The 126,148-nt window shown below is 35.7% G+C and overlaps 2 protein-coding genes across 7 annotated transcripts; one reads left to right on the top strand and one right to left on the bottom strand.

Moving 5' to 3' along the window:
* The first annotated feature begins 13,594 nt into the window (after positions 1-13,594).
* On the top strand, positions 13,595-14,398 carry LOC5568972 (uncharacterized protein DDB_G0283697). Its single transcript, XM_021850903.1, has one exon. The coding sequence runs from the start codon at positions 13,595-13,597 to the stop codon at positions 14,396-14,398; it is 804 nt and encodes a 267-aa protein (XP_021706595.1).
* A 28,838-nt stretch (positions 14,399-43,236) lies between these two features.
* On the bottom strand, positions 43,237-122,272 carry LOC5568971. Of its 6 annotated transcripts, none has more exons than XM_021854016.1 (8): positions 121,798-122,272; positions 114,327-114,684; positions 97,640-98,142; positions 97,103-97,238; positions 77,691-77,833; positions 56,731-57,025; positions 51,278-51,392; positions 43,237-43,674 (listed from the first exon to the last, which is right to left on the bottom strand). In XM_021854016.1, exons 3-8 carry the CDS (start codon positions 97,704-97,706, stop codon positions 43,510-43,512), a joined length of 921 nt encoding a protein of 306 aa, XP_021709708.1. In that variant the 5' UTR covers positions 97,707-98,142; positions 114,327-114,684; positions 121,798-122,272; the 3' UTR covers positions 43,237-43,509. The 6 variants fall into 6 exon arrangements, with proteins under 6 accessions (XP_021709708.1, XP_021709707.1, XP_001652631.2 ...); XM_021854015.1 differs by having other exon boundaries at positions 121,849-122,272; XM_001652581.2 differs by having other exon boundaries at positions 114,327-114,652; positions 121,849-122,272.
* Positions 122,273-126,148: the final 3,876 nt, after the last annotated feature.

Below are 126,148 nucleotides of genomic sequence, written 5' to 3'. Positions count from 1 at the left end.
GATTAGAAGCTAATCAAACTTTTAAGGACTGACTTGATTTGTAAACCAAACCTTTAAAAGTGGCCGGATCTTGGCTCTAACTTTGGCTAAGAGTATACCCTAAGGTTTTTATGTCGGTCGAATTTATCATTTTCATTGAATTGTTCATGAAATCACGCATGCTTTCTTCAATGAAATGTTTGGTGTCGGATCCTCTTCTTAGCTTTTTTGAATCACTTCGGCAGGATGGTTTTTGAAAGCCACAGAGCTTATATTTGACAATAATATGCGTGATATTTAAGTATTTTAATTGCATAGTTTATTACAATTCAACCGACTATAATCCCCAATGTCAAGTGAAGCATGAAAGTGTCAAAGTGTTTTGATTGTAATATTGGAAGCTTAGTGCTAATAATTACTTTAAGATCATATTTCAGAAGAACAGCCTGTTAAGCCTATCTTCTTTATGCTAAATGTCTCTTTGGCCAAGCGTACCTCCCATCAAACTTATTGATGGAAAATTTCACTCAGGCTTAAGTCAACCTTTTGTTCTCCATTAGTCGGCGTTCGAAGGACGCGTCTATCATACATTGGTTTCAGGCAGTATTTCAATCATATTCGAACTTCTACAATCATTTTTTATTTGATTAATGCCCAAGTAGGGAGCTGGATCCTATTATTGGCACTTTTGATTCACTTCGGCAGTGGAGTTTTTTTAAAAACTATTGACTGAGCTCATATTTTGCCATAATGGGCATCGTATTGAAGAGAAAATCCCCCTACCAAAGTTAATCATGGAAGTGCCCAAGGAACTCTGCACCCTATTACATTTTCCGTAATCTTGATCTAGTTACACAAAATATTGGCCTTCTTAGGTAAAAGCGTTAAGGCTAAGTATCCCGTTATTCGTTTTGGCGAACTGTTGCATAGCATGTCGCAATTTCAAAGTAATAAATATCAGTCCTCATAAATCATATTGATCCGGGAAAGTATTTCTTATTCGCTGGAATGCAGAAAGTATGCTGATACTTTTTCAAATGTATCAGTTCAATACCAACTGTTTTTCATTAATTCGAAATTGTGACATGATCTGCAACAATCATCATCGACACGTTCAAATTTCAATGATGACCTACTTCGCCTTGAAGTAGAATCTAATAGAGCTAAATAGAAAGCATTCTTCAGTGAATCTCACATTTGACGTTACTTCATCTATACGCCTATAACGTTTCTAGACTGAATATTAAATTCTTATCGAAATGAAGTCATGGAATAGTTTTGGAATCTACACAGTTTACCAGTTTACAATGAATTAAATTTTAGCAACTTTTAAAATGTCATTTTTTGGGATGGAAATGTGAAACGATAAAAAATTTGTTTTAACTGATTTTCCAAACGCTTATTAAAATTTACAAAATAAAATACTTGAGTGATCTTTTGAAAAGTTTGAAAATCTGCTAAAATAGGATTTTTTACATAAATGGTAATTTTTCTGTTTGAAATAATTGTAGGCAATGTCTTGAAATTTTGGAAGCACAATAAAAACTTCCAACTACACCTACTACCTGCAGTAGATCATGTTCAATACTCTCTATCATATTGGATATTTCTCGAAAAACAGTATACTAGAATTGAAATAAACTGATTACGGTTTGATTTTCAAGTCACTTTTAGTCACTTTTTTTGAGAAACGAAAGTCACTTTTAAGTCACTTATTTCTCAAAACTGGTCACTAAAATAACTTTTTTCGGTACCACTTTTTGCTACCAGCCCTGAGCATACCATAAGGAAGATACCGACCGACTCCAAGAAAGCTAGCTGTCAGGATTTCCACTCTGCCGTCAATCTTTCCGATCGAAAAACCCTCGTACTGAATTTAGAAGCCGAAACCCATACGAAAAGTTTCATCCAACCACCTGGTAAGATCGATGCGACAGAGTTGTCTTCAGCCTTGTTTTAAGCTCCGCTAGTATACTGTCGACTGAAAGTGCAAATAAAGTGAATAGTGAACAGTAGTGTAAATTGTAGTGAAAATAAAGTAGTGACTAGTAGAATCAGTGGTGTTGATTCCCTTCATTCCGTCCAGCCCGACCCGACCGGTGTTGGCCACGGTTAACGCGCAAACAGTTATCTAGCGGGTTTCGTGGACGGGCAATCGTCAACAGACCAAATCTATGTTGCGGCAGATCAAATGTTAAATTCCTAAGTACCACCTATTCGTCGATTTCAAAGCGGCCTAAGATACCATCGACCGCGAAGAGCTATGGAAAATTATGGACGAGAATGGTTTTCCCGGGAAACTGACTAGACTGATCAAGGCAACGATGGATAGTGTACTCAGTACACTTGTACTGTGTTGTGTGAAGATATCGACAAGGCGATGGTGTTTCCTGTATCCTGTTCAACAGTCTTCACGGTTTGACATGAACTCAACTTGCACGGATGTTTTTGTACTCATTTAAACATTGCATCCAATGCTTGCGCTGTACATGGAAACTTGTACACGAACTTGGACACGAGTGCAATGTACAAGTTTGCGCACAGGTTTGTACCCATGTACAAACCCGTGTACAAAACGCGTGTACAAACCCGTGCACAAAGCCTGAGTACAAACGCATGTGTTCACCATTTGATGATTCGGTTTGCTTTTCGTTCTGTTCAATTTGAGATTTTCGGAATCCTTTGGGGACTAACTGAGTACATGTGAGTTAGTTTATCAAAGTTTATTCGCTTTTTATTTCTGCTTTAACTGTCAACATACGTATCATTATTTCAGTATATCAAAAGCATTCTTCTTCTTGGCATTGACGTCCTCACTGGACAGAGCCTGCTTCTCAGCTTAGTGTTCAATGAGCACTTCCACAATCATTAACTGAAATCTTTCTTTGCCAATGTTGCCATTTTTGCATTCGTATATCGTGTGACAAGTATGATGATAAATTTACGCTCAGGGAAATCAAGGAAATTTCCATTACGAAAAGGTCCTGTGCCGACCGAAATCGAACCCAGACACCTTCAGCATGACTTCGCTTTGTAGCCGCGGACTCTAACCACTCGGCAATGGAAGGCCCCAAAAGCATTCCTTTTGTTTAATTTCAAACCATCTTCTTGTAAAAATGCTCTATTGCACAGTTCGACAAAAAAATGGGACTTATTACACAAATATGCGGGATGAAACGTACAAAAAAAGGAAAATATTAGCGTTTTTATAATGTTTGTGTCTGACTAAGGACTGTCCCTTTAATAAAAATAAACCTTGACATTTACCACCTCATGGCTGACATATTACAATTTGATTGAGCTCTATTTTCATCATAAATTATAGAAAAAAGAAAATGTAGATGGAATTTTCAAACTTTTTTCTTATTCAGTCCACACGACTGTACCATGTACGAATTTGTGCGAATTGCAAAATGCTTACGCTAATGCTAACAGATCACAAGAAGGGCAAAGGGATACAAGAAATCCCACCACTATGGAGGATCATGTGAAGAGCGAAACGCAAAGGGGTGTAAGTAACAATTTGATCGGTTTTGAATTAAGAACACCATAGAACACTAAAACACTAAATTGTAATTTTTTTTATAATCTGCTGTTTCAGGCCAGTAAAGTTTTTGGTCCATTGATGGCATTGCTTGTTTCTGCAGGAGCGAGTGAATCAATATCAATCCTGTTTGGGGTCATCCATAAATTACATATCATTTCAGGGGATGATTTGTAACGAATTTCTGACGATGTGAGAAGAGAGGGCAGCAGGGGGTTTAACCAGAGGACGTAGCATATTGAATCATGTGTAAAATTCTGTAAATCACAATAATTTCAAAAAACGTTTTATTTTTAGGACATGTCAAACCAAAAACTTCAACAAATCAGTACTCGGTTTTTAAAGCTTACCAATCAATAGAAAATCAAATATAAAAATGCACTGTGTTGAGATAGACTTGATTGTACGCTAATTAGGTGCTCTACCCCTCTATGACCATAGAGGGTTTCTGGATGCTTATAAATTTATCGATTTTACATAACACCTGTACGTTATTACACGGAGAAAAATCTGACAAGTTTGAAACAACAGAAAAATTTGTTGAATTTCAAACTATCTATTTGGTTGTTTTTAAGCACAATTTTGTTGTTTGAAAGAAATAATATAGTTCGAAACAAACTAATATAATTGTTTGTTTCTAATAAAATCACGACGTTATTTCAATTTAAATCAGTTTTGTTCCAAACTAAAATTCTAGCGGATTCTAATCAACAGAATCATTGTTTATACTAAATATTAGGTTTTTTGCTTTAGTTGCGAACAATGCATTTCAAACTGAAATATTAGGTTGATTGGACAAATGTTCTATTTTGAATCAACATATTGTACGGTTGGGCCTACCAAATAAGTTATATTGAAAAAAAAAATGGTTTGTGGTTAATACTGGCAACAAACAACAAAGTTGGTTCATATTATAATACAATCTCCTATAGATCTCCGGCAAAGCATCGTTCACATTAGCGGTTAATTTATTTTAAATTGTGTCAGTATTTTGCAGAACTTCGTTAGTTCAATTGTAGATTCGATTTTTTTTTCTTGTGACTGATTCACCATAAATAAGTAAGTAAAATGCTGAAGTAGTTTAACTGATACCAATGAGCACAATAAATTAACAGATTGTTCTAAACTGAAAGCAACCATATAGAATGAACTTTACTTACACGTTATGCAAGATGCCAGACCACAACACGGTCTGCTTAAAAGGTAAGAAGAATCACGTCTAACAAATTTTAAAATGTACTTATTCAACGCTTTTCCAACAGATGATAAATTAACGAAATGCCTGAAATACCAGTAATTCAACAATCGGAAAACGGTGGTTTGTTCACAAGAGCTGTGTGGCTACAGGATCTTTACGAAGGTGTCATTATCCAGTTTTATTTCTTAAAATAACTCCTTTAATTGGGTCCTACAATGTTTAATGAAATCTTGTTTTTATTTAATGACACGAAAGAACATGTTACTGCAACTATTTTAGCAGTTTTTCCCGCTCAAATAATGGCTACATCATATTTAAACTTTAATTTAAAAATTGGGTCCATAAATGAACCTTGACACTTTTGATCATGTTTGACGTTCGCTTAATCGACAAAAACACCACAGGGCTTTTAGTTTTAACACTGGGGTTGTTCTTATCTGACATTTCGGAAGGGACACGGAAAGCAAAATACACCCAAAATTTGAGTTTAAGCCAAGGAGTGTGCCAAAATCTAAAAGAATGTTTTTTGGGCTTGAACAAAAAAAATAAAAAAATTGAGTAAACATGTGTTTTTGGCCTAAACTTAAGCGTTTGGTATTACAATTGGGACAGACGACAAGTACTACCGTTTGCAAATAATTTGTGTTTTTGATATTTTTTCTTAACAATGATAGGACTATATTTCCTGCTAGGATGGAAGGTTAATTCAATCCTGGATCTTGGTTAATTCTAGCTAATGTTTGGTGAATTCAACCTAATGAATTCACGTTGAAATAACCCAAGATATAAGTTGTTTCTAGAACTGTCAAATAAAACAAAGAAGAACTGTATTATTTTAAACAAATTTTGGATGAATTTGGATGGCTTTGCCTTAAAAACAATCCAGAATTTTAGTTTGTTTCCATACCTCCCGTAATCAAACACTCAACATAGAAAGCAAATTTTAAGAGGGGCTGTCTTGATATTTTGGAATTGTAGACAGTAAGTTAAGAAAAGAAAATTTTAATAATGTTAGTAGACATAAGAATTGTATGAAATGAAACGTTTTACGACAGGGAGGTAGTATTTAAAAAGGGCTTCCCTTACGCTGCCTAATGAATAAACAAACGAACTAACGTATGAAGTTAAAGCAACCTAAAACATTGTTTGTGCAAAATTTGATCTGTAACTTTGGTTGAATCTATCTAAAGTTTGTTAGGGTTTAGCATATTTTTTTCTCCGTGTAATAGACGCGCCATCGTCTACCGATTTTTGTATAGGGTAAATTGGTATAATGTGCCCCAACCGGGCAATACACCCAACTTCATTTTTACGGGATTGAGGCTTCTTTAACACGTAAATATGATTAAATGTTGCGCATATAAGATCTTTGGGAAGTATGAACAACCAATATAAATACCAAAAATATCGAAAATCAGCTTTTTGGCGTAAAATTCTGGTCCGATAGGCAAGCCTCGTTGTAAATGAAGCCCATCCTTTAATATTGTACTTATTACAAAAACTTTTACCAGAAGACGATTGCTCTGGGCCCTTTTAAGCTTAGCAAGTGGGGGAATTCTCCTTGGAAACATTTCTACAACGCTGCGGAACTTTTTCTATGGGAGGGACATATTGTCCGGTTTTTAGAAGCTATCTGGCAAGAGAAAGTTGCATGCAGAGCATGACCAACTAAGTTAATAACACTTTAAAAGAAACGGACACCGTCTTCAGCCATTTAGCTGCACAGACTGTAACTTAACACTAGACAACGGACAAGCATGCTCCAGTGGCACAGCAGAGAAACATTCCTGACGAAAAGTTTCAATGGCTGCAGCGGGAATCGAACCCACACCCCATGACACGATGCGCTTAAATGTCTGGTGACACTAACCACACCACGACACCGAACACTATAGAAGTAATGCATTTGCCACTGAGATAGAGCTGTTTTTCCTTAGGGGGGGGGCGTATTATACCTGTTTACCCTACAGCTGAAATTGGTCAAACATATGTCGAATTCGTTTTTGAACCTAGGTTGGAACTGGCGCAACCCGTTTTGAATTACAGTTTCAACCCTAACCCGAATCAGGTTCGACCGAACTACAATTTGCTTGACGTTGCGTTGGTTTGTTTATGTGTTGATCACCGACCCAGTTCCTAAAAACGAAAACGACAATAGTGTATTGAGCACGTGCACCATGGCCACAACTCGGTTGCTAAACATAACACGAGCGTGGTGGTGTTGGCGATGGTCATGAAGCGATCGCTTTTGAAACCGCATCCGAACGAACCGCGTCATCGACAATGTTCACTGCAATGTTCGTACACCATGTGTACGAATGTACAAATGAACCGTGTACAAACTCAATGTTCAAACCTGTGTACAAACTTGTGCCACGCTTTTGTGTACGATACAGGTCCATGATGTTTGCGTTCATCTTGTACCTGTGTACAAGCTGGTGTCCAAGTTCGAGATAAACTTGCACACGAAGAAGTTGTACTCAAGTTGGACACGGTGCATGTTCACTCGAAGACTGGTTCAAGGTAGTGGACGAATTTGTCTACTTCAGATCATTGGTTGTAGGTTATGGCCTTCAGTCTATTATGCTCAAAAACGGATTTTAAGTTTTTATCCGACGTTTCGGAAACAATTTTTAAGCGTGGTTGTTTTGATTTTTTCCACTTTTCGTTTTTTGATTGCACGATGATTTTAATTTAGCTGAATATAATGTTTACGCGCTTTTGACTCAACAGATGGCAGTAGTGTTACTTGAATAACGTGTCGTCGACAAAATATATGGCAAAATAAAGAGTCGAACATCTTTTTCCTTTTAACCATCAGGTCATGTCTTGAAGGACGTAGCGCCATCAAAAGTAATTGGAAACAATCTACCGAACGGATTTAAATCACAAAAAATACGTTGTCGAACGCTCTTAATCATTCAACCGACATCACGTAATGTTTTCCCTAAAATACTTCAAGTGTAAATTAAACATTAAGCACGCACCGTTTCGTATGCAGCAGTTTTAGGCCGTGCTCGATATTTTTCTTCCTTCTCGAAACCGTTCCTGACTTGCATATGTTACCTATTTCCTCCCTTAAGGTGATTATAAAACGAAGCCAAACTTTGAATTTTCAATTGCACAAGACGAGAGAATCTGGCAACAGTTTGCGTTGAAAACCAATCAAATTGCTTGCTTGCTGGTGGTGACCAATGGGATAGAATTTCATCGCGGAGCGCTGTTCGGTTCTCAAGTCTTGTGCTCTTGAAAATTTGAGGTGTGGCTTCGTTCTATAATCACCTTAAATTCTCGTACCACGTCGAGCTGCGATGTCACTCGTATGCTCTGTGCGGTGGCGAAACATTCGTGTGCAACAACATTCCGGCAATTGCAGTGTGTAAAAACCAGTTGAGAAAATTAAAAGAAACAAAAGCGAAAGACAAATTTTCCGACTTCCGCTTCCGGACGAGCATCCCTTGCGCACACCTCTCTCTCAGTCAGTGACAAATCCAGCCCAGCAGGAGACGTGTGAGCGCGCCTCGGGAAAAATATTCCCTGTAAAACCGCATATTTTCCTTTCACTTCCACATTTCGGTTGAGCTGTTTTCCGCCAAAGGTAGGCACCGGGATGGGTTTTGGGTACTTGTAAAACAACATCCAGGAGCAAGCAGTAAGGATTGTAACGAGAAGAAATTAGCAATATGTGTATTCATCTGTCCCAGAAAAGTTGTTTTTTCACAACCTTTTTTTATAATTCTCAGAGGGTGAGCAAATCTTAGTCTATTGTTGATACAACTAATCTTTTGAAGAAGATATCCTAAATTATATGTAACATTGATTCAGATGGTTTGCTAAAAAATTGGTGCAAAAGATCAAGCATTGAATTAAATAATGACTATTACTTTTCGATACAGTCCAAGGAAGCAGTACTGAAAACACTGCGATCGGTACCCATAGAGCTAACTAAAGAGATAAACCGGGCAGTCTTTGTGTGTTTCGTTTCGGTTTCGACTGGTAGCTCCTCGAGTTCTGTGACCACGGCGTACGGCGACGAAGCCGGTTTCCGTTGCGAACGTGAGCGAAATTTTGAAAAGTGCAAACTTTTTGAAGTGGCTGTAAATTTGTGGCGGAAAAAGTTCTGGCTTTTGTCCGGGGAGTAGTGATACGTGAACGTGAACCGAACTAGCGCAGAGAGAATTAACACATTGTCATCCGATGGGATAATGGTTGGTTCTCTTCGTACTGATGGGAATAGAAACCCGCGGTGGTTTTCGGAAAGGGTTGAGACTGAGACATGGTTTCTTTTATAGTAATCAAGTTGACACGTACGAGTTGTAAGTAATTGTTCTTTTCCGAATCGTTACCGATAATGTCACGGCTTCAAGGATATGGGTCACTGGTTAAGTGAAGGTTGCAGAATCTCATCCTAATAAGAAGGTTGAAACTTGAATTTTCCATGGAATTCAAAGTCGGTGAAAAGAGTCGAACAAGCTTAAGAAATTGAACGGCGAACTACGAATAACGCCAATCGTGATAATAAGGTCTCCCAAGTAATAATAAATCACTAGCCACATGCATGCTAAATGCATGATTTAATAATTTTCCGAACATCAAACCGAAAAAAAAACCGTACTTAAAATTGAAACAGTTTCTTGCCCTTGGCTCCATGATTCAAGAAAGGAAACAAAGAGCGCCGCTAATTGTAGTCAGTTGTTCCGAATTTGAAGGGTTTAGGCAGAAGATCTTGAACTCCTTTAGACAGGCTATCGACATGGATAGAGACACCATCTTCTATAATGACGGAGGGCTGGATTGGCTTGTCAGATAAATCGGGCCCGGGACATCTTGTTTACTGTCAAATGCTGCAGTTGATACCGCGTGGGACCGAAATTCGTATACTTGATTGAATTTTCATTATTTTAATAATAAAATAAATAATTATACAGTTTTATGATTACACATCTAATTACAATGTGTTATAAGTTGTTGTTCATGCTAATCTGATACAAGTAGACCATGATTTGAAAATTTTAAAAATCAAAATGTGACCGCTCATCATTGTGATGATTGGTTTGTGTACTTTCTTAGTATTTTGCTAAGAAGAGTGAGAATAGTTTCCAACATATTGATAGTCAAATTCGCACTTGTTCTAAACCAACTGTTGATCATGATGATTTTTTATAGGAAGTATTTGTAATTCTGCAGGAGTAAATACTATTTCCGAACAGTACAATACACCCGATTCTGTTTTTGCACGGATATTTTTTACACGGCCGTGTAAAAAAAGTTTCCATACATTTTTTTCACCAAAACCTTATTTTTGCATGAAACGTCGAGAAAAGGTGTTAATTTTTTTGCACGGTTTTTCAAATTTTGAACTGAAAACTGAATCGGGTGTAACTGTTATTATGCTGTACGGATTTTGATTCATAATTCCAAATTGTATCTTCATCCGTACAGTGCTAAACTTCAACATATTTCATCATGTTTCAGCCAATAACTATGATAGTATGAAGCTGAAATATAACGCTGATGATTTAAGAAAAAGTGTTGAAGCAGAGTACTATGGCCAATAATTCCCGAAAGCTGCGAACGCTTTAAGTATTTTGAAAATCACCGTCAGAGATGCGGTAATACAGGGTATAGACAAAATGATGAGATTGGCAAATTTTTTCCTAAACTCAAATGCTTATAACTTTATGAAAAATGGATGAAATTGGATGCATCCAGAATCAGTCGACGACAAATTTGGTCTAGTTTCATACAAATACAGGTAGGCCATACAAATTGGCCTTCGGATACCGGAGATGTTCCGAATATACCGAGATCATGTCCAAATGACATGTATTTTTTTTTTCTGTCGCTTGTATTTTTGTGCGATGTGAAGTTGTATAGATGTTTAAAATGTTACTTGAGACTAGAACTAATTGGAAATTCAATGCCGCATTAAGATTCATTGGAAATGTTCAGATATATGACCATTTCCGTAGAATTGGTTCCAGAAAGTATGGTCAGTCATGTCTGTATTTCCAATCATGTAAAGACTATCCTGATCCAAGTGAGCATCAAACTTCAAAATTATGCTCTCGACAGCACCAATAGATGCACAGATCACTATATAGTAGGTTCCAGGTGCCCTGAGGGAAGTGGCCAATTATGAGCATGTCTGGAACCATATCAATATGAGTGTCAAACTTCAAGATTTTTGAAGGTAAAGCTCCCGGGAGCATTCTCAGAACCAGCGGATGCATAGCAGGTTACATGTGCCCCGGGAGATGTGGTCACTTCTCCAGGGGCCCGTGGAATCTATTATAGAGTGGTTATTACATCTTATGATTCTGAAAATGCTTCATATCCTTCAAGTCACATGGAACTTACTGTCCATGGTAGACGGTGATTCTAAAACTGCTTCCGGAGGCATAAATTTTATAAATATTAAACTTTGTTACCCACATTGATATGATTCCGAACATGTGTGAAATTGGCCGCTTCCATCGGGGTACCTCGAATCTACTATACAGTGGTCATGGCAGCTGGTGGTTCTGGAAGTGCTTTCGGAAGTATCCCCTTCGAAAATCTTAATATTTGATACCCATATTGAAGTAACTCTGGACATGTTTTGAGTTTGCCACATACATACCCCGGAGCACCTGGAACCTACTATAGAGTGGTCATGGCAGTCGGTGGTTCTTGAAATGCTTCCGGAATTATCACTTCGAAATATCTTGAAGTTTTATGCCAATATTGATATAGATCCAAATATGTTCCTAAATGGCCACTTCCCCCAGGGCACCTGGAACCTACTATAGTGCGTCTAATGGTTCTGAATATGCTGCTGGAGGCATCATTTTGAAATTTGATGCTCACTTGTAATAAAAAGACTAAGATAAAATTGACGTTTCGAATGTTGAATGTTGGGTTTCGAGGAATTTAAATTTAGGAATTAATAGTCCAATTGAAAATCAAGTTACATTCTCAATCAACAGAACGTTTCTTGAAATTTCCGGGAGACTAGTTTGGAAGAAGTGACAACTATTATTAAAAAAAAAAAAAAAAAAACGATCATAAATATGAAAGCCCCTGGCGATAATGGAATTTTTCTTATCAAGAAACTTCGAAAGACTACCTTATTATTATTTGTTGATATATTTAACAAATGTTTTCAGTTGGTTTATTTTCCTAACAAATGGAAAAATGCCAAGGTTGTACCAATTTGGAAACCGGACAAAAATCCTGCACAAGCATCCAGCTATCATCCAATTAGCTTGCTTTCTGCCATCAGTAACCTTTTTAAAATGTCATTTTGAACAGAATGATGGTTCACATCAACGAAAGCAGCACTTATCAACTTTTACCTGTAACAAATTTGATTCCAACAAATCTGAAGGCTACTGTCTACTGGTCTTGCTCTTCTAGATATAGAAAAAGCATTCGACAGTGTTTGGCATGAAGGCTCGATCGTAAAATTGAAAAAAAAAACTTTAATTTTACAACATACATTGTTAGAATAATTCAAAGTTATCTGTCAAATCGTGCACTTCAGGTTAATTATCAGAACTCAGGTCTGAAAAACTTCCTGTAAGAGCTGGTGTTCCTCAAGGCAGCATTATGGGACCAATATTATACAATATTTTCACATCTGACTAACCTGAGTTACCTCAGAGATATTATAAATCCTCATTTGCTGATGACACAAGCCTCTACGCCAAAGGACGAAGTCTGCGTGGATATTTTTTCTTCATACTTCATCAGGCTAGTAATACCAGGAAGAAAGCTCTACAGAGGATTCAAAATGAAATTTTGAAAATGATTTTTGAAAATGAGTTACATTAAAACAAATTTCGAAAAAAATTATTAATAATTTCAGACAAAAACCGTTGCAATCTTCTATTGCCATGATAAATGCGTTATATGTCTAGGTTAAGTTAGGTTAAGTTAATAAAAAGCGTTTTTTTTTTCTCTTATAAGCAGGTGAAATCGACTTACCTTTAAAAATTCTGAACTGCTACGGCAAATTAAATGTAATATTTTGTCGACAAAATGTTAATAAATGCTTAATTTAGTTTTACCAAAATAGGATGATATTGTTTTCTAACACAGAACACCTAGATATAAGAAATGAATGTAATTTTTGAAATGATACTAATGAAGAATTAAAAAAAAACTTGTTTCAATTTTCCTGCTACCGTCACATTCATACAGTATCGTTCTGAGGTATGCTTTGCATAAAAGCATTTTGCATTGAAAGATTTCAATTAAGCGTGAATCAACTTCCGCGGTTTCATATTCAATCAGTTCTTCAATGCCAATCGCAGAATCTCTAGTTTCAAACCATATGTCTCTTTAAATTCAAATTCCTTCACCCCGCGCAATGTCATCGAACCTACAATCGAGCAAGCAACGTTCAAGATCAGGGTGATTTGGTTCGCACCCCAGGACATGCCGCTCCAACATCCGCACAACGATTTTCCACGCTAACGCCATTCGATTAACGTCTCGTGGAAGGCCATCGCTTCGCACCGCACTGACTAAGAAGCACATCTTGGGGTTAGATAATACAAGTTCTTGGACCAGCCATGAGGTGACAAATTTTCCCGCCCGACACCAATGCAAATGCTGTTCGGTCGAGCGGAACGCTCAAGAGACCACTGTGCGATCAGGCGGAAAATCGTAAACATAATCGCCATTCAGTATAAAACAATCTGCCAGCCTATCCACTAACGTTAGTTGCTTGAGAAATTTCGTCGCGTAACCAGTCTAGAGGTGCCAGCATAATCATGGATTGGAAGTTGCTGTTGATTTTCGGTTGTGCGATTGTAGCTTGCAGCAGTAGTGAGAAGCCACGTGCAAGTTCATACATTTTCAGAAGCTTTGATACTTCCCCTAGCCATATGGTGTATTTGAGTCCGACGTATGTGCGTTCGAGATTGGAAGCTCCAAAGTTCGATAATCATGAACAAATCAAAGTGAAGACTAACGTTGATTTCGAAGAAGACAGCAGTGAAGAGTTGAGGAAGCTGGACATCAGTGAAGAAGATGAATCAGAATCAAAAGTATTGCCCTTAAAAGACTCCAAACATTCCGAAGAATCTGAAGAAGTGTATGAAGATGAACAAAGTTCTAAAAAGAACGAGAAGGATCGAAAAGGCTACAAGTCGAAACATGGACTTCGCAAGGGCAGTAAAGGCAGTTACGACAAAGAAGATCACTCGCATTCATATGCCAAAGAAGGCGATCGGAAGAAGTCCTATCACGACGAAGATGGATACGAGAAGAAGCATCACGATGAAGGCCACAAGGTAAGCGGAGGAAAACATGGAGAGAAGAAGTTTCACAAGAAAGGATCCAAGACTACCGGTTACCACAATGTGTATCACAAAGACGAGTTCAAGAAAGAGCACATTTTCTACGACACCTCGGATCACAGCGGGAATTTCAAGAAGTACGGGTCATCTCACAAGGAACACTCCAACGACGAAGCCGAGTTTGCCAAAGGGGGCCACAAAGAGGAGGCGCATTCCAAGAAGAAGAGCTCTAAGAAAGGGCACTCGGAGGACGGGAAATACGATAGTAAGCATCACGAGTACAAGAAGCAGCAAGGCGATACCGAGGAGTACCGGGACAGGGAGGAGTACCAGAACAAGAATGGAAAGCTGGGTTCGATGGCTCATGGATATAAGATTTATCATCATTGACTTTTGAAGTGAAGCTCTATTACGTCTGATCATTTTATTTATGGTATTTATCTAAGATAGTGTGATTGTCATAAGCAAAATTGTGAATAAAATAAAAAATCCATGTATTTGACATTCTGTATTCTTTATGTCTTGTGAACTTCGCGACCGTGTCCGTTGTCTAGTGTGGTGCCTTTTGTAAAGAGCATACATGCCCACTGGAATTATTAACGTGATAGATTTTACTTCAGGTTTATTTATACTTAATGATACTTTGAAGGGGCTTTCTTAGTCTAAGTGGTAACGTCCGGGGCTATTGCGCAAAAGATGAGACAGAGTCGGATTGGTCCGTGAAACAAAGTGTTGCCATGAAGGTTTTTGTACGGTTACTGTAAACCAACTGTGCTTGTTTTTTTTTTTGTTATTTTCAATTTTCATCGATACGCACCGGATTTCTGGTAACAACAAGATCATAAAAGATGAGAAGAAATCTAATAAGAAGAGAGATGTTGCATTTGCATTTCCAGTGCAAACAATGTCCACATTTTCATGTTCTCAGATCCTTTGTTCATATCTGCCGCACGCTATGTCTGAACCAGACGATTATAAAAATTTAATGTGCATCGGATTTTTTCTCGCTAGAGATCAGTATTTGGTCTATATTTTCATAATCGGAAGGTTTTAAAATATTCTATTGGTGAAATTTTTTCCATACATTTTGTATGGGCTGAAATGCTGAAATGCGATAAACGGGATTTCCATGGGTTTTAGTAAGAAAAATAGCTAAAAAGTGAAAAAATCAAAATTTCACCGATGGAATATTTTAAAACTTTTCTATTATAAAAATATAACCCAAATACTTAACTATAGTGAGAAAAAACCCTATGTACATTCGATTTTTATAATCGTATGGTTCAGACATAGCGTGTGCCGTATGTTGACCGACATTCAATTACTAATTACCGAGGCGACTGATTTGGAAACAATCTTCGGCAAGGTTATAACTGACGAATGTACTATCTGATAGAATAAGCGTTGCTCTAACCCTTAGGAAAACGTGGGCAAACACTTTAGCCGATTGAATGAATTGTTTGTGTTCACACCGAAATTTAGAAATCCTTTTGCAGCAGACGAGTTTATCGTACAGCTCAAAACTGCAAGTATGTTTTATTAGAATAATTTCAAGTTTCAATTACATACATCAATTCAACTTGGATTGACTCAAATGTGATTTTGTCTAACGAAACGTAATTCTTCTTTTTTCCGCATTTATAATCTTAGCTAAAATACGCTGACAGTGACAGCGTTCGCCAAAGTATCCATGACATTTGTACGTCAGACAGCAGTACTTGTCGATCTGTTGGGTTCATCCACTAGGGTGGTACCAAGCGGTAGTGTTAACAGTTTGTTTTGCCAATAGTAATTTCCATTGGCGTAAATACGTCTTAGCTCCCCCCTCCCCCCTAAGAAAAGTTTCGTAATTTAAACTCTCATGCTAAGTATGTAAGGTATAGTGGGGGAAGTGTATCAGTGGGGTAAGTGGATCATTGGTCCATATTAAGCATACATACTTGAATATGTTGAATGTTTTCGCACCACTGCTTCGTTTTAGGTTATGTTCTTACGTTCACACTGATACTAATGCAAAACTGGTATTACACGTACACTAACACAAGCAAACTTGTTAGCAGCAAAAATAAATTAATTTGAAAATTGTTTTCCGTCAATCAAAAATCCATTGTATCTCTGCCTTAAATCAAATTCTACTAGTTTTTCCAACGCATGATGAACATTTCAGTTCTAATTGAATGAATCACAATGAAAAATATGTGATTTTTATGAATCAATACAGATATATTGGATATGGTACACTTACCACTACTTTTTAATGGGGTGGGGTAAGTGATTCAAGTAGGCAGACTGCTTGCGATAATTTGAATAATTTTGAGTACTCGCAAATGTTGTTTTGTTTATACTTTTTCTCATTACTAGCTTAAATTTGTCTAATTGACTGTAGAAAATGTGAATTATTCCACCTAAAATTTATTTCCATCTTTCAGGTATCAGAAAATATAAAATATTTATTGCAAAATTCAAACAAAACTTTATAAAAACTGAGTTGCAAAAGCGCAAAACATACTAATTTTCCAATTGAAAACATATTATCGTACCTTATTTGACCATATAATTTGTTCTAGACAGATGATACAGATACATTCATAAATAGAATGAGAAGATTTCAGTTTGTTTTCAGTTCACGTAAGCTGTACATAACAATGAAGTTGACTATTGCATTTTTTGTATCCACTTACCCCACGGTGCCTTATCTTGCTCAGGGGATATCTGTGATCGAATGGGTCAAGCCCCCTCTCACGCTATGTCTGAACCAGACGATTATAAAAATTTAATGTACATCGGATTTTTTCTCGCTAGAGATCAGTATTTGGTCTATATTTTCATAATCGGAAGGTTTTGAAATATTCTATCGGTGAAATTTTTTCCATACATTTTGTATGGGCTGAAATGCGTCGATAAACGGGATTTCCATGGGTTTTAGTATGAAAAATAGCTAAAAAGTGAAAAAATCAAAATTTCACCGATGGAATATTTTAAAACTTTTCGATTATAAAAATATAACCCAAATACTTAACTATAGTGAGAAAAAACCCTATGTACATTCGATTTTTATAATCGTATGGTTCAGACATAGCGTGCCTCTAGGTTTGAGTTCATGTTACGCTAATGGTGATTCCCATACAAACTTTGAAGGGATTGCGCAGTTTCAGAAGGTCTTGCCCGGGATTTTCCGGGACAAAATTCCGGAATTTCTCGGGATCTGAAATATTTCGTATCTTGGGATATTTTTCGAAAATCCCTGGAATTCCGAAAATATTAATGTGATTTATACATTCATTGACAGTCGAAAACTTTGATACTTGTCTGTGATTGTTGTGAAATGGAAGATGATTGGTTCATCCTGCTTCACTTTAATCGGCTGGCAGAGACCTTTAGTTGTAAGGAGTTTACTGGGCCTGTTCTACCAGTCGCTGTGCTAGACTTTCCATATCATGTGACGGACCCGTGTATTAATTTGCTTACATCGGTGGAGGACCAGGCTCCGTGTATGCACCGGGCCTGTCATATCCTTAGAAGAACTGTCAAAGTGCTTCGAGATCAGCTGATTCTAAAGACCAATAGTCCATTTTACGGGACGTTTTTGAAGAGCTTATCGCTTATTTTATGAATGAAATTTTGACAGAAGGTGGTGTCGTAACATGTGAAAGTAACAGCAATATCAACAGTGCTGTCGTTTCGTAAAATGGACTATACCTTTTTTTCTCAAATGAATGATCAATGACAGTTCAGTTTGTTGACCTAAGTTGTCGGCACTAACTGGCGAGCCTGCACTTTTATCGCTGGATCCTCCAACAGGTAAGACGCCGTACACGAATCTGAACTGATTTCTCCAACATTATTGATTATTTACATTACTATCTCTCGTGTCCATCACGAAGTTGTTCCCATTGGTCTAAGAAAAGGGGACCAGCCCCCCCAGAACTTGCAGGCTCCCCCTGAAAATTTTCAAGGTATTGTATATGAAATAGAAACAAAAAAAAATAGAGGAAAGTATTCAATATATGCAGATAGGGACATGTTAGCCAACATTAAGAGGAAAATAGCCATCATCGTTTTACAAATTTTCGAAGCCAGTTTTTTTTTTGCTCAAAATTAAAGCATTGTTCATGAAAATCTATCATTGCATTATGCTTAGGCTGTATGGTATGGTCCCGTATTTAAGGTGAAGATTAATTGAAGCAAAACCTCAAATTTCCAAGAGCACAAATCTGGAGAACCAAACATCTGTTCAAGCTGAAAACCTAATCGATTGGTCACTAGCTGGTGGTGACCAATCGATAAGGTTTTCAGCTCAAACTGGTGTTCGGTTCTCGAGATTTGTGCTCTTTGAGGTTTGGCTTCAATTCATTTTCACCTTAACGGGACAGTGCCTTATTCATCATCTTATTGACTTGACCCGTCGTTTAAATGAGAATGCTTAAACTGTCCCGTTTTGTTCGGAAGTTGTGAAAAGATAGTATATATTACACAACAGTTGAACGAAACACAGCTGTATATTAAATAGGGTCCTAAAATGTTTAATGAAATCTTGTTTTTATTTAATAAGACGAAAGAGTATGTTCTTGCAACCACTTTAGCAATTTTTCCTGATCAAATAACGGTTATATCACATTTAAAATTGAATTTTAAAAATAGGTTCAACTTTGAACCTTGACACTTAAGATCATGTTTGACATTCACTGAGTCGGCAAAAACGCCACAAGGGCTCATCTTTTAAACATTGGGGATGTTCCTATTTGACATTTCGGAAGGGACACGAAAAACAAAATACACCCAAAATTTTAGTTTAAACCAAAAATCTGAAAAAAAATGTTTTTTGGCCGTAAACAAACGAAAATCATTTAAAAATATAAACATGTGATTCTGGCCTAAACTTAATCGTTTGGTACTAAAAATTAGGACAGGGTTTTAGGACCCTATTGTTTTAATTTTTTTTTACAAAGCTTAATGTTTTAAATATTACCTATGATTTTATGGCTTTTGTAGTCTAGGGAAATCAATTATCGATTAATTAATCAATCATTATCAGTTTCTCACTCGAAGTTAAACTTAATTTGTATCTGATTTTTTTTGTGTTATGTTCATACCAATATACAAATTTTTGGCTGGTTTCCAAAACATGATTGGATCTCATTTAGATATTTTTTGTTTGTATCCAGAATATAACAAGTTTGAAGACTCCAAAATTAAACTTTCATATGAAATTTTCCAAAATTTAGCCTAAAATTAAGACTGAAATTGGGTAGACTTATTCTGGAGATGAATCCAGCAATCGAACCTGTTTGCAATATTCTTCCAAATTTACTACAGGCGTTGGCCTTCCTTAGCCAAGTTGTTAGAGTCCGTGGCTACAAAGTAAAACTATGCTGAAGGTGTCAGGGTTCGATTTCTGATTGGTCCAGGATCTTTTGGTGATGGAAATTTGCTTGACTGCCCTGGGCATAGTGTCTCATCGTATCTGTCAAACGAGATATGAATCCGCAATAAGTAACTTTTGCTGAGAACGCTATCAATTAATGACTGTGGAAGTGCGCATTGAACACTAAGCTGAGAAGCAGTCTCTGTCCCAGTGAGGGCGTAATGCTATGAAGAAGAAGAAGAAGAAGGCGTTGGACTTAAACGTTACACAAACACTTAAAAAACTTCAAACGTACAAAGAGAGTTACGAAGGGAGAGAGGAAGTTAAGAATTGACTATTTCAGCGTGACTAGTAAGAGGACGCTGCCACTGCACATTGCACATTGCACAGTGGTCCAGGAATCAGTTTTACGCGGAAAGATGCATTTTGAGCTTTAGAATGAAACATTAGACAAAAACGGTCTTCTACAAAGGTGTTTGTATTAGTTAAGCCCTTTGTTTGGTCTTATTGAAAATTAGGATGGACCACATTTTCATAGAAATTGTGCAACTAACTTTCTTATTTGTAGAAATTATATTATACATGCTTTAGCAAAGTTATAGACCATTCAATTTCAAGCAACTTTGCCAAAAAAAGTTTTTTTGTATCTCTTAAATTGACCGATTTAGAGCTTTTTTCCTGCAGTGACATAGGGTGGTCCGAACAAAACTGGTTTTCTGGCTCTAGAGTTTTCAATTCAAATTTCTCATCAAAGTAGTCTATGAAACACTTTTAGAGCTTTAAAAAATGCGTAATTTGGTGAGTGAAGAAACTAGCTATCTCTTTCCGTTTAGGAGTTATTGTTGTTTTTCTCTCAAAAACATGCCTACTTTGATTGTGAATATCTCTGATTGGGGCAAACATAAAAAATATCTTTTGATGGCATTCGAAAGACAAAATCAATGTGTATATTATATCAAAAAATTACAGATGTGTTATTTTCGTAGCTCTAATAAAATGCCTTGAAAAACAAAGGATTTTAAGCAGAAAAACTTTAATAACCTCTGAACTAAAATAGATATCATCAATATTTTTGCATGAAAATTTGCGTTTTGTTAAGTTCTTAAAGTCGTTCATAGACCGCTTTGACGAGAAATCTGAAATAAGAAAGATAGAGCTCTTAAACTATTTTGAAGATTTTCATAGCATGTATTTCTTTATTATTTTGCATTTTGAGCATGAAAATGAAATTTTAGACAAAAATGATCTTCTAAAAAATTGTTTCTAAAAATGTAAGCTTTCATACTGTGTCATTTGAAACTAGGGTGGTCCAAAATATCAAACATATCATATAATCAACTTTTTTATTTGCAAAAATACTGGTATATGCTCTTTGGCAAAACGGTAGAACTTGAAATTTTGATCAACTTTGCCAAAAAAAGTTTTTCTGTAGCTCAAAATTTGACCAATCTAGAGCATTTTTCCTAATCATCGCAGGGTGGTCCAACAAAAATAAGTTTTTCAACTCTAGTTTTTTTAATATTATTTTCTCGTCAAAGTCATCTATGAACGACTTTTAGAACTTAACAAAACGCAAATTTTCGTGTAAAAAGATTGTTGATATCTATTTTAGTTCAAAAGTTATTAAAGTTTTTGTGATGAAAAATATTTGACTTTAAAGACGTTTTATTAGAGTTACAAAAATAACACATCTGTAATTTTTTGATATAATATACCCATTGATTTTGTCTTTTGAACGCCGTCAAAAGATATTTTTCATGTTTGCCCCAATCAGAGATATCCACAATCAAAGTTGGCATGTTTTTGAGAGAAAAACAACAATAACTCCTAAACGGGAAGAGATAGCGAGTTTCTTCACTCACCAAATTACGCATTTTTTAAAGCTCTAAAAGTGTTTCATAGACTACTTCGATGAAAAATTTGAATTGAAAACTCTAGAGATAGAAAACCAGTTTTTTCGGACCACCCTATGTCACCGTAGGAAAAAAGCTCTAAATCGGTCAATTTAAGAGATACACAAAAACTTTTTTTGGCAAAGTTGCTTGAAATTGAATGGTCTACAACTTTGCTGAAGCATGTATAATATAATTTCTACAAATAAGAAAGTTAGTTACACAATTTCTATGAAAATGTGATCCACCCTAATTTTCAATAAAACCAAACAAAGGGCTCAACTAATACAAACAACTTTGTAGAAGACCGTTTTTGTCTAATGTTTCATTCTAAAGCTCAAAATGCATCTTTCCGCGTAAAACTGATTCCTGGACCATAGTGCATTGGTCCCAAAGCCATATCTAGGAAGACAAAAATGATTGTGCCTAAACCGTCAATTTTAGATGTATGGTGTCTTCGGCAAAGTTTCTCCATATTTTTCAGAGATGTGAAATTAGGGTGGCCCACATGGTTTACGAGATCAGCACATAAACTTTTTTGCTGACGCATTTAGGACTACACAATGTTCTACAATATTTTAGAACATCCGGTTTGGAGCAACTTTGCCGAAGAACCTAAATTTCTATCTCCTATGGTTCGCGAGTTATGATTTTTTTTTAACAAAAAAGTTAGGGTGGTACTGAAAAATCGGTTTTTTCTTGATAACTCTTTATACGATAATTTCTCGCAAAAACTTTGTTCCGAGCACTTTTAGAACTTTTGATTGCGCAACTTTTTGCCGAAAAAACTTTTGTTCTATCTCTTATGGTTACAGAGTTATAAGCAATTTTCTTCGAAAAATTGTTGTTTTCAAATGCCGATATCTCCGAAAGGCGCAAACGGATTTTCAATCTTTTGTCGGCATTAGAAAGATTATCTTTTGCTCTGTTTATGGTGAAAAAACTGTGAGGACGTTTTTTGTTTGAATAGATTGACAAAATTTTGAAAGTAATATGTTTTTTAACCGAAAATTGTCCATAACTTGAAAAATATTCGAGATAGCTCTTTGGTGCCTTCAGCAAAAATGTGCGAAATTGAAAGTTCTGAAAGTGCTTCATACAAAATATTCATAAAAAATCAACGCTTTAAGATATATTCACCATAAACCGAATTTTATATGGTGAAGAATGCGAACAAAGAGATATTTGCTAGAACAATCGAAATAACTGTATGTAAAGTCATTTAAAATTGAATCATCATGTATTGATATCGATCATAGTAAGCGGAATCTGAGGAGTTGAAAAGAGGAAAATTATTTGCTGAAGCAGTTTTCGAGTGATCAAGACCCTTGTGGTTCGTTACCTTAGACAAGTATTTGGAATTTTTATCTGGTTCAAATTCAAGATTCATACATCTCTCAACAGGCGAATGCTGCCCTGACTAATTCGTTGTGGCAGATTTATTGGATATGATTGAATTGAATGGGATAAGTTGGATGCCCAGATAGAATAATTGCAGATACTTCGATATTTCAATGGGAGGATATCACGGGAAGTAAGGTTTTGGTAATTTGAAGGAATTCTTCAAAGTATACGTTTTGTTATCCTTTAGGGTTGATAATATAATAAACGGGACTGTAGTAGATAATGGGTTTATGTTGAAAATGGGTTGGAATATAAGGTGAATAGAAATTAGTGTTGATACCAGAAATGATGGTCAATTTTAGCGTGTTTGTCATGCAATGGAAACATGTGATTTGAGGATGTGGTGGTGCTCGGGTCGAGTTGCATACTTCGGCATAATGAGTTGAAAGCGAGAGGCTTGGCGCGGGGTTTCGGTTTCGGAACGACGCCGGTCTATGTATTGTTTCAGAAGTTGAAAGTGGGGTGTATAGTGTGCGGATGTGATGATGGCTTCGGTTCTCCGAAAGAAAATGAACAACGCATTCTACTTTGGGGAGACATTCGTTGAGCGAGCGATTCGCTTGAAACGAAAAAAAAACGAAGTTAGAAAACGATCGCGAATCGGTACCGAGCATCGGGAAAGGTTGAAAGTCACCACGAAGGCATAGGGAAGTCATTCTGTTGGCGAATGTTAGCTCTATCGGACGTATTTAATTGAAGTTGCGTGTTCCAAAAATCGAAGTAGATGGACGTTGGCAGTAGATAAAATCTGGAAAATTGTGTGATTCGGCAGATTAAAGAAAAAAAAAAGGATGTTTCGTTACGACAGGGACCAGTATTGAACGCATGACCTTCTGCTTAGTAAGCCGAAACGGTAGCAATTTATAATCAACCACGGCATAGGTTAGCGGGACAAACATTATGTCGCGAGAAATAACAAGACTTCGTTTATGGATTAATGTTCCTTGGATCACTGTTAAAGTTCAACGCGCCGTCATCGTAATCATCGTCATCATTGAAACTTCAAAAGCAGGTTTTCTGTTCGAAAACAAAAATTATTCGATAAAAATGTGTTCACTGTGTTTCGATTGGAGAATAGAATACAGTGAACACATTTTCCTAAACAAAATTTCTTGATTTTGAACGAAAAAACTGCTTTTGAAAATTCTGAAATCAATGACGGATCCTGCCCCATTAAAACTGCTTCAGCAACTAACTTTTGCTTACTGTGATCGATCTTATTTCATTACATATATTTTCAATTTTAAATGATTTTACATACAGTTATTCCGGTTGTTCCAGCAAATATCTCTTATTTCGCTTTCTTTATCATATACAATTCGGTGTATGGTGAATATATCTTAAAGCGTTGATTTTTTATGAACAGTTTGTATGAAGCACTTTCAGAACTTTGCACATTTTTGCTGAAGGCACCAAAGAGCTATCTCGAATATTTTTCATGTTATGGACAATTTTCGGTTAAAAAACATATTATTTTCAAAATTTTGTCAATCTTTTCAAACAAAAAACGTCCTCACAGTTTTTTCACCATAAACAGAGCAAAAGATAATCTTTCTAATGCCGACAAAAGATTGAAAATCCGTTTGCGCCTTTCGGAGATATCGGCATTTGAAAACAACATTTTTTTCGAAGAAAATTGCTTATAACTCTGTAACAATAAAAGATAGAACAAAAGTTTCTTCGGCAAAAAGTTGCGCAATCAAAAGTTCTAAAAGTGCTCGGAACAAAGTTTTTGCGAGAAATTATTGTATAAAAAGTTATCAAGAAAAAACCGATTTTTCAGTACCACCCTAACTTTTTTGTTAAAAAAATCATAACTCGCGAACCATAGGAGATAGAAATTTGGGTTCTTCGGCAAAGTTGCTCCAAATCGGTAGTTCTAAAACATTGTAGAACATTGTGTAGTCCTAAATGCGTCAGAAAAAAAGTTTATGTGCTGATCTCGTAAACTGTGTGGGCCACCCTAATATCACATCTCTGAAAAAAATGTCTGATAAATATGAAGAAACTTTGCCGAAGACACCATATATCTAAAATTGACGGTTTAGGCGCAATCATTTTTGTCTTCCTAGATATGGCTTTGGGACCAATGTGCACTGGTGGTTTGAAATGATGCAACTTACATCAGGAATCGCTTGATCTTAAGCGCGTCAATTAAAAAGCTCTTATCGAGGCCTAGCCTTTGATCCCATTTCTGTTTCGCGGTTTTTTTTTTATTCCAGCTTTACTGAAAACATCACACAACCGAAAGAAAGCAACAAGCCTGTTTTTTGTCTAGCTAAGTACAGGATGACCCAGCCGTGATTATCCTTTCTCCCTCCGAGAACTACGCCGATGCGATGTCACAGTAAGACTGCACAGTGGTCTTGTGAGTAAAAATTGAAAATAAAAAAGAATTTGAGTTCTCGAAACGTTTATCTATATAATCTTCCATTTATACGAAAAAAACCTTCATCTGCAAAATGTCTTATTCCAGCACTCAAAATTCTATACAAAATTGACAGTAATTACAAAAGTGAAACAGTATATAGTACTATACTGTTTAATTCCACTACAGCTTGAACCCTTTGACAGATACGCGTATTTCGACCCAAATTGTGAGGCCGTCTTCAGTGTCGTGTACTAGACTCGGCTCTAGTACACGACATTGAAGACGGCCTTATAATTGAGGTCGAAATTCGAGTATCTATCAAAGGATACAAACTCTAGTGGAATAAACTGGTATAAGTATTACTAAATTCGTTTTTTCGCATTTATTTATAGATATTACACGGCAAAAGTTCGGTATAACAAGAATTATAAAATAAGCCATTATTGTGGTATAAATATTAGGAAATCAGCAAAAGCAATATTTTTTTTTGATATAGGCCAAAGTTGTCCATAAATTACGTTGCTCGGATATTGTAACGAACCATATATGAGATATGAAACAATAGGATTAGATAGGGAAGAGGTATCAACTGTTGTTGAAAGATTTTAAAATGAGTTGTGATAAACAAATTCGACATTCATTAGTTATTTTAGGAGTGATATTCGAAAAACATATTTTGAAACATTGCATTTTTGCAATTGTTCAGCTTTTTGTGAAGGTTTTGAGAGTCTCTAAATTATTCCTGATAGCAAAATATGTTATTATTTTGTTTTTAAATTGTCATTCACTTCTACCCAAGCAACTGTGCATTGACCGCCTTATGCCTTCCCACCTGCTCCATTTTATGGTAAACAACCAAGGAAGTAAAAGCCAAGGAACATGAGGCCGGACACCGAAGGATAATTGTTTGTTGGAAGCCTGCCGGCTCCAAATGTCGCAAAATGTCGCAAAACCTTGGCAACATCGTGTGAAAATTCCCTACAGTCACACCTCAGTTTTTCCGCGAAGTGTTAACGGTTCTCAGCTGGTTGGACGATAAGAGGCAGGAAACGGGCGGTTGCTCAGGGCGGAGATGGCCCCTTTGTGGGTCCGCTCCCAAATGAGCAGAGATTTGTCTTCCTCTTTTATCGTCTTCTCGCTCATCGTCCGTTCGTTGTGTCAGCTATGTCACTTTGCAAATGTACAGAGCATAATAAAAAGCCATCGGTGGTTGCTCAGGTTGGAGTCGTCGGTCCGGAAGAATGAAAAAAAAACGATGATGCTCCTCAAATCACAGCAGGTCATGCTCTCAGTATCTCGGAAAAATGAAGAACAAAAAAGGGTTGAATTAAATTGTATACATTTCATCCCCATCAGCGAAATTACCAACATAAATTAATTATGCTTTTCCCCTACCCTTGGCCTGTTATGCACGCAAGAATGACTCATTTTTTGTTCGGATGTGGTATACTCGAATGAAACTCTGGACAAATGGGAACCGCGGTGTGCTTGATTTTTTATTATGGGGAAAAGGATTAGAATCGCCAGAATCTGTAAATAATTAACACTTCAGTCGTTTCGCTATTGTATGTTGTACAACACTGGTGAAAAAAAAACCTCGCTTTTCGATCACAACAGCAGCGTGGTGGTTCTGACGGTGGTCAACCACGCGACGACTGGAAGGTTAAAACTACTCTACCCAACACAACACAACTCAAGGCATAACATGTGGTAAAGAAGCAAGCGATTCACTTCCAGTGAATTAATCAAGGTTACTCTTAGGCAGGAGGACTGGATACCTTTTCCAGTTCTGTCGGTGAGATTTCACCACTCGTGACGTTCCGGTGGCCACAGTCTCCAAAGGCGTATTGTCTCGTCCTCTCGTATTGAAGGACGGAGAGATACTTTGATGATGCTCCGGTTACCGGAAGGTGGATGGAAGATAAAATAATGCGATGAAAATTAAAACAAACCGGATACCATTCATTTATTCATGGCGCTGTCAAAAGTGATCACATTTATTCGGGTGCGTGTATGAGAAAAGGATTATGGTTGCGGTTTTCGCAAAAAAACGACTCCGAAGAGAAAAATATTCCATTTATGACAAATTTTTATTAATTGTATTTTATACGATTATCTGTGGTGGGGATACAAGAACTTGAAAATCGAGCATTGATTTTCGGTCGTACAAAACAAGGTCTATTAATAGCCTTGTATTGGTGTGGATCTCTGATCCGAGTTTAAACTCAAATATAGAGTGCTGATAGCAAACGCTTGATTGCATACTTCAATTTCCGGTTAGCTCATATTTTCAATTTGTACTCACCCTGTTTTTGCTTTTGAACATGGATTTCACGCGGTTTAAGTTATGTCAGGCATGCAATTACGTTTACGGTCAGAAAAAAAAAACTGGTAGCATTAAACTAAAAAATGTTTGTCATTTTTAACATTAAAATGCTCTAGCTATCAGATCACATCAAACGTTATACTTTCTACAGTGATGTCAATTTAGGTTCAAAAAACTTTTTACTCCTTTTAACAACCAACAATGTATTTTCCCAAAACATGTTGCTTTTGTCACTTACCTATTCGATTTAAAATTTTCAATGCCATTGTACACGTTGAATAGCGAAACCTCTCGCTAGTGCATGCTTGTTTCCGCATTTAATTATTTAGCAGAATTTAATAATTTCAACAGTAGCTGTACCTTTGTGTAATTGAACACGAACTACTGTTCGTTATTCTGTATCACAGTGGATGCAATAAATATGTTCGTTCGCACCAGTTTTATAATAATTAAATCTAGATGATGACAAATGTTCCACCCGCATGGTCTTCCGAGTGTGGCGTAGGGAGATTGTTTTTTGCATTTTTGCGTTTGTTTGTTTTTTTTACCTGAACCACATGAAACGATACGTGAGCCGCAGTTCCAACTGCATTATTGTCTAAACTAATTAGGGGACCTGAATTTGTATGTATCGCTTATCGTTTTGTGTTAACAAGCTGGGATGACAAATAAAATGTCGCTTTCAGTGAATATACAATTATTACAAATTATCAAATTGAAATCCACACTTTGGTTGAGGTTTTATATCAATTGAATCCTAAAATTACTTTACAAATTCTGTAGGTGGACAATAGTACATTCTATGTGAAGAAAATATCGAATCGATCATAAGAAATTTTTAAATTTATTTGCACATCCTGAACTTTCAGCAATTTAACTAATTTTTCCCACACATTGTCAGTCAGCGGTTGGCTGTCACCATTCAAGTTGTTCACTCATATAATCATGGTAATTAATTATTTACATTTGTGTTAAAGTACAGGCAAACATAAAAATGGAGAAAAAAAAGAATGGTGTTGTTTGTCATGTACTTTTATTTGTTCAGTATAATTATAGCTGAAAGCTTTCGACATTACGCAATTATTTACAGAGCTCATTAAACGAAACATGTTTTTGGTTTGTCACACACGACAACATCTGCGGCCCAGAGAACTTTCCCCCATCCTTTGGGATACCTTCCTCGCCTACACAACAATTTGTCATCGGCTTCACAAGGTATACAAATGAGTGAGATCTATAAGCTCAATTCAGATCTGAAAAAAGGGTTTCCGATTTATGGGTTTACCAACAACTATCTAGCTTTGTTAGTTGGGAATCTATGACAAAAGGTCGAAAGACAAAAGGTCGAAAGGACAAAAGGTCGAAAGACAAAAGGTCGAAAGGACAAAAGGTCGAAGAACAAAAAAGAAGGGACAAAAGGTCGAAAATCTTTTTTCAAAGAAGGAAAAATTTCCCACCAAGTAAATCACTTTCGACCTTTTGTCCTTTCGACCTTTTGTCTTTCGACCTTTTGTCCTTTCGACGTTTTGTCTTTCGACCTTTTGTCCATAACCCGTTTAGACTTTAGACAAGCAGGTTCAAATAAACCTACTCTTTCAAGCAATCATTCAAGAGATTGCTTCCGATTATTTAAATACTTTTCTGAGTACAAGTCTTCAAATCTACAAGCATAACGACTCGAACAGAAGAAATTTGCTGCAGAATACTAAATCAAGGTATTTCATACCAGATTATTTTCAATACCTGAATAAAATTCCTCAAATAATAACTCATGCATATTTTACAAACACCAAACTGATAATTTGATCAGGTATGTAAAAGAGACATTTTTCAATAGTGGCTCAATAAAAATGTCTCAGTTCCGAGCTCAACAATTTTTACTGTTGTTGATGATGACATGAGCTGCAATCGTACGATAGATCCAAGGTATCCACCGGTAGCAATGATCTGTTCTAACAAAATAATTTTTTCAAGCCGGTATTAGGTCCGTCACACTCGGGCTCAGATTGGGTACCACTTCTAGTACTGCATTTGGTCCCTCGGTAGTACAAAAGGTACCCAAGTTTGACAGATTGCAGTACCCGTTTCACGGCATTAGAGATTACCAGTCTTATATGAATTATGTTATGTTTTCCTGTAAGACGGAAAAAATACCTAACAATATCATTGGAAAGCTTGAAACAGTAGCTTACACCCCTTTGCGTTTGGGTTCCTCCATTAGTCCAGGCACTGTTACTGTAACTTCCCAGGTAACCAATAAGCCGTATATTGGGCCAAAATGTTGTTTTACGGCTGATATAATGCTAATAAGCCATTAAATAGCACTATGGGGAATTGGGCCCGATTTACGGCTTATGGTTACCTGGGTTGTAATACAGTAGTGCTATTTGTAGTCATTTTGTAGGTTGCTCCTTCACCCAGTTCTGAGCCCAATCATATAAATCATTAGGGGGAGATCCTCTAGTACCGAATCCCTAGACGATTAATTCAAAATTCTAAAACTATTGGTTTTATACAATCTTGTTAGCCATTTATGACAAACAATATCATTTTTGTAAAGTGCCAAATTCAAATTTTGACATTTAATTTTGATTATGTATTTCAGTACCAAATTGATCAATCTCTGAGCTGCCCATAACTGGTTAACAGTCACATTCTAGGGGGAGGACAGCTTTGCTCTGAGCAGGCTATGCGCATCGAGCAACTCTTTGAGTTACTCACTTTTGCTCAGAAAGCAGCAAATTTAGTCAGATGCCAGTTTTGCTGTGATCGGTTTTAACAAATGTAGGATAGAACAGTTTTTTCTGCGATGTAAGAAGTTCAGAATGTTACGAAAGAACGCCATCATACCAATTGTGAAAAAGTTCGAAAGATGAAAAATATATGATTTGGAAGATATTTTTGCCTAATTCAAGGTAAACATGAATCAAACCTCGAAATTTCCAAAACACAAAAGTATGATTCCCTACTTTCGATAGTCGTTCAAGCAGAAATGTTGAGCGTTGGTCACTTGCTGGTCAATCAATCGATAAAATTTTCAGCTTGAGAGGACTGCCTTTCTGGTTTTCCAGATTTGTGCTCTGGAAGAATTATAGTATGGCTGTAATTCTCTCACCTTAACCTCTTACTAGTTTTAGCCTTGTCTGAGAACCGTGGCCTTCGTAAAATTAACTAACTATGTACACTATACCACATTTTAAGAGTGAATGGAGCAATGTTGTATAATACTCTCTTAAATTAAATAATTGATTGAACACTCCCCAAAATCGATAGCAATTTTCGCTGCATTTCTGATTCAGTTCAGAACAAATAAGCTGCATATATGTTTCTTACTGTAGTTTTGCTTGGATGGATGATCCTTGCAGTACATGACTGGCGAATTCGCCCCACAATGCAACATAAACATCACGAGGTTCGTTTCGGGTTGAGGAAGATGTAATGCAAATAAAAAGCTCAATGGGCAATTAGAAGCTTCACCACTTTTGCCCCAGTACCTATTTGATGTTGCTAAACTACGCACGCAAAACTTAAAGAAAGTGTTTGATTCCAGTTTTTAATTCAAAACTAGACCTCTGATAACGAATGCCTTCCGCATACCTACACGGGAAAAAATTCTGTGGTTAAAATAACTATTTTAGCTGACTACGCCCATTCTTAAAACTACCATGGAAATTCAGACCAATTTACTATGTTTACGCTACACCACACCGCATTACTGGTACATTTGACAGAAATAATTTACAACAATCTGTTTCCAACTACAGACATGGTAAAATCAAGCTTATTTCTGGTCTGCTGAAAATTGCCGGTGCGAGCGCTTAAATTAACCCCCTAAAATGGTAGTTTTTAGCGCACAATTTTTTTGCGTGTATGACACGATATGATTTTTTTTCTTTGTGAAACAAGGGGATTTTTTTTTATTATCGTACAAATTGGGCTGAAGGGTCTCAGATTTTCATGAAACTTTTTCCACAGGCAGGGCTCATGGATACATATATGAATAAAAAAAAATTGAGAAAAATTCAGGGTCGCCTATTTTTCCGGAAAACTCAGGTGGAAATTTTTTGTTTTCCCTTGACACTACTTACTTTGAAAAATCATAACTCAAGAACAAAGCATCGTAGAAACAAAGTTTTTATATGAAAATTTAAGCAAATTTTCTCAAAAATCCAAAAAAAATATGAACTGGAAAAAGTTTACCACAAAATTTTCCACCGTTGGGAAAATTCGTAAAGAAAAGCCGGAAAAACTATGCCCGAACTCGTGGAAAATTTTCAAAAAAATATTTTCGAGAAGGTAATTTTATAAGCTTTAATCACTGAAATTTTTGGAATGCACTTTTTTTCGTTTTTGAGTTATGGCCAATTTTGTGAAAAATGTCCAGATGTGCCATATAAGACTTTTCTTTGAAAAATCATAACTCAAGAACGAAACATTGTAGAAACAAAGTTTTTATATGAAAATTTAAGCAAATTTTCTCAGAAATCCAAAAAAAATATGAACTGGAAAAAGTTTTCCACAAAATTTTCCACCGTTAGGGAATTTCATAAAGAAAAGCTGGAAAATCTATGCCCGAACTCGCGGAAATTTTTTATTAAAATATTTTTGAGAAGGAAACTTTATAAACTTCAATTTTAGTAACTTTTAGGATGTACTTTTTTTTTGTTCCTGAGTTATGGTCAATTTTGTGAAAAATGACCATATTAGCCTTTTCTTTGAAAACAAATCTTTGCATTTTTTACAAAATTGACCATAGATCAGGAACTAAGAAAAAGTACATCCTAAAAGTTACCAGAATTGAAGTTTATAAAGTTTCTTTCTTAAAAATATTTTTTTAAAAAATTTCCGCGAGTTCGGGCATAGATTTTCCAGCTTTTCTTTATAAATTTCCCCAACGGTGGAAAATTTTGTGGAAAACTTTTTCCAGTTCATATTTTTTTTGGATTTCTGAGAAAATTTGCTTAAAGTTTCATACAAAAACTTTGTTTCTACAATGTTTCGTTCTTGAGTTATGATTTTTCAAAGAAAAGTCTTATATGACACATCTGGACATTTTTCACAAAATTGGTCATAACTCAAAAACGAAAAAAAGTGCATTCCAAAAATTTCAGTGATTAAGGCTTATAAAATTACCTTCTCGAAAATATTTTTTTGAAAATTTTCCACGAGTTCGGGCATAGTTTTTCCGGCTTTTCTTTACGAATTTTCCCAACGGTATAAAATTTTGTGGAAAACTTTTTCCAGTTCATATTTTTTTTGGATTTTTGAGAAAATTTGCTTAAATTTTCATATAAAAACTTTGTTTCTACGATGCTTCGTTCTTGAGTTATGATTTTTTAAAGTAAGTAGTGTCAAGGGAAAACAAAAAATTTCCACCTGAGTTTTCCGGAAAAATAGGCGCCCTGAATTTTTCTCAATTTTTCTTTATTCATATATCCATGAGCCCTGCCTGTGGAAAAAGTTTCATGACAATCTGAGACCCTTCGGCCCAAACCCGTACGGTAATAAAAAAAATCCCCACAAACAACCAAACACTTATGGTTGCTATGTCCGCATGAAACCGAGCAAATCGAGTTATTCTGAGTTGCTCAAAAATAACTCGTGATCTACCTCAAGATCAGGTTGTCCCGCCCCTTGGTCACATTCGACATTTTTGACAAATGAGAGTATATACCATGGGAAGTCATCAAATGATAAATACTTTCGATCAACTTACTTACTGATATTGTTGTGGAAAATTCGAAAAAATACCAAGTTGTTTTGTCACATTGGTTATTATAATCAACAGTCACATTGAGATTATAAATGGGCCTCGTACTGTAATAGCAATGAAATTTCTACTATTCACATCGTATGCGATATGAGTTGTATAGAATAAAAGCTTCAAATAAGCACTTTTGAATTCCTGGTAATTTTTGGAATTTTTAGTTTTCTCCCATACTGCCACAAAATGCACATTTGGTATTCCATTTAATCAATACCTACTTTTGTCGAATGTTACAAATATGCAGTATTGGGCAGTGAAGGTGTCCTCCAATACCCGACACAATCTAGAAACATCTCGAATTCATTGAATGTGTATACGATTGAAAGGTTTTACTCCATAAATAGTAATTCAAAGCATTTGTAGCACTCATATGAATAGTTTATCTTCTACTTAGCCCGCAAGAAATCCAAAATTATACAATTTTGTTATTGGGGTTCCAAAATATTTTTTTTTTTTCAAAAATGCATCGATATTTCAAGGATGTGTTATTCTACACTTATATCGTTCTTTATGATATGACGGGGTTGGTGGTCTTATGACTACCGCTTCTGTACTTTGTAGTTGTATCGTTCACTTGCTTCTATCTTCCACTCTTAATTTATCACAGTTGAATCATCACAGTTCATAGTATTTGCTCTAACAAGAGACGGACAAAAACAACCGATTCTCTACGCTTCCATTTTTCCGTCATTATAGCACACCTTTCCTTACGCCCGATGTAGGCAGTCTGCTAACCAAAAATCTCTCTGATAATAAATCTTCGAGCTGTTTAGTAGAATGCCTATAAGTAGATGAAAAAACCAAATTTAGTACTATACCATTTAATTCCACTAGAGTTTGTATCCTTTGACAGATACGCGTATTTCGACCTCAGCTGTAACTCGAGTCTAGTACACGACACTGAAGACGGCCTTACAGTTGAGGTTGAAATATGCGTATCTGTCAAAGGATACAAACTCTAGTGGAATTAAATGGTATAGTACTAAATTCGGTTTTTTCATCTACAAACATCTCTCTGCCATAAAATTATACCAGCCCTACACCTTCTCGCATGAACTCGCTTAGATGCAGGGGTATATCCGGTCTACTGTGGTCCAGTTTTAAATGCATCATCAATTCCTCTCCCTTCTCCTCATTGGTCAGCATTCTGACGTGGCAGGCGCCATTGTTGTCTAAAAATGTTAACTTACAGCACTTATACGCTGAAGATGTTTGTTAGTCCCAAGCAGTCATCTGGCTGGTTCATAGTTTAAGTGCAGCTGATCTGGTGATACTAGAGTAGCAACTACGGGCGGCCAATCATGCTCACGCTCAACCTAACCTAACTTAAATTGCTCACTTTAATAGATTCCTAGCTCCTTTTTTGTTTTTCCAATTCACTGTCTTGATTATTCGATGCTGTCCGGTACTGGAGGATCTCACTCTACACAGTATGAACTAAACCTGTAAAATTATAGCGAGTCGAATGTAACAAAAGGACTCCATCATATATGACAGATATTTATGTGCGATCTTAAAATTACACTAATGCTGGTTTGAAAATGAGCTATAATTAGCTACCAAACTAGAAGAATTTATACAAAAAAGCGGGTTTGAATTCGCGACCTCTGGAGCGATAGTAGCACACCTGAGCTCTCTCGGCCATCTTACCACGTCGGCAAGAGGCTGACAAAAATTGAACAGGTTCTGCGTAAAATGAGTGTATCGCAGAATCGCTTCCACGGTTGGCGGTTTCATCGAGAAGTGATTGAAAGAGCAGTCAACAATGCGGAGCATTCTCTCGGTCGCGTGATTGTTGAGCGTGGCTGGGTTTGTTTTGTGGCAGATTTATGTAAATTTATAGCGGATTTAACTGAAATATAGTTGGAAGGGCCCTGATTGGTTGTCAGATGGTCATTTTTGTTTCAGCTGTTGGCTAACGCTTGTAATTTTTAAATGCCTGCCACAATTTTCCGTCGATGTCCAAATTGCGTGCTGCTTAATATTCACAAATTTTTGCTGTGTAACATTTTTGCAATAATGTTTACGTTCTCTAGCAATACTGGCTCTAGCAGCCATAAGTTTCAGTATTTCTCCTGAAGCACTTCTTGAAGCGACTTCCATACATTGCAAATTGGGCGTATTTTAGGGAAAAAAGTTTTTCTTACATCGATTTTTGTAAGTCCCAAAGTTTTTTTTTACTTATTTTTATAAACCCGTACAGTGACCCCACGCAGTTGAATCACCCACAATTAATGAATCAGCTGATTTCAAAAGACAAAATTATTATCAAACTTGTCACAAAACATCACAGAATTATTTTTACACATAGTTTCTTATCAGTAAAAATGATTCTGTGATGTTTTGTGACAAGTTTGATAATAATCCTGTCTTTTGAAGTCAGCTGATTCATTAATTGTGGGTGATTCAACTGCGTGGGGTGACTGTATACAAGACTGGTAGCGAGTCACTTTTTAGTGACTTGGTCACTTTTTTTAAGCCAGTCACTTTAAAATTTTTTTTTTTGAAGCCATTTCAACTAAAGTCACTTTTTTCGTCAAAAAGTCACTTTTTTTCAACTATTTTGAGCTAAATTTTCGGGACAAAATTATGATTCGGCCTTTTTTAATTTAGGCTAAGTTTTAAGTTAGGTCATCACCAGAACAACTTCATGTCAGTATCAAAATATTGGTTCTTGGTTTTCTTGTAAAAAAAGGTTGGAAAAAATTAATATTTCATAGAGTTCCACGTAATCTGTAATGATATCTAAGTTATTATTAGTATGGTGCAGGTTCATTGATAGAAAATCAGAAGTTTAAATGTTTAGTACTTTTTTTGAATATCTTTTATGCATTCTCTTTTGATAGAATTTCGTATACCTTGTGGTGGATAATAAGATGTTTATCTTCTACTGTCGAACACTACGTTTGTATCCTAATTATTCTCTTTGTCTTCCAAATTCATTTTATTAATCAATCCATCCTGGTATAAAGCACAATATTTTTTTAAAATTTTATAGAATCTGTAATATAGATATTTAACACTTAAAACACAAAACAATGAATATTTTTTAAATATTCTATTTGAGAGTAAAACTTATCATACTTCTTAAAACAGATTCTTTTATAATATCCGGAATGGTCTATAATGTGGCCACTTTTGAGAAACGTTTGATTTGGATAACCATGTGCCCTGCATTTGTTTAAAAAATCAAATGACTATTTTCGGGTCCCCGGACGCCTCAAATTTACAATAAAGTAGCCTATTTGTATCTAAAAATCTGTGCTTACAGGAACGCATTTTAGTGATATATTATGTTTGATCTCTACTTTGAGAGAATTGAAACGGTTTAGCTTTTTTAAAGCGATTAGCCACATCCGATACATTTTAAACGGTGAAAAACTCTTAATTTATAATGTTGAGTATCAGATCTTAATGATTTATGAAAATTGAAATGATTGCCATTGCATTGGTTCTAAGCAGTATTTCAATCATAATCGATCTTCTATTATCATTTTTAATTTGAAATATTGATGAATGCCCAAGTATTACATTTTCCGTAATCTTGATCCAACCACACAAAATATTGGCTTTGATAGGTAGAAGCTTTAAAGTAGAATCTTTGTGGAGAATCTAATAAAGCTAAATAGAAAATATTCTTCTGTGAATATTACGTTTGACGGAACTTCATCTATACGCTTATAATTTTTCTAGACTGAATCCTAAATTCTTATCTATTTAAAGTCATGGATAAGTTTTGGGATCTACACAATTTAACGTTTTGTCTCAAAATTCGAACAATACTCATATCCCGAACAGTGACACGTATAAATATTGAAATTAATATTTTCAATACTTTTTAATATGGAAGACTTGAATTGAAAAAGAGTTGGCATCCTGTCCCGATATTTTGAAGCTTCATTTGAAAATAATTGACTAAAGTCGAGTGTTCGGAATATACGCCATGTTTGGAATTTGAGACAAAACGGTACAATGAATTCAATTTTAGCGGTTTTAAACATGTCATTTTCTTGGGAGTTTGGATAGAAATGTGAAATGAGATTTATTTTTATTTCTTAAATGTGAAATTTTTATTGAAATTTACAAAATAGAATGCATAAAATTTTGAAAAGATTGATAACCTGGTAAAAAGGATTATTTAAGTAAATGTAAATTTTTCTGTTTGAAAAAAAAATAGGCAACTTCTTGAAATTTTGGAAGTACAATAAAAATTTCCAAACATTGTACTCGACTAGACCTACTACCTGCAGTAGATCATATTGAATCAATTTATCGTAAAACAGTATAATAGAATTGAAGTAAAACTAATTACGGTTTGATTTCAAGTCACTTTTAGTCACTTTTTCGAGAAACGAAAGTCACTTTTTAGTCACATATTTTTGATATCTGGTCACTAAAACAACTTTTTTCGGTGCCACTTTTTGCTACCAGCCCTGCGTATAACTTAACTCAAAAAGTGTAAGACCTACAAAAAAGTGTTGTATGGGGACTGTCGTTTTAGAAAACAATATTGAAAAAATAAAAACACATTTTCTACACTGAAAAAAAAAATATTCAAAACTTTAAAGTCGATTTAAAAAAAAACGGCCATTTCAAATTTTGATCATCTTTTAGCAAAAAGTTTCGTAAATAAATTTACTAAAAGTCATCCATACATTGCAAATTGGGCATATTTTAGGGAAAAAAGTTTTTCTAACTTCAAATTTTTTAAGTCCCAAACTGAAATTTATTTTTTCAAAGATTTTGTTTTAAACCGTCAAATATGATTGTGTTTTCAAGTGATAAATGAGTTTGAACCAGAAAATAGATTGTATTTTTTATTGAGAATAGTTAAAAAACTGAATTATACAGTGATTCTGTTTTTTAAATGCAGGCAATCAATGGACTTCGCCTCTGCCTATTAGAAAGTCAACTCCGTCTAACAATCCGACGGATTTTTATGGTTTGAAAGGTATCACAACAGTATTGCAAACATTGAAAAATAAGGGGCTGTCCATTAATTACATAAGGGGTTATGGGGGGGAGGGGGGTATTGAGATTTCTTACGCGTCATACAATTTATTTTGGATTTCCATACAAATATTCTTATCATGGGGGGAGGGGGGGTTATAATATCCCGAAAATTGTCTTACGTAATTAATGGACCGCCCCTAACAACCTTATCCATACCCCATTAAATTCTCTTCTAGAAAAAGTTTTGTGAAAAAAAACTTACTAAACGTACATGCGATAAACGCCAGATGAATAAGAAGTAAAGAATATGTTTGTATTGTTATCTACCTAAAAAAGTTGATAAGCTCATAACTCATGATTTTATTTGCAAATAACAGTCTGCTTTTCTACGAAACAAAAAAGACTCCTTAAAACAAGGTTAAATACTGGTAATTAGCGGCTTTTCTGAAAATTATAACGCTGCTCAAGGATATCACTGGAATAATTCCCAAGCAACGATACACCAATTCTAGATTTACCATAAAAAAGATAATAAATTGGAAAATGTTAGTTTTATTATAATATCAGACCCATGACACAGTAGCAGTTCAGCTATTTATTTCAAAATTGATAAATATTGTTAAACAAATCAAAAGTTATTTTTAAGTCAGATGGAGCTGCAGCTCATTATAAAAATAAAAAAAAATCAAGAAAATACATGGATTAGAAGCAGAGTGGCACTTTTTTGCCACATCCCACGGCAAAGGCCCCTGTGACGCTATTGGTGGCACTCTCAAGCGAATGGCAAAAAGAGCAAGTCTTGCAAAATACTATGGAAACACAATCGCAACTCTGCGAGAACTATTCGACTGGGCAGTGAAACAAACTGATACATGTATCTCCAAATTTAATTTCTATTATATATCTAATGAACAATATGTTAAAATGTCAGAGGAATTGGTGTAATTTTTTTATAAGGTTAAAACTGTCCCTGGTACCCAAAAATATGATTGTTTTATGCCTATTAGTGATACACAAATTGCATCCAAACTGTATACCAATTCAAAGGATGAACCAAAAATATTCAATTTATTCAGTAAAGCCCAAAAATAATGTAAATAAATATTTATATGAATATTAATATTCATGTGCAGATACTACGTTTTAGGATATATAAGGTACCGCGGGGCAAGTGGGAACGAAAAAAACGATAGTTCAAACAAATTGTTCAATAAAATTTTCAAATGTCAATATTTTTCAAATCCAACAACACAATCACGTTTTGGCAACATATTTGCTGGTGTGTTCTTCTTCTTTCTGGCGTTACGTCCCCACTGGGACAGAGCCTGCTTCTCAGCTTAGTGTTCTTATGAGCACTTCCACAGTTATTAACTGAGAGCTTACTATGCCAATGACCATTTTTGCATGTGTATATCGTGTGGCAGGTACGAAGATACTCTATGCCCTGGGAAGTCGAGAAAATTTCCAACCCGAAAAGATCCTCGACCGGTGGGATTCGAACCCACGACCCTCAGCTTGGTCTTGCTGAATAGCTACGCGTTTACCGCTACGGCTATCTGGGCCCCTGCTGCTGGTGTGTGCATGAAACTAATCGAATAATTTCGAAATTGTGAAAACCTTGGAAGAAAGTTTTAGAATGAACCAATGGACGCAGTTGCCTCGCTAAGCGGGGCAAGTGGGACACATCCAGTTTCATGCGTCAATCCACATCAGTAAGTCAACCATTACAATAATAGGATTGATAAGCCATAGATTTTTAATTTAAAGTACATATTTGATGTACATAAGGGATCAACCATAAAATACGTTACGTTTTAGGAAGAAACCCTTTATTTAACAGTATGTCACTTCACATTTAATATTAACTGAAAATTCCTCAATAAAAACGTAAAGAGGAATTAAACATGTTCAAAATATATCATTTATAAATGTAGCACACAAACAATCAATAATTGACGAAATTATAAATATGTTTTGTTATTATTTATATGCATTGCAGAAAACCACCTTATGGGATGGAATTTTTTTCCATCACTACTTAATTTGGTAGAAATAACAAATAAAGTTCAAATAACATGGAAAAGTAATCGTTCTCATGATGCATTTCAAATTTCAGCTGTGTGTTTGTTCAATTTTGAAGTCGTATTTCAAAAATAAAAAATTGATTAAAAAATAAAGAATAATAACACTTTTCTTCTCCCTCTTATGCAATAACGTAATTTGAGGTTGATCTTTTTCGATAAAAATCATTTGATTGAATGTTTTAGTGCTACTCTCTAGTAAAATGTATGAAACGTGTACGAAAAGTTTTGATTCTGGTTTTTGTTTTGATAGGTCCCACTTACCCCAGGTACAAATATATTTTGGGGTAAGATAGACCATCGAAAATTTCATATGAAATGAAAACAAAATACTGGTTTATTGTTAGCAGCTTGTAATAATACTCTAAAAGTATAGCTTACTGATGGAAATTCAATTTAAAACACATTTATTTTTTGCGAGTCAATGCAAGACGTGAAACGTGTCACAATTTATCATGCAAGTTGAAAATAGCGCTGAACTGACAACTGTTACATGAACCACATGGTAATAAAAATAACAATATGTTCAGTACTAAATACATTCCTTGTCATTGTATCTTCAACTTTCAAGAAGAATACCCCCATGAAAAACTTTTCCTAGTTGAGCTATAACGAAACGCCCCACTTACCCCGGATTCTCACTTGCCCCGGGGTACCTTAGCACTAATAACAATAAAAACAAACCACGACTTTTTTAATAAGCATAATATTGACCCTTTCCAGACATCTGTTAAGATTGGCTTTGACCAAATAAGAAATTAAATATTATTGTGATATCTTTCCAACCATAAAAAAACCCATCGGATTGTTAGACGGAGTTGATTTTCTCATAAGCGGTTTGGTGCGAGATCAATTGAATTTAATAAAAAAAAACTCTGTATAATTCCGTTTTATTTCTTTTAACTACTCCCAATAAAACAAATATGATCTATTTTGTGATTGAAACTAATTTATCACTTGAAAATATGATCATACTAGACTATTTAAAGCGAAATAAAAATAAAATAAAAACTTAATTTTGGACTTAAAAAGAACGATGTTAGAAAAACTTTTTTCTCTAAAATATGCCCAATTTGCAATGTATAGACGACTTTTAGTAAATTTAATTACGAAACTTTTTGCTTAAGGATGATCAAAATCTGAAGCGGCCGTTTTTTTTTTAAATCGACTTTAAAGTTTTGAATATTTTTTTTCAGTGTAGAAAAGGTTTTTATTTTTTCAATTTTTTTTTTCTAAAACGTCAGGAAATTTCACGACAGTCCTCCATACAACACTTTTTTGTAGGTCTTACCGTTTTTGAGCTATACGGGTTAATAAAAAAAAGTAAAAAAAAAACTTTGATTTTGAAGAAAACAATATATGTAAAGTATCTTAGTTTCACATACTTTTGACGTCCAGAAAGTTTCATGGAATTCTGAAGGGGTGCTGCCAATCGCGTGTCGAGTTGGCGTGAAATCCGTCTATAGCCATCCTTCGATAATCTTAGCAGCTTGTGGCTTGTGGTGGAATTGCTCAGAATGATCATAAATAATTGGGTTTGGTGATGTAAAAAATCCAGAAGAAACATTAGAAAAATTTCAGAGAGAATCTTCTTGGAGGAGCTCTCAGAGGCATCCATTAATATTTGTATGGATTAGTCTTAAGTTGCATTTCATTTAGGATTTTAAAATGTCAGGAAAATAAGGATAAATACATAAATGAGTTTATTAAAATATTAGTTATTAATTTATCTCAAGAGAGTTTTATGATTGGCGAACTCGAACATAAATAATGAAGCTTGCTTATCGGACGCAAAAATTTACGCCAAAAGCCTAATATTCGATTTTTTTTTGGATTTTTACTGATTGTTTATACTTTTTAAAGAGCGTATATGCGCAACATCATTTTGCGGATATTTAAGATATTTAATCATATTTCCGTGTAAAACAATCCTCAATGCCTTGAAAATGGAGTGGGCCCGTTGGGACTTAGTATCCTGAGTACCCTAATCCTAAGACAAATTTCGGGAACTAAACTCTTACTTACCTTACCAGTCAGGCTAAGGCCTGACTAAACTCTGATTACTATATAAATTCTTTGAAAAATCCAAAGAAAATCATCTAGTGGAATCCCATGTAGAATTCCTCGGGAATATGGGAAACTCCCTATATAATAAAAAGACACCTACACGTTAATAATGCTTCTAGTGGACGATTCGCCCTTTGAAGGAAGCAATACTCTACACAACAGACTAGCGTGGAACGCCCAGTCGAAATACATTCCTGAAGAAAAGTTTTCCGGACTGAAGCGGGAATCCAACCCACACTCCTTGACTCGATGCTTCTAAATGCTTGATAACACTAACCGCACGACCATGAAGCCCACAAATGGTTTAACGTGTTCAATCCTGCGTAAATCTTTCGGATTCCATAAAAGATTTTTACTCTCAAGATATTTTGTGAGCTCTGGATGAATGCTGAAGACAAATACTGCGGAATTCAAACAAAAGTTTCCGTAATTTCCATGAAGATTTTATTTTTCGGCATGTGGGGCGAGTCGAAGCCAAATTTTCTGGAAATATTTTGTGCAGAAGTATGATTCCTAGTTGAAGTTTAAGAATTAAACAATAAGTCTATCATGACGCAATTTTATATAAACATGATTACAGAGAACACCCCACTTTGGATACATGTATCTGTACGAAGAATGAGTGATGTGGTGTGATAATTCTTTTTTAAAACACCATTTCGGTTAAGAAGATCGAGCATATAATTACCGACGCATAAAACGCACAGAATAAATATAAATATTTCCGAAATATCGTTTCAAAAGAATAAATCGACTCTCCGGCCTTCAGTCTTCCCAACAACTGTATGAAAATTGCAATAAAACCGACCTACTACTGAGCGGCAGACTGTAGTCGTAATATAATACTTTTGATGATGACGACGACCAATAAAAATGCCGCAATCAGTTTTTCAACAACATTGTACCCTCTCATACAAAGCAACAAAAACCCGGGGCACCCTTCGAGGAAGGAAGTTCGTGGGCAGTTTCGACCAAAACACGCACTACACAGGACCTGGGGGATTCTGTTTTAAGTTTTTAATTTATTCATGTCCCATTCCACTATTTCACACGGTTTCACACTCGTAGGTTTCCCATTCACGCTTAGATTCGCGCTCGCGTCATCGTCGATCACAAAATAGGTTCCGGCAGAACACTAGATTTCCCTATAATAGCAATATATGTTCCAATATATAGAGCTTTTTTGTTCGTTTCTGCTGCTGATAGCTGCTCGCAGCTTTAGTGCACCATGAATCCCCCTGGAGAGAATTCGACAGTCCACGTGCGGGCCGCCGATTAAATTAGTGCGCTCGAGTTGACCAGCCGGCTAGTTAGGGCGAGCAGCAGTCCAGTTAGGGTGACCATCCAAGTGAGTATCCCACGGTGCTGGACACGTGTTGAGTGGGAGCTGAAATAATCCCGGCATTTTCCGCTTCCCGGTGTATAATCAACGCAGTGCATCTGTTTGATGGGAAAACGAGAACAGAGAGAGAGAGAAAAAGAGTTAGATCGCAGCGACGAAGGATAGCTGTTTCCACGGGCAAAAGCAGTTTGGGACCCGTTGTGTGGAATATTGCATTTTAAATGGTTCACATTGAATCACCACGACTGGATGGTTCTATTACAAATAGCCGAAAACCATTTACCCGAACGTCATTTATCAGAATAAAGAAAATCGATAGACTTGATTCTTTTTTATTTTTCTAGAATCTAAAACAATTTGATTTTTAAGCAATTTTAGCTAATATTTCGTCTATACGTAACACAATGTCAGTGCTGGGAATCCATTAGATGTTACGAAGAATAATGTTTTAGGGCACGGCTGCCCAATGTACGAATGTAAAATAATTGATTTAATTTCATGTATAGATTATGTACAAGGATACATTGATAAAATTGGTCCAAGTTTTGTTTTAAAATCTTGTTTTGAAAAGTGGGGAGTTATTTCAACAAACTTATGAGTTTCTACCACGAAATTCTGTCAGAAATTTACTTAGGATTATGAGAAATATTTCATGAGAATTATGTTCCAAATTTCATTATATTCCTGGCTAGGCTTCTCAGGAATCCTGCCAAAGAACATGTTTGAGAAGAAATAGAAATTTTCTGAAAACACTTCAAATTTGTTTAACTTAAGACACTTAATTTAATAGCTTGTTTCCCTGTAAATCTAAATTCAAAGCGATGGCACGTAGCTTTCTCGGAATAAATTTACTAATAGAAGTTAGGTGAATATGGTTTGAGTAGAAATTGAAATTCATTATTGCACTTATTAATAAGGTTGCACACGTAAAACCTTGTTTATTAAGGCTAAGTAGCCCGTCATTCGTTTTGGCAAAAATGATGACTTTTCAGCTTGCATTTCAAAGTGATAAAACTCAGCCTTGATAGTTTATATTGATTTAAAAAAGTATCAGTGTACGCGCTAACAAGCATAAAGTAAGCTGATACTGTTTCATCTTCGTCAATGCAAAACCAACTGATTTTCTTTGAGTCGAAATCGTGAGATGAATTAGCAACAATCATCAACGATCCGTACAAATTTCAATGACGGCCTACTTCGCCTTAAGGTGAAACTGAATCGAAGCCAAACTTCAAATTTTCAAGAGCACGGATCTGGACAACCAAACACCCGTTTGAGCTGAAAACCTAATCGATTGGTCACCGCCAGCTAGTGACCAATCGATTAAGTTTTTAGCTTAAACGGATGTTTGGTTCTCCAGATCCGTGGTCTTGAAAATTTGAAGTTTGGCTTCGATTCATCTTCACCTTAAACATACAGTATTGGACAAAACATGACTTTTTCGATTTTCCATACAAAATGACAAACTTTGGTAAGCTAGATCTCAGTTATTTATGGACCGATTCGAATGAAATTTTCACAAAACATCAGATATAACTTGAATTTTAACATATATTTTTGAATAATTTTTCCAATCACAAGTTTATAAGTAATAACGGTTTAACTAAAGTGTAATTTTCGACGAAAAATTCAAAACTATTTATCTCAAAATCTGATAGCCCTACACAAAAACTGTCTTCTGCAAACTTGTTCATCTCGTTAAAATCTACAACTTTGCTGAAGATACCGTGAAACTATTCCTTCAATATGATTAGATATGTCATTTATAAGAAATCGTCAAAAAATTCACTTTAGTTGAAGCGTTAGTGCTTTTGAACTTGTGATAGGAAAAATCACTCAAAAATATATGGTAAAATTCAAGTTATGTCTCATGTTCTGCCAAAATTTCATTCAAATCGGTCCATAAATGACTGAGATATAGCTTACCAAAGTTGGTCATTTTGTATGGAAAATCGGAAAAGTTGCAAATGTTTTGTCCAATACTGTATATGCTTGTTAATAAAAATTCATATCTATAGTATGCAGCTTTTCCATATACAATTGATTGTAGAGGTCATGTAAATATCTTTGAGAAGTAATAAAAAAAATTTGATTACACTCATAATTTATTTTACCCAAAAACTACCTAATCCAAACCTAATCCAATAGATAATAGGCTTGTAAAGAAATATTCCAAGCATTGAGATTTTGTTTTTTTCACATAACATTCATTTTAGAAGGCAAGTAAACATGTTTGAGAATTTATGGAAATTATTATTAAATTATTATATTATTAAATTTTTATTTCATAAAAGTAACTAAGAAAACCCCTCTTTCATGAGCCTGTTTGCCTGTAAATCGTAATCCAAGGAGATTTTTCAACATATTTTTTTATAGCAGTCAAGTGAACATGAACAAGGAATAATAGAAATTTTATTAGAATTATTATATTATTAGAATATCACTGTTTTAAGTTAAATAAATTTTTACTTCAATATTTGTTTTTTTTTTAACTCAAACATGCGCATTTGGCTTCTACAATCAATTCAATGTCATATTGCATAGATTTTGATTTGGGGTTGAGGTACAAAAACTGGGATTTTCGTAGTATTAAAGTATAACAATTTTTGGGTGTAATTGAAAAATTCTTTATTTCTTCAAATATGTTGACTTAAGATGAAGCTGAATCGAAGCCAAAACTAAAATTTTCAACGGCACAAATCTGGAGAACAAATCAACTGCTTAAGCTGAAAACTATATCGGTTAGTCACTTGCTGGCTCAAATAGGTGTATAATACTCCAGATTTGTACTCTTGATGTTTTGAGTATTTCCTTCGATTCATCTACATCTAAGGCTAAGTAGTCCGTCATTCATTTTGGCAACAATGATGATTTTGCAGCTTGATTTTCAAAGTGATCTCAGTCTTGATAGTTTATATCGACTTGAAAGTATAACTGTACGTGCTAGCATGCATAAAGTATGCTGATACTTTTTCAGCTGTGTCAGTGCAAAACCAACTGATTTTCTTCGATTCGAAATCGTGAGATGAATCAGCAACAATCATCAACGACGCGTACTAATTTCAACGATGGCCTACTTCGCCTTAATAAAGAATTTATGTCGAAAAAACTTAACGTCATCACTTTGAATTTTACCGAATTGTTTACCGATTCGATAAGGAAAAGCACGCACGGAGAAAAAGGAAAATACTAGTTAGTGTACGATATATTATTTTCTGAAAATAATACTCTTTTAATCTTGAGTGCTCATGATTGTTGTCCTGGCGTCACGTGTAGTCTCGTGACTGGCAAACTCCGGATCTTTCATCGTCTGCCAAATTCAATTTCAGAAACTGTTGCCATTAGCAAGAACTCGGTATTGCGAATCCTTTAATCATTAGAACATATTACCCTAGCTCGACAAACAACATGAGACTAGTGTTCAGATTGGTTGATCTTATCTCGTAACGCACCACGGAAAGGTTATCCACCCGCGTTACAGGAAATTATTAGTAATATTTATTGGAGTTTGGTTTTCTGGTCCTCGACATAAAGCTCGAGTTAAAAAGTGTTAAAGTACGATTTGTCAAACTTCTCCACGAAACATGCTAAACAGGACTTTAAAATTCGTTTTGGATATAATTTTGTTTAAATTGCACGATTAAATTGACTTTTTCAATCAGCTTACAGTCTCTTTACAAAATGTTCCGTTTGTCTTATATGGAAAATTAAAATACTTTTCTAAAAGTTATAAAATAACTTCAGAGTATCAAAATTATTATGAACTTTGTTGTTTAATATTGTTTGACATTTCAAGATTAAATTATATGGCAAATTAACCCTAATTAACCTAATACCCAACCCCGCCAGTAGACGGGGTACGTTTCGGAATTTTGTGTATATTTTCTTAGCTTGCAAATCAAAAAGATTTTATATATATATATAAAATACGCATAATACGCATATAAGGAACGTTTTATACGACTTTTGAAACATTTTTGTATTTTTGGAAAATGTTTTAAAAACTGTTTTTGCCTGGGTCTAATATAACGTGTAATACAAAAATTTGTACATTTTATATTTTTCTACAATCAACCTATCATAGAAAAAGAGCTTGACGCTATTGAATAATTTCAAACCGATTTTTCCGTCAGCGACACGGAAAATAAAATATGTTCCAGAAACAAAAAAAAATTTTATATTTTCGAAAGTATTGCAAAAGATGAAATTTTTATTATTGTCACAAATAGGTACCCATAAGAGGCTTTAAAAAAATGAAAAAAGATAGGGATGTTAAAAACAAAAATTAGAAAAATCAAAATCCAAAATTCATAAATTTGCGAATAAAAATAAATCATTGTCCAAACGTGTTTAGATCGAAAATAAAAATTTGGGTATTAGAGTATGTTATGACCAAAAAATGTGAAATATTGCCATATTTTTTTGGAGTTTTTGTACCGAAACAGTATGAAAAAATGAAAATACTGCCATTACATATTCACAGAAATTGTGCCTTTGTGTGTGAAGGACATTTCGCTCAACATAGAGAAATTCTCAACAGTTTGTGAGATATAACATTGAAAGCATGAGACTACAAGCGTAACTACAAATTTCGAACTATTTTTTCATAGCATAGCATAGCATAGTATAGACTGACTGTACATGTCAATGGTTGCTACTCCGTGATTGATCGGAACTGGTAAGAATTGCACTTCGATCCAAATGAATAAGGGATGGGAGTTTCCGCTTACTCTCGAAGAGGGATTATAGCAAACCTCATATTATTGATCAATAACGGCGCCGGCCAAGTCCTTATAGTCAGTTGGGATGGGTAAGAAATGTTAGGGTGTGATGATTGTTGCTTCTGGAGACCGAGAATATCTCTGCATCTCCACAATCACCACGGGAAGGGTGTTTATTAGTGAGGAAGGAAAAAGATCTGGGAGTCACCTTTAGTCGGTGTTGCGATCCATGGATAAGGAGGAAGAATACGACTTTTACTTAGAACTTTTTTGGCATTTTGTCTAACAGTGAAAAAATTCAAAATGTCAAACTAATCAAAGGTTAGTTAGGTATAATAAAATTATATATAATAAGAATAAGGGTCGACACTTGAAGTGACGAACCATCCACAGTTTCTTTGAAGAATACGGAAACGACAATCATATTATTTTGAAAAAAAAAATGAGTAAAAAACCCCAATCAAATCAATCATCTAAATTTAAAGCATTCCGACTTAAATTAGTGAAATAGTCATGAAAGTTTTATAAAAGAAACCGTATAGAGTATTTTTAAGAAAACGTTAACCTGTATTACGACGACGTTCATTATATCGAACTAATCAAAGGTTATTTTTGGTAATGACCAAAAAATAAAGGTACATGTATATCAGAATTATGTAAAGAGAGTAAGGGTTTATGCCAACACTTGTAGTGACGACCTATCCAAAGTTTGTTTGAAAAATATAAAAGTAACGTTGCATCGGTAAAAATGAGTAATCATAAGCATGAAACGAGCTCACCAGTTTGTAATCCATCCTCGACTGAACACGAATATCTTTTCGCACTTTCGCACAACGCTAACCAGACACGAATGCTTGGGCTTCTCCACAGGACTGAAACGGCTGTCATCCACGAACAACTGGAGTGAATATGTTTAACAATTTCCCTCGTAGCAGCAAATAAAAGTATTGAAATGATGTATAAATATCATCTCTAGGACTTTACTTCATTTCTATTGATCTATTTAATATTCTGCTTCCATCAGATGATCTACTACTGGTTAGTTGAAATTTGGAAAATCGACTCAACTAGGGTAGATGTACCAATAGTGGAGGTACTAAGCACGATCGAACTTCATTTAACTGCCTTAATTCAAAAAGCACAATTAATGTACATGTTAATGTTGTAACGGGAAGTAACAACCATTGACTTGATGAGAAAAGTGATTTCATCGCAGTAATCCACGGTATGTCAGTGAAAAATAATACCTCCACTATTGGTACACTGTTTATTTAGTTGTGGTAAATTTTTAATTTGTGTTCCTATAGTTGCGGTATCCGTTGTTTTCTTATGGGACCCTCAACTATAGGAACACTTCACCGCAACTATTGGTACAAATAAGAAAAGTTTTAGCAATTTTAGTGATATTTCATCAGTTTTGAAGTGATTCGAACGCTCTTTTCAACTATTCCGCGTATCAACAAGTCAATACGTCGATTGGCAGTGTCGGTTCGGTGGCTAATATAATAAAATCAGTGAAAACGGCAGTAACCGCAGGAACACCCACAACTAAGGGAACACTTACCCTAGAGGTGATCTAACCGAGAAAAAACAGGACATGTCGTTTTTAACTGGTATATTCGCAAACCTTAGGTACTGGCATACAGTACTGGACAGAATAAAGTACGCATTGGCCGTTTTCCCATACAAAATGATCAAGTTTGGAGTCTTATATCTCGGTTTCTAGTTGTCCGATTGACCTGAAATTTTCACCGCAGCTTGAAAGTAACGTCAAAATTTGCTAGGCTAGAAATTCATAGTTTTTCATTAACGAACTTCTAAGTTATCGCAAATCTCAAATTTTGATAAAAATGACAAAATTTTAAAGTAAAAATAATTTTTAAATGAAAATATTTAGAGCAATATGTCCTTTTGCAAAAAATGTACAATTTGATAAGATACACAAATTTGCAGAACATCATTTTTCGGTAAAACTGATTGTTTTCAAAATATTTTCAAAATTAAATTTTGAAATTTTTTGCAAATTGAGAGATTTTCAATAGTTTAAAAGATTGTGTTTCAAATGCAGTGATATTTTAATTGAGTAAAATCTATGTTATATCTAGGCTGTGGTGAAAATTTCAGATCAATCGGAACACTAAAAGCTGAGATTCAGATCTCCAAACTTGACCATTTTGTATGGGAAAACGGCCAATGCGTACTTTATTCTGTCCAGTACTGTAGGTAGGGGCCCAGATAGCCGTAGCGGTAAACGCGCAGCTATTCAGCAAGACCAAGCTGAGGGTCGTGGGTTCAAATCCCACCGGTCGAGGATCTTTTCGGGTTGGAAATTTTCTAGACTTCCCAGGGCATAAAGTATCATCGTACCTGCCACACGATATACACATGCAAAAATGGTCAATTGACATAGAAAGCTCTCAGTTAATAACTGTGGAAGTGCTCATAAGAACACTAAGCTGAGAAGCAGGCTTTGTCCCAGTTGGGACGTAACGCGAGAAAGAAGAAGAAGAAGAAAAAGAAGAAGAAGGTACTGTTACCCGCTCAAAATAAGCACTAAACTCGTGGAAATCTTGAATGATTCACAGTATCATTTGGGTAGTTGACATTCATGGTAAGTATCGCATTCTGGTAAATGGTTTTCTGGTATTTGTTATAGAACCCCGCTGGATACGGGCCGTCATATGGCGCTCCGTTTCGTTTTTCACTCAAACATGCCGTTTCAATCGAAAAGCGGCAATTTCGGTTTGGGTGATTTGGCGAAAATTTGAAAATTAGTTTCAAATATTAACGAATTGGCGACTAATTAGCAAGCTCACGCGAGATGGGCTTACGGTTTGCTCGATTCGCGCACGAACGTTTATATGCCCTCTCGTCATCCATTCACGATCCACATGTTGAAACCGTTTAATTTGACATTTTCTGGGAGCGCCACGGCGAATGATACAAAGATTTCGTGATTTGGGTTACTGGTACTACTTACCGTCATCAGTTTGTTGGACATTTTGTCGAGGAATTTTCGGGTGAAAAGCGCGGTTTCGTCTCCACACGCGTGACGGACCGTGAACTCGGAACACTGCATGTACTTATGAAATGCACTGGGGATTAAGAGAAAGGGACGCAATTAGATGAAAGATGTTGATCGATTTTTCTTCATGCATGGGTTTTTGAAAAGAAAAAAAATACGTTGGAACAAATCAGACGCAATGGCCATATAATTTGGTAATGTATTTCAGATCTGTTTATCAATCAAAGCTTTTTGTTGAAATAATAAACTGAACCATTTTGCTCTACGCAAAAAACTCTTGGGCAAGAAGGGTCATCATTTATTATATACACATTTCGTATGAAACGAAGTAAAAATACTCGCCTTTGGGTGACGTATTTTACATCGAGATAAGAGATATTTGGATAATCTAACTGTCTAGATCCTTATGTGCAATTTGTAGTCAACCACATTTGAAACAGTATTTTGATTAGTTTGGCATGACTTGCTCTATTATTAATTCTACCAAAACGGAGTACTACATGATTGCAGGTAAAAATAGAGGTAGGCCTAGTGACGATACGATGATGATGAGGTACTATTTGATAAGAAATGTTTTTGAAGTTGTTGATGAATTTGTTTATCTTGGAACACTTGTGACACGAAACAATGATTTTTCTTGTGATATAATTCTGTCCTTAAACGATATTGGCTTGATAGACATAAAAAAAATAAAAGTTCTGGTTCTAGAAATAATAAATGATATAAAGTTATCTAGCATATCTAGCTTTTGTAAGATCTAACCAATAGCTGTGGTTTCTAGAATAAATTGACAGATTACATTGTAGCGCGGAACACTTTTTTGTCTCAAGCACCAAAATATCGCTATTCACTTAATTAAGGGTTGCTGAATCCATTGCCGTTTTCAAAAACAGCATAGCACGTCTAGTTTTTGAGATAATGGCTGTTGAAAATGCAAACATTGACTACTTCAGCCAACTTGCATCCAAGTTTGTCAGCTTGTAAGGCAATTTATTTGCTTAATTTGCCACAGAATTCAAACTTTATGTGTATAACAATTATTATTATCAAAGTTTATAATATTTTGGAATCGGAAAAGTTATTTTTTGATCGGTAAGAAAAGTATTGTATTTTACCATATAAGCGAAACGAAGTATTTTGTATAGAGACTGCAGGCATGCTCAAAAAATCGTTTTAATATATATTTAATCGTGCAATTTCAACTAAATTATATCTGAAATGAAAGTTAAAGCCCTGTTTTGCATGTTTAGAGGATTAGATCATAAACAAGTTTGATAAACTATATTTTAAATTTTATGTAAACATCAATAAAACCAGTGTTTTATACAACTTTGGCGACCTGTAGCTAAAAAATGTGACGTGCTAGAACATTTCTGAGAACGGCATCAGATTCAGCATACCCAGATCTACTAGATCCACATAATGTCATTTTTGTTACGCTGTGTAATCCATTGGTCGGGTATGATCACAACAATGTATTGCCACAGAGTGACTCCGTCAGGCATCCGAATTCCAATGAGGTCTTCAATCAATGACTTGAAAATAATACCACTTTACCAAATTCTAATCTAGCTTCCCAAAATACTCCTTCTCTTCTTTCCGGCCCCAAATACCAACATCAAAACAAACAAACCACCCACGCAAACAGAGAGTTCTTCGGAAACGACAACGCAAACCCCTCATGGTTTTAAAGTGAATAAAATGTACCCCCTATAACAGTGGTTACCAACCGGGGGCTCACGGACCCCTAGAAGACCGTTACGACGTATCAGGGTCCTTGGAATCATTATAAAATATTTATTTTTTCTTGATTTTAATCAAATTTCAGTGTATCTTCTCTGTAGCTAGCGAAAAATGACCAGCAGGGTTATTAGCCATGTGTTTATTAGATCACTCTGCTATTCTGCACATATTTGCAGAATTGACATGAGCTCAAATCGGCCCAAAATACATATTTTCTTCTCAGTTCTACAAAAACAGTACTTTTCAGTGCTTCTTGTTCTATCTATTGATATCCTTTCGATCCTTATTTCAACCCGTTCCTTCGATTTTACGTTGGAATTGTCAGCGATGGTAATCTTTTTTGGACATTTTTTTTTTGGTTTATTCACTGAACATGGTTGCAGCCACGAACATGAAGAAGGGTGAATCTCTGAATTCACAACTTTGCTCCGAAAAAGTGGGGTTCAAAAGTGTCACTGAACGTGGCAAAAAAAGGAAAAAAGGACGTTTCTCCGGAATGCGCATTTTCTTCCAAGATTGAAATGGATAATGTTGATAATTGCATCGAAATGGGCAATTCTGTGATCACCATCAGAAAGCTGTAAGCTCTCAGTTAAAAACTGTGGAGGTGCTCATAAGAACACTAAGCTGAGAAGCAGGCTCTGTTTCAGTGGGGACATAATGCCAGAAAGAAGAAGAAGAATGTTCGATGTCCGTGTGACATGGGAACATTTGCAGAACCCCACTCAGTGCCGACAGTGTCAAAAGTGAATTCATGGTACCAAACATCGCTACATATATGCTAAGGTCATGATTTGCGGAGGTTCTTCTCACGCTAAGAACGTCTATCCTATAAAGAAAGATACCAGAAAGTTTGTATGCGCAAACTTGCCTTCATTGCTATTTGCAAAGGACATTTGCACCAAATCTTGTCGTTTCAAAAATGTTGAATGTCAAACAAGGAGTGAAATGCATGTTCATTGGAACGGCAATAAAACATTATGAGCCTTGATATTTATATGCACCAGCTAAGTTACAGATGCTTTTATTGACACGCGATTGAAACCATTTTTGAAAAGCCTCACTTTGGAAGATGTTTCGTGTGCTAATTGGGAACCCATCAGCTACATTATAATCAAGCTCATTCACAACCTAATTTTATTCCGAAACTCCACGAAGTTTCGATTTTCTGTTAATAAGTGGACTAAGGCATTTACTATATTTGTTACATTTGGCTTGAATGTCCTCAATGTGATTTTTGAAAGTAAAATTTAGCTGTTGTAATACCAGGAACAAAGCTCTGTAGAGGTATCACCGTTAGCTACTAATGAGTCACATAGAAAATAATAATAATAAATTAAATTAATAATTTTAGACAAAAATCCTTGCATTCTTCTATTGCCACGGTTAATGCGTTATATATTCATGTTAACACTTAAAAGCCCGAGACGAACGTTTAATTTTGAAATGACCACAATTCGGAGACTAGTAGATCAATTAATTCGATACAAATTTTTAAGTAAATGCGCTTAGTTGATTTTACAATCCTTGTGTGAGACACCCCTTCTGATCCCTCCCCCTTCTCTTGGTAATGGAAAAAGCGTGGACAGGAGGGGGTGCAAAATTTATTTTAAACAAACGGATATCTTAACATCCAAATGAGCTAGAAGATTGGTGTCTTCGGCAAAGTTATTCAACAGATCAAGGACTATCTGGCGATAAAAAATCTGATTGAGAATTTATCCGGTAGATGGCACTAGTGACAAATTTTATTCAATCATCTGTATGTCAAGATCCTTATTAGCTAGAAGGTTGGTGTCTTCGGCAAAGCTGGTCAGCAGATCAAGGGCTATCTGGCGGTGAAGTGTCTGATTGAGATTTTTTTCCGTTAGGTGGCACTAGTCTTTTTTTTTTTTTTTTAAATCTTTATTTGAGTGTATTTTAACGCACGAGGGTGGCACTAGTCACAATTTTTTTTCGATCGTCTGTGTCTCAAGATCCTTAAAAGGTAGAAGGTTGGTGTCTTCGGCAAAGCTATTCAACCGTTCAAGGACTACCTCGCAATGTAGAGTATGGTTGGAAATTCATCCGCTTGATGGCACTAGTAGAAACAAATCTTCAATTTTCCGCTAGGTGGTGCTATTAAAAATAAATGTACAATTTTCTCTACATCAAGGTTCTTAACAGCTAGAAGGTTGGTGTCTTCGGCAAAGATATTCAGTAGATTGGCTATCTGGCGGTGAAGAGTCTTTATGACATTTTATCGGATATGTTGCGCTGGTGACAAATTTTCTGCAATTTTCTGTATCTTAACATGCCTATCAGCTAAAAGGTTAGTGTCTTCGGCAAGGCTGTTCAGCATGTTAAGGGCTATCTAGCGGTGATTCGAAATTCTTGAGATACAAGAAATTAAAGAAAATGTGTTACTAGCTTCATTACGAGTAGGTGGTTGAAGTACAATTTTGCCTAGCAGAAATCTGTAGTGAGATTTTGCTGAATTCAGTGGAAAAAATGGTGAGTGGAGGTGAAAAATCTAATTGAGAATTTATCCGCTGGGTGATTACGATGACGATGATAATGGTCCCGCCACATACCTCTACAAAGGTTTGAACAAGGCGATATATCTTTAGGATAATTCATTCTGATCGTTTTAACCAGGTTTGCAAAAAATACACGGTCTGATTATTTTTACGGATATAACGATATTTATTAAGATACAGACAATTGAAGAAAATTTGTTACTAACGCCACCTAGTGGATAAATTTTTAAGCAGGTCCTCTACCACCGGATAGCCTTCAATCTGATGAATAATTTTGCCGAAGACACCAACTTTCTAGCTAATAAGGATCTTAAGATACAGATGATCGAATAAAACTTGTCACTAGTGCCACCCTGAGACGAGACTCGCGGAGACGGTCTTCTTTTTCTGTGATTGCTGAGTTTTTTTCTTATTCCACTTTGTGTTTATACCAATTATGCGCATGCTGTTCAAATCCACACATGAATCTCTCAGCAAAAAATGATTGAGTTTGCATCACATCGAATCATAAATAGCCGTTTGTGTGAAATTTCATGCCAGCAAACGTAGCAGACATTAAAAATAATTGATCTTCTGCTAAGATTTATCAGCAACTTTGGAAAAAACTGCTCCGCCGACTGAGGTTTTTAATAACAGTTTACTTTGAACACAATACTTTTCACTTTTTCAGCCATAAAAACGGTGGGCTGCATTTGACGTTTCGTGAGAGGGGAATCTGGGCTGCATATGACGTTGATATTTTTCCTCTTCGCGAGTCTCTCTCAGGTGCCACCTAGTGAATGAACTCTTAATCAGATTTTTTATCGCCAGACAGTCCTTAATCTGCTGAATAACTTTGCCGAAGACACCAACATTCTAGCTCATTTGGATGTTGAGATATCCGTTTGAAACCAATTTCGGACCCCTCCTGTACACGCTTCTTACGTTACTCAGAGAAGGGGAGGGGTCAGGGAGGATGTCTCAGCCAAAGATTGTAAGACCAACTAACCGAATTTAGTTCAAAATTTATTTCAAACTAATTGATCTACTAGTCTCCGAATTTTGGTCATTTAAAAAATCAAGGTCCGTCTCGGTCTTTTAAGGGTTAAGTGAATTGAAAGTTAAACGGTCTCTAAAAAGGTTGCGAACCACTGCCCTAGAACTCACCAGCAAACAGTTTTCAGTCGTTCCTCTTCCGCATCCTCAGCAGTTTTGGTGTCGTTGTTGTTGCTGCCGTTGCTGCTGCTATGCTGATGTTGCTGTCGGTGGTGATGATGCTGGTGCTGTACGTTGTCTGCCGAAAGAGACATGGCCGCACTGGGTGTCGTCAGTTGCACCGGGGGCCTCACCGTGGAATGTGCCACCGTCTGTCCAATCTTGGCCATTGTGCTCTGATAGCTGACCGCACACACTTCGTAGTCCTTCTTGACGTGCCTCATGCAGGGTGCATGTCTAAGAAAGTCTGTAACGAGACGGGGGTTTGGGAAACCAGGGGTTCGGGGTTGTACATTGAGAAAAAGAGATAAGGTTAGATGAGCTTGGCAAGTTTTTGTCCGGCGATTGTCGTTTTCTGGTTTGGCATGCTATGGGGACATAATGTGTTTGTGAGTTTGAGCTTCTTTTTGAATGATGATAAAATGGACTCGGTTGTCGGACGTGGACTTGTGGCATATTGACAACAATGCAACGAAATGGAACCCAAGCATGGGAAAGCAGTAGTGTTTAGAAAGGTTAAATCGGAAATGCTTTATAGAAAATTAAAAGTGCCAATGTGTAAGTGTATGTGCTTGTGTACATTACCATCGAATGGACATATTGGTTTGCACTAAGTAAGCACTGTAGTTACTGAAGAACATCGTTTTATAACCGATAATGAAAAATGTTCGGAAGCGTTCGAAAGGAAGAACAGGATAAACAGATCTGTGTTCTGTCAATGGGCTATCATCCAACGGCCGGCGGTACGGTTGCTCATGGCTGATTTTCATGGGCGTAGTCGGAAAATAAATTCAAAACTGACTGGATTGTTTTGAAGATCAACATATTTTTTGAAATTTTGAAAGATTGTCTCCAGCATTCTTGATATTTTTTGGAGTCCCAACTGAAAATTAGCCTTTGCAAAAGATCATTCAAAAATTTCATCAAGATCCGAAACAAGGTTTTCAAAGAATCTTTCGTCAATTCGAATTATGAAATTCACCAGAACTCTGCCAATGATAATATACATAACTTATGATTTCGCTTTTAAAGCCATTGGTAACCCAGTATGTAGCTCATTGTTTTAAGGGAATTTATGTTCAAAGATGAAAACTACCACCACTGCGTCATAATTGGTTACACAACGTAACGAAAATGACATTTTTGCGTGTCTCAAGGATCAAATTATGTGTCTCTAGTAGATTTTGGGTTGCTGAATCTGATGTCATTCTCAGAAATGTTCCAGCACGTCACAATTTTTAGCTACCGGTCGCCAAAGTTGTATGAAACTCTGATTGTATTGATGTGTACGTTAAATTTAAAGTATAATTTAACTAACTTTTTAGTGATTTAATCCACCAAGCATGCGGAATAGGACTTAAACTTTCATTTTAGATATAACTTGATTGAAATTACATGATTAAATTTAGATTTAACCGATTTTTTCAACATGCTTGCTCCATAAAAAATTCTTCGTTTCTCTTATATGAGAAAATACAATAGTTTTTAAACAATCAAAAAATAACTTTTCCGCGTCGAAAGTATTATAAAAGTATTATAAATTTAGCAATTAAATTGCCTTACCAGCTGGCAAACTTGCATGCAAGATGGAAAAAATAGTTAATTTTTGCATTTTCAATAGCCAATATCTCAAAAACTAGACGTGCTATGATATTTTTGAAAACGTCAATGGATTCAGCAACCCTTAATTGAGTGAAATATATCGGTGCTTGAGACAAAAATGTGTTCCGCAGTGTTACCAAAGCAGTTGACATTTAGCTTTCGTATCGAGCAGACACATTGAGACAATCGCTAAGTGAAAATATTTTCGAAAACATAGTGCCTTTGGCCAAATCCAAAAGGCGTAACGCCAAATTCGGCGCTTCCAAAGCCGGTTCATCGTAATGATGGACGACTACCGCAAGGATTCGCTCTACCTGGACTTCAGCGGAATGCCAGTCCGTCCAAAACTAGACACCGTATACGAGCTCATCAGTAAAAAGATCAACCTAGACATGACCAAGGTAAACTGTATCCAGCCGAGTATGACAAAGGCCCGAGTGATAATCGAATTGAAGGCACAATCGTACGTGGAAGAACTCGTAGCGGAGCATAGTTCTAAGCATACTGTCGAGCACAACAACAAATATTATGCTATTCCACTAGTACCCTACGACAATACGGTTGAGGTTAGGGTATCCGATTTGCCTTCCTACGTATCTACGGAAACAGTCATCAAGCATCTAGCATCCTACGGCGAAGTTGTCTCCACACGGGATGAGGTATGGAAGAACTTCTGGCCCGGCCTGTCGACCGGAGTGCGATTGGTGAGAATGCGAATACAAAAACCAATCCCTTCTTTCATTCCGATGACAACACACACTGCCTACATCAGTCACCGCAATCAAATTCGCACCTGTAGGTACTGCGTAAGGCCATTGCATATCGGTCGTACCTGCAACGATGCACGCAGAGAGCTGGGCATTGATATAAACAGTCGCCTCACCGCGGCACAGGTGGTACAAGGAAACATTCTGCCACCGCAATCATTGCCAAACACAGATGACCCTTCATCATCGTCAAGCTTGCCGAACACTTCAGCAGAAATGGAAACACCCGGAATCGAGAGCAACAGCAGCAAAGCTAAACCCCTTGCTGAGACAGCAACGGACTGCGTAACGGCAACAGCAGCAATTCAGACCAGGTCTTCATCTACCACGCGCCACCCACCCGGAAAACTTCAAGCCGCCAGAACAAGCAGGACCAGTTCACCAGCCACTATCAAAACGGTGGTAACACGTTCAACATCGCATCCCAATACAACTGAGTTCGAAATCTCTGATGATGCCGATGAAGAAATGGCAAACCCTGGTTCATCAAAAAGACATCGCTCCCCAGTGAATTTGGAGACCAACGAAACCCCCTTTGTGGAAGTGAAACGCAAGAGCAGGAGCAGCAGCAAACACAACTCCTCTTCCCGGTAAGATTTGCAATGGATATATGTCTAGCCGAAGCAAACCAAGATACTACCGTCCGTCTCAAGAAAAAATCTACCTTGTTTTTCACGCCATCATCGCTTCATGGGAGAACAATTTTCCCTCCTTCAATTTGTCGAACCAACCCTTCAAACTCCAGAATCAACATCAACCAAACATCACGCATATCAAAATATCAACACCGACGTTCACCGCTATCGAGAGACACGAGCTACAGCGAGGGATTTTCTTCATGGAAGGTAAACCCAAGTATATGTCTCGTCGAAGCCTCTTTAGCTACTACCACCCATCTCAAGCAAACTTCATCTCTGTATTTCACATCATATCATCTTTACTCATCTTCGGAGCGCACCACATCTCCACTTCATTGGAACGGAGATATGCAAGTAAAATGGATTGAAAATGTAGTCAAATCATCAATCGGCACCACCAATTCATTAAATCCATTCATGATGAACATCAACGACCACTATGCTGTTAATGAGAGCTTCTCATTCACTGAGGTAAGCTCCACAAGTATATGTCCTGTCGAAGCGTCCTCAGATACTGCCGTCGCACTAGAAAACCCAATTCTTGCAGAAAATAACCGCCATGCCCCGCCACCAAAGAACGATAGAAACGCACCAGTCTTCGCACTACCGATTTTGTCATTTCGAAGCTCATCCATCCTTCATCAGCGCTCATCAACACTTCTACCAATTGTGGAAACAGCAAATCCAAACTGGAGTGATGAATACCGTCTTTTTCCATTCATCTCAACTAGTCACAGCAATCAACTCCAGGTGAGCGAAAACAACAACATGATAATTTTGACAAGTGTTTTGCGTATCGATCTGTCACGCCATGTGTCTGTCAATTGCAAACTTGCGTTCAGAGACTGGGAACGTACTCAAGGTTTCTACAAGGTGGGACTCCAACAACATTAGGGTGATGGATTTATTCAGTTATAGAATAGCGACGATCAATATCTGCAACATCTCGAATGAAACAAAATTAGATGCTTTGCGATCCTTCATTCGATCTGCGGATTTAGACGTAATTTTCATGCAAGAAGTGCATAACGAGCAGTTATTCGTGCCAGGTTTCACGTTATATTTCAATGTTGATGTTCATCAACGCGGTACTGCTATTGCAGTAAGAAATCAATTCTGTGTGCACCATGTGGAGAAAAGCTTAGACAACCGAATAATTTCGATGAGGATTGGACAAGTTACCTTCATCAATATTTATGCTCCATCTGGCGCTCTTTTGAGAACCGCAAGAGAAGATTTCTTTAACTCTTCAGTAGCACACTATCTTCGCCATTCCACGGATTACGTGGTGATGGGTGGCGACTTTAATGCGATAGTAAATCTGAAAGATGCTACAGGATCCAGCAACATGAGTCCAATGTGCAAGAAACTTATGAATGCTGCTCATTTAACAGATTCATGGGAAATACTGAACGGTAATCGAGTCGAGTTTTCTTACATTAGATCAAACACAGCATCACGCCTTGATCGCATTTTGATCTCAAACTCAATGAAATCACAAGTTCGAACCGCAAATTTTGCTGTAACATCGTTTGCAGATCATAAAGCATATATGATTCGAATGGTTCTACCACACCTTGGTACTCCGCCTGGACGTGGTGTTTGGCGTCTCCAAACTCAAATACTCGACAACGAAGAAGTCCTGCACGAATTATCTAGAAAGTGGCATAATTGGGTACGAGCAAAATCAAATTATACCACCTGGATGGAGTGGTGGATTGTCCATACGAAACCTAAACTGATTTCCTTTTTGAAGTGGAAAACTTCTATTGTGCACCGTGAGTTTAGAGACGCGATTGAGATATACCGATCGCTATTAAAAAATGCCTATGAAAATTATCTCAACAACCCTGAACAGTTGATAATCATCAATCACATTAAAGCTCAAATGCTTCGCCTTCAAAAACAATTTTCGGCGAGTTTCCGAAAAAATAACGAAACATTTATTTCTGGGGAATCAACGACTTTATTCCATGTGGCGCAAATTCAAGCGAAAAAAACGAAAAGTACAATATCAAGGATTGATACGGACGGAGGAGTATTACGTGATCAGTTGCAAATTAGAAGCACAACAAGATCTTATTTTGAAAATTTGTATGATGCTGTTGCACCGAATGCCTGCTCAAGTGACTTTTTGCTTGCAAAAAGGATCCCCGAAAACAACGTTCAAAATGACAATTTGATGCAACCGATATCACAAGACGAAGCTTTTACTGCGATCAAGGGCAGCTGTTCTCGGAAGTCTCCTGGGATAGATGGCTTGCCAAAAGAATTTTACCAAAAGGCATGGCGAATTATCAGTTTTGAGTTCACAAACGTCATTAATGATGCTCTTCAAGGGAACTCCAAAAAGGAATTTCATGACGGCATCATTGTTCTTGTTAAAAAGAAGGGAAATGACCAAACTGTACATGGATACCGCCCAATATCTCTGTTGAATTTCGATTACAAGATATTCTCTAGAATATTGAAGCAACGAATGCATAATTTGCTACCACTAGTATTATCAGAAAACCAAAAATGTTCAAATGGAAATCGAAGCATCTATGAAGCAACATGCTGCATTTATGATAAGCTATGTCAACTGAAACATCACCGTAAAAACGCATTACTAGTGTCGTTTGATCTTGATCATGCCTTCGACCGAGTGAGCCATCCATTCCTCCGACAAACGATGTTAAGGATGAACTTCAACCCACAATTTGTAGATCTCCTACATTTAATTTGGGGTAGATCATTCTCGAGGATTCTCATCAATGGACATCTGACTCAAGAATTTCAGATAAATCGTTCAGTGCGACAAGGAGATCCTTTGTCGATGCACTTATTCGTGTTGTACTTGCAACCACTACTTGATGCCATTATTCAGAAAATTCCTAGTGCCGTGATCAAAGCTTATGCAGACGATATTTCTATTTTCCTGGAAAACGAACGTTCACTTGTGAACGTTGTGAGCATGTTCGAGAATTTCGGAATGATCTCTGGAGCCATTCTGAATAAGCGGAAAACGAAGGCAGTTATGATTGGAAACGTGAATCTCACCGCTGAAACCGAGTGGCTCAACATCGAAAACTTTGTGAACATTCTTGGAATTCAGTTCGGGAACAACACTAAACAAGCGCAGAAACTAAACTGGCAGTCAGTTTTGAATGGATTACGATCACGCCTCTGGCTCAATCATCCAAGGAAACTAAATCTGATTCAGAAGACGATCCTGATTAACACATATATCACCTCAAAAGTTTGGTATATGGCCTCACACCTGCCAATTACTAAAGGTATTCTGAACAAAATCAGGACAGAAATTGGTAAATTCATCTGGCATGGACAAACCTTGCAGAGAGTTGCTTTTGCCAATTTAATCTTACCTAAAAACCGAGGAGGACTAAATCTGCATTGTCCAGAAATAAAATCAAAAGCACTCTTGTTGAACCGCTTACTCTCACTTGCTCCGCAACTTCCGTTCTTGAGCAGCTTCTTGGAAAATCAGGACATCCCAATTCCATCGATGTTTAACCATATAACGCTAGTAAAAGCAGAAATACAACAGCTGCCGGAGTCCATCATTGATGCACCATCTTCACAACGGATGTATCACCATGCCTTAGCCATGCGACCAGATCCTGGTTTTGTGGCAGCGGAGCAACGCGAATGGAAAGTGATATTCAAACACGTGCACAACAAACTACTGTCTTCATCGCAGCGTTCCATCTGGTACATGATCTTACACTCCAAAATAAAACATGGAGAGTTACTTTATCGCAGAGGAGTCATCGATAATCCCTATTGTGATGTATGTCCCGAAGAACCAGAAACTGTAGTACATAAACTCTTTCGGTGTCAACATGTACGAGATATCTGGAGATACCAAAGAAGAGAACTTTTGCGTTACGAATCTTGTTTAGCTAGACTAGAACCCGAAGAATTCATTTATCCAACCCTTAGGAATATTAATCACGATTCAAAGCAGTATATTATTAAAGCCTTAGCAATTTACTATACCTATCTTATTGAAACACCAGAAAATGTAATAGGTTTAGATAATTTTACATTTTACGTTAATGTTAATAACTAACTAGTCGAAATATATGGTTTTACAAAAAAAAAAAAAAAAAAATATGAAATTCACCAGAACTCTGCCAATGATAATATACATAACTTATGATTTCGCTTTTAAAGCCATTGGTAACCCAGTATGTAGCTCATTGTTTTAAGGGAATTTATGTTCAAAGATGAAAACTACCACCACTGCGTCATAATTGGTTACACAACGTAACGAAAATGACATTTTTGCGTGTCTCAAGGATCAAATTATGTGTCTCTAGTAGATTTTGGGTTGCTGAATCTGATGTCATTCTCAGAAATGTTCCAGCACGTCACAATTTTTAGCTACCGGTCGCCAAAGTTGTATGAAACTCTGATTGTATTGATGTGTACGTTAAATTTAAAGTATAATTTAACTAACTTTTTAGTGATTTAATCCACCAAGCATGCGGAATAGGACTTAAACTTTCCTTTTAGATATAACTTGATTGAAATTACATGATTAAATTTAGATTTAACCGATTTTTTCAACATGCTTGCTCCATAAAAAATTCTTCGTTTCTCTTATATGAGAAAATACAATAGTTTTTAAACAATCAAAAAATAACTTTTCCGCGTCGAAAGTATTATAAAAGTATTATAAATTAAGCAATTAAATTGCCTTACCAGCTGGCAAACTTGCATGCAAGATGGAAAAAATAGTTAATTTTTGCATTTTCAATAGCCAATATCTCAAAAACTAGACGTGCTATGATATTTTTGAAAACGTCAATGGATTCAGCAACCCTTAATTGAGTGAAATATATCGGTGCTTGAGACAAAAATGTGTTCCGCAGTGTTACCAATGGCTTTGAGGGCGTCACATTGATGAATCAGATGATAAAGAGATCAGAAGATGCAGACTTTTAATGGATTCTCACCGTCCTACTGATTTGGATTTTTCACTTCTGGTGAATTGGGACACAATTGTCTTTGCTCCGAGTGATCTCACAATTGCTTGCCATTTTCCTTATATCCCCCTTGATCACGCTCATGCCTGATTTGACCCGAGGCTATTCATGGCTGACGACTAGCATTTCGCCAATAGGGGAGCACATTGTGGCACGTATTAAACCATCCGGTTGTGCCCCATTCCGGAGTGCAGCAGAGCTAGCAAGTCAACCCCGGTGTGAGTGCCGGACGGTTTGAGTCCTTTAACAAAATTGAATTCTGTAAAAGGCACTGTGCTGGGGAATGTTCCTGTTTGGTTTTGGAGAATGAATAATGAAATGCTATCGTTCAATCGAGATCTCAACCTTGTTGAACAACACGGCATGGCAATTCTACGCTGCGTCTGTGGTGACAATGAATTTACTCTCTACACATAAAATGGGAGCTCAATCCAGGTTTTACCTGTCCGCAAGCTCTTCGAAGCAAGCGATTTATTGAAAATTCAGATCAGAGGTGACACACAAAAGGATTGATGTTTCCACGTCGTCGTAGTTGCTGTTCACGTACCAATCTCGGACGTTTTTGGAATTCTCATTGAAAGATATGAGCTACTGCGAGCGGGTCCATCCTGTGGCCGCATCACATACGTCACATGCGTCATCGGTGAACATAGGTATTTTCATGTTAATGGTGAAGCTGTGCTGTGCAGCTCATTGGAGAGATGGTCAATTTAATTTATTGTTCGAATTCATAACCGCTGATAACATGATTAGGAGCGTTTGTAGATTATGAAATAGAAAAGTAAATGTAACGTTAGGAGATGGATGAGAAAAAAAGAAGCTGATGACTGTGACGCATGTATATTTTGCTATGTTGGATTTTGATTGTATCTGAATATTGAATGGAGTAGTCTTTAGATACTGTGTTCAACTGTACGAAGCAACTGTGTGTTCTCCAATAACAACAGGTATTCATTAAAAAAATCCTTTCCAAAAATCTGCAAGTACTTTTCCAATCCATGGATTACAAATTTCTCTTATGAATGCCTACAGTAGTTTCTTCAAAAAATCTTCTTAAATTTTCTTCGAAAATCATCCAGAAATTCCTTAAGGGATTTCTTCAGAAATAACTACCAGAATTCATCCAAAAATCTACTCAAGAGCACATGTAAGAATTTCTCTACACATTACTTCAAGGAATTCGTCAAAAATTAATGCTGGTATTATGCATCAGTGAAAAATAACCAAGACTTCTAGATTGTATTACCGCGTTTTGAATGAAAACAATTCTTGCATCACAGAAATCTGAACCGTGCGTTGAAACGTATAAAGAAATGAAATCATTATGCAGGGAGCAAGATTTCATTGGTGGCATTTTTCATTCCCTTGAGCTGAGGCATTAGACTGGCCCTTAAACAAAAAAGTTGTAAAACTCTACGGGGCACCCCTTAGATATGAACCTTAGTGTAAGAAAAAAGCTCTCTCAAAATTTCAACTCAACTGGTTGCTCTACCAGCTGGCGCATTCAATTTGAAGTTTGTATGGGATATTCGTCTCAAATATATTATAAATTGATCATATGTCAATTTTTCGTTCCGTATACTAGTTGATTGCGTTCAATTGAGCCCAGAATGACAAATACACTAGTTGATACCCTAATCAACAAAATAGCAGAAAGTTGTATCTGGATTTAATCTAGTTTTCATTACCCTTTTAGTTGTTGAAAGTAAGGCTTAGTTCAGCACTCCCTTACAATCACTTATATGCATGCGCCTTGGGCAGCAGATGATGTGCTTAGAGCTATGGTGAAGAAATACAATGCAGTATTGCATGATCTACTTCAGATAGTTAAAACACCAACTTTCTCAATTCTAATCATAATACAACCTTCTACAATATTGTTCGCTATTATATCAAGTCGTGTTTTGACATTCTGGGTCCAATTGAACGCGATCAACAATTTTCCTGAATCAAACAGGAGATTATGTGCTGTTTGAGCTGAAAATTCATTTCAATTGCGCCAGCTCATGGAACGACCAAATGGGCTGAAATTTTCAGGAAGTCTTCATCTAATCCCAAGGAATAATCCTGAGGGGTGCCCCGTGGAATTATACAACTTTATTTTTCTTCCCTACTGAGATGGGCCAGTCTACTGAGGCATTGTTATAAGCTCCTGAACAAATATTTGGTTACAATATGGGATGTATTAAAGTGTTTTCAATTGCAAACTTTCTAACAATTCGGCCGAGAAAGACCCCCTCTAACACAGTCAATCATGGAAGTGCCCATATTGTTCTTTACTGCATGTGCCGTTTCATCATATTGAAATCCCTATTCAGATAACATCGCTCAGACCACAATACAGCTTCCTAATTCTGCATAAAAATCACCCAAAAAGTTGGCCAAGTATTCCAATAGTTGTTCAAGCATCTCACTCAATACATCTAAAGGATTGTTCTTTTTTCAATATTTTTTTTTTTTTTTTTTAAATCTTTATTTGAGTGTATTTTAACACACGAGGGCTAGTTCTACACTTATTCAATATTTTTTTAATATGCACAGAATTTAGTCCATTAATAAATTAAGAATTAAGATAATAATTGTTCCAAGAACTCATCCAGGATTTTTCAAGGGATTCCTGCAAAGCATCACTACATAGGTTTTTCAGGGGCTTTTTGAGAATTTTCCTCATGTATATCCAGGAATGTATATAGACTTTTTAATACAGCCTTCCAAATTTTCCGGTAATTCTTCAATGTTTCATCCGAGAGTTCGACCAGACGTTTTTTAAAGATACGACAAATCCTTCACTAGAATTTCCAGTTCCAACATTTTTAGTGCTCTCTCTCTCTAAGTTTTCTGCAGGAGTTATTTTTAGAAGTTCACCTAAGTTACTTTCAGATATACTCACAGTGGTTATGAGGCATGCAAAAAATTCTGTAAGAAACCCTTTCACGGATTCCTTTGGAAATTCTTTCAATATTACCTCTAATGTCCACAGATTCCTCCAAACAATTTGCTCAGCTATATTTTCTCAAAGTTTCCTGAAGCATTATTTTTGGATCATTTTTTTTGGAGAAAACAGTTTTTCACCATTAAACTCTCAAAAGCACGCCCCTCATTCAGATTCGGCCACTAAGCTGGTTGAATGATACTGATTTTGACCGTGCATCGGTACTCTAGCGTATCAAATTATTGGTTCTACTTATAAGATTCAAAGTTGTTTTTTTTTGTACCGTAATCCGGGGTAACATTGATCATTTTTCTGAATGTTTCTTTAATATTTCGTTTGAAAAAGCAAATGTTGCGAATTTTATATTTTTAATACATGTACTGCCACCTTTAGCTCGAGACTATATATTGTATTTTGTTTACTGGAAGATTTAGGCATGTTAAAAGAAATGTTTTAGGCGATTTTATGATTTAGTTGATATGGGGTAACATTAATCACCTATGTAAACAATGTTCGGTATTACTGAAAGTGTCGTTACTTACTTAAATCATGGACCCTGACGCCGAATATGAAGGCCAAACGCTTACAAGTCAGTTACTTTTTGAGTTATTTTAAAATTAAAAACACCTGGAACCACGGAATACGCCTAAAGGTAGGCAATTTCCTAAGGGAATTTTACATTCTTAAGGGGGCAGGATCCGTCATTGATTTCGGAATTTTCAAAAGCAGTTTTTTCGCTCAAAATCAAGAAAATTTTCAGGAAAATGTGTTCACTGTATTCTATTCTTCAACCGAAACACAGTAAACACATTTTCATCGAAAAAATTTCAATTTTGAACAGATAAACTGCTTTTGAAGTTTCGATGATTACGATGACGGAGCGTTGAACGTTAACAGTAACTCGGTAATGTAGCCTAATTGAGCATACTTACAAAAGTTTTGACAACGGAATCGTTTTCAGCGTTGCCATTTTTAGTAAGAATTACATTTTCCTTACTTATATCGTTTGCAGAACTTACGTGAGACATGAATCTTCGGTAGTGTAATCCTTAACAATTAAAATCATTATTTCGAAAAGTTGACAAATTTACGCATAAGGTAAACGCAATTTTCGCAGATATATTAGATTTTATTAGCTCATGAATATAAGAAAGAGAAGCTCTATTCATGATTTGGAAATGTTTCATAAATAAATTATAATACGAACTTTTGATGACCATTGGCGTAGCTAGGATTTTTTCCTGGAGGGGGCCCAGCAAATACTTTTTTTACAGAAGTAATGTCGGGCACAATAATCAAGATTTTCAAAAAATCCGTGGTTTTAACAGACTTGTATTGTTTTCATTTATTAGTTATTTTAACTCTATTCGCGACACATCAGTGTATTTGTAAATTTCAATTTGCGCTACGAAAAAGATTAACTGTTTGTGTAATCCAGTCGAAAATTCTCCAAGAATTCTATCAAAAAAACCACAAGGAATTTCTTTTGTGATTCTTCCACGAACTTTTCGGGTATTCAAATATGTGCAGTAGTGGTATACTAACTACCACAGCAGTAGGTACCGTTTTGATTCATATTACGGACACTTAAGGCCTCAGTGAAGTATAACCTAGCTTGGACCATACAAAATAAATCATTCTGTATGATTTTTTAGCTTTATCGAGCGTCGGAAGCCCTTAACTTTCGGATGGTGGGTAAAGAAGACGCGTCCGCAACTTGAATAATTTTAAATAAATCAAAACGTGTGGCCTTTTCATGATTCTTATTCCGGACGCTCCCTTACTTTTGCCTCATATTCCGGACGCTTTGATTCGAATTACGGACAGCTCATGATAATCATTAATGGAACAGTCAAATCATCAATTGAAATCGTTCAACCACTTAAGAGACGTCTAAGGTAGTTGGGTATTATAAATTTGCAATGATATTTATGGAATAAACCTAATAAAACGAGCCTTGAAAATGACAACTTTTGGACGGCGAAAATTGAAACATTTCGTGTGAAATGTTTCCCATACAAACGAGAGTGTCCGGAATTTGAAGCTGTCCGTAATATGAATCAAAACGGTATACTGAAATTGATTTTTATGTAAAATTGAAGAAAAAAATACAGAAAAAGTTTTTGAAAAATGTCTTTCTATTTTTCACTTACCCCACAAGTGGGGCAAGTGAAAAGTTTGTCGTTTTGAACAGTAAATTAAAAAACTAACAGTTGTATTCTCGATTTCTATTAACTTTAACATTTGTTAAGGCATCCAAATGAACAACAGTCAAGTAATATGTAAACATAGAATACTTTATTCTTGTCACTTCAATTTTCTTCTGTTCAGTTCGGTTTGTTTAAATGATTCTACAACATTTTAACTACAACATTTACAATGTTAGTTCTTACATCATGGGACAGTAATTGCATTTCTGCTCTGTTGAATTTCCACCGCTCGTTATATGCTTTTAAGAAAGTGGGATATGACGTCGGACGCTTCAGGAGAAATCATTTCTTGGAACGGAATCCTTCAACAAATCATATAGAATCATTTTTGTGTGGATAGACCTATACCCCGTTTTTATATTTAAAACTAGCTTTACATACATTCCACGAGATTTCCGTGCGTTCTCTTATATTGGAACTTTTCCATCAACGTCTTCCTTTCAATTGGCTGTCCGATAAAGACACATTAATATCGTAATGTTTGGCAACCTTTTTTTAGAGAAGTTCCATGATTCCTAATAGCTTTGAACGTTTTGAGTATAGTGTTTCTTGAATTATCAGCACGTTCTGTGTTTCTATGATAATTGCAAACCTTGTTTACATAAAGAGAAAACACAAATTCAATCTCTAATGAGAAACTTTTCACTTGCCCCACGTGATTAGGAAATTGACGGTGTTTCAATTAAGTTATTTTTAGGCCCACGTCGAATTAATTCTGAAACTTTTTTTATTTAAGTTTGAAACTATCAGAGAGAAACTTAGAAGCGGTACAGAAAATAATTTTCCGCAACTTTTTTCCACTGAAAATATTAAAATAAGATTGCACGCCGCCAACTTGTTACGAAGTAACAGTTGACAGGTTAAAAATCTTTCGCTCTATTATGCAATAATGGTTGAAAAATTTCAGGAATTTTTCAACTATCGTAATGTTCTGAATGGCCTCAAAGGCTTACGCATGAGTTTAAAACGTTCATTCACATATTCAGTTAAATATACCAATTATTTTCACTTACCCCATTTACCCACTTGCCCCGCGGTACCTTAGATGATTTTGTTTATTTCTTTAAAATCCAGGAGCAATATCCCGCAATTCTTCAAAACTCTCTCGAACATATATTTTTGTATTTTCAAAAATGCCTAACTAAGAAATATTTAAAGAATTCTAACATTCCTACACACTTAGATTTTTTCACGAGCTCGGCTGTGCGAATCTCGGTTTCTTGATTTTAACCGAGACTCAGCTAACAAATTGTCCGGTTGCTTAGCAACGAAGCACGATTTACTGATACTCGGCTTTTATTTGCTGAGATCCCAGGTAATTTGTTTGCCGACTACTCGGCTGTGCGGATCTCGGTTAAAATTAGCCGAGATTCGGCATTCTGAATTAAGGTTGTATAAAGTTCCTAGCGGAATACGTTCCGCGAATATACTCAATAATTTGCCTAATTATTTGTTCAGGAATTTCTAATTGGAATTTTTACTGAAAGTATTTGTAACTAAAATCATGGATAATATTTTGTATGAACTCCGAAGTTTCATGATTCTGTGAACGTATTAATGTAGAACTTATTTTTCCTACCTTCAGAAATTCCAAACAAACTTTTTTGAAGGATCTTTTGTCGATTGTTTGTAGTACTGTAGAAGTTTAACGCAAAAATATTACCGATATTTTTAAGAACATTACCGAAGTTGTAATGTGAACTTAAATCTTAGGGGAAACTTTTGCATTACTTTGAAAATATGTTGAGGAAGTCCTGATGGACTTTCGGAAATCGTATGGTGATAAGAATTCTGCAATTTTTCATAACTCCTATTCCTCATTTACATATTTTTTAGATTCTTCAAAATGTTGGAAAGATTTTTTTTACGAAGTTCCTCATGACGCTTTGAGGGAGGAGAAACCACGAAATGTTGTAGCAGATAATACAATGAAAGATAAGGGTAATTGCAGGAGAGTTAAAACTTCTCTAATGAATTTACAAATTAAACAAATTTCTCAAGAAGTTCCATCAAAATCTTCTTTAGAAGTAATCTTTGAAATCTACCGTTCCTTGTCTTCTAGTTTTTTCTAGAATTCTGCCAGAAAGCCTCTAGAAATTCCGCTCCCGTATCGCACAAAAATTCAAACCAAGAATATAGACTCTACAAATAGTTAGCAAAATTATTTCTAAAAAAGTGTTTCAAAGAAGCCCAACACATTTTTTTTTAATATTATAAATTATTTCACCCTTCTAGATATTTTGCTACATGTTTCTCTACAAATTCCTTTTCTGCTATAATAATTTCAGAAGCAAAAGTTTCTGTTTTTTTTCAACAAATTTCTTCTGAAGATTCGAAAGCTAGAGACATTTCAAAAACAAGTTTCTTTACAATTTTTGAATAATCCGGAGATTTGAAGCAGTTTCTAGAGAAAAAAAAAACAGAAGAATTTTTGACGTAATTTGTGATGTATTTTGGAAATATGGAAGAATTCATAATATTTTTTGAGAAAAATATTTTTAAAATAATTACAGAAGAATTTCTAGTAGAACTTGCAGCGAAATAAATATATCAGTATAAGGTTAGACAGAATGAATTATTTCTTAGAGGAATTGGGAGAGAAAACTGAACTCTTGAAAGATTAAGTAACATTTTTTAGGCAAATCCGGGAACATATTCCGGAATCAATTAGCTAATAAAGAAACTTAGAAGGAATGGATGTCCACCAGGAGGAATTCGCTTTGAATGTATGAACAAGTCCAAAAATATTATTTGACTAATTTCCAAGAGATTTGCCAAAATTCTGAAGCCACTCTTCGATATTTCTTGAGGAATTTTATTATACTGAAATTCTATAAAGAATATCTAAAAGATTTTTTGAAAAAAATGTAGCATACCTGTTGGATATTAATCTAATAATAAGTTATATTCTTCAAGAAGTTTAAGCAATAATTTTATTCATGTGAAAATACTCAAACAATTGATTCAAAATCAATGAGAGAATTTATTGCTGAAATAATATACTATGGTCGATTTCATTACATTTTTCCTGATTTCTGCCAATCATCCGAAGAAAATTTGGCCATGCTGAAATACCTTGAAAGTAAAGCCTTATTTTTTGACATAAATTCCCGCTATGTATTGTCTGAGAAATTCTTTTAGTAATTTTGTTTATGTTTTTAATTATTTTTTTCGGGCGTTACACGAGTTAACCCTCTAATACCCAACCCCGCCTTTAGACGGGGTACAATTAGGAATTTTGTGTATTTTCTCGTAGCTCGGAAATCAAAATGATTTTATTTTGGCTTATACTTTGACTCATAACACGCATATAAGAAAATTTTTTATGACTTTTGAAACTTTTTTGTATTTTTAGAAATTGTTTGAAAAATTGCATTCATATAAAACCTACAAATGCCTGGGCTTTATTTAACGTGTAATATAAAAAAATCGTACCTTTTATATTTTTCTACGATTAACCTATCACAAACAAATAGCCTGGTGGTATTAAAATCATTTCTAACCTGTTTTTCCGTTAGTTACACGGAAAATAAAATACGCTCCGAAAAAAAAATAAAATTTAATATTTTCAAAAATACAGTAACAATTTAAATTTTTATTATTGCCAAAAATCAACAACTAGAAAAGGCTTCAAGAAAAAATGAAAAAGCTAGGGATGTTCAAAAATAAAAATTATAAAAATCAAAAAACAAAATTTAAAAATTTGCGAATAAAAATAAATAAATGCCCAAAACGTGTTGAGAACGATTTTAGATAACGAAAAATAATACTCAAATCGAAAATAAAAATTTGGGTATTAGAGGGTTAAATATAATGTATTTTTTTGTGAATTCTCGTAAGGGAAATTTTAATTACCGGATACCTCGAGCAGGGTATCCTAAACAACATGATAAATCATAATGCAGTGAATACCCTAGTAGCACATATGTTATAATTGAGGCAGAATAACTCTTATATGACCAGATCTGGATGATTCTGGAGGGGGCCAGGCCCCGCTGCTCCCCCCCCCCCCTGTTCCTACGCCAATGTTGATGACATGAGCCATTACGATCAATGTTACCCCGCTGATCAATGATACCCCGGATTACGGTACCTGTGAACAGGTTTCATCGCATTAGACATTTAGATTCTTTGAAAAAATAAGCTTATTTTAGAATGTAGAGGTCTGCTACTCCACTGATTCGGAATCGATTACCCCCTAGATATCCAAAGATAACTTGAACTCGGAAAGAACTTGTCGCATGAATTGAAACCAGCCTCAGATGCTGATTGTGTCATTTTTCCACTACGACCTCCTCACCATCTAGGAAAAATAGGTGGGTCTTAGTGACTTGTAACTCTACTATACTCTTCCGACTATACCTTATCAGTATTATCAGGAACAGATACAACAAGAGTACAATATGGTAGATTTCACCTCAAAACGCAACTCGGAAAGGTGATCTACCCGCGTTACGGGAAGAGTTTTGCTTAGAACTTAACTGTACGATCGTTCGAGTTTTGCTTAGAACGATCGTACAGCCTACTATGAGGCAAGACAACGTTTTTCGGGACCACTAGTTTCAAACTGAGAGAGACTCGCGAAGAGGAAAAATATCAACGTCATATGCAGCCCAGATTCCGCTGCCACGAAACGTCAAATGCAGCCCACTGTTTTTATGGCTGAAAAAGTGAAAAGTATTGTATTCAAAATAAACTGTTATTAAAAACCTCAGTCGGCGGAGCAGTTTTTTCCACAGTTGCTGATTAATCTAAACCCTAGATTAGTTACTTTTAATGTCTGCAACGTTTGCTGGTATTAAATTTAACTCAAAAGGCTATTTATGATTCGGTGTGATGCAAAGCCTATTATTTATTGCTGAGAGGTTCATGTGAGAGTTTGAACGGCTTGCGCATGATTCGTATAAACACAAAGTAGAATAAGAAAAAAACTCAGCAATCACAGAAAAAGAAGACCGTCTTCGCGAGTCTCGCCTCAGGTTTCAAATATTTGCCTAGCAGTTGCATAGCCCATGGGCGCATTCTCATATTTGAAAGGAATATTTCGAGCCAATGTAAGAAGTAGTTTAACATTCGATGATGACTTATGAATTGTTGTCCCATTTCAACTCCCAGCAACAGTACTCTTATAACTGTCTTACTATTTCAAGCATTTCTGGAAAATTGAGAATAAATGTCATAAACATCATAAATGTACCAAGGAACTCGCGAATACTAAAATCTAAGATTTTTTTTAAATAATATTTTTAAATTTCTCGAAAATTTTTTGACAAGTATAAAGAATAATAATTTACTTTAGACTTCTTACTTTTTTCTACATTATGCGCACAAGATAGGAAGGAAATTTCAAGAAAAACTTCCAAATAATTAAATGCATCAAGAACGTTGAGGATATTTTGAAAAAAGTTTGAAATATTCAGAAATGCACCTGCACATTTTAGAAAAATCTGATACAGTTTAACAATTGTTTCCGAAGGATTTGCGTAATTTCTTTTTGTTCATCAATTTTGCTCGACATAACTTATACGAATAAATGAGAACCAAAATTAGTACTATTGCTAAATTAAGTAAAATTGAATGATATACACAGAAAAAACATTTCATGTAAAATTCAGAATTAAATCATGGACATAAACGGAATGCCAGAATTGTCGCAAATTCACATTACACATCGTATAAAACTATAACAACATTGAATTGTCGCGTTACCGTTTACATTCCATGTTGGATTATGCGATGTGTAGGGAAAATTTGGTTGATGCTGATGTAATTTTACACGACATGAAATCTAAATTTACGATAAATCTGGAGTTCCCTTTATGTGCATGATTTTACGCTGAAATTTACCTGGATTTTTCTTTCTGTGTAGTACTAAATTCGGGTTTCATTTACTTATAGGTATTCCACTTAACAACTCGAAGATTTTTTTTATGAAATTTACGTCAATGCGTAATATATTTTGTAGTAAGCTTCTTTAGTTTGCAGGGACTGCTCTTTACTCAAATACTTTGAAGAAGTAATTTGAGAAAAAAAAAACCTGAAGTTCGTAGACATAAGAGTCAATTTGAACAAATTGAGATGTAAAATTGTGAAAAGTAATGGAATCGTTCTGGTTTGATCCCACGAATCTAGACTGGGCTATTTAATAGCGATCTCTCTATCGCAAAGGGGTCGTTTCGAAGAAATACGACCAGGTCGAAAGCCAGACCCATACTAACCATCTCATTCAGCCAACGTTGGCTTATAAAATCTCTCTTTTTTGAACCCAGGTTGGAACTGGCGAAATCCGTTCTGAATCACAGTTCCAACCCCAACCCGATTCAAATTCTTTGTTTACATGTTGATGTGGGATCATGACGGACTTTGGTTTAAGGTTGGCCGACGGCGCTGCAGAATCTTTACCGGTTCTGTGGCGTAGTTTGTTTAACGCGCCCAGTCTAGCGTATTGGGAGTCGTGGGATCGAAGCCACCAGAACGATTCAATTATTTTTCACAATTTTACATCTCAATTTGTTCAAGTTGACTCTTGTGTCTACGAATTTCAGGTTTTTTTTTTGTCAAAGCACCGAAAAAAAGGACTTCCGTAATATGTATCAAAACGGTACTCCATAACTTCTGAACTGTTAACATATTGCACTCTTGGAAAGTCTGATTACTTTTTAGATCTTTGGGATGGTACACAAATTATGTCACGCTAAATTTCGACTTTTTCGACCCCCTCCCCCCCCTTTGTCACGTTTTTTGTATGAGTCCTCTGAAAATTTTGTAAGGCTTGTCACGCTTGGCTTGACCCCTCCCCCCCCCCCTTGGAGCGTGACGTAATTTGTACATGACCCCTTCATGAATATTCAGAGCAATTTATAAACACTTCTAACGCTTAAAAATCACTCCAAGTACTATCAACTAATTGTTACGACGAAATGCTGTTTTTTGGATGGACCACATGACTAGATGTCTATATATGTTTGATAATGATAATGATTCAATGAAAATAGAGTGAAAACTACACCGTGTCCAGTATATTCTCATACAAATTCGAGATAACATTACTTTGCGCTTGTTTAACTGACATCATTGGTGATAATATTTTTTGAAAGTGGTTATAATACTGATTCACTACAGGAAATATTTTGGAAATATTTCAATTATAAACTTATTTTATCAACTTAAGAAATTACGAAAAATATTTCCAGCGGCACGCTCATAGGCAGAGCTCAATTTCAATCTGCAGTTATCGCACATATATTTATCAAATTTTATCAATATTTATCTATTCAAAACGCAATATGATTAACTTAAAGTTTCTGGAACTTTTTTGTGAATGCTCTGATTTTCACTTTGTAAACCAGACCAAAATGAACAAAAATTCATTTTAAGTGCAAAACATGACTTCAATGGACATTTCATCACTTATCATAGCAATTATTTTTTCTTATTCATAGAACAAGCTATTCTACGTTAGTATAATACTACCAGACTACAATGAAATACTACAACATTGGATTATCCTACATTCAGTAAAGTTATACCAAAGAAAAGAAAAAGTGTATGAGAATATATTGGACACGGTGTACTTTAGTGTACCTTGTGTATGAAGATATCTGTTGATGAAAGCTAACCCATAATGATAAGATGATTGAAACTCATCGCAACTTAATGTCAATTTGTAACCAAGACGTAACCAAAAATGATCGCACTACATATGGGCGCACAGGAGGTGCTTGAACGTGGCATGAAACATGGATGTAATTAGTACAATACGTACGTGCCTTCCTGATAGGGTCCTTCCTGGCACAGCTCGTGGATGACCTCGTGGGTTCCGTGATACAGCTTGTTGAAGTGCTCCCGCTGGTGGATGTTCATGCAGCGTCGCGTGTAGCTCCGTATACAATGAAGCCCCGCGTGAAGGTCACTGTGGAAATGAAGCAAAAATGAACATTAAAAAGGCGACCGATCGTTAAATTTTGATTGTCGTATCGATTTTAGTGTACGGGGAGATGATATGCATGAATATGGAACAAGTGGAGTCAAATGTCACGGCTTAAGTACCAGGGATTAAATGTCTATATAATAATGCAAATAGAATCCTCTCACATTCGAAACACAAGCTTCACACACTTGGGTCAATCTTCAAGGGTGTGTATCCAAGAATTTGAATAAGAAGTTGAAACCCTTTGTGGTGTGGGATTACGTTTGACCTGTCGTTTTCCCCAGTCAGTGTCAGCAGAAGTCACAGATAAGAAGTTGAGAAGTGTGTGACATGTGTTGCCTTCCGGTTTGAGCCTTTACCGTTCGTTTGCCATTGCTTTGTCAGAAAGTTACCGGATAAGAGGCAAAGTCATGCCGGTTGCTTACATGTGTAACAATTCCCATCTGTCCTGTTTGCTCTGGCCATCATCGGTCTTCACGGGAAGAAAGGGGACAAACATCTTAGCCGGAGAATCAGTGACTGGTGGGATCAAATTCAAACTTTTGCTATCTGTCTGGACTTGATGTTATCGTTTTCTTACCTCGCACTATGGGCGAGAAATCATAATTTCGCGACAAAAGTCTATTTTTTTTTTTCATCACAATAAAATTTAGTATGTGGAGAATTTATTATGGAGAACATGGTGGAATTTTATTCAGAATTTTATTCCTACTTATTTTTCAGTTTTTTAGTTTTGCTTTCTAAAATAAGTTCATCTCATAACAATCATGCTCATTGTTATGGAGATGAACTTATTTTAGAAAACAAAACTCAATTTTTAGTATTTTTTTTAATAAAAAGTGGTGGTTCTCAGATAACCGCAAGTCAGTTTAAAGCAAATTACGAAAATAAAAAATTGCTACCTAGTGCTTTGAAAAGGTAAATCAGCACATATGAAAGTATCAAACTGTGTTTCAACAGAAACACCCAAAGTTTCAAAAACTTTGGTTTCAAATGACGAAAAAAGTTGATGTTTTATACGCCTATGAATGATGATAACAACTCTTCCACATGCTCCATTCAGTCGATCAGTATGATAACCGAGAGAGGAACGTAATCCAAAAACAATATTATCAGTGAATTTTACATCAACTTGGATTGCTTCTGCCATAGTGGTGGTTTTGAACATTGCATCCATCATTTGTTCAGCTAAAAATTCAAGTTCTTACTAGATGTAGGTACATTTCTGTTAAGAGTTTCGATTGATGAAGAGACGAGAATTGAGAAGTTACCTATGGCGACATAAGCATGGGTGTTTGCATTTGATTTGAAAAAAAAAAAAAATTGATCGATTACTCGTGGGAAAAAATATTTCAAGTGGAGGAGCTGGAATTACCTGTACAATATTGGCATATAAATTTACTTGGGTATTTCCATCCGAACGGTAACCCAACGGAAAAAACTAGATTGCGAATGAGCATGATTATGATTAACCTGATAGGAATGATTATTAAGCAAGCATTCGTTAACTGAAAAATGATAATTGTTAGAGATTCTGCCTGGGCGATCCCAGAAAAATGTTGCAGTTCATCTACCTAGTACGAGCCTCAACGAATCTTTTGCGCGAAGGGCAATGCCAAAAGTTAAACCTATGGTTGCCCCCGCAATTTGCGCAAACAAATACACCTTCACAGAACAGACATCCTTAGCGTGAGAAGGACTTTCGCAAATCTTGCAAGTAGCATCCATGCGACAATGTTTGGTTCCATGACCCCATTTATGGCATCGACAGCACTAAGTGGGGTTCTGGAAATTTCTTCCTGGTTTCTGAAAATGTTCCCATGTCACACAGACATCGAACATAAGTCTTGCTTTTTCCAAAGCATCAAAAATTTTTCGATCACTGTTTTGTTCCTAAATTCATAATCCTATCAGATATTCTGAAATAATTTCAGAATGCGTCTTAATCACCCCACAACTTTTTAATGTACATTCTAGATGCAATAGAGATTGATTTTTGTTCATTTTGAAAGTGCTTGGAATTTTACCGTAAAATTTTAATTTGGCCCATAGTGCCTCGCATGTGGGTAAGAGCAATAAACGTGGAAAGGAGTTTCACCTACAACAGTCCACTTCATATACCGTGCCCAGCTTGCTCACTGATTTATAATGCAAAGGATTGACAGAAGAAGTGAATACCGTGTGAGCTGTGCCATCTGGGCAAAGAATGACCGTTAGTTGAGAGCAGCATTATAAATGCTGGCAGATGACCAAACGTGAGTGTGTGTCTAACTGGTGAAACTTCTAATGCCCTTCGCACGAATCGTGCGTGTGAATTTGTTGGTCTTTTATTACGGATTGCATGCACGTCGCAGCAAGTGGTCGACTGAGGATGAAAATAGAAATGTGCAGCGGCGGATTAATTTTAGTTTGTGAGTTTCCTGTTGTTCCGCATGGTGAAGCTGCAGGCCGAGCAACTTCTTGGTCTATAAAGCTGTTCACTGTACATGTGTCGATGATTTTTTTTGTTCATTACTACAATCTCTTTTTTTAAATTTTTGGTTCAGAATACATCAATTTCTGTTTCAAACATGATTGATTACACATGAAATCGATTTCAAAATATACAGTCAGTGACAAAAGCTAGTGACCAAATGCTGTTTTTTTTTGCATACAAAATGCCCAAGCTTGTGGAGTGTGCGCTCATTAAATTTTAGTCATTATACAAAGAGTTTCAGAGGGATGTTCAAAGACAAAAGTAAGTGACCGTGATATTTTTAAATTTAATTCTAAAACGGTGAGTTGTGGTTGGTATGTTTGTCCAGCAAAATTGTTTACAATAAACTAGTTGTTCCAATTATACTGTCATCAGCAAAAAAGTTTGTGTTCCTGATCTTTTAAACCATCAGGATCATTCCTACTCCAAATCACTAAAAAGAAAGTCTGAAAGATACGGAGAAACTTTTTCGGTGACACCATATATTTAAAACTGCTACACTGTCATTTTGCGCAATCATTTTTGTCTTTCTTGATATGAATTTGGAATTAATATGCACTGATTGCATCTAAAACAAAGGCAATTCGTTAAAACCAGGTCAAATCACCATATTGGAATTATTGTCTTATTGCTAAATTGATTCGGATTAAAGCTAATTAGATCGTATGTATGCTAACCTGCGAAATGAGCTATCATCATCCCATCATATTCGCAGATTATATTTGATGCAGTTAATCAACTCTCCCATCAACGTATCTGCCCAATTTACTCGTTATTATGAGCTGGCAGAAAAACTTTTCTACCACATTCCGCCCAGCCGGTTGCTCTGCTGTGCTAAATGACGACCTAAATGGAGTTAATTTCATTACACAGTTTTCATAAATTAAAATTAACCCTGTTAAATTAATTATTAAAATGTGATTCGCTGTTTAGCACAAGAGCACACATATCTAACCGTCATTGAGCACGTGCCTCCTCCAGCAAACCGACCGAACGCTGAGACAGCCGTTTGGCTCAATTTCAACTATGGGGGGCACCGCCTGCAGACAGCTTTGAACTCCCATGCCGTCTCTAGATGAAAAATCACTCTGATCGTACTTTCCATCAGAATGCTCTTCCTCCTCTCGGTATGGCAGCTTACACCATCCTTGGAACAATAGAGAAGCAACACCCTCTATTGGTTTGATACCCGAAATAATGGCTTTCCTGAAATCCCCAGCGTTCCCTTTTACAGGGTGTCCGCGAATTATCCGAACAGCAAAATATTGGAAAGATGATCTCGCATTGAAAACAATGAAAAATCAATGTCTATGTACCTTTTATAATACATCTATACCTTAACACAAAATACAACTACAAAAAATTTCGAAATGATTGCTTGTAACTGAGATAGGCAAGTTTAAATTTTTCGGAGACGTTTTTCCTGAGGGCCGCTAGTCATACTGAAGATGTGTTATCTCTAAAATTTAAAAGAGATGAATCCAAATGTCCTATTATTATTTGAAGTAACCGACAGCTTAGTGGCTTCAAGTGAGACTGGAAATAGAAAATTATACGGTTCAAATCCTGTGGGTTCTATGGACATTTCTCTTCCATCATAAAGCTCGAAAAACATCTCCGTTTAAGAAACCCTAATACATTTGGCTTGGTTTTGCAAATATTTGAAATCGGAAATGTGTCAAACTTACTTCTTAAGAGTATAATAAGCCAATGTTTAAAACCATGCAAGAATATTGAATTTTTTATGCTTGATTGTATAGAGCCATGTCTTCAAAGTTTGTACGGATAATTTGCAGACACCCTGTACACGCAAACCAAAACACAGACAGAGGAGAAATTTCTCCAGCCAGCCACAGACTATATGGAAGCCAACCGAGTGAAAGCTGCCAGCTCCTCATAAATTTTAATTATGTATCATATGTGTCTCACATTCGTAATTTGTTTGTTTCACTTTTGTGCCTCTTGTTTTTTTTATGTGTGGCAGACAATGCCTCATTTGGGGTCCCGAGCCCCACCATTAGTGTTCTGGGAGACCAAATGAGGTCGGAAGCTATTTCATCAGTTCACCCGTTCGCAGCTATCCTTGTGCTGGGAAGCGCAGGGGATAAAGGGAGAACCCAGTGTGTTTGCAATCGTTTTTAATGAAAAAAAGACCACTTATTATGAACTCAACATTTGAAAGATATGTAGTATTTACCATTTACAAATAAAGCAAATTCTTCTTATTCTTGACATTAACATCCTCACTGGGACAGAGCCTGCTTCTCCGCTTAGTGTTTTTATGGGCACTTCCACAGTTATTAACTGAGTGCTTTATTTGCCAAAGTTGCCATTTTTGCATTCGTATATCGATTATACTATATACCCTGGGAATTCAAAAAAAATTCCATTACTAAAAGATCCTGGACCGACTGGGAATCGAAGCAAATAATCACCAGGTTTCGATTCACATCTCTAGCATATGACACTATTTGGACTATGTTTACTAAAAGTGTCATTCAATCTGGAAACTTTGATTGTAAATGATGTAAATCTACTTTGTTATTGTTTAGCTTCAAAAGTTCCACAAAAATCAAAATTTATGGGATTCAACCAGTCACCCCTAGCCCTAGTTGCAATACTAAAACAAACTACCAGACAAATTTTCATCCAATTTGGAGAAGATTAGGAGGTGCCTCATGTCGAATTTGTGTTTTTTGACTATTTTTTACACTCCAAAATTTCTAACGAGAATTTGGAAAAAGGAAAATCAAAATAAATACCACTAGTTGAACGTATTATTAGTACTTTACAACTTTTGAGAACACTGTATGCCGATTAGAGATGGTTTTGACCTCATAAAATTGATTTCTGTTCATTAAAGTACCTGTAAAACATACATTTCTATACAGTTTTTGTTCTACAAGATTCTTAACCTCATGCCTAATCATAAAAGTTCAACCGTAGTATCATACCTTTGTTATTTCTGAACATTATTGCAGTACATCATTTTTGTATCCGAATTACAGATAAATTGTAAAAAATCGTCGGAAATATAACATTCCTCATTCCCCTGCATTTAGAGCTGCTGCCAAATGGCGCGATTGCTGACATGTTACAAAATTGAACATAGTAGCTTTGCTTTTTCAATGATGGATGATGATTGAAGAAAACAGCTATCAAATGTCATCAACGCAGTTGTGTTTCAAACAACATTCGCATTTGATGCCAAGCAATTACATATGTGGTATAGCCCCGAGGTTAAACTTCTCGACTACCGATCTTTGCAACCCTGCAAAGGTGTGGAGCGTAGCAAGCTTGGTGGGTGAATCAAGTGCGCGTAAATTTGGAGAACGTAAACAGCTAAAAATATGTTGTAAATTTCAGTTTATTTTCATGTACATATTAGGAGCACCAATAGGCGGCATCCACAAATTACGTAACGTCTAGAGGGAGGGGGGGAGTAGGCTCAAGCGTTACGACTCATACAAAAAATTAAAAATTTTCATACAAAAAGCGTTACGAAGGGGGGGGGGAGGTGGTCAAAAATTTCCAAATTTAGCGTTACGTAAATGGACGCCGCCATATAAACTGAAATGTCAACGACAAATAGCCTATTTTTCAATCGAATTCACTTTAAATTTACACGATCATGTAACATTCAAGCATCTTTACTGAAAATTAAACGTGATGCTATAACTATAGATGATTTTGATTTACTTTTACTATACTCTTCCGTTTGCGCTACATCGAAATTTAAATATTTTTATCTGTGTAGGGCTGAACCGAGAATGAAGAGATGCGGCCACGAACCTGCGTGAATCTGTTGATCCAGTGTTATCTGTTTAGGTTTTAATTAAATGAATGAATGAAAAATGAAATTATATGATTTGTTTGTCAATGTTTATTGTTAGGTTACCATATATTTCACATGATGGGCTCAGAATAGTTCGTCATTTATCTTCGTTCATAATGGTTTCAGACACACCGTGTAGAAGACAACATTTTTTTCGGTTGCTGGAAAGCAGCTTCATGGCGATTTTTCCACGTCCATCTCACCCAACTGAATGGGTGGATAATTTAAAGCTTGTGTGCTCGGTGATAACAGTGGCATCGACAGCATCCTCATTCGGTGAGGTGAAGTAACAAAAACACAGAGAAATAATCTGTTTGTTTTGTTGACTTGTATGTGATTACGGGTGTAAAGAATTAAAAGGTCTGCATTACCCGGAGGTGTAGATGGAACGTAAACGATTTAATGGCATCCTCCACAAGAACAGACAGTGGTGAAAATGGCAGTTCGAATCAGGTTGACCCGTAATCGTCGTTATCCTCCTGTAGCACACGTCCGCATCCTGGTTCAGTGCGTCAATGAAGACAGTGTCAAGGTAGGTGTAAAGTTTCCGTTCTGTTTTTTGTACGTAATGACTGTTTAATGGAAGCTTCTTTAGCAATGATGTTGTCGGAAATTGTATCCATAAACAGTTTTACAGTTCCATTGCAACAGTGGATGATAGTGAAATGGGATTTGGATCTCAAGTTCAAAGTTCTTTTATGAGTAGGAAAGTTCATCTTATCTTTTTTTTTAACAATGATCATGGACATGGGCATTATTACATACGGCATAAATAACAGCATGGTTAATAAAAAATGAGAAAATCGTTTGAACGTGGATTTAACATACACAAGCATCAAAAAAAAAAAAAAAAAAATGCAGACAAACACAGTTCGAACGAAACGTGTAAATTTCTGAGACATATAATGCACATAATTGGAGCGTGGAAAATCATGGATATTTACATGATATGTCATGTAAACTTCAATTACATGTCATGTAACCCACCAGGATTCTGTGTGATTACATGACATATAACTCATTTTTACATGATTTCAGACTTAAATTTACATGACGTCATGTTTACATCGCATAAATGAAGTTTACATGACGTGTAAACTTCATTATTTTTAACTGTGAAGCATTCGATCTTCACCTACTCTGTTAATACAATTTTGCTAGCGATTTTAATTAAAAGAAAACAAAAACAGAATTCTGTAAGAGAATTTTGAGGTAAAACATTGTTCCTTTGGTTAGTGACAGCTTATATCAATACTAGCTCATAGGGTTTTAGCAAAACGCACGGTGCTCCCCTGACCGTTATTATAAGAAAAAAATCTCCATGAAATCAGTGCTCACCAGTCGTTTTCTATAGATAAGATGCATGTCTGGGCAAAGTTTTAAAAAAATCGTGGGGCTCGTTTTGAAGTTACGCCTTTTTGATTGTGCAAGTCCACAAATTCAAAGCAAATCTGAGATATTTAAACAGTTTTTTCGTTGGCCGTGATTATCAGAAAAATATACAATCATTATTTGATTCAAAGTTGATTGGTTTAATTATTTGTATTCTCTGGGAGGAGTTTTGAATGAGAAGATAGACGATATTTGCAATTACAACCTTTTTGAGATGTAACCTTTAAAAACAGAATAATTAAACATTCTAGTTCCATTAGGCATATTCAAATGTTTTCAATGATAAGTTGTACTTATATGTTGCCAAAAAGAATTTCACAAATAATTAATTTTCCTAAGACTCAAGCACTGTTACGCATTGCGGGACCGTTTTTGTATTATTATTACAATTATTCATAAAATATTGTTATAGCTCAACTAGCTACCCCCTCGGCTGTCCCGGAACGGTAATGCACTTTTGGCCAAACTATGCAACTGTAGACCTCTGTCAACACTTTTCTAATCGTTTGCAGCATACATTACTACATTTAGATTTTTCACACATCTACAATTTTACCTTTGGGTTTTCTGGTCTGTTCGATTACACAAACACGTAAGAGTCCTGGATAAACACAATAGTAAAAGAATTGTATGAACCCATTTTCAAGCCAAATCGTGAAGAGAAAGCCTCAATAATTAAAATACGCTAAAGAAAAGTTATAAATATCCGTTATTATTTGGTTTCAATGGTTCAAATGAATCGTAACATTTGCAAGGCTTAATTTCACATGTCTTACTTAAAAATTGAAAACATTCTGGAGAAGATTCTACACTTTAGCCCCGAGATTCATTTTCCCTAATGTCATTACCCGAATGTCATTATGCTGAACGCACTATTACGCTGAATGGCTGAATGCTGTCGTCCCGAATATGACATTGCTTCATGATAATGGAATTCAAAGTTATGCCATTTTGGGAGCTTTAACTCGAGGTGATGGTCTTCAGGTTTATGGTATTCGGGGTATTGGATTTCACAGTATTTTAAAAACGATAAATTAAATATGGTCAAAACGTAGTTTTTTATGGATTCTACAAAATTCCAGTTTACGTTACCAGAAAGTCGGAAATTGCTCTTTAACCTTATTGATTACCTGCTGGTCTACCTACCATAGTATGGTTTGAATCCTACACAAACTGAAGATTTCTACGTAAACTTTTTTCTGCCACAAACTGTGCTTGTGAAGTTAAGATTTATCAGCTGCTCAAACTATTCACAAATGAAAACAAAATTGCGAGTTACACAAACCTTGCTAAGCTAACGAAAATAATAACGGTTGTTATGAACATTACATTATTTTCTTCCATTTTATATCGCTGCTTTCCTCGTCGTTAATTTTATTTTATTGCATACACTCGTACCCATAACCGAAAACTCAAGTCCGAAAGTATTTCTTGCGCTTCGATGTACAATATGTAGTACTGACATGCATGTAAAATATTCTGAATCGTAAGTACATGGGTTCACCAAACTAGCCAGAATATTGTGCTACAAAAACTAATTTGGTAACGAAGAAGGCATTACAGAGCTAACTTCACAGCTCTGTAATGCCTTCTAGCCTTTGAAAATCAGTTAGTTGTGAAAGACTTTTGTTACATGAGAGTGCGGTGAGTCATTGAAAATATTTGAACAACCTTAACGGTATAAGTGCAATGCCTAATTATTATATTTGAAATTTGTATTTTAATGGTTACATCTCCAAAAGGGCGAAACTTAATTTTATTTTATCTTCTCATTCAAAACTCCTCCCAGAAGTTATAACAAAACTATATAAACCAAATTTGATTCAAATTTAAATATTATATTTATTCTGACAATCACGGCTAATGAAAACCCATTTAGATATCTCAGGTTTCCTTTGAATTTGTGAACTTATACAATCAAAATGGCGTAGCTTCGAAACGATTTTTTTAAAACTTTGCCCAGACATACATCTTATCTATAGAAAACGACCGGTGAGCACCGATTTAATGGAGGTTTTTTTCTGATAATAACGGTCAGGGGAGTATCGTGAAAACAGAACCGTCTATCACACATATATGAAGGTTAAATGCGATATTTGACTTTTATTAATTCATTTGCCAAACTTTTTTAGAATTTCCATCAATAGCAAAAACAATAAAATTGAACACTGAAATATACCTTCCCTCAATAGTATCGCGAGTTCGGTTGAAACTGAATTAATTCCCGCAATAAGGCACCTTCGTAAGATTAAAAGGTTTCACTCAATTACCTCGCAAATCCTAAGCACAAAATTAGAAAAGTTTTTCCAATTCTAATTACTGAACAATGTCGACACCAGGACCAGAGCTGCGGCTTCGGGTCAGCCATCTGTGCTTGTTTAGATTGAAATTTATTTCCATTGCTCACTATGAAGGATATAAACCAATGTAAAGCGCCACACTAAATTTACCAAACTGACGATGAAGCCGGAACTGCACCACCACCGGGGGAAATGGCCGTAAGTATCTAAATGCTTCTAAATAGTGTACACTTCCTGCTGCCAGACATTAGATCGGAAACATGGACCGATGGAAAAGGCATCTGCTGTTACATTCCCCCGAATGCCTCTTTCCATGCTTGCTCGATAAAGCTATACTGCGGCGGTGTGGAATGGAATTAAACTTTTTGACCATAGAACAGCAGCAATTCTCTATAGGTACCGTGAAATGGGATATCATTGATCGGAATAATAATCCTCATAAAAAGCTCGAAGTAACATTTTTTGTTGAAACAATTTTATTGCATGATTGGCGATTCTCGTTGTTATATTCATGAGCTCCTTAAAATGGAGGTTATGTTGCATGTTTTCAAAACAATAATTTGTATGACTGTGGATGAAACTATCCAAATTTTGCTGCCTTTGATGATTTCTGAAAACGACATAACGTTTTTACTGTTTTTTCAATGAATAGCTTCTCTGAAAAAAAAAAATGTTGCAGACAGCAGTCAGGCTCAAAAATTACATAGGTTATGCACTACGGATAATGTAAAATTGGTCTATCATCCTTTGAATATTTTTCAAAGACTCTGACAACAAACTTTCTAGAAGAATCTAGTCAAATAATCTACAAAACCCTAAAAATAATCGACAAAATCTAAAAATTCATACAAGGAAAGTACCCGGGAAATTTTATCAACAATTCATCAAAGATATTCTAAAAAGTTCGTTGAAGCAAACATTCCGAAAGATTTAGTAGAATTTCTCAGGTATTCCCAAAGAGTTTTTAAAAGAAATCCGGAAAAATCTCGCCAAGAAATATTCGTGATGCATTGTTACGTATTAGCCATAATAAGTTATTTTAAGTTTTTGCAGGAAATAAATAATAGGTTTCCTAGAAACCAATTAGTCGGTGTCCAGACAGACTGGACCAAATGATTTAAGGAAAACTTACCCATTAAAAATTAAAAATGTAAAAATATGAAGTTAAGCTAAAGATAAAGTTAGATAGAGATCTACATTTGTATCGGAATCGAAAAAATCAGTACTGATGGAGCCCAGTATTGGGAAAAATATTTGCAGCTATTTCGGGTTTCCATGCAAAATGATTAATTTTAGAGAATTATAACTGAGCAGGCATTGCAGGATACGTTCTCATATGATTTCGAAGCATGATAACTGTGTCAGAATATGATAAACAAATTCTCATGATGTGCTGCGGAGAGTGGTAAGTGAGAGATATTCTCAATTTTCTCAGAATTCAATTCCTGGATCTAAGTGATTAATATATCGATTTGATTTGAATGACATTTTCACAGCACATCAGACATCATTTGAATTTCAACAAATATTTTTGAGTAATTTTTACGATTACGAGTTCAGAAGCAAAAACGGCCTAATTGCTATCACGCTACTGTGAGATAAACCCCCGTAGACGACGGTGACCCAAAACAGCGTCACACAGACTATTCAAAAAATCATAACATTATAAATTTTCATCCAAATGCTGAAAGTTTTTCACTTACAAAAAAAATGTGATCAAACGCTTATAGAAAAATAACACACATGGTTGTAGGTCCGTAAGGGGCTGAGCAAAGATGGTCAAACTAAATAAAAACAGCGTTACAATGTTTCGGAGCTCATATCTCAGCCATCAGACAAACATATTATAATTTTATTTCACCGTTGGAAACATTCAAGATCAGCATTGCATGTAAAAATACCAAACTGAGTCGTAGCAAGGCAAATGGAGAATAGGGGGCTCCCATTTGAAATGTTGACAAAACCTATAAAAAAAATATTTCGGTGCCGCTTTGCAATTAATTTTTGATTTTGTTTAACGATTCGACACTTCCAGTGAATCTTCAAAGAAAAATACTAAACGTGGTCGTAGCAAGGAAAACAGGAGAAAGGAGCTTCCATTAACAAACGCCCAAAGTTTTCAAAAACCATAACCTTATAATGAACAAGCCGAGTTTTGATTTTCTTTTACCATTGGAATACTTAAAGTTATGTTTTTCAGAGAAAAATAATATTACACATGGTCGGGGTTCTGCTAAACCGCACCAAGTGCCAAAATCTTTATTCCGAGATATCTTACTTTAAAGTCTTTTCCTGTACTAGTTTATCGCGGACGATAATTTTATTTTTTTTATCGCTCACATGCGATTAACAGTGTTCAATAAGTACACCGAGATTAAACATACTAGTAAATCATCCAAAATTAACGATGTAATTGGATTTCATTAAACAATATGAAGCACTTAGTTCACTCTGGCTGAACAAAAATTGAAAAATGTGGTTCTTGGTTCGGTATGGTTGGATGTGTTTCATGGTTTTCAACAACTAAAGTAAAATTGGAGATAAATGATGCTTATCATCACCGTGCATGTTGGAATCCCTGTCACAAGTGTTTATGGGAAGGATTCGTATGTATTGAATCAAGGTTCTCACGTGTTCATACATAAATCCTAATGATCGAAGAAAACCATGAATTCACTCTGCCAAAGCGCACCAAGTTGCTCCCATTTGGTGCACCTTTGCTCATCAAGTTCACAGTTCAATGCGTGAAGTGTTCACCAGGAATGACCATCATTTCAAATGTACATTGACCTGCAGATATTTTACTGCAATATAAAAATTACCACAGAATCTAAAAGTTGTTCGATTTCCACCACCATCGGATAGATCATCAGAAAAAAAGTTTCATCGGAATTCGAACTCGTGCCTTTTGAGTGGTAATCTAGTGTGCTACCACTAGGTCATCTTCACTTCTTGAAGGAATGGTGATAAACTTGAATCAAGTAATGTGCACTTTGTTTGACGGGATTTGATGGCGAAAATGCCATTTTCTGAACAACTAAAGCGCACCAAGTCCACCTGAGTTGTTCACACAGTAACAGATTAAATTAATTCGATTTTTCATTACGGCTTCTGTGTGGATTGATAAACATGTTATATAACAAGCAAATACAAGTATTTACGGTATGTAAATGCCTTTACTTCATGTCTAAATGTGATTTTCAGATAAACTGTACTTAGTGCGGTGTGGCTGGATAAAATTTCAAAGAAAATAGATCAACGCCACTGAAACAATATTTAATTTTAATTAATCAATTGCTGCCCAATTTCACTGGCCTCTGTTTCTATGAGTTGCTTGGAATGGATAAATTGTAAGAATATAGAAGGAAATTGGAAAAACATAGCTTTATATCTGAAAAATGAATTCCCTCTGATGACGTGCGTTGGTTTATGGTTAACTCTGGCTGAACAAAATTACAGTTTTACGTGTCATTCCAAACAAAATTTATGACCTAAGATTACAAGGAATTGTGCAAATCACTCAATATTTTTATGGTAGAGAGGTTATGATTATTTAAGTCCTTTGATGTGAAAAACTCAATTTAAGAAAAAATGGCACTTGGTGCGGTTTAGCAGAACCCCGACCACATAGTCGTAGTAAGATATAAGATTTTAAAGGGGTATGACCTATTTCTTGGTATCATTTGCCTGTAAATCAAAATTCAAAACGATGCCATTAAGTTTTTTCTCCACGAAATTGATTGTAGAAGTCAAGTTGTAAAATTTGAATAGAAACATACATTTTCTAAAACACTCAAAATTTATTTTACCTAAAACTACGGAAAACACACTTTTCACCTATTTGTTTGAACCTCAGAGCTCAGTGCAATCACATATAATTTTCAAACATAAAATTGATTGTAGAAGCCAAGTAAAGCTGTTTGAATAAGAAGAAATGAAACATCTGGTTACACTCAAAATTTATTTCACCTAAATAACTGCTAAAATTCTATTTTAAGAGTCTGTTTGCCTGTAAATTTAAATCCAAGTAGTTTTTTTCGGCATGAATTTGCTTATAGAAGTTAAGTTAACACGTTGGAGAAGAAATAGGCATTTTCTTATAACACTTCAAATTTTGGATTGCACTTAAAATTTATTTCACAAAAGAAACTAGGGAAAATCTTCCATCATGAACCTGTTTGCCAGTAAATCATAATGCAAGCGATAACATTTGTTTTTTCGTTATAAGTTCACTAGAAGAAATTATAAAAAATGAATTGCACTCAAAATTTATTTCAATTAAAAAAACTATGAAAAGTCACTTTTTTCTTAAAATCAAAATCTAAGGCTGATGATATGTTATTTTTTTTACATCGAATTGACTGTAAAAGTCAAGTGAAAATTATTGAATTAAAATAGAAATTTGTGATAACACATAACATGTATATTGTCTAGGAAACAACAAATAACAATATTTCATGAGACTGTTTGCCTGAAAATAAAAATTCAAAACGATGACATTGTTTTTTTAAATATTTCTTTACAAACATAAATGTTTATTTATCAGTATTTTACGTAGTTTCTGAGGTAAAATAAATTTAGAGTGTAATCAAAAATTAGTATTACTTCTCCAATCTATTAACTTGTTTTCTATAAAATTAAATGCTATAACATACTATCGATTTGATTTTTTATTCACAAGCATACAAGTTCATGAATTAAGGTTTTACGTAGTTTCTTTGGTAAACAAATATTGTGTGTAATCAAAAATGTCTATTTCTACATTAACATGTTCTCCATACTTCTAAAAGTAAATGTATTCCTAAAACTGCGTGCCATCGATTTGAATTTAGATTTACAGGGAAACGAGCTTATGAAATCGTTTTTTTGTAGTTTCTCAGGAAAAAAAATATGCCTTAAAAACCTTATATCTCACTACGACTATGTGCAATTATATTTTTTTTTCTGCAAGGCATAACTTCAAGCAATCCAATGGACCATGCTAAATAATTTTAGTAGTGTCGAATCGTGAAACAAAATCAGAAATTGATTGCATTGCTGCACTGAAATATTTTTTATAGATTTGGTAAACATTCTAAATGGGAGACCCTCATTCTTCATTTGCCTTGCTACGACTCTGTTCGATATTTTTTCATGCAATGCTGGTCTTGAATGTTTACAGCGGTGAAAGAAAATTATAATATTTTTGTCTGATGGATAAGCTATGACCTCTGGATCATTGTAAAGCTCTTTTTTATGATGACATATTTTCAAACCTCCTTGAGACTCTGTATTCCTAACTACGACTATGTAAAATGTTTTTATTTATAAGTTGATGAGTCAAATTTTAGTACTGCGAAAGAAAATTTGGAACCGAATGATTAGTTTTATAGTAATGGCTGTTAAAAATCTGTGCAATGCTAGACTTTAGCACTGTTTCCTGACAGTCAAAGTATTTTTTTTAAGAATTTAAATGATTGATATAATTAAACAAAGAATAGCTTCCAGATAACTTCAGCAAGGATGTAGATTATGACAAAATAAACATTTTTTGTTGAAGACAGTTATTGTGTATAATATTCAGATTTTCAATAAAATAATTTTGAATATTTAGTCGAAATTTTCTTCTAAGTCTAATTGTTCTTATGTTGAAACTCGTGATTGGAAAAGTAACTCAAAAATATTTGCCCTCCAATAGCCTTACACCTAAAAATTTTTGTCACACCAAAATATTCTCACACCGTGTTTGTCATATGTTGCATGGCGTCGTAGCTAACAAAACCAACACATAACGCACACTGTTGGATTGTGCATTTAATTCAAGGAGCGTGCTTCTGCTAAATTGCCATATAATGCGAGGTATGCACCTGAAACGTAAAGCGCTCAAGTAAAATTTATCTTTTTTATCAAAGTAATTTTGACAGCTGACCCAGTATGAGCGAAGTGTCACTTTTGCTTGCGGAATAATTGAGCGGCACATTTTTCCGTACCGAAAAGTTACAGCTCCATTTGATTTGTACGGGAGGCGTTACCGACGTTATGAAATCAGCTCTACTTCTCAGCAGCGTATAGCTCAAGTAATTTCGGTAGCGGAATCATTCCTTGACCGTTTCTTGTCCTATCCTTTTGCACAGTACTTATGATCCCATATCCGGCCATAAAGTGACGTGTGAGTTTTTAGATCCCCACGTTGAAAATTTGCATGACAATTTATTCGGCAACAAAACGAACAATGTATGTTGAAATTCATGTTATACCTGATGTACTGTGGAAATTCCATTCAAATCAGCTCATAAGCAACTAAGCTCTTGAATCATTTTGTATGGGAAATCGAAAAAGTTGCAAATGTATTGTTTAATACTGTATCTTTAGAACAACAAAATATCATTTAGTCCAGTCTTTCTGAACACTGATCAATTTATGAAATTTTACCAAGAACTCTTTGAAAACATTGTCAGACATCCTTCAAGATTATTTGTAGAAACTTAACAAGGATCGCTATTATGGATATCAGTCAAAATTGTTTACTGGCATCTCGATGAAGTTTCCGAGGATTTTACCCGTAAGATAGCAAAAACTTCCACGATTGGGCCGAAAATATGCAACGAATTTCTTATGGATATTTCTCTAAACGATGTTAGGTTTTGCAGTGCTTCTATTATCTATGTTCAGATAAAAGTTGAACTAATTTTATTCTAAAAATGTTTGCAATGTAAAAAAGCAGCTTGGTTATGATGCTTCTATGGAAAACCAGACAGGTCAGAAACATGTATTCATCAATAGCTAAAAATGACACTTTTCCACAATAACTTCAAAGAACCCCTGATAAAACAGACCACAGGTTGGGAAACCATGCTATAAATAATGCTGAGTTTTAGTAGTACATTTCATACATTTAGGCGTTACCAAATATTGTTTAAATGTGTGATAAATGTTACTCCAAATGAGCTAAGTCAAGAAATTGCCAGAAACCTTTTTTTCAATCGTGCACAAAACTTTCAGAGAACAATATACAGCGTACAGCCACCAGCAATAGATGCCAGTACTTGTTAAATATGGCAGTAAATATGGTCGGGGTTCTGCTAAACCGCACCAAACGCCATTTTTTTCAAAAATGAGTTATTTACACAAGAGGATTCAGATTATCATAACCTATCTACATTTAAGATATCGAATAATTTGAACCATCCCTCGTTGAGTAAATTCAAAATTTTTCTCTGGCAGGATATGTAAAACTGAAATTGTATCCAACCAGAGCGAACCATAAACCTTAGCTTGTCATTGGAGGTTATTTAGTATTCCGATTCAAAACGGCATTTTTTCTAAATACTTCCTTAAATATTGCTTAGTGGCCATTCCGGACAACATACAGTAACAACACCAAAGGATTTTAGTATGTCATGTAAGTTAACGGCTTTGTAAAATACAGTATTGTTTCGGTGGTGCTGATCTAATATCATTGAAATTTTGTTCAGCCACACAAAATCGTGTTTTTGTATGAAGAAAAGATATCAACATTCGCAAGACGCTTACCTTCGCTTTATATATAATATGTCGATGGGTCCATGCAGGAGCCGTGATGAAATATCAAGACATTTAAATTTGATGTTGTCTGAATAATTTGGAAACACTTGGTGCGCTTTAGCTGTTCAGAAAATGACGTTTTTACCTGTTTACATCATCAAACCTCCTAGATCAGATCGCGCACAGCTTGTTTCGAGTTATTTGCTCTCAATTCAACAGTTCTAAATGACCGAGAGGTAGCACGCCTTATCACCACTCGAAGGACACGAGTTCGAATCCCGATTAATATTTTTTTACGTTGTCCCTGATATGGAGTCATATAAAATCAATCAACTATTATCAAATATTAAGCTTTTATGACTATTTTTGAACAATAAAGCACAAGCCGTTTCATGTACAACGGGAATGATGAAACGCATGTCATTCTTGGTATCCACTTCACATAAAATTTAATAATCGTGAACTTGTTCAGCCAAAGTGTATTAAATGCGAGTAACTTAGTGCGCTCTGGCAGAACAAATTCATGGATTTCTTCGATCGGCACATTCTTTAACTACATCATTATTGTCTTTTTCTAATCTTTGAATGCGTGAGGGACTTGGTTCAATAACTCTTCTGTTGAAATAGATAATCCATCAAGAGAAAGTCGGTAGAATACATTAGAATACGAATTGGCTTGTACCAATTCATACCACTACATTGTGGCCAGTTCTATGGAAAATTACAAATCTTTTCCGTTCACAGTGCATAAACATTTGTGACAAGCATTCCAACATGCATGGCGATGATATGAACCCATTTTATTTCTTTCTTATTCCTGTGTTCCTGGAAATCATGAAACACATTCAGCCATACCGAACTGAAAACCATTTTTTTCAATTTTTGTTCAGCCAGAGTGAACTGAGTACCTCTTGATGTGAAATCAAATCTAATTAAATGGAAAATAATTGATGATTTTTTTTGAATACTCTATCTTGAGTTACTTCTTGGACCCTGTTAGTCATTTGTAAACGGTGAAATTTTCAAAAGAGTCATTTGCGATTTACTCACAGATTAATGAACTCAATATAATGCTTTTGGCACTTGGTGCGGTTTAGCAGAACACCGACCATATAAAACTTGCAACTTGCAAATAAAATTTTCAATAAATATTTTAAAAAGTCCAGAAAACCAAAATCAACTTTTTTAATTTAAAATAAATATGAAAAAATGTCCAGAAAACGAAATCATCTTTTGCATTATACGACGCTTATATATGCGAAGCTTCACGTAAAATATGTCGCAAATAGGCCATATACGTACAAAAGTGAAGGCAATAAACGTGCATATTTGATATGATAAAATATGGCATACAATGCGATTGCAAACATTTTCTTGCGAACTAATCTGTAATCTTATGTGACCTAATTTACAATAACAAGGCGAATTGATTTGTTTTATAACATGTTTATTATTACGTACACAGTGAGGCGAGTTTTGGTTGTCTGGGTGATCAAAATTACCCCGGATTACGATATTTGCAAACAACACAAACGGTACTTAGAAAAATGTCCAGACTCCGGACGGAAAACAATCGCAATGAAATGGTAATGAGATATATTTTCAACGCTTTCTCGGTTTTAGCAGAACGGGAAAACATTGGGTTGGGATGAATGATTCTTCCATTTCCCCGGGAACAATGGAGGATGAAAACGTTCGCGGCCTGGGAAACGAGACGGAAACAAGCTTTACGATAAATTACTTACGGGCAAAGTTTATCCAGTTCCTCCTTTTTCGTGACGAACGAGAGCTCTGAGGTAGCGGAGAGCACCTGTAGCGGTTTGGTACACTGGACAAGTTCCTCCTGGCCGCAGTCCTCGGTGGTGACCTGTGCTACGGACACTATGTGGTATGAAATGAGATGGAAGAGAGAAAAAGGTGTTTTTAGTAAGGAGTTGTGTTGAACAGGACAACTCTAATCGGGTTGAAAAATGTCACTTTGATGGATTTTAACTGGTGATTCAGCGATTAATATAATTAAGGTAATTCAGAAGGATTTATATCGTGAGCTATTTGAATGTTTATTTTAGAAGCTTCAAAAAAAATCTTGACGTAATACAATATCCTATACACAAGGTTTTTGGACTTCTCATGGCAATTCAATGGAGCAAAGTTAACAGTGTGTAATCAAGACATTTTTCAGTGAACACCCCGAAGTTCCACACGTATTAACGCGAGTGCATAGATTGCAAAACATCATAATCATGCCCTCGCGCTGCGGTACAGCCAAATTGTCTTCTTACCTGCCATGGCGACAAATGCCACGTGAAAGACGGTTTTACTGACATCAACGTGCCGGCTAATCCGCATGGTTGTGATGTGTTTTTATTATAATATCGAGTTCCAGCAATGATGGGCGGCCACAGTCTCTCGACCGCAGTTTTCTGTAGAATATCTTCCCCTCGAGTTCGAGTTGGATTCCACTTTGTGCTCAGTGAACCACAGTGGTCGTCGTTTAGCTCTTATTTGACAGAGTACGACGATTCAGTTTTATTAGCGTGATTTGTCTTGTTACTCGTGCTGCACAGTCTTACTCTTTATTCAAACCACACCAAATCAGTTTAATCCGGTCGTGGCTTTTTCGGTTTCACAGAGTTGTAACTACAGATTTGCTGTGCTTCAATTTTTCACTTGGGAGGATTATTTCTTTTGCGGTTAACTAAACATGTAGTCGACGAAAATACTGATGTAATTCCTTGCAGGGTGACTTTTGTGGTTGTACAAATTATTGCCCTAACAACGGCGTCTGAAAATAGAGAAAAGAGAAGAATGTTAATAGTCCAACTACTACAATTATTGAAACTTTCATAATGACATCCTGCGAGCCCTCAATGCCAGACATTCAATAGCCAAATCTGTTAAGTTTGTATTGTTCGACTTCTTTTCAATTCAACTTTTTTCTCCAATCTCTGCCAAATGTCCGGAAAAGAACAAGTTTTCTTATGAATTTCTCGCCAGTTGATATAAATCATAGGGCCGTCATTATTTGTACATTGAACGAGGTTTGCCGATGCAGAATCATTTCATATTACTTGGGGACGTGGAAGTGCTCCACGATTGTCGGGGTTAAGGAAACGACGAAGAAAGTTTTATTTTCACACTTCAGAACAATCAGATCGATCGCTGGGTAAACGTATTCGTTCGCAAAAGACATGGTTATCAATATCCAGATCCGTAAAGATTTGCCGGGAGCCGTTTGAATTTATTTTCGAATATTTGAAGAGAGAGCACAGCAGTTAAGACGTACAAGCCTTTTGATGACCTTGACCTTTTTAATGATGTTAGTTTATTTCACGGCTGATACAGTTCTAACTCCATGACACAACTGTATTGTCCATAACTGCATATTGTCTTATTCGACATTTTTGTCAATTTCGAGTCATGAAATGATAAACACTCTCGATCAACTTACTGAACTGTGAGAGTGTTCTAGAAAATTCGATAAAAATACCGAGTTGTCGCATCGTTAATTGTAATCGCATAACAGTCACATTGAGATTATACATGAGCCTCTTATTGTAGTAGCAATGAAAATTCTATCAGAATTTTCTGAGAATTTATCCACCATGCGATATTAGCTGTACACAATTTAAGCGTCAAATAACCTCTTTTGAGCTCTTGATAATTTTTATAAATTTTAGTTTCTTCCAATGCTACCATAAAATACACACCTGGTGTTCCATTTACTCAATGCCTATTTTTGTCGAATGTTACAAATATGCAGTTATGGGCAGTGTATGTGAGCGCTAGCAATAAATCATATATCTGAATACTAATAAAGTAATAATTAAATCATAGAAACATCGATGGTTACTATTACTTGTTATAAATACGATACGTATACCATCCAACATTAATTCTACCGATTTCAACAACGTGATTTGTCATGTTTATTAAAAGAACTAAGATTTTTCTGCTCAAATTACAGTTGAATGGCATTTTAAAGGGTAAAACATCGAAAACTGGCTAAAAATTATGCCTTTTTAACATAAATATTTCTATGTTATACATATTCATATACACAATTCCAATGAGTGGAATACACGAATCATAAATCAACTAGTCAAAATATGCTTTCCTACACGTTTTCCTACATAAAATAACAAATGTTGCACAAATATTGTAAGTTTTTATCATGGAATGTGATGATTTTAGACATACCAATCCGGGAACACTATTTTGCTTCTGTTAGAAAGATAATATCAACCAATTTCAACAAGACTATTTGTTGTACTACCCTGTCCATTGAACACAATCCTAATGTGTTGAACGCAATATAAGAAATCAAAGAGTCAAAATTTTTGTCTTGAAATATGATGATATAAGACTTAACATTCTTGCTAAAATGCTTTGCTTCTGTTGGAAAGATAATATCAACCAATTTCAAAAGCGAACTATCAAGACTGTTAATTTTGTAGTTTTACCCATTGTATATCGTGTGGCAGGTACGATTATATTCTATGCCCAGGGATGTCGAGGAAATTTCCATTTCGAAAAGATCCTGGACCGACCGGGACTCGAACCTAGACACCTTTAGCATGGCTTTGCTTTGTAGCCGCGGACTCTAACCACTCGGTTGAGGAAGGCCCCAAATCCTCAGTTATGGTCTCTATAATATTGGCACCTTGATGAATGATTATTTTCCTTTGATAATTTTTTTTGTCGATGAATTCGACGCCGTTTTACTCGAGAAAATTTTCATTCTTGGGGTTTTCACTGAAAGCGCAACTTTCGATGCCTCTTTCGTCCTCGGTTTCCCACTTTCACGTTTTGCAGAGGAAACAATGGGGGCGCAAACTGCAGACCAACCAAGTAGATTGAGTGGTGTTTCCCAAAGCTTTCTCCTTTTGCAAATTAATTTCCCGGTTAAGAACTAGAAGAAAAGGAAACCTGTCGACTTTTCATAACTCATTTGCTCATTTTGTTCGATTTTTGCTTCGCGTTTCGTTCACTTGACGCGCTTCGATAACTGCAGCTGCTTCGCCGCTCGTAGTGGAGAACACTCTCGCCAAACAGGAAAAGTTTTAATTCAATTCTTGCTTGGAGCCTTCACTTATTAAGAGCATTTTTTTGTTCTCTTGAGCATTACAACCCAACTGGGATTAAACTTGCACTGGGTGCAGTGTTCTTTCAGCTAGTATCTCTTACAAACGAAAAAAGTCTAAAGTAATAATGATGTTTTCATATAATATGCATGACGAAACTATATGATTCTATATTTTCCTTTTTCATAGTAAGTGTATTCAACTTCAATCAAAGTAATTCAACAATTATTTCATACCTATACCTTTACCGACTTAGCTATCGAATGCTCTAAATTATGAGTGCAAGCATCATTATCAAGTTGATCCGCCTTCATTGCAAATCGAGTAGAACCTAGGAAGTTTTTTAAAGATCATTTTTTTTAGTTCAAGATTTAAGTTTTCATTGTTGAACTAAACACCATTCATCTTGATAGCAAATGCAGTAAATGTCAAAATAATATCAACAGCACTTAAACGGTGGCTCAAAGCCTGCTAACAAATTGCTCATCTCGTTCAACTGCAATCTTTTTCTTATTTTTCTTTAACACGTGTTAAACGATTGCACAAAATCACTGCCAACTGACATCGCTCCTCATCATTCACGAACGATGTCACAGTGAATTACAGGCGGCGAACTACAGTAAGTTATATTTTTACACGGAAAACACGTTCCGTGCTCGTGTGAAGGGAACTGGTACTGATCTTTTATAGATAACATATAACATTTCAATACAACGAAAAAGAAGAATAACATCACATAAAAATAATTTAGGTAGTAAAACATGAACAGTTTTTTTAGAAAAAATCAGTTTCACAAAAACTAAAATCCGTGTAACTACATCGACGATTGTGACGACGATGACATAAGATGGCAAAGGATTTAACGTTTCGGTGTGCTTCCGGTGGAAGGATGATTCATCGTGCAGCATGACGAAATCGAAGTGCGAGGAAGAAGCGAAGCTGCTTTTAAGAAGTCTTCACCCATTTAACTTTGGGGTGCAGGGTGACGAACGACTCGTCACTAAAAAATAGTTTACTCAAGAAAGGTCGGGATAAATAGACGTCAGCGAGATCAAACGTCCTCTTGAATTACTAAGCGTTTCATAATGATTGCAGAGTAAAATTAATGTAAAATGACATTCTTTTAACATGACTCCTAAATTCTATATAAGTATCATTTTAAAAACTACATTCAATTCTCATATGTAGGTGTTAAGTGTTAGGTTCACTTTCATTCTTATATGATTAAACAAAATTAAACTATTATTAATATTTTGTTAACAACATATTACACTTCATTTAGTACAGCAGTTAAGATTTTTGCAGGAGTACTGAATCCCCTTACTTGTGATTAACTGCTCTACTAGCAGCTTTACATTTAATCGCAAATTATCTTCAAATCACCATAACTTTTTGGTTTCTCGGTACTTTTGCTCTATTTTTTCACATGTTCTCAAAAACTCTTCTAGTTTTAGAATCTGTGTAAAAATTGACCATTGGTCATCTTGATCCGAAGATATTCCAAAATTCCTTGGGGACCGTAGATATAGCCCACATAAATATCTCAGGCTACATAATTTTCATCGTATTCGGATATTTACTCTTCGGTACAATACATTAATGAGAGTATGTTATGAAAAAATGAAGCAATTTGGTGCATCCGTTTTTGAGTAAAAAGAATTTATGTTTCTTGAACCACGCTGTCTAAATAATGATCTTATGAAAGAAAAAACGTAATTTTCAGATATCTCCAAGATTACTCAAGCGATTTGTAGCTCCTTATTACATTACATTATATAGTCAACATTTTATTATATTTTTTTTTGATAAATTAACGTAAAACAATTATCAGATTAGTATTCTTATGATCACTTCCACAGTTATTAACTGAGAGCTTTCTTTGCCGAATGACCATTTTTGCATGTGTATATCTTGTGGCAGGTACGAAGATTCTCTATGCCCTGGGAATCGAGAAAATTTCCTTTACGAAAAGATCCTCGACCAGCGGGATTCGAACCCACGACCCTCAGCATGGTCATGCTGAATAGCTGCGCGTTTACCGCTACGGCTATCTGGGCCCCTTCAAAGCATGTGTAGTGGCAATTGAAGAGTTTCAACGAATATTCATAATTTTATTCGACATTTGCTCCAATATTTCAACATTAGATATTCGATGTAGTTCCTAAATATTATAGATTGTTTGACACTTTCAGAAAACCATTTGCCAGAATGATTTTTGTCAGAAAACTCTTCAGTATTTGTATTCTTGTATGCACTATACAATTGTTCCACGAGCGATGTTTGCTATTATAAATGTCCAATGACCATTTCGGCAAGGTAACTTGAAGCAGATTTACTTGTGTAGTGCAATGTAGATAAATAGCTTGAAAACAAAAAAAACTTGAACACATATCTAAGGCTTACAATGACTTCGAATGCATGTGAAAGGAATGCACCACTTATATTTGTAAAATTTGTCGTTTCTTTACAAAACATACTGTTGGACTAGGGCAATTCAAAATTTAAAAATGTTTGAAAATCCAATCTCCCATATGCTCCTTACCATCTTTACCATAAAAATAGTGTTCTGTGAAATTTTCAGCTTTCTAGGTGGTGATTTAAAGGTGGCCCAAAGACAATATAGGTTTATATGGAAATTACTATGGAGAAATTTAGAGAAATGTTCCAAACACTCTAGTACTGTAATGTAAGTAGAAACTTATCATCCCATATTGAAAACTCATTCTTCAAACCTTAATGAAGGATGTTGCTGAAGAAACAAATCCCTTTTGAGCTTATTTTGTTTGGGATTTTTGTACATGTTTGCAGGGCTATAATCCCATATTAAGCTAAATAATAGCAAACAAACTCATGGATATCTCTTCTGCTATCATTCGGATTGAATTTCTCTCTTCAGCAAATTTCTTCATTATGGTTTGAAGAACGAGTTTTCAATAAGGGATAATAAGTTTTTATTAATATTACAGAACTACCGTGTTTGGAACATATCTCAAAATTTCTCCATAGTAATTTCCATACAAACCTATATTGTCTTTGGGCCACCATTAAATCACCACCTAGAAAGCTGAAAATTTCACAGAACACTATTTTTATGGTAAAGATGGTAAGGAGCATTGGATTGGATTTTCAAACATTTTTAAATTTTGAACCGCCCTACTGTTGGACGTACTGATTCATCAAGTTTTTTCTCCTTATTTACGCAAGAGTATTAAATGTTGTTCAACATTTTGTGCCAAAAGCCGAACACTGTCCTCATTCAGTCTCATGTTCCGAACTGCATGAATAATTAGCTTACAAATTACTCATTTTCGCTAATTTTCGAAGTAAGTTTTACTGAAGGAAGGGTTTAATATAGCTTTAAAAATAGAAGTATTGTCTGTTTCACTGACAACGAAACGCACCGCCAACTTTCAAACAGACTGACAAAAACGTCGCCAGCAAACGAATCAAAGGAGGTGAACGCTACTACCCCGAATAAGCCATTACTCCGAATAGTTTGAAATATAGTACAGTATCTTGTCTTGCGACCAAAAAAATGTTGAAGATACTGAAATAATGTAAATTTGTAATTAATGGGGTGTAAAAGTCGTCGATAAAATTTTCATTGCAAATTTTCTCATCTTCTATATGTCAGCTTTTCTTTCAAAATATCTTATTGGCAACTATCGTCTTCTTCTTTCGAAATATCTTATCAATTGACCAGTTTGCCCAGGGAAGTTTAGAAAATTGTCAACCCATAGCCTTTAATTCATGTCATAGCTGCAAGCCCTTCTTTCATAGGCTGCCAAATAGGCTGTTCTTCCAAGTTAGTTTAGAGAATTGGAGAAATTAGTCACTAATATCTTCATGATGAATATTATTTATTTAAGCAGGATATCTTTCTATTTTCAATTAATGTTAAGAGTCTAGTAAGAATCAATCATTTGTCAAAACTGAAATAGCAGTTGTTATTCTGAGTGATCAACAAATCAAGAAAAACAAGAACGTCAGTGTATCATAATTTTTTACTTATCTCGTTTATTTGGCAGGCTCAGGCGGTGTATCATAATTGACAAAATAAAGGAACAGATGTTTCTTTTCTTCTAGAATTTTTGTCCGTTTTTGGTGAAAACGGCCATTTCAATTTTGGCAAATAATCAATTGTAAATAGAATCGTGCTATAATTTTAGTTAAAAATTTTCTCTAATTTTATCTTTTTGTGTTAAAACGGTCAGATCTCTTATGAAACCATCATCCCATTTCTTCATTGTTTGAATTGAACAACGACATTTTTTCCAGCGGAAAGATTGTCTATCATGCTATTCTTTAAGCGGGTCCCTTAGACCGGTGGTAGGTCATTTTGCATAAAGCCGTTTGGCATGAACTCGTTTGGCATAATGGTCGTTTGGCTAGTACTCGTTTGGCATAATGAGTCTTGAACCAAGAATTTCTTAAGATCCCCTTATTTTGGTTTTTATTGACTCTCAACAATCAGGTTTATTTTGGAGTCAATTGATACACAAATGATATTTTATTAAAAAATCATATGCTCTTTAAAAAACTAAAGCATAGGAAAGTTATTGCCAATAGTGTTTGATTATTTATTTTCAATTTACCCTTCTTTCAAATATTAATTCTTCTTTTTAGTTGTACTATTGGAATAAATTTTAGCATATATTATTATTTGATTTATTATTGATATATTAAGCATAACTTTACCCTTGTTTCAAACTTTGAATGTTCTTTCTAAATATAATGTTACCTTAATACCTGGTACCTGTTGGTTTAAAATTTAAATAAATTTCATCTTCTTTTATACATGGGCTGTTCTTGGCGGCCATATTTTTGCTCTCTAATGTTACGACTATTTTTAGTATCCATAGCTCGACAAATCACAGAACGAAGACCACGCTTGTTAAGTACACACCACATTTTTTGGCTGTGAGCTCGTTAGTGTTAATCTTGGTAAAAACTTCTAAGAATGCCGTTATTCATTCTAAATCACTCAAATATGCCAAACGGCCTTATGCCAAACGGCCTTATGCCAAACGACTTTATGCCAAACAGGGTACAATGTATGCTAGACAAGTACTTAACCGACTAAGCTACCGAGTTACTTGATTATTGCCCAGAGCGTTTTTTGAATGGTAGTGAGGACGAGCTGTTTAACTTATCAACAGCTAATAACATACATATAGCAAAATTAATTAACTCATTACGCGTGGCAAAGATGGATAAATTATGGGTAAAATTGTGAAACAAAAAAACCAAGTGCTCTGCTGGGATCCCAGCCGAGCACGTGGATTTGTTTTCATAATTTCACCCATAATTTATCCATCTCTACCGCACGTGTTTTTGTTGAAACGCTGCTTATCAATATAATTTCATAGCTGTTTATTTGCCTTTTCAAGGCAGCAAACTAATTTGCTTCAAACTGACGTGCAATAAGTCAAATTATTTTACCATTGGTGACTTCAATGCAAAACAACGCTCTTGGAATAATTAGCAAAGTAATTCCAACGGCAGAATTTTATTTAATAAGTGTTCTTCAGAATATTTCTCGATACCCTTGATTCTTTTCTATTTAAACACCCTTCTACGAATGATTTGATCTTAACTGATTATAGTCACCTTTGTAGCCAACTGAAAACTCACGCTGATTTTGATTCCGATCATATCCCTGATACATTTAAAATATCCCATGGAGCGATTTTCAATCCTAGTTGCTCTAAATTCAATTATTTACGGGTCGAGTATAATAAATATGAAACTTACATCGATAGTAACCTTGATTTTAAGGTTTCTTTGCAAACAAAACTTGATATTGACGATGCTCTTGAAACTTCAAATAATTCCATTGTTGAAGCAAAGGGCATTGCAATACCCAAGTGTGAAGAATAACACGAATTCGTGATTAGACGACGATCTTATACTCTTGATGCGTCTTAAAAACGTGAGAAGAAGGCAATTTCAACGCACTCGCGATCCTGCTATGAAAATTATATGGCAGGATCTGCAAAAAGAAATTGAAAAACGGGTTTCTTAGTAAAGAAACAACAATTTTGAAAACGGAATTTTTTAATTTGACCTAAACTAAGCCCTTTTGGAAATCATCAAAAATTTTGAAAAATAAACCTCGGAAGCCATTTTATTGAAAGAGGAAAACAAATTATTATTATTAATTGCGAAAAACCTTAAATAAATTGCTTTGTAGTTTAAAACCACGCATACTTTTAATTTAAGACGCACTAGTCCAATTGAAAATCAATTATTTACGACTTCGAAAGCATTCTCAATCAAGAGAACGTTTTCGAATATTTCTGGGAGACTGATTTGAAAGAAGTGAGAACTATTATTAAAAGAAATTAAAAATATGAAAGCCACTGCCGTTGATGGAAGTGTCTACATCATTTTTAAGAAACTTCTAGGGAGTATCTTATCGATAGCTTGGTCGATATATTTAACAAATGTTTTCTGTTGGCATATTTTCCAATATTGAAAAATGCCTAGGTTAAAACAATCTTAAAACCGGTCAAAAATCCTGCAGAAACTTCCAGCTATCGTCAAATCAGCTTGCTTTCCTCAACCAGTAAACTTTATGAAGAGGTCATTTCGAACAGAACGATGGTCCACATCAACAAAAATTCATTTTTTGCAAATGAACTGTTCGGATTCCGACATGGACATTTGGCCATTCATAACCATTGACGTGTAACAAAGTCTCTGTCAAATCGATAATACTTAGGCTAAATTATCAGAATTCCAAGTCTAAAAGACGTACTGTATGAACTGTTATTCTTCAAGGCAGCATTTTAAGATCAATATTATACAATATTTTACATCTGACTTACCTGAGTTACCTCAGAGATGTTTATTTGCGGATGACGCAGGCCTCTCCGGCAAATGCTTTGTCTTAAGAACAAGCTTTTGATGTGCCTCAAACAAATTTTCAGGCCAGCCATGTTATATGCTATACCAATATGGACTAGCTGTTTTAATACTAGGAAGAAAAAATATATTGAAAATGATTCTGAAGCTCCTTTCCTTGTAAAGTACTAATGAGTTACATAGATTATCCAATGTTGAAACATTGGAATAAATGTCGAATAACATTATTATTAATTTTAGAAAAAAAAAATCGTTGCAATCTTCTATTGCCGAGATTATTGCGTTATATATTTAGGTTAAGTTAGGTTAAGTTAATTGAAAACATGTTTTTTTTTCTATTATAAGCAGATAAAATCAACTCATCTGTAAATAAACTGAAATGTTACGACAAATGAAATGTAATATGTTGTTAATCAAATGTTAATAAAAGCTTAATTTAGTTTTACCAAATAAGGATGATAGTGATTTCTAACACAGAACACCGAGACATAAGAAATGAATGTAATGAAAAGAATAAAAAAAGGTATTCCTGGAATTTTTAGTTGAAACCAAGTACATATTACCAAGAATATCCATAATTATTACTTTTTGTTAGACATACCTGATTAAAATTGCAAGCTGAAGGATCATTTCTTTATCATTTTATGAGTGTTTATTATTAGTTGCTTCATGATTGTGAATCGAATGGTCTTTTGGTGCGTGCACGTCGTGAAAAGGTTACGTGAATTGAGTTAGCGAACAAAAAACTTCATTACGTTTAGTATAATTATTTTTCATTAATATGTGAATTCAATTCCAGTGCAGCATTTTCCCCCATCAACCCCCGCAACATACACGAGGTATCGTTCCTGCTAGGAATTGTAGTAAACACATGCTTGACTTTACTGACGAAGAAAGTGGATGCTCGCCTGCATCTCAGAAAAGCGGAAGCGATTCTCTCGGAAAAGGTGATGTTCCTTCGCCCCGTTTGAATTCCGCATTTGCAGCTGGAAGCAAACAGGGAAAAGGATGAAAAGACTGCCACTACATCACCTGGCAAAATGACGACGACGACGACGAAAACGATGGCGACTGGTACCAGAACGGTTGACGGGATTAACGCTTTTTCCAATTACCATATGTATCAGATGGGAGCAACTTTTTTGCAACATTTTCTAGCGCCCTCTGACTTCAGGATGCTGCATTGCCACTGCGCTTCCCTGTACGGTATCGGGAAGGTAAGAAATTTGATTCTTGATAGTTGCCTGAGTATGGAGAACTTAAACATGCTGCTCTCTTTACCAGGAAAATAAATTTCAAACTTTGCAGCGTCTTTGTTCTGATGTTGTTTCGCATGCAACCTGAAGTGTGCACCCGGGAAGCTATAGACAATTTATTTTGTGCAAATATTCATTTAAACATCGGCAGCTGTGTGCTCTCCAAGGAGACTACAATCGCACTTGTTTGCAGTGCCCCTCGCGAATTTCAATTGTTTTGACAAGGTATTCTTCCGCAAATCATTATCATGTGAGTACGTATTCCACCTTGGACCTGCGAGAAGCTGATGTCTGGAAATTTCCACAACTCCCCCTGAGCAAAATTGTTGTTATTATCTCATCGAACAATTAACAAAACTTTTTTCAAGTACAAGAGCACTTACTGATACCGTTGTCGTCGGGCGTAACATTCTCCGAGTTTGAAATTGGAGCATCACCGAATGTAGAAGACCCATCCCATCTGGTCTGATCCGGTCTTTCAACGAAAAGCATACATGTCAGTAATCAAAGTAAGTAAGTCAAGTCACTGCTGGCTGTTGATAATTATGCCGTGATTTAACAGGTTGCGTCCTATCAACGTTGGCCCCTGCAGTCCAGTCAGCCGGGAGAAAGTCGAAACTTTGACCGCATGGACGTACTTAAATGCTTGGTAACACGCGATGACGAAGGCGACGATGGCGATAAGAGATTTATTAATTGTTGTGTTCCAAAGTGCGACTATTCGTCCCGGATTTCTTAAATATTTGATACCTAGGTAATAAAAGACATAATTATAGGCAATCGAAGCATTTTATGAGGTTATAAGTGCATCTATTTAAAACATTTTTGATCGTTTACAGCCATGGAGAAATATTAATTAAGGTGTTTAGAGCTCAACAATTCAGATAGTTGAGTTTTAGTTTTTTCGTTCTATTAAAGTTTAACAGACCTAATAGCTTCATAGCCTTCAAAAATCATAAATCATGTATTGGACCATTTACGTAATATCCCAAAATAAGTTGGTGTGATCATTCTACCATCATCATTCTCGCCTAGCACTCGACCTATTTCACTTGAAGTGGAAGAAAACTGGTTGGTGAATGGCTGTGCATGGCTTACCATAGATACCTCGCGTACCCGAAGGCATAAAATAGACCCCTCTGTGCGGTCCTTAGCATCCTGCCCAGCAATTGCTATCCCTACCTTATCACTGGCCGGGGCACGAGTAACCTCAGGGAAGATCGGGTAATCAACCCCGGCGGGAACTTTGGTCGTATGCTGACAGGGAATGGGGGGTTTGCTTCTGCGAACCAGGAGCGTCTGTACTCCATGTTAGGAGCGGCTCACAACAGCGTCTGTTCCCCATGTTAGGGGTGGCAGATCATCGTCCGAGTGTCAGAGAAGGACTCTAAGCTAAACTGTGCACTATGGCCCTCCGAACATTTAGAAAGAATGGTCTTCTAGGGGGTTGGTGTCAGGCCCTGCAAGCCAGCCGTAAACACTAATCAAGCAACGAATAATCATCGAGAGAATACGAACCGGGACAATCGGTGAAGACCACAGCTGCGTAAAGGGACTAGCGATTGGAAGCTCGGTATGTGGAACTGTAAATCTCTCAACTTCATCGGGAGCACACGCATACTCGACGGCTTGTTGATGGACCGTGGATTCGGCATCGTAGCGTTGCAGGAGGTGTGTTGGAAGGGATCAATGATGCGAACGTTTAGAGGTAACCATACCATCTACCAGAGCTGCGGCAACACACGCAAGCTGGGAACAGCTTTCATAGTGATGGGTGATATGCAAAGGCGCGTGATCGGGTGGTGGCTGATCAATGAACGAATGTGCAAGTTAAGAATCGAAGGCCGATTCCTTAACTTCAGCATAATCAACGTACATAGCCCACACTCCGGAAGTACTGATGATGACAAGGACGCATTTTACGCGCAGCTCGAACGCGAATACGACCACTTCCCAAGCCACGACGTCAAGATCATCATAGGAGATTTGAACGCTCAGGTTGGCCAGGAGGAGGAATTCAGACCGACTATTGGAAAGTTCAGCGCCCACCGGCTGACGAACGAAAACGGCCTAAGACTAATTGATTTTGCCGCCTCCAAGAATATGGCCATTCGTAGCACCTACTTCCAGTACAGCCTTCCATATCGATACACCTGGAGATCACCACAGCAGACAGAATCACAAATCGACCACGTTTTGATTGATGGACGGCACTTCTCCGACAATATCGATGTCAAGACCGGCGCTTGCATTGACTCTGACCACTATCTGGTAATGGTTAAACTGCGCCCAAAACTCTCCGTCGTTAACAACGTACGTTACGGATGGCTCAACGCATCCCGCAACGGCTTCGTGCCGCGAGCCGAAATCTGCAGGGATAAGGATGGGACCAGCTGGAATACGATGGATACGATGGGCAGGGCATGTTGCAAGAATGCTGGACAGCAACCCTGCAAAGATGGTGTTCGCTTCGGGTCCGGTTGGTACAAGAAGGCGTGGAGCGCAGCGATCTAGATGGACGGATCAATGGAGAGATGCGGCCACAAACCGAGTATTAGGGCGTGAAATTATTGATTCAGTGTTATCTTTTTAGATGTTAACTAGATAAATGTATGGTAAAAAACTATAGAAGTTGCAGTGTGTGCCGATGAAAAATGACTGATATTTTGTTTTTAAAAAAATATATCTCAAAAACTAAAAAACATACATCGCTGAAAATTTGACAGTAAACTTAAAATTTTCTGAACTTTCAAGAAAAAATGAGAACAGCAATAGCCTCTTAGGTCCCGAGGCCTTCAAAACACGAAAAGACGAAAATTATTGACTTTTTCTCATGTAAAAAACAATTTTTGTAAAATTTTATATTTTTCCTGAAAAGTCAAAATTTTATTTCGTCCCAAAAGATTGAAAATCGGTCAAACGGTTCAAAAGTTATAATTATTTTAGAAATAAAAATTTAGCAAAACCGCGATTTTTCTGGTCACCATATTTCGGAAATGGTCACCCTATTCAAAAAATCCAAAAACACGTGTATCCTTATTTCGGATTAGGAACAAAATAGCAAATTTTCACGGAATTCGGTGACCCACTAGATCGGTTTTTCATGGAATGGCTGTATATTGTTCCAATGAAAAAATACGACTAATTTCGTCTATTGATTTCCATAGTTATAAAATAATTATTCATAATTCCCACATTAGCCTTGTGAAAGTACTTACAAAACAAATTCTTGCTTGAGAATATCCTTCATAAATTAATATATGTTGATTTGGTAATTGGCATTTTTTTAATTCAAGTGATAGAAAGCATTGGTGTCATTCAGTTTGTCCTTATGTTAATAACACATTGTAAAGTTAATGTTCATTTAACCCTCTGTCTGTTTTTAAGTTGTGTTTGATCCTTCGACCTCGACGTTTGCTCCTGCGAGGGCGGGCGATGAGGGCAGGTTCAAACATGTCGCGCGTCGGTCGAGTGAAGTGAAAAGTGGCGTGATCCGTTAGTTGTGTTTGATCCTTCGACCTTGACGCTTGCTCCTGCGGGGGCGGGCGATGAGGGCAGGATCAAACATGTCGCGCGTCGGTCGGGTGAAGTGAAAAGTGGCGTGATCCGTTAGTTGTGTTTGATCTATTGATCGCATCGCTTGCTCTTGCGAGGGCGAGCGATGAACACTTGTCCGGCATACAATGCGATTATCGAATTATTTCGCGAATTCGGTTAGGCGTAATTATATCATGGATCGCATCACCTACCATTGGTGACTCCCAGATCTATACCTTACCCACTAACCCAATATCCTGTCCATGACAACCGTGGAGATGCAGAGGTGATCTCGGTCTCTAGTAACAACGGTAGTCGCAACATTTCTAACATTTCTTCCCTTCCCCGATGACCGTAAGGACGTGGCCGGCGCCGTTATTGACTTTTAAAATTTGAACTCTCGATTTGTGCACATTGAAGAATGGTAAGCTAATCCCAAGTCCCATTCATTAATTCCCTGTGCAACTTCGATTGTTCTGGTCAATCACGGAGTAGCAACTACGAATTGTACGGTCATCTATGCTTATGCTTATGCTTATTTAACCCTCTGTCTGTTTTTTTTGGGATCAATATGACTCCATAGAACTGAAGGGCTGTAATTTTTTTGTTAGTGAATCGATTTGTGAGTATTTTTTCACACATTGGCTTGTATCCACGAGTTGTTTGTTTTGCACATGAAATTTTCTCAAATATCTTTTAAATTATTTTTTTATAATTTTTAAAATTGGGGGGATCATAAAAAAATGTTTCTGTGATATAGGCTTCCAAAGTTTCCAAATTTCACGTTTGTTTTTCACTATAACCCCTCTCCGCTAAGACGCCTTTAAGAGACTCTTTTGAATTTTCTTACATTTTTAAGTAAAACTTTAAATGATATTTTCAAAACAACAGGAAAATCGAAAATCGATTGAAATTTCATGAAGTTATTACGATTTCAAATTTGGGTTCAATTTTTCCTCCGCATAGACAGAGGGTTAAGAGCGTTTCCGAGATATCTTGCACAAAATTTGAAAAATTTCAATTTGTTTGAAAAAGCTTCATGTTTCTATCTCATGCTTAAGATATTGACACTGGCCACTACTGTACGTCGGATCAAAATATGACAAGTGGACTATATATTTTGTGCAGACCCCAAAGTTTGGATTAATTGTTGGCGGCCATTAATTTTAGAATCAATCCCTCCATCTATGACATCCCATGTTGGATTTCGTTCAGCCTCACACTCACTATCCATTAGTTCAAGTGAATTGACAAATAACCATCACTCAACGTCACCATGATTGCTTATGCTGGTAACGATGAACTTGCACCGCGCACCCGGTGCATCTTTCGTTGCCACTGCACAATGGTAGGGTTCCATACAAGAAGGCGGACAAAACTACCAAAAATGATTTTGTGTTTTATTATTTCAGAATATTGATCCATATTCCGAACACTTTAGGAGTATAATTATTTGAATACATTTGATTGAACGGACATTTATCTATGTGAAAATTAGTTTTGTTTTCTTGAAAAACTTAGCTCACAAGCAAACAGTACGTCAAATTATTTTCATCGTTCAGCCAAATAGCTCTTTTGCGTACATTAACACGTACAGTTATTAGTTTTACTTGCTTTATCACATTAAGTTTATTGAATTGTAAGCATTGAAATACTAGACATAAAAACTGTAAAAAATGATTAATTCCACCCGAAATTTGAGGTATTCAAAAGAACAAGTAAGCAACATATTTCGATATGAAGATACAATTTTTTATTGCAATGATATTTTGAGCATTTCACGAAAGTTTAAAAAAGTCTTATTTATTTCTGATGGCAAAATATTATGTGCTATCTTAAATAGTACACATTAAAAATAATTCTTAAATCTCATTTTCAGGTTTTAAATTAATTTAAAACATGTTCATCCATTTTACAACATTTTTTTCATCTAGGTCGATAAAATACAAACAAAATTTATGTTTGCAATAAAATTTGACTGCATTTCTGTAAAAAAAACATCAGATAGCATACTAAGATTGAACAGCTCGAAGCCTTGGTAGCTTGGCCAAACTTTTTTTTCGCCCATTGTGCACTGGTCAAACTAGAAACTGTTTAATTTTCACCGGACCGGTTCCGTTTTACTACAAAGCATAACTTTTTTACGGTGGTGAGTACCCCCGTCCATCATCGCGAGCTCGCTAGGATGTTTATTTTCGCTGCGTGCACTTGTTTTGCCTGCTTACCTTAGATGTTTTGCTACTGGACGTCAAGTTTTAAAAGCGCAGCAGTAGCAAACAAACCCTTTGCCGTGTTCTGGTTAACCTTCTTTCCAGAGTTGAATTGCCTTCTGGATCTGGCTTGGCGTGGTCACTGGTCATGCGTAGGGGCGTCCTTGAGGCAGTTCACAATTGAGCGCTCGTTTTCGATGGACTGAGCTACGAAAAAGTTCTTCAAGCTATCCAACAGGAACAGGTTGCAACCGTCGTCGCCGGACAATTTAAATCCTTTTCGTATAAGCTGTCGAACACACTACGTATATTCCGAACCGTACCATGAGTAACTTTTTGTGCTATAATCAATTTAAGCTTAACGTTCGCCCCTCTGGAAGGATTGCGAGAATGCTTTCACGGTGTGTCTGATATCGTTATTAACGAAAAACAAGTTCACCAACTCGGGACTTACCTTCCTTAGGACATAGTATTCGAGCATTTTCACCGTGAATTTGAAAATATTCCCGCAAGAAAAACGAAACTTATCGAAGTTTGAATGTTGTGGGCTATTTTAAAGGACTGTTTGACCATTATGTCCATGATGTTTTATTTAGTGCTCATTTTTATGCTTTTGCTATACTATTTTGAGTTCAACGGGCGCTCTTCGTTTAGTTATATGGTTGACTCTGTAGCATAATTAAAACAATCTATATACAACTTCTTTGGGGGATTAGGTGTATGATGAACACACGGGGCGAAATGGAAACCCCATTAATCACTGAAAATATGCGTACTTCATCAAAAGTTCATTCACTATATGAAATCTGTATCGGATTTGAAATGTTTGACGGAATAAAAGTTTATTTTTTGCTTCGATTGTTCTTTGAATTTTGACTAAGTTTTTCTCAACTTAAAATTGGCATATAAGCAGCTATCATGATTGAAGGAGAGCCTTTCTACATATTGGAATGATTGAGAGTCATTAAAAATTTTGGAATCACTCAATTCTACAAGTGTTCATTTGGCCCCGATACCTTTTTTACAGCCTTGTTCTATCTCATTTTTCTGACACATGATTTGATTTTTATTATTGTGAATGAATGTAACACGTCGTTTTAATATCAAACTTGAAAATTAACCTGAGGTAGAGCAAAAAAATTTCCATTTCATGGACTTTAAAAAAGTATCTGCTTAATGTGTCCATCCCTAATTCCCCTATGTTTACGTTCTGATTATTCCGATGCTATTTTGATAAAGATGCATCATCAAATAGATTAGTTCCATTAATACAGCGAATAATGCAAATATTTTAATATTTCTAATGCATTGGCACCTTTTTCTGGAACTATTTTAAAAATCACGTGGTCTAGTCTGTCTGAACACCGACCATTTCAAAATCAAATGAGAACGAGTTCTGCTATACCCGGTTAGGGGTCTGTCATCTGTGGCATATCTTTAAACTATCAATAGAGTACTTGCTACGCTTGTAGATTCCAAGGCCTATATCCGATGGAGTTCTTAGAGAACCGAAAACATTCATACCAATAAATGCAATACTCTCGTTTAGTTATGTGAAAGGCTAAGAGTCAAGTCCATTTTTAAAAACCATTAATATATATCTATTCACGCTTGTGGATCCTTTGGCTTACATTTCATGAAGTTCATAGAGAGCCTATGATATGAGATAGACCAGTAGATTTAAGGTATGTGTTCCACCTTCATTAACCCGTATACGCCTGAGTGAAAGTAATGATGCTAAAACCCTCACCGCTCAGCGAATACTTCATGGATTCAAATATTTTTTTGTCAGTATACTGGTACACATATCTAGTTTGTAAAAGTGGCCAGAGGACATTGGGAATATTCCTGTTGCATGAGTTACTCCGGTGATTCACTGGGTCAAGTCTCCCTGTCCAGGGAGTCGTGAGTTCGATTCTCTCCGAAAAGACGTGAAATGTTTTCGCAAAATTTCACATCAATTTGTTCATTTTATGTTTAATTTTTCGGTAGTTGTTAAAGTTGATCAGGGTGTCCCAAAATTCCACTATGTCAGAAAAGTTGGACGCTCCACCTCCAAATGGTAGCTAAGGATGTAACAATCAAACTTTTGTATGGAACTCCGAGAAATGAAGTTTAGAGATTGCTCCGTCGAGATGTTATATCCTACCATTTAGAGATTGAGCCCCCAAGATTTCTGACTAAGTGAAATTTTGGGACACCCTTATGTTGATGCTTTAACAGTAAATAAAAAAAAAATATTTCCTTCTCACCTAAACAATGAAGTAAAGCAGACAAAAAGAGCAAAAATCTATCAACAACTTTAATACATTTACTTCAGCTAGCATGACATTTACTAAAATTTGTGAATTGTGGAATAATAAACAAAACATAGTATTTCATTTTGGACACCCATTTGATGTAAAAACGGTATCAGTCATGAAATACGTAACACTTTTAGAAGATAAAGTTGTTTGGAGACAATGTCACATTACACTCAGAATTAGTTGAAAATTTATCATTAATCCGGAAATAAAAATTTATCCTTAATAAATTGCATTGCAAAACATGACATTTGGTCGGAATCATATTTCCTCAAAAGACATTTTGCCGAATGAATTATTTTTCGGATTCTTGTTCGGAATGGAACAAACTTCAAGTCATTAATATGTGACGAGCCATATTTTGAGATTTTAGTTGATGACTTACTCCCCCACAACATCTTCTGCATTTCTTGCTGTAATTGGTTTTCTTTGTTTAGGGGAATCGAGACGAGCTGATCTAAAATGATAAGAAGTCATCCATGATGTATCTTTGGTCACCTCACTCGATTCGTTTCACCACAAACTCACAAAACAAACCCAATTTTCTAATTTGGATTAATTTTGCTGGAAGTTGCAATAAACTGTTTCATCGTGAATAGGAAAACACATCCTATTCCTTTAGATTCATTTCATTATAAGCGTTTCCTGAATCCATCAATTAGCCCCTAGATTCAACGTATAAGCGCATCTGTTTCAGACAATTCGAGGTGTCCATGCTGAAGGTGTCAGGTTTCGACTCCCGATCGGTCCAGGATATTTTCGTAAAGGAAATTTCTTTCACTTCCCTGGGCATAGTGTATCATCGTACCTGCCACACATTATACGAATGCGAAAAGGGCAACTTTGGCACAGAAAGCTCTCAGTTAAAAACTGTGGAAATGCTCATTGAACACTAAGCTGAGAAGCAGGCCCTGTCCCAGAGAGGACGTAATGCCAAAATGAAGAAGCAGTAGGTTCGTGTCCTATCGTTTTAAGTCTGGCTCCCATGAAGTGTATTGCAAAGGCCCAAGCAACAGGGAACGTTGTTCTGCGCGTATGCGGAATGAGTGTGGTCTTTTGATTCTGTTGCATCAAAGACACATTAAAGACCTCCATGTCCCTTGCAGTTGCCCAAAATTTTATGGCTCAAAAGGTAATCTAGAATGCCGTGCAAAGTGTACTGCGATCTGTCAAACTTGGGTACCTTTTGCACTACCGAGGGACCAAATGCAGTACTAGAAGTGGTACCCAATCTGAGCCCGAGTGGGACGGACCTGGTTGCATGCTCCTGTGGGGCGATAGAAGCAGGATCAATCGTGTTCCGTTTGTAATATGCGAGTACAAAAGGATATTCGTGTGCAGTCAAGAATTAATTACCAACTGGTGAGCGCATTCCATGCTAATAATAACATAGTTTTGTCGTGGTAGTGTTAAATTCATGTAATTTTCAAACAAACTATGGACGTAACTACGTCGTCGAATTGAATAGAAATCCCGAGCACTCAAACCGAAAACTTCCACTGGTTCTTTGCTCTTTAGCAACAGTTAGGCATGAAGAACGATGGCATTTCAAAATAATAAGAAAAAGAAAAGAGCATTACATTTCAATAACTGAACAATCATTTTCTTGTGAATGCACTCTTTTGAAGAAGGATGGTATTCTGAAAGAATTATTATGTTAATATTGCAGAACAATATTACTATTTGTAAAGTACTTGTTTGAAAAATGATCATATTCACAATATTCAAATACTTAGGCCAGTACGGAAAAATCTAATTTCAAGCGATTGAAACAAATACCGTCAGTCCTTCCTTTAATAAATGAGATCATTTAAAAGAAAAAGTTATCCTATCTAGAGAGAGGTATGTATGCTTGAACATTTTGAATAGTTATTATCAACATTAATATTTTATGATTGGCAAAAAAAAAGTTTGATCAAATGTCATGAACTCCAAACCAAGTACCGTAAAACGGGGTAACTTTGATAATGCGGGTAACTTTGATAGTGCGTAACCCACCGCATACTAAATGAAATATCATAATTTCTGTTAATCAGTTAAGCAAAACGAATGCAAAACTAAAGAATATTAGTATGACACTTCATGTAAGAGCGGTTTTCATTCTAATCAAGAACATTTTAGGCTTTTTATACGAATTTAAAAAATTTACACAATTTTAGCATTTTCAAAACGCTTACAAACAATCTGTTCTACGATCACTATTTGATGTAGTTTCGAAAAGTTGGCCACTTATCTTCGATAGCCTAGTTATCATAGAACTTGAATACGGTCTCAAATCTCTTAGCGAAAAGCATATTCACAAACTGGGACCATTTTTGTAATCTAAGTCAGAAATTTCCATATAACGTTAAACGCCTAGAGGTATGCAATGCCCTACAAATGTTCGTTATTCATTCAATTTTGTTCGAATCCTACTCCATTATCAAAGTTACCCCAAAACAGAAAAGCTACTTTTGATTATATGAAAAATTATATATCCATTCAAAATTAATCTTTTGCCAATTTATCGACTGTAATCGATAACTAGGATGCCAGTACTTGTTTTAAAAATATAAATTGTAAATCTTTGAAACAGCATGCAGAAATATTCAAGTTTTCTTCGAAAAAACTATCAAAGTTACCCCGTTTTACGGTATTTCATTGTGCAAAAATTTCAATTTCGTTATTCGTATGTTGTATCAAATGGATTTTCAGTCAGTCTGGCCAAACGTCATTCCACAAAATACCATCCAACGAAGTGTTTAACTTTTTCAATCAAATGTCCATTCGAGTACATGTTCATTCGACGAAAAATCATGCGACGAACTGTCCTAAAGCAAGCCGATATATTATCATTTGAAGATCATTCAATTACTGACATAATGTTAACATGCCTTGCCATCATAGTTGTAAATGGAAGAAAACCGTTTGTTCCGTGTCTTCTTAAACTAGTAAAAATTGCATGTAGAGTTCAATTGAAGGAGAAAAACTTCAATAATTATACCAAATCGAACTAAAATTTTATCTCAGTTTTCGTTTAATTTCAATTTGTTTTTCGAAAACAACAAAATAATTTTTATGATCCAATATAATACTAATGTTACTCCTTAAACGTAACAAGTGAATGGTCCCTTTGATATTAATCATTGTTTGAACGCTTCAATACTATTCAGTAAGAAAATTATTAAAAATTGTAAAAAAAACGATCCCTATTTATGTTTTGACATGTCTCACTTGCCCCGGATATGAAAGAAAATCCGGGATTATTTGGACGAATTAAAGTTTCAGACGAAAACAAATCAAAATGCATGATAAAAGTATGAAGCACTAAAGATGCTCAAAACTTTCTGAAGATAAATGGATTTTTGTTATTATTATCTCATTGCCAGACAACACAAGATACTAAGTATTCTAAAACATACAACGCAAGTTGAAAATGACGCTTATAAAAGAACTGTTACACGGTGTACATGACTTTAGAAGAACAATTTTTTGGGCTCAAAATATTCCTTATGTATTCAAAATTATAGGAGAATATCCCTTTCAAAATCACAATACAAATGAGCTATTCGATATTCCATTCGATCATCCTTAATAGCCTTAAAAGAGGTCTTATACATTAAACCTTCCGAACTTTTGTTTTCTTAAGACAAAAAAAATCTCAAGACATCCTTAAAAGCCGAATGGCAATCCTATAGGCATTTTTAGCTGTGAAGTGTCCATTGATATAACAAATGTAAATAAAGGAGCTCTAATTAAAACTTTCCAGGAATAACGGTAAATGTGTGAATCACTGTAACTCCTGATTCTCTCAAAGAAATAGATATGCTTGGATATCATATCTTTTAAATGCTGAAGTCAAACCTTGTGGTTGGATAATCTAATCTCCCATGTCTTTTTTTATCAATTCTTTTTCGGTGGTGATTTAAATGTGGCCAAAAGACAATGTAGTTTTATATGGGAATCACTGTGGAGAAATTTTGAATAATGTTCCAAATACGTCATTACTGTAATGTAAGTACAAACTTATCATCCCATACAGAAAACTCATTCTTCAAACTTTAATGCAGAATGTTGCTGAAGAAGAAACAAATCATTTTTGAGTTAATTTTGTTTGGGATTTTTGAATCTCACATGAAGCTGAATAATAGCAAGCAAACTCATGAGTTTGTTCTTCTCCTGTCCGTCGGATTGAATTGCTCTCTTCAGCAAATTTCTTCATTATGGTTGGAAGAATGAGTTTCCACTAAGAGTTGATAAGTTTGTACTTGCATTCCAATGCTAAAGTGTTTGGAACATTTTTTTTTTTAATGTATCCATTGCAATTTCCAAGTAAACCAACATTGTCTTTGGGCCACCCTTGAATCATCACCTAGAAAGCTGAAAATTTCACAGAACACTATATTTATTGTAAGGATTATAAGGAAGATATGGGAGGTTGGAATTTCAAACTTTTTCAAATTTGGAATCGCTCTAGTGAAATCTTTTGGGTTGAAAATTGGCAGTTCAGTCTACTGAATTAATCAAAAACAACTATATGTTTTCTTTATCCGACGTTTCGGTCCTTATTGGACCTTTTTCAAGGATTCGAAAGTTTTGTTGTTTTATCGTGAAAATGTTTGTTTAAACGTTCAATCGTCATTTAGGGTTGGTTTTCTCTATTAATTTTGTTTGGAAAACTACTTAGAATTATTGAAAATCGGAATTCGTTCCACTGTTCTTGTCACTGATGCAATTTTTTTTTCAAAATTTTTCAAAAAAAATTGCATCAATGACAAGAACAGTGGAACGAATTCCGATTTTCAATAATTCTAAGTAGTTTTCCAAACAAAATTAATAGAGAAAACCAACCCTAAATGACGATTGAACGTTTAAACAAACATTTTCACGATAAAACAACAAAACTTTCGAATCCTTGAAAAAGGTCCAATAAGGACCGAAATGTCGGATAAAGAAAACATATAGTTGTTTTTGATTAATTCAGTAGACTGAACTGCAAATTTTCAACCCAAAACACCCAATATACAGTCGACCAACCAGTTAGAGTTCTAGTGAAATCTCTCTAAATCAGTTCAAACAAACCACGACTACTTCCGTTTCCCTCGTTGAAATACCTTCTTATTTACGGAGTAGATGCTCGAATACTATATCTTTCGAATCGTAGGTCCACAATTGATGTTCGTTTATTCTCATTTCAGACACACCGTGATGGCGGGAATGCTTTGACATGCAATAGTAGAATTTGAGTAAATTACATCCAAACGACTGAAACTGCACTCCTTCACTGTTTGCTTATGCTTGGTCGCTTATCTCGGGGTCTATTGCACTGTTTTCAACTCTGAACCGTACGGTTTTAATTACACGAAGTTTTCACTGCTTAATTGACCTGCAGTGCACAACTTTTCTTCGTTTTCGATTTAGACTATTCCAACGGAATCTCTGATTGCAGAGGGCACCGTGTTCAGCTTACAACAAATTCAACAAACAATTTCACTATAAATTTTTCACTTGAAAACACACAACTTTCGATTCAGTTGATCGCTTTTGCGCTTTCCACTTGCACTATTCAACCAACGCACATGGTTTTTCCCGGACAGCGAAGGGCAGCATGAATTTTCCCGCTCGCTTTTCCAACCTGCTCACGACGACGCTTCGCATTCGACTGACAAACGACTCGCAATTATTGTTCTATGCTTGTCGCTGAGTGTTGCATCGCACATCCAAAGGCGGCGGGCTTTTCTAGCCGGCTTTATTTCCGTTGAACCTTATCGCGTATTCTCGTCGGGCGGTGAAACGGTTTGATGTCGTGTTTATGCTGCTGTTCGGGCGGTAGCTGCGCTCGGCCATTTCGAACATTCGTCTTCGTGATTCTGAGGACGCATTCTCGGGATGAAGGTGGCAGTCGCTTCGGGATGATTTTTCGAACATTGTCGGTTTATGTTGTTTTGTTGATTGTGAGCTGCAGTAAGCAAAACAGAATGGACGTTATGAATGGGTTTCGCTAACAATGATGATTTGTTGTTAAATTTACGAGAAATAATAACTAGAGGGGTTAAAAAATGCACACTGAAACTTTTTTTCCAAATCCAATTATTTAAACCTTTCGTGTCCCAAAATTTTAATTGGCGAAAAATCTTGGTGGCTCAACCTCCAAGTGGCAGCTTAAACTTTTAGAGGTTGTCTCGTTCAGCTTTTTAAAACATTTTTAACAAATAAAAAATACAATAATTGCTGAGACAACTATAAAAAATCTATCAAAACAAAATAACATCGTCCACAAATTTTGTAATACTGAAAAAGTTGTAGTTTAAAGCATTCAGACCACACAAAAAAAAATTATAAATAGGGTGCCGGTGCCATTAGTGGACTACCTAAGCTATGAAAAATCATAACAAAAAAAAAAAACGAAAAGTCTTAACAAATATTTTTTAGCGTCAACAGAAAGATTTCAACCTCTCTTATATGGGAAAAATATTAAAAGAGTGATAAAACTAATTTTTCAACATAAAATCGCTTGAGCGTATTTTTTGCTAAAAAAAATACGTTTTTTTAGTAGTTGCGCTAGTGCTCCAGTAGTAGACGTTCAGGAATGATACAAGGAATTTTAAACAAAATGGTAAATTTTTACATAGGTTTAACATTTTTCCCTCGGAACAGCAACATCTCTGGGGCTTTTTATTTTTATACACCCATTTTAAAAACTGCTTCCATCCATTGATCCACTAATGGAACACGACTGTAACTATTGGTGCAAGGGAGCAAATTGTTTGCGTGAACTTACTTATTTTTATGACTTTTTGATACAACCTTATTCGTGAATGAAATTTGGCAAATCGACTAAACTAGTGGCGATCTATCCACCAAAAATAACACATGTCGTTATTATCGAAAAACGTATGTTTTATTCCATAGTCCAATCTACTGGTACATTACAACCATTGGTACCGGTACCCTACGTGTTTTGTTTTCATTTCATATGAAAATTTGTATGGTTTAACTTACCCCAACATATCTTTATACCCGGGGTAATTGGTACCTAGCAAAATAAGGACCAGAATCTCAACTTTCTCGACACTTTTCAAACATTTTGTGAGTGAGAAACAAAAAAACATAAGGATAAAACATTGAAAAAATGATTTTCTCCAAAAAGATCAATCTCATAATACGCTCTTAATACATAATACGTAATTGAGAGGGAGAGAAAATCTCTCATTTTTCTCTATACATTTATTTATTATTTGGTTTTGAGATACGAATTTAAAATTTAACTTTGACATAGAAGAAATTTGAAATACATCATTAGAACGACTACTTTTCTATTACCATTGAACTTTGTTTTTACTAAATTTTGTATTTGCCAAAAACAATTCCATTCCATTGAGTGGTTTCCTGCCATGTATAACAACAATAAAAAGTATATTTACAATTTCGTCAATTATTGAAGGTTTACGCGCTACTATTGAATCAAAAGCTTATAAATGATATACTTTGAACATGTTTAATTCCTATTGATGCTATTAGTAAGGAATGTTCAGTTAATATTGAGTACATACCAAAAGTACCTTTCCTTTCTAAAGAATTACGTATCTTATGGTTGATCTTTTATATACATCAAATATACACTTAAAATTAAAAATCTATTATTTATTAATAGTTGTATTACAATGGTTGGCTAACTCATTGGATTGCCGCATGAAACTGGATGGGTCACACTTGCCCGGTTAGTAAGATAACCAGTTAGTGAGTCTCATTTTACAACTTTCTTCTAAGGTTTTCACATTTTTTTAATTATTCTTTCAAATTCATACACACATCAGCAAATATGTTGCCTAAATTTGATCGTGTTGTTAGATTTGCAAAATGTTGACATTTTAAAATTATATTGAACAATTTGTTTGAACTATCGTTTTTTATGTCCCACTTTCCCCGGGGTACCTTATTCGTGGATGCCTGATTAAGCACGCACTCTTTTCTCTCGACAGTTTTCTTTCTCTATCTCCTACCGGGGTTGCCTGGACAAATTTGAACGAAATTTTTCAGAAAGTCCAAATTTGGACCCCCATGTATTAAGTATTGTATTCAAAACAAACTGTTAATAAAAACCTCACTCGGTGGAGCAGTTTTTTCCAAAGTTGCTGATAAATCTTAAAACAAGATTAGTTATTTCTAGTGTCTGCTACGTTGGCTGGTATAAACACAAAGTGGAATAAGAGAAAAACTCAGCAATCACAGAAAAAGAAGACCGTCTTCGCGAGTCTCGTTTCAGGTTAAAATTCAACACAAATTTTTAAAGAAAATATAGAGGTAAAGCGGTAAACTTGCAATTTTTTTTTTGTAATAACGAGAACCATCCCAAGTAACCACAAGCATTATAACATTGCACGTATTCTACTGCATGTCAACAACATTGATGTTACATTGCTTTTATTCGACATATTTCAAGAGTTGTCAAGCAATAAAGCATTAACTCTACATTACAAATGTATCAATGCACTAATATCACTTTATAAATTGCACTGCTGAGCGGTTCCACAGAAAATGACGACTTTTTTCCCAAATTTCATTTTTATATTTTTTGATTTGGATGAAATTTTGCACATGCTTTCTTTATGCCCAAAAATGCCTTTTTGCATCATCGGCTCGCCATTTTGACTCTAGCCTTACTTTTGAGAAGGGCCTAAGAAAAAAATCCTTAATAATTTTAAAAAAATTATAACTTAGAAACGGTTTGTTCGATCAGTTTGGTGCCTTCCGCAAAGTTTTAGGTTATTATTGGAACTATCTGGAAAAAATATACACTGTAAAAAAAATGTTGTAATTTTTTATATATCAAAAATAAAGTTTTAAAATCAATTTTCTTAAAAATCGTATTTTTGATTTTTTTATTTTTTTTATATGTTAAAGTAGACAAAAAATGAATTCTTTTGCACAGTGGGTCAAGATGGAGAAATCATGGACAAAAAAGTTATGATTTTTTGAAAAAAGGTGAATTTCTGAAAATGGTCATAATAAACTTTTTAAATATTTTTAAACTCGATATTATGAAAGTACGCAAAATTTACAACAAAAAAGGTATACATAAAAATCACGCTAACTTTTACCGTTTTAAAGATACAGCGATTTTAATACAAAATTATGATATAATTTTCAATTTTCGGTCATTATAATATAACTTAGAAACAGTTTGTCCGATCAGTTTGGAGTCTTCCGCAAAGTTTTAGGTTATTGTTGGGACTATCTGGAAAAATATATATACTGTAAAAAAAATGTTGTATTTTTTTGTATATCGAAAGTAAAGCTTAAAAATCAATTTTCTCAAAAATTGTATTTTTGATTTTTTTTTATATGTTAAAGTAGACAAAAAATGAAGTCTTTTGCACAGTGGGTCAAAATGGAGAAATCATGGACAAAAAAGTTATGATTTTTTTAAAAAAGGTTGATTTTTCAATATGGTCTAAATAAACTTTTTGAAAACAAACCGTTTCTAAGTTATATTATAATGACCGAAAATTGAAAATTATATCATTATTTGGTATTAAAATCGCTGTATCTTTA

The sequence above is a fragment of the Aedes aegypti genome, chromosome 3 (assembly GCF_002204515.2).
Source record: "Aedes aegypti strain LVP_AGWG chromosome 3, AaegL5.0 Primary Assembly, whole genome shotgun sequence".
NCBI lineage: Eukaryota > Metazoa > Arthropoda > Insecta > Diptera > Culicidae > Aedes > Aedes aegypti.
This window is presented reverse-complemented; position numbering and strand designations above follow the sequence as displayed.

Coding starts and splice junctions, on each gene's coding strand:
- LOC5568972 (XM_021850903.1), top strand. CDS start 13,595: ATGGTGTATTTGAGTCCGACGTATGTGCGTTCGAGATTGGAAGCTCCA.
- LOC5568971 (XM_021854016.1), bottom strand. CDS start 97,706: ATGCGGATTAGCCGGCACGTTGATGTCAGTAAAACCGTCTTTCACGTG. Junction 77,834..97,102: donor GAACTGGATAAACTTTGCCC/GTAAGTAATTTA, acceptor TCATTTCCACAG/TGACCTTCACGCGGGGCTTC. Junction 43,675..51,277: donor TGTCCAACAAACTGATGACG/GTAAGTAGTACC, acceptor CCCATCAAACAG/ATGCACTGCGTTGATTATAC.